General features: G+C 42.4%; 5 protein-coding genes, 1 long non-coding RNA gene and 1 pseudogene across 23 annotated transcripts in view; 3 read left to right on the plus strand and 4 right to left on the minus strand.

Annotated features, from left to right (window-relative positions):
- Nucleotides 1-4258, plus strand: part of LOC115150405 (tribbles homolog 2) — a 10004-nt gene extending 5746 nt beyond the window's left edge. Inside the window, exons 3-4 of the mRNA XM_029693656.1 lie at nt 512-804; nt 1523-4258. Coding sequence (XP_029549516.1) covers nt 512-804; nt 1523-1988 — 759 coding nt within the window. The 3' untranslated portion in view covers nt 1989-4258. The remainder of the gene's footprint in view (nt 1-511; nt 805-1522) is intronic.
- A 370-nt stretch (nt 4259-4628) lies between these two features.
- LOC115150406 (repressor of RNA polymerase III transcription MAF1 homolog) lies at nt 4629-10381 on the minus strand. 4 transcript variants are annotated; one of them, XM_029693658.1, is made up of 7 exons: nt 10224-10381; nt 9086-9214; nt 8576-8744; nt 8052-8173; nt 7645-7764; nt 6748-6837; nt 4629-6576 (listed from the first exon to the last, which is right to left on the minus strand). In XM_029693658.1, exons 1-7 carry the CDS (start codon nt 10364-10366, stop codon nt 6552-6554), a joined length of 798 nt encoding a protein of 265 aa, XP_029549518.1. In that variant the 5' UTR covers nt 10367-10381; the 3' UTR covers nt 4629-6551. The 4 variants fall into 4 exon arrangements, with proteins under 4 accessions (XP_029549518.1, XP_029549517.1, XP_029549520.1 ...); XM_029693657.1 differs by having other exon boundaries at nt 4629-6579; XM_029693660.1 differs by having other exon boundaries at nt 9414-10310.
- Nucleotides 10382-13676: 3295 nt separating this feature from the next.
- LOC115149861 (uncharacterized) lies at nt 13677-14997 on the plus strand. Its single transcript, XR_003866985.1, has 3 exons — nt 13677-13763; nt 13978-14130; nt 14768-14997. It is a non-coding gene; the product is annotated as an uncharacterized LOC115149861 (long non-coding RNA).
- A 9221-nt stretch (nt 14998-24218) lies between these two features.
- Nucleotides 24219-31905, minus strand: LOC115150408 (TBC1 domain family member 20). 2 transcript variants are annotated; one of them, XM_029693663.1, is made up of 8 exons: nt 31543-31905; nt 30639-30871; nt 30431-30511; nt 26577-26763; nt 26126-26227; nt 25863-26004; nt 25204-25388; nt 24219-24691 (listed from the first exon to the last, which is right to left on the minus strand). In XM_029693663.1, the coding sequence occupies exons 2-8, from the start codon at nt 30832-30834 to the stop codon at nt 24424-24426; spliced, it is 1161 nt and encodes a 386-aa protein (XP_029549523.1). In that variant the 5' UTR covers nt 30835-30871; nt 31543-31905; the 3' UTR covers nt 24219-24423. The 2 variants fall into 2 exon arrangements, with proteins under 2 accessions (XP_029549523.1, XP_029549521.1); XM_029693661.1 differs by having other exon boundaries at nt 30639-30824; nt 31543-31823.
- A 22031-nt stretch (nt 31906-53936) lies between these two features.
- Nucleotides 53937-87095, minus strand: LOC115150409 (engulfment and cell motility protein 2). Of its 5 annotated transcripts, none has more exons than XM_029693665.1 (23): nt 87003-87095; nt 85527-85597; nt 79768-79868; nt 78909-78949; nt 73257-73329; nt 73051-73101; nt 72620-72789; nt 72029-72128; nt 69171-69316; nt 68780-68858; nt 64995-65030; nt 64540-64590; nt 63161-63283; nt 62912-63031; nt 62587-62691; nt 62227-62335; nt 60274-60410; nt 59829-59992; nt 59526-59638; nt 59269-59376; nt 58797-58879; nt 58486-58563; nt 53937-55963 (listed from the first exon to the last, which is right to left on the minus strand). In XM_029693665.1, the coding sequence occupies exons 3-23, from the start codon at nt 79843-79845 to the stop codon at nt 55763-55765; spliced, it is 2166 nt and encodes a 721-aa protein (XP_029549525.1). In that variant the 5' UTR covers nt 79846-79868; nt 85527-85597; nt 87003-87095; the 3' UTR covers nt 53937-55762. The 5 variants fall into 5 exon arrangements, with proteins under 5 accessions (XP_029549525.1, XP_029549524.1, XP_029549527.1 ...); XM_029693664.1 differs by having other exon boundaries at nt 69165-69316; XM_029693667.1 differs by lacking the exon at nt 64995-65030.
- A 183-nt stretch (nt 87096-87278) lies between these two features.
- LOC115150410 (ADP-ribosylation factor GTPase-activating protein 1) lies at nt 87279-107974 on the minus strand. 10 transcript variants are annotated; one of them, XM_029693669.1, is made up of 14 exons: nt 107779-107974; nt 107396-107466; nt 105614-105723; nt 105178-105349; nt 104913-105013; nt 97430-97516; nt 96865-96976; nt 94854-94910; nt 94730-94762; nt 93308-93337; nt 92409-92465; nt 91930-91989; nt 91461-91528; nt 87279-91359 (listed from the first exon to the last, which is right to left on the minus strand). In XM_029693669.1, exons 2-14 carry the CDS (start codon nt 107453-107455, stop codon nt 90981-90983), a joined length of 1326 nt encoding a protein of 441 aa, XP_029549529.1. In that variant the 5' UTR covers nt 107456-107466; nt 107779-107974; the 3' UTR covers nt 87279-90980. The 10 variants fall into 10 exon arrangements, with proteins under 10 accessions (XP_029549529.1, XP_029549532.1, XP_029549531.1 ...); XM_029693672.1 differs by lacking the exon at nt 91930-91989 and having other exon boundaries at nt 91461-91522; XM_029693671.1 differs by lacking the exon at nt 91930-91989.
- A 7390-nt stretch (nt 107975-115364) lies between these two features.
- On the plus strand, nt 115365-120172 carry LOC115151206 (ammonium transporter Rh type B pseudogene; annotated as a pseudogene).
- Nucleotides 120173-131834: the final 11662 nt, after the last annotated feature.

A 131834-nucleotide genomic window follows, 5' to 3' on the forward strand; every position in this document is an offset into this window, starting at 1 on the left:
TACACATTTTGCCATGAGGCTGAGGAGAAAATGGAGCAGCAGTTTTACAGTTAATTTCCTGTATGTATTTTTTTGCCATGGCTTATGCGTTCATATGCAAAAAAAAATTGGGGTTGGCAGGCCTGCCTTGTGGGGGTGTGTGGTTCCAGTGATGGAGAGGTGTGCGCAATGAGCATGCTGTGTTGGCTTAGTCAAGTCATTTAATTGTCACTCCTGGCTTATAGCAAGGTTTCCCAAACTTGGTCCTGGGGTCTCCCTGGGTGCACATTTTTGGCTTTTGCCAAAAACCAAAACGTGCACCCAGGTGGGGCCCCAGGACAAAGTTTGGGAAACCTTGGCTTACAGTGAAGTTGACCTATGCACATATCCTTTTGGTGTGACTTTATTTGACAACGAGTTCACTCGAGTGGGTACATTACCCTCTGGAGAAGACATTCATATAGTTTGTAATTTGACCATGACCTTATGAACTATGACCTCTAACCTAACTCTACCCCATCTCCACTACCAGGTGTTCTCTATGAGGCGGTACCAGGAGTTCATCGCCCCCTACGTCCGCCTGCTGCCCCACGACAACATCTGCCGCATCGTCGAGGTGATAACAGGCGAGCACAGCGTCTTTGTCTTCTTTCAGCGCAACTACGGCGACATGCACTCGTACGTGCGCACGTGCAAGCGGCTCCAGGAGGAGGAGGCGGTGCTTCTCTTCAGCCAGATGGCGGTGGCGGTGGCACACTGTCATGAGCATGGGGTGGTCCTGCGCGACCTCAAGCTGCGCAAGTTTGTCTTCGTAGACCAGCAGAGGTTAGTAGTTTATGCTCTTCTTTTAAAGTGGCAATCAGCAGTTGAAACGATAACAAAGCTCCTCCCCACCCATTTCAGTAAAAAGCTGAGGGATTAATAAATGTAACGACTGACCATATATTGTATAAATATTCTAGTTTTAACCATATTTTGAGGCTATACAGTGTTTGTTTATTTTGACTTTGTTTACTATCATTGGAGTAAAACAGGCTATTATTTTGGGTTCTGATGGGATAAGTTATATTCTTCAAGAATCAATGAATCTGGTTGCCCCTTAACTTAATTAACTTAACCTAATTTTAGCTGAGGAACATGGTCATTGGATGTTCTGTTTGCAGGTTGGATTGACATACAGTAGTGACTGAGACGTGGCCCAAATTCGTCATCTAAATGTTTACTTTAGACACATCACTCAGGCATATGTGGAGTTCAGTTGCATTATGTCACTGCTAAAGGCCATTTAGTTAAGCAACTGTCAAAATGGCCCTAAAGCTCCTCATGATGCCTTTATCACACCAGCATAACAGCTATGTCATATGACTAGGGCTATATTTCTCCCACCCCGTAAACACAGGTGTCATTCTAGACAGAGTTATGTAAGGTGTATTATGCATATGACCCAGTGCACCATCGATGAATCACACAAAGCAGAAAACATGTCACACCATGGGGGTATGATGATGACTCAATATCTCTCTCTGGTTCTCCTTCCTTTCAGGACCAAGCTTGTTCTTCAGAACCTGGAAGACTCCTGTCTGCTCCACGGGGACGACGACTCTCTTACGGACAAGCACGGCTGCCCGGCCTACGTGGGCCCCGAGATCCTCAACTCGCACCACTCGTACTCAGGGAAGGCTGCTGATGTCTGGAGCCTGGGCGTGGTGCTGTACACCATGCTGGTGGGTCGCTACCCGTTCCAGGATGTGGAACCTGCCGCTCTCTTTAGTAAGATCCGCCGGGGGACCTTCATAGTGCCAGAGTCGCTCTCGGTGCGGGCTAAGTCGCTGGTGTGCTGCATGCTGCGTAAAGCACCCTTGGAGAGACTGGAGGCCTCAGAATTGCTGCTCCACCCGTGGTTGAACTGTTCCAATAACACAACACCTCCCAACATGCACCTCAACCCCAGGAACTGCACTGACCAAGTGGTCCCCAACTACACAGAAGATACTAAGGACATAGGCTGATTCTAGAATAAAAATTAAAATGTCCTCTGTCCCAGTGATGCAAGTAGAGCGGTATCATCTCCATAGAGGGACTACTGGTAATGCAGGGTTATTTCCTACCTACCTGACACTTAAGAAACATAACATAGTCATATGACATTACATATTTCCAAAGTAAACCTCTTATGCTAATGTCTAACTGCATTTTGGTATCAAAGCAGTCAAAGCTTTGTTAATCTGTTGTTAGACATTAGCATGTATAGATGTTGAAGTTGTGCTTTTGAAGAAGTTGAGAACGTGTTATGCAGGGCCCTTAATCCAAATTGTTACCAAATGTATTATATAGTTCGGAGTCATGAAGCATGTATTTGTTTAGGTAGTGACATTGCGGTTACGCAAAGCAGTAACTACTAACTACTGGATCTCCTGGCCACGTGAAACAGACGCCTCCTTCGAGTTAGATGTATATCTGCTTGTCAAGGGTCCAATGCAGTTATTTCCACACTGCAGTGTAACCTCAAGAAAAGCGCTTTTCAAAAGCTACCCAACTATTGTGCTTTAACCAATGGAAATTGTTTTGTTGAATCAATGGGAATAACAGGTGAAAACAGTCCTCGAGATCCCTTGCACAATATAGAAGCAGACTGTCTAGCAGTATTCCCTGTTGCTGGAAGCAGTAATTTGATCCGTTTTTGATTGTGAGCAACTCCGTTGGGAACACTAAATTGAATCTATACTGAACAAAAAAATGTAAACGCAACAATTTAAAAGATTTTACTGAGTTATAGTTCATATAAGGAAATCAGTCAACTGAAATAAATAAATTTGGCCTTAATCTATGGATTTCACATGACTGGGTAGGGGCGCAGGAGGAGCCCACTGCGGAGCCAGGCCCAGCCAATCAGAATTAGGTTTTCCCCACAAAAGAGCGTAATTACAGACAGAAATACTCCTCAGCACCCCTCCCCCCTCAGACGATCCCGTAGGTGAAGAAGCTGGATGTGGAGGTCCTGGGTTGGCGTGGTAACATGAGGTCTGCGGTTGGGAGGCCGGTTGGACGTACTGCCAAATTTTCTAAAATGACGTTGGAGGCAGTTTATGATAGAGAAATTAAAATTCAATCTCTGGCAACAGCTCTGTTGGACATTCCTGCAGTCAGCATGCCAATTGTACATCTGTAGTGTTGTGTGACAAAACTGCATTTTATTGTCCTCAGCAGCAGGTGCACCTGTGTTATCATCATGCTGTTTAATCAGCTTCTTGATATGCCACAAAGGAGAAATGCTTACCAACAGGGATGTAAAGAAACTTGTACACAAGATTTGAGAAAAGATTTTTGTCTTATGGAAAATGTCTGGGATATTTTACTTCAGCTCATGAACTGTAACCTTTATTTAACTAGGCAAGTCAGTTAAGAAGAAATTGTTATTTACAATGACAGCCTACCCCGGCCAAACCCGGACGATGCTGGGCCAATTGTGCACATGAAACATGTGATCTTCTTTACGTGTTGCGTTTTTATTTTTGTTCAGTATATATCTGACAGGACTGATACCTGATGCCTCTGAACTTGACAAAATCCTAAAATACTTGAAGCACGTTTTGTGCCTTTGTTTGTGTGTACTATTGTTTACATATTTGAGTGACAAATCTGGATCATTTCAACCATTAAAGTGCCTTGTTTTCATAACCAGTTTGTTGTAGACCCCCTCCCCTCTCTTATATCCCTATCAGAAGTTCACCAAGCTTTTCTTTACCAAAGAATTAAGCTACCCTCAGTTGTTATGTATGGTGTGATGATCCAGGTTTAGTGAGCTGGGATTCAGTGATAGTTCAGCGTGGTGTCCTAGATCCCTAGACAAGTGTAGTCGTCATGACCTCAAGCGTGAGTTAATGTCTATAGTGTATAGTGCAGTGGGTTAGATCCTGAAGGATACAGTGCTGTAGTGTACTTTAAACACCCATATAATGGTGAGACTGTTTAGTATCTGTTGACCTGAACAAAGGCATCATATACATTACACAGTAATGTGTGGTGTTAATCGTGATGCCTGCATGCAGTTTGCTAACCCTAAATAGATCTCAGATCCTACTTCACTATGCCATACATCTTGTGAGACTTTAAATACTTTTTTATATATATTTATATATGATGCTAAGGAAAGTACACTACATTTTTTCTTAGGTTGGAGGGTTGGTGGATGTACTTATGTAAAAGTATTGTCATTTTCCAGTAAAAATAAATCCTTCAAACTGTTTGCCAATAAAGCTTTTTTTGTGATAAGACCAAACTTTGTCGTTGGAGATTGGGTAATGAACAACTGTGTTTACAATCTCTATTTTTGTTTTCAGGGTCAGATAAATATTATTTAAAACTACAAACCCACAGAGCTTGATTCAGCTTTGATTAATACTAGGATGTACAGGGGACCTGAATATTATCAAGAGTAGCATACAAGGACAGAGGTTATGACCAAATCATATTAAAGATGTGATTATTGCTACAATTCACAATATAGTACTGATCTACTAGCTAGTCCCAAACCCTGTACTGGTTGGATTACACCAATTCTGAAAGGAAAACAAATCTCACCCAAGTTTGTCTAAAGAATTACACATCTACATTATTTAATCAGTAATAAAAACAGGGAAGCGAGGCAGTTTTAGTCAAGACCTTTATTGTACATGGTGACAAATCAAATGGATACAAGTTTAGTGAAATAAAACCACAAGTATGAGGTCTTGTAAGCTGCCAGTCATTAGCACAAGACTAAAATAAATGTGCCAATGATGCAAGAGTTAGCCGACTTCCGCAACAATATCTCGCTTCTAAGTATTTAATTGGACCATATCATCCGGAAGTCAGAGGCAATAAGCCTGCATGTCCTTGCCATGACAACCACCTTATTTTCACACATGGGCCACATTGAACACAAATCAGTGTTAAAAGTCTAAAACAGCTGCTCTGTAGACAAAGATAATCAACAAGAAAATGTGTACTGTAGACATGTCTACCTGCACAAAGTATGTTTATCAAAAGTCTATGCTGATAACTTAGGATGTTGTTGACATTTGAAATCAAATTCAGGAATAGGTTTGAGGTTTCAACATCACTAGAGGCAGATAGATATACATCACATAGAAGGGATAAGATGAAACTTTACTATACCTGCTGTATCGTTCTACCATTTTGTACCTAATGTACGAAGGATATGAGTATTTCACATTTTACTTATACAAAAACGGGCAAGAGCAAGACGTATGCCACATACACTAACACTGTCCAGCTGGTAGTCAATAGGACAACCAAAATACTGATACAGGAGCTGTGACCATTGAAATACGACTAACCAACCACTCACTACTGAGCCTAAATAGGTAGCCTTGCTCTTCAGTCCACCCATTAGTCACAAATGCATTATTGTATATTCAGTACATGCTTAATTTGATCAGGAAAGTTGGACCATAGGCATCACTGATCTCTACAGGGAGTTTTTGCAGTGGAAATTATAAATCAGACTTTAGATTTGTCTTGAGACGAAGTCTAAAATGACATTTCAAAATGCCACACACAGGGGGCACTGCTCTATCTAAACACACAAAAAAATGCTTCAACTAAAGCAATACCTAAAAAAGGCTTTTTAAGTTATATTAAAACACAAGGTATGTAAATTCAAACAGTATACTCTACAAGCAGAGTTTGTATTACATATGATAAGTCACATGTTACACAAGTCCTTAAAACACACTATGGAATTGAGAATCAAGACTAGATTCTGGAGTGCTTTTGGAACAGAGATGCAGCAGAATCGTATTTGCTGGCTTGACCCATAAAACTATAGACTGTACTTGTCCCTAAATAAAAACAAATAAACAATTGTAGGTTTGAGTAGCATTGGTATGGAAGGTAGAACATCCCCAAGAGGCAGACTGATTCAAGCTGTTATATGACTTTTCCATCAGCTGAGATTGAAGTGGCAGTATTGGTCAGCCATCAGCAAACAGCAGTTTTATGGATGTAGCTACAGTGGAGGATACCTAAATTGAGTCTGCCCCCTGGTGTCCAAACATGCGCTCAAGCATGCAGTCTGAGAATGGTCCTATACCTAAACCTTGAGTGCCAATTTGGTATGAGAACAGCTCACACTTTGGAATGGTAAAGCTTGAAAAACATAATAAAAATCTAAAACTTTGCTTAATTAATGCATTATCAAAACCAGCATAGAGAATGTGAAATATGTTGCAACTGAATGAGTGCCAGGACATGCTCTAATACCAGGTCAAACACACCAAAGAAAGCTTTTGCTTCTGATAAACAAGGTAAGGAGAACATAGCGATGGAAAATAAAAAATGATAAACAGAAATAAATGGGAATAATCCTCATCTGAACATGAGTAACAGATCTCCAAGCTCATAGTCTGATTTCCGCAGTAAAATACAGTGAGGTTCACCACACAAAGTCAGATAAAAAAACAGAAGTAAAATCCCAACACGAAATATGATGAGTTTAAGATGAGTTGTAAAAGAAATGGTAGTGACGTGGGTACAGACAGACATCCAGTATACTGTCTGGTCATGGTACTTCACTGAGCACACAGGGTACCATACCTGCTGATCGGAAAAATATATGGTTTAGATTAAAAGATTAGACAGACCCAAATGATGCATCCATGAACAGTACTAATTCAACATACAAAATAACTTTGACACTTGAAAATGTTTTACTTTATCATATTTTAGGGTTTTCTATGAAGAATGCAGGCTGTGTGCCCTCCTTACCTATCTTCATCCATGTTCTCATAAAAATCTTCATCCAGCTCCAGGTCCAGTTCGTTGCCAATGCCAGAGTCCCGTGGTGCCATGAATAAACTAACACACGGGGACAAAAGCAAGTGTTGCTCACTATAGACCACTTCAATGTATAAGCAATTATTTCAGGGATGGCATATAAGTATTTTGGACATTGGCCAGTAAACATTCAGATGTCACTGGTCTGGCGAGTTAGTCTGGCTCATTTTCTACTAGCCCAGAGTGAAAAGTACTAGCATGGGACTAGCTTAATTTCTATCCCTTCCCTGGTTCTTTGGCTATTTTGAATGACTGCCTAGGACTCTTATACATGTATCCATTTAGCTTTGAGCAAAGTATTTATTGCTCCCGAGTGATGCGGCGGTCTAAGGCACTGCATCTCAGTGCTAAAGGCGTCACTACAGACCCCGGTTTGATTCCAGGCTGTATCACAACCGGTCGTGATTGGGAGTCTCATAGGGCGGCGCACAATTGGCCCAGCATCGTCCGGGTTAGGGTTTGGCCGGGGTAGGCCGTCATTGTAAATAAGAATTTGTTCTTAACTGACTTGCCTAGTTAAATAAAGGTACAATTAAATAAAAAAGTATTGTCAGTATGCAGTTATATTGTCTATGACCAACCATGTACAGATTATAAACAGATGACTTCCACTCAGATAAAACAATACCATACCCAGATAACTGACACGTCAAAAGGACATTAGAAGTTAAAAAGGTATAGTTCACTCAAAAACGTAATTTTTTATTTTGTTCATATGTCAACTGTTAATACAATCCCAAATAATTGTGTAGTCAGCAGTCAACTTTTCAAGGTGGAGCACTTTCAGTACAGAGGAAAAAACGGTGGTGATGTGTTTTTCAGTCTTACCTGACCGAGCGGCACGTGAAGAAGACGATCCTCTTCAGCCTCGTGTTGTAGAAGAAGTAGTTGAAGGACCACATGTTGCCCTCCTCTCCGTACGGATCAGAGTCCAGGTCTGGGTTGTAGCTGCAACATCCAAAACAATATGGCCTTTACATTCTGGTTTACAAATGGCATGTATGCCTCCCCTCAAGGGAAAACAAAATAACACAGAAAATGGATTATTGCTCTGTGAAAACAGTACCACTCCCCAAGAAACTTGTCATATATCTGAAAGGATTGGATGGGTGTAAGCAATATGATAGTGGCTCCACCTAGCACTCTGATGCTTGTGCCAGAGTTTTTAGTAATAGTTCTGCCAATTCCCGACCACACATACCCTCTCTACCTTTAAGAAAAAGTGGGTTGCTCACCTGTAGATGTCACACTCGGACAGGCAGATCTCAGCGTCGATGGCCTCCCACAGCTGGGGCTGAAGCAGACTATAATCCTCCCCGGCCGCCGCCGACAGACTACTGTTTACCGCGTTGAACACCTGAGGTCACACACTATGTTAATAATGGCATACAAACGCATCACTTCCGTGTACATCCAGCCAGGTAAGAATTCAGCCAAGACTGTCCATGACTAGACATCTAGTTTCAAGTACTGCGTGCTATACTTTACATTTTTTAGTTAATATGTTAGTCCCCTTCCGTAGCCTTTTGACCTCAAGGTAACGGATTACAGTCTCATTACATATAAGACCAGACAGGCTTTGGGTTGTGTACAAGCTGCCTCGGCACATCAAGCCCAATCAACTCATGCTGCTGTGTAGTGAAAGCCATGATACAAAAGCAGCAGAATATGCTGGTTCGGGTGTAAGCAATTCATAACAGCAACGAGAGGCATGTACAGGTACTGTTGTGTAGGTAGGAGATGTTAAGTAGATCCTCACCCAGTTAACGCTGGGCTCTCTGCTAAAGTCGTGGCTCTTGGTGCGGCTGAAGTCATAGTCGGGGCGGAAGGATTCGTTGAGGGTGGCAATCAGGTAAAAGAGGGTCTTCCTGCTGCACTTGTCAGAGAGAGGCCCTTCCCCCTCGTCTCCACTCTGACTCTGGCTCAACCTGCAACCACAGCACAAAACCACAGACACACACTTGTTAGTGTTATGAACATGCTCAGTCCAAACTTGTTCATACTTGTAGTGCATTCTTGTCATTTGAACTGTGCTTGACAGGAACTACAGGATTCTTCTAGGTCTTCATGTGACCAGGCCATGGGCATTACATAATACTGATAGAAGTGTAATGACTAGAACATATTCAATCACTATATTATGCATCTACTTTAGTGTGTGCTCTACATGCATTAGCTACAGTTATCTACAAAACACTGACCATTTCTCCCCAGTACTGAATAGACCTCTGTTCCTATGGTGGTGGTGTAGTATGGACTGAAGTCTTACTTGTTGGGGCTTATTCCTGAGGACTGTGGAGGGGACAAGGCTTCCAGGACATGTGGCAGTCCCTCCTGACAGAACTGCTTGAACATCTGCTTGTCCTCACCTGCCATCTTGCAAGAGTAGCTCTCGATCCTGAGAAAAGACAAAGCATGGTTCATCACATCATGCATACAAATTATGCGGTTGCTGAAAATCTATTTCCTGTGGAACACAGTTCAGTTACATTAGGTCTTCATAGCGAGGCATTGAAGTGTTGGCCAGTTCTGTGCAAATGTTGTCCATTTGTAGGGCTACATAGCAAATGGGCTATTGGCACATGTTGATAACTTACCTTCCTATTATCTGACAGTCCCCCGTTTCAATGGTGAGTCTGGTGTTTATGGCTTCAAAACTAGAATTCTCCAGGAGTTTCATCTTGACAGTTTATTTATTTTTATTATGCAAAATATTAAGTGTTTAAAATGCATATACTCATCCCCTATCTAGCCCTAGCCCCTAGGCTTAAAGACGACCGTAAAAGGCTACAATCTGCCACCACCAGGAGGTCAGGTCGCCAATTCGGATAAACAAAATGACACTTGTCTTTTTCGCAATCCTCTGTCTTACACGTTAGTTAGATATTCAACAATGGTCGTACGAATTTAACTAACCTAACAATTAACTATGCACTGGCCCACATCAAATAAACTCGGTCAAATGTGTCGTTCAAAAAACAGCGAACGCACAAACTTTTCAGGCCTTACTGTATCCAGCTGGAAATATTTCGTGCAATAACAATGATTGCCTTTAATTTAAATACCTCCGACCACAGAGCTAACTGGCCGTGGAGATCCTCAGCTCGTGCGCACAAAACTGTTTGTTGTATCTAGCGCTCACTCAATGCAATACCAAAGTAATCAATTTCAATCACAAACTTTCAATTCAATATTGCATGATTAATTTACGGATGATGTAAAGATCTTTGTCGATGGCTTATGGCACTTATATGTCTGATAAAAATGTCTTCCTTTTTACTGTGAAATTTCCAATACCTGCCATTAAATAAACTGAAATTAGATAGACAGTTCTTCATCCCAGCTTTTGTATCAGAATTTGAAGAGAAATCCCAGGCTTCTCGAAGCCTTTCGCCTTCGCTATGCACCTGAATTTGTCTGTAAAAACGGCAACCCAGTTTTGATGTTTTGATCCTTCCTCAATGTAACTGCACTTCCTTCTTCTCTTCAAGGCCAGTTCCTCTTTTACCGGATTTTTCCTCGAGGGGGCGCCATGGGGACCGATAAACATGCAATGACGTAGCTAGTGATTATAACACCCCCTTGCTCATCGTCCAGCTACAGTAGACTTTCACTTGCGTTAGTTAGTTAGTTAAAACACACACACAAATATATATAAATTATTAAAATACGTATTGGTCTATATGGATATCATTAAACGGCAGTATGTCATCACTATATATGTACAGTACTAATATGTCATAAATTGGAATGTGCAAATGGCTCCTTTAAAACGTATTTCCTGAATAAAGCCACGTTTCGTTTCGCTTTTCATTTAGACTTCTGATCAGTGGCGTGTATTCATGGGTGCCAAGGGAAGGCTTCCCCCCCAAAAATGGACCAATACTAAAATAAAATAATGTATATTTCGTCTCTCTGTGTTTCATAATTTGCCTTCAATTCGCAAGAGGCTGAATGTATCTCACACGAGGAAGCATCCGGCGAGCAAAACAGCGCCCCTCTGTCTCTCTACGTGTAAGCCATCTATCTGATGCTGTCTGGTCCAAACGAGTATGACATTGTTGCCGCCCGAAGCATTGAAGCCCACGGAAGCCAGCGAGCATCCGGTCTGCCTTGACAAAAAAAGTATACAAAAATGAGCCAATCAGCGTAGAGCTAAACTGAAGCGAGCACAAATGTGAATGGTCCTGGCGTAGCAAAAAAAAAAGATGTCAAAGGAAGCCAGCTTGGATTTGGCCTCACTCCTATCATACCTCATTGATTGAAAAAATTGAATTGTTGCTTCTCGTTGTGTTGTTGTCCTCCAGTGGCTGGCTAGCCAGCTAGCTAAAATTGTCCCTTTCTTAAATTAGCCATGGATGGAGATAGGGATTTGGACTTGTGGTTTTACGTAATTCCCCATACTGGCCAATGACTATAATGCGATTCTGATCCAACCATTAATTCATACATTGTTGTGCCCCTGGCCTGAGAGGATGGAAGTACAATATGTAGCTAGATGTAGAAGGCTAATGTTAACTAGCTAAAGTTGCCCATTCATGGAAGTTAGGTTAGAGAGCAAGCATTTTAGCCAGGTAGCCTAGGACAACAAAAAAATAGAAGTGTTTTGCAGTATGACAGAGTGATAGACCGTTTCATCAACATCAAAGAAAGGAGGATGGCATTGGCGTTTCTCTACAAGTAGGGTGAGTCAACATGTTTTCTACTTGCACAAATGCTCACACGCACACAGAAATCAGAATCATGGACAGCCACATCATATTTAGCTTACGTTGATTGGACTAATTTGCTGGTATCTTTTAACTGTCACTGTATTAGACTAAGCAGAGGTGATTTGATGATGTTGAAACGTTTAAATGTGAAATGGTGCTGGAATAGTGTAGTGTCACGAGAATTTTCAATCCCAATGATAATAACTAACAATCAATAAGCTTTTACCAATCTCCGAGGTTTGTAATACCCTGGGTTTAATAATAATTAGGCAAAGACTCAGCTTATGCAAAAGGTTCGTACAGTTTATTCACGAGAACGTTCTGAAATCAAAAATGCAAACACAGTCTTTATAACACACACACAAACAAGTTCAAATCTTAAACTACGCCTTGCTCAGACAGTCTGTGTTTTTCCACTGCACAGATAGATTGTTTCTTTAATCTGCAACATGTTTCATAATCTTCTGCAAGCCTAACAGTTTCTTCACTCCACGGGTGGAGACAGAATGTCCCGTAAGGAACACAGTAGTACAACTTGTCTGTCGATAGCTCCTCTTGTCATTTGTTTCACACTTGCACCCTGCTTCCATACTAAAAAGGAGCAAAAGGTCCTTGTTCTAATTCTGACTAAAACTACACACATCATCAGATTATAAATTCATGATTCTAATACATTTCATACAATTATATGGTTTCAGGGTGGAATTCTTTAGGCATTACTTTAAACATATAAATTCCATTATCATGGGGGCACCTCCTGTCTTCTTTACGACTTGCGGTAACTTTCTGTGGTTCTAAATCAATAGTTGTTTAGTAATCCGAAAATGTCAGAAACATTAACTTGCTTGACCATGATGTAGGTCATGTAACTGTCTGTTACTGTACAGTACATGCAATATGCTTTGTGGACTTCACTGGACAGAGGTTGGCTTCACCAGTGATTTTACCCACTCACCGCTACTGCTTCTGATCTTGGTAATAGCTACACACGTAAAGAGAAGGTTCAAGTTCTATAATCACATTCAAATGTTGAGGCGAAGGAAAGGTAGGTTTATTGTCAACAGATGTGGAAACTGTATGAAGAAGTCTGATAGCCATATTACGTAACTGAATGCTGATCGGCTGAGAATCCCCTTTGCACTTTTACCAATTTGAAGCTCAGTGCTGTAGTGAGTGTGTGACCCTGACCCATTCTATGCAAATTTCACTCAATTTTGGTAGCCTCTGGATACTTATAGTTAAAGTATACTTATGGCTAAAATATCACGTTATTTAGTTTACAATACAATATAAATATTGTCCTTAGTGTGCTGTCAAAGTGAAAGGGTGCTGTTAAAGTGAACATTTCCATTTCGCATAATGTTGTTTTTCACTTGGCGTTATTCTTCTGTATCATGACTTTCTTTTGCTTTTAATTTCATAAAATAGGTCAAACTATGTCTTCTCATGAGGTGACGTTCACAAGAAATGTAAAATTAAAAGGAGGGGAAGAATACAGGTTATTCATAATAAAGTTAGGCATGGTCTATGTCTGTGTGGTTCTCATTTCTGATTTCCTGATCATGTCTAAATAGGCAGGTCAATAAAGGGCCAAAGAGCAATGATAGTGACACATAATATTACATAATATGTGAAAATCAGCACATGCACTATCTGGTCTCTGACCAAGTTTTAATTAGCATTGTTCTATGCATTGATGAAAATATTATTTTTCTACTGCAGTGGAGGAGCTAGCCCAGTTGTTGAGTGAGGCCATCAGCTGTGGTGACAAAGAGGAAGCCAAGAGGTGTTTGGAGCAGCTGGCAGAGTTGTGTGTACCAATGTCTGTCAGGATCTCCCACAAGGCTTACTCCCAGGACTCTATTCGGTATGTGGAATCATTTAGTAGTGTTCTGTTGGTCAACTTAACTTAACTTAACTTAACATTACATAGGATTGGCCTACACTGTATATGAGAGCAAACGCAAGTGGAATAATCGACATGTAAGCACGAGGTACAAGGGATTGTGGATTACTTACTTTACACTTTAGCTCCCACCTTTCTCTTGAAAAACTGAATGAATAGTAAAACCTTTGTAAATGTGTTTTAGTGCAGAGTAATTCAGATCCAGTTACCTTTTCTGGTTGCTTTGCTGCAGGTTGAAGTTGGGAGTCGGGGATGCACATTCAGATAACTATGTTCCTGTTGCCTTGTTGGTAACACTCGACATGACCATTTCAGATCTGAAAGAGAAGGTAAAACAAATTATTGATGCAACTCCATTTTCACCAACAGCAATTGAACGATATCATATTTATTTTTTAAATATGTCATATATTTTTTCTCTGATATTTATTCAGTGTCTTTAATACACATATTTGTATGAAAACAAGTGGAGACCGAGCTCCCATGTATTCTTGAATCTCTCTACAGATCAATACTAACTATGAATTTAATCCATCTCTGCAGAGCTGGGTGATCGGGAAGCATCTGGCCCAGGACTAACACTCAGCCATTGGTTGAGGAAGAATGAAGACCAGGCCTACTTGTACATCAAGTCTGCCCATGCTGTCAATCTCAGCTGGGATCAACTGAACCAGGAGGAGCACCATCGGCTAGACCGTAAGGACACTCCACCCTACAGCACCATTTGGTCTTCCAAAAATAACCTATTATACTGAGCAAGGCCCACAGGTTGTCAGTATATCAGCTTGTGACACACAAATGCACACTTAAAGGATAGGTAGCCTAAATGTAACCACATATAATATATGGATTTGCATTAGTATACGGATCAAAAGTCCCAATGAAAGGTTACACCTTCCTTTGGCATCTTTTGAGTTATTAAATAAAACCGATCATACTTCCGAAGAATGCCGAAGTCAGATTTTTGTTTTTGCGGGATGTGACATAATATGGAGGACCCGGCAAGCCAGCATATTCCCTATAATGTAAACTCCAACAGAAATAACTTCAAATGTATAACTTCAAATAAAACAAAAACAAATAGTTTACACCAAGGTTATTGTAGTTTTATTATAGTTTTTAGATTTATATTTGAAAATCAGTTTAGTTTCAGTTAGATTTCAGACTTGATTTACTAGTTTTTATTGATTTTGAGTTTATACAATTATTTATATTTTGTGATTATATTATCAAGTTTCAGTTTTAGTGTAGCCTTATGCGTGGGAGGCTAGGATCCATTTGTATGTTATAGGCCTATAGTTATGTCACGCCTACTCCCGCTCTCTCTCACCAGGTCTACTAACCACCGGTCCAGGCAACCCACATTATGCACAGCTGGCAGCCATCATTGCGCACTACTTCTACCCTTTGTTACGCACACCTGGACTTCATTATCACCCTGATTACTCTCACTTTATTTAGCCCTCAGTAGCCTCAATCTTCAGGCAGTATTGGTTTTGATTACTTACTCCTGTTTTGATTATCTTCATGTTTCTTATTATTAAACTCACCTTCTGCACCTGCTTCCTGACTCCCTGAGTATACGTTACAAGTTAGTGTTTTGGGGGGATATCGCTTCTTGTCACTGGGGGGGCAGTAATACATAAGGTGATGTGTCAGGTTATAGGTTTGGTTAGGTTTAAATTCTAAATCAGTCTTAATGTGATTTGGATATTAAAGGATAATAGTCAGTGTCTGACTTGGATTCATACATTTCTGCCACTCCATTCGAAGCTATGGCCAGCTGTGGTTGTTGTTGATCACAGGTTTTCTCTTGCCTGTTCTGTAATGGCTTGATAGCCTTGACTATGTTCGTCCCGTTCTCAGTTACGACAAGTACGATCTTCTCCTCTGGTATGTCCCATGTGTCCAATGTACTGTCAAACCTCTACGGTGTGTGGATGCTAAATCCGATGGATGTTGAGCAACGCATTTTTTAAATTTTATTTTCAGCTTTATTTAACCAGATAAGCCAGTTGAGAACAAGTTCTCATTTACAACTGCGACCTGGCCAAGATAAAGCAAAGCAGTGTGTCACGTCCTGACCAGCAGAGGGAGTAGTTGTTTAGTATTTTGGTCAGGACGTGGCAGAGGGATGTTTGTTTTGTATGGTGGGGGTTTTGTGTGTGTTAGAGAGGGGTGTTTGATTTATGTGTTCCTGGGTTTTGGGTGTATGTTCTAGGTTAGTTGTTCTAGGTTGTATTTCTGCATGTTGTCTAGTTTAGGTTTTCTATGTTTAGGTTTGGGTGCTGGACTCTCAATTGGAGGCAGGTGTTTCTCGTTGCCTCTGATTGAGAGTCCTATATATGGGTAATTATTTGGTTTAGTGTTTGTGGGAGATTGTTTCTTGTTTTGCGTGTGTGAGCATTACAAGACTGTTTTGTTGTTCATGAGTTCGTTGTTTTGTTATTTTGGTGTTCACTTTGATTTCAAATAAATATCAAGATGAGCATCCACATTCCTGCTGCGTTTTGGTCCTCCATTCCAGATGACAACCGTGACAGAATCTCCCACCACAAACGGACCAAGCAGTGGAGGAAGGAGCAACAGGTGGACTTTGAGGAGCAAGGGGAATTTAAGTTGGACCAACGGGAGAAATGGACATGGGAACAGATTATGGCTGGAGAGGGCCCATGGAGAAAATGGAGCGAAGACCGGGAACGCTACCGAGGAACACGACTGGCGTTTAAGCCCGAGAGGCAGCCCCAATCATTTTTTTGGGGGGGGGGCATATGGGTAGTTTGGCTGGGCGAGGTTTGAGCCCCAGGCCAAATCCCCGTACCTTTTCTGGGCAACCAGTGAATGGACAGGTCCCGTGCTTCGGGGTAATGGGTACTGTGGCGAGGCCAAGAATTTTTAGGCCGGTACGCGCTATACCAGCACCCCGCATTTGCCAGGGGGTAGTGGGCATCCAGCCCGTAAAAGCGATACCAGTTCTGCGCTCGAGACCGCCAGTAAGCCTCTACGGTCCAGTGCATCAACCCAGTCCGATTCGGCCTGTTCCCGCTCCCCGCACTAGCCCTGAGGTGCGTGTTCCCAGGCTGATACCTCCAGTACCAGCACCACGCATCAGGCTTCCAGTGCGTCAGCCCAGTCCGACTCGGCCTGTTCCCGCTCCCAGCACTAGCCCTGAGGTGCGTGTCCCCAGGCTGATACCTCCAGTACCAGCACCACGCATCAGGCTTCCAGTGCGTCAGCGCAGCCTCGAGAGTTCGGCAATAGTGTGCAGTCCAGAGTATCCGGCAACAGTGTGCGGTCCAGAGTATCCGGCAACAGTGTGCGGTCCAGAGTATCCGGCAACAGTGTGCGGTCCAGAGTATCCGGCAACAGTGTGCGGTCCAGAGTATCCGGCAACAGTGTGCGGTCCAGAGAATCCGGCACCAGTGTGCGGTCCAGTGGATTTCCAAGGGGGCAAGCTTGAACCATGAAAAACAGCCCAGATCATTATTCCTCCTCCACCAAACAACAGTTGGTACTACGCATTCAGGCAGGTAGCGTTCTCCTGGCATCCGCCAAACCCAGATTCGTCCGTCGTACTGCCAGATGGTGAAGCGTGATATATCACTCCAGAGAACGCGTTTCCACTGCTCCAGAGTCAAATAGCAGCGAGCTTTACACCACTCCAGCTGACGCTTGGCATTGCGAATGATGATCTTCGGCTTGTGTGCTGCTGCACCATGGAAACCCATTTCATGAAGATCATGACAAACAGTTATTGTGCTGACGTTGCTTCCAGAGGCAGTTTGGAACTCGGTAGTGAGTGAGCTACGCGCTTCAGCACTAGGCATGCCCATTCTGTGAGATTGTGTGGCCTACCACTTCACGGCTGAGCCGTTGTTGCTCCTAGACGTTTCCACTTCACAATAACATCAGGACTGAAAACTAGTAGTTATTTCCAGACAGGTTTGGAACTCTCTCTTTCTTATTGGTCTACTGTATTAACCAATTTACTGCATGGTGATGTCACCATGGAAAGCCAAAACTCCCGCCCATGCAAACCTGCTGATTAAAAGGTCCTGTGTAGATTGTATTTTCAACCATGAACTATCAGGAAATAACACTGATAAAATGTTTTCACACTCTTACAGTATTAGTGTCATCAACTGTTGTACAATATAATATAAAACACAGGGAAAACGGAATTTTGACTGCACTGGGCCTTTAAAATGCATGTTACAGTACTCTAAGGCTTTGAATATCCTGTAGAACTGAGTCTATTACCCAAGTGTATCTGGTGCCTCTCTGCAGAGTTCTGGGGACAACTCAGGAAGCTGTGGATGTTGAGTCAATGGGGTGCGTTGCCATCCTAAATGCCAGAACTGCCACTGAGGGGCCCCACTTCATCTCAACGTAGTGCTGGGTGGGTAGTCCATATGGGGACACACCATAAAGAATCATAGAGGACTCGAGTGCCCAAAAGCCTGTTTTAGAATGAGCTGCGCCATTGAGGACTTTCATAATTTTGAAGTAGTCAACATGGTGGGACTTCTTATGGGTTAAGGAATGATCACATAATTCCATCCAGGTCATCAGGAGGGATCAGCCAATGAATTATGCTTGTGAGCAAACATTCCATAACTGCAGGTGGCAGTAAATTGCCAACCTTGGCTTTATACATGTTCAAACAACGCACTCCAGGTGGCAGTATGGACCCTTTCAGTTTGTTTACCAACTCATAGAAGTAGTAGAATAAGAAAATGGACCACTTCAAAATGGAGTTTGCCTCATTGGCGCTGCCCGTGTGCACACAGACACCATAATAGGACAGATACAAAGAAGAGTCCTCTATCATTCTCTATGGTACAAACTCAGCCTCATTTTCATCCTCAATTACAGGGCCGGACTGCCACATCTGGGACCCCGGGTCACCAACATCCAGGGCAGGAAAACAGCACATTTCCTACAATTCTACACATTTTGCCATGTTTTAGTCATTTACAACATTAACAATGTCTACACTGCATTTCTGATCAATTTGATGTTATTTTAATGGACCAAAAATGTGTTTTTCTTTCAAAAACAAGGACATTTCTAAGTGACCCCAAGCTTTTGAACAGTAGTGTAGCTTCAGCCGGCTGGTGTGTGACCGTGGCAAAGTTGGTTGGACATTAGATAGCCTATCTCTGGGGCTAGTTAGGGACTGTCAATAAATTACACAATATAAATGGAACAATATTTTCATGTTGCACATCTTTTAGTTGTCTCATTAAATGCTTTAAAAAAATGTATATGAAATTCTACAATTTACAGTGCCTTGAGAAAGTATTCATACCCCTTGACTTATTTCACATTTGTTGTGTTACAGCTTGAATTCAAAATGGATTAAATTAAAAAAAAATCTCACCCATCTACACACAATACCCCATAATGACAGTGAAAACATGTTTTTTTAAATGTTTGCAAATGTATTGAAAATGAAATACAGAAATATCTCATTTACATAAGTATTCACCCCTGAGTCAATAAATGTTAGAATCACCTTTGGCAGCAATTACAGCTGTGAGTTTTTCTGGGTAAGTCTTGTCGTGGAAAATTGTCTCAAAAATATAACACTCTTACAAGAACTTGTGAATTCAATATAGACTATAATACAGAGTAGCAAAGCCGAGCCCTTACATGGAAGGACCCTATTACACACATAACAGAGCCGTGAATAAGTCTAAATTCTCATATTACAGAGTCCTATCTTTATAGGATTCTGTCTTTGCATAACATATCCCCTCCCTCTATATGAAAATAGCTTTCCTTGACCTTTCTCCATTATTATCTTTCCATCTCAGTTCTTGCTTGTTAACGCCCAACAACGCTCATATCTGCTTCTGATTAGATTATAATAGTGGCGGGGACCTCTGTATGTCATACAAAAATAATGCATGCATTGCATGCTCATGTTTGGTCATTTTGCTACCATCCTCCTTCCTGTGCCCTTCTGACTTTGCTATGTCTGGCTGTCATAGATGTACTTATGGCGTTGGCTAATGTACTCGTTGCTCGTGTAATCTTAAGAGACTGATGATAATAAGGTTTCAGAAGAGGTAAATACAGAACTCAAGTCCAGTTGCCAGGTTACTGCACAACCCGCAGTGGCCTGTTAGCTTATTTGGAAATATCAATTGTACTGGGTGTCATCTTCTCTTCCTATGGCCAATGTACTTATGTCTTTGCTACTTCAGCATAGCAACTACCCTTATTTATATTACTTAGCTCCCACAGTCTCTAAGAGCTTTGCACAGCTGGATTGTACAATAATTGCACATTATTATTAAAACAATTATTCAAGTCAAGTTGGTTGTTGATCATTGCTAGACAGCCATTTTTAAGTCTTGCCATAGATTTTCAAGCCGATTTAAGTCAAAACTGTAACGAGGCCACTCATGTCGTCTTGGTAAGCAACTCCAGTGTGTATTTGGCCTTATGTTTTAGGTTATTGTCCTGCTGAAAGGTGAATTTGTCTCCCAGTGTTTGTTGGAAAACCAGGTTTTCCTAAAGGATTTTACCTTTGCTTAGCTCTATTAGTTTATTTTTATCCTAAAAAACAAGCATACCCATAACATAATGCAGCCACCACCATGCTCGAAAATATGAAAAGTGGTCCTCAGTGATGTGTTGGATTTGCCCCAAATATAATGCTTTGTATTCAGGACCAAAAGTTCATTTATTTGCCAAATTTTTTGCAGTTTCAAAAAAGTTGCTTTATTGCAAACAGGCATGTTTTAGAATATTTGTATTCAGTACAGGCTTCCTTTTCACTCTGTCATTTAGGTTAGTATTGTGGAGTAACTACAATGTTTTTGATCCATCCTCAGTTTTCTCCTATCACAACCATTAAACTCTGTAATGTTTTAGTGAAATCCCTGAAATCCTCTCCAGCAAATGAGTTAGGAAGGACGCCTGTATCTTTACAGTGATTGGGTGTATTGATACACCATCTAAAGTGTAATTAATAACATCACCTTGCTGAAAGGGATATTCAATGTCTGCTTTTAATTTTTTTACCCATCTACCTATAGGTGCGCTTCTTTGCGAGGCATTGGAACACCTCTCTGGTCTTTGTGGTTGAATATGTGTTTGAAATTCACTGCTCGACTGAGGGACCATACAGATAATTGTATGTGTGGGGTACAGAGAAAAAATTAAACACTTATTGCACACAGTGAGTCCATGCAACTTATTATGTGACTTGTTAAGCAAATTTTGACTCCTGAACTTATTTAGGCTTGCCATAACAAAGTTATTATTTTATATATTTTTTTGAATACTTATTGACTCAATACATTTCAGCTTGTCATTTTTAATGAATTTGTAAACATTTCCAAAAACATAATTCCACTTTGACATTATTGGGCATTGTGTGTAGGCCATTGACACAAAATCTAAATTTAATACATTTAAATCCAAGCTGTAACAAAAAAAAATGGAAAAAATCAAGGGGTGTGAACACTTTCTGAAGGAACTTTATAGTTGGTTTGAGGTTGTTAAGTCGTTGAAATTTGGAACTATTGACATTTAAAAAATATTGTCCCATGTATATTTTGTAATTTACTGATGGTCCCTAACTAGACACAGGTATATCGAATGTCAAACCAAATTGACCATGGGTGTTACGATCGGGACCCGTGCAACTGCGCCCCGAATTGATGATTACTTGGGTGCTGCCAGCTGTTGGCAGCATTGAAATAAACCCAACCCAAGGAAAACTGTTAGGGTACCCTTCATTCCGTGACACCAATATTTACTAACATCTTACAAATCTCAGTTTTGGACAAGACTGACTTTATTATCAAAATTATTATATTTTACACTGTAGTCAATTTTGACACTAGAATAAATGTTTATGACTCATATCGATGCCACATAAGCAGTTTTTAAAACGAGAAGTGGCTTTTTAGGGGCTGTCGCTCTTTAAAGTGAATTTCCTGCAATTCTACACATTTTGCCATGGCTTATGACGTGTTCATATGCTATCTGGGGTTTCGCTGACCTCCAGTGGGCCCATAACCAACAAATTCATATACTATCTGGGTGGGCCTTGAACACCAGGGGGCCCATAACCGACATGTTCATACGCTATCTAGGGGCGCCGACCTCCAGGGGGCTCCCAACTGGTAACAAAAAAAGAATTGATTCCTGTACTTCCTGTGGACTGTTGAACCTATCCCGACGTGTCTGGAAATTAACCCTGGAGTTTCACTCTCGTTCCTACAGGAATCCTGCAGGAGTGCTGTTCCTGTGTCAACCCAGGGCATGTGCCCTGCATGCCCATTTGGTCCTGCTCAGTAAGGGTTCAATCCTAAACTGGATTTTGAAAAACTCATGCACTGATGTCAAGGGGTGATTTGTGTAAAACCTTGAGTTGTGCACATAACTTGTTAGGATTTGGTTCAGTCCTTTCTGAAGACACTGGCTGGTCTTACTTCCAAAGGCACTTTATATTATTTTTCTGTTGGAACTTTGAACACCATTGAGTGTCTGATGATTCCAGATATGAGAATAACATAACAGAATAACATTATGCTGGTGTTTAATTGATGGTTCAAAGGACATTGCTATATCACTAATTGTATTACCTAGTTGGAGATTGATATTATTTTGCACTGTACATGCAAAATAATTTGTAAATTGGCATATCATCACCTTTATCTGACAGGGGACACTCCATTTGAACAAAACAAGGCTGTGATATAAATTCAAGATGCTTATTTTCTTTATGTTTTTGTTGAATGGCAAGAGTCTCTGGCCCTGGAAGAATATTGAATATTGTCTTTTATGTAGAAAATAAATGTCATGTTGGCTAATTGTTTAACTTAAGCAGTAAACTCAGACTGGTCTCCATAAAGTGCTAGTCATGACCTTAATTCATCAATACTATACAATGTAAAAGATACATATTATAACGGGGATAACTATACACAGCAACAAGTTAAGCAGATTCATTTTCCTTTTGACGGAGCATGTACAACTGTAATGAAGGAGTATTTAACATTCATTTGTTGTGTTAGATTTTACAAGTTGTTATCAAAAGTTGGTAATGAACAATCGAATTTCTTCTGTAGTATGGTTTGACCATTCCTCCAGCCTGATCTTGGAAGTGTTTGTTTGAACACTCCAAGCAGAAGCCATACATTTTTGTCATTGATGACTACAGCCAGTCTGTTCAGCGTAGACAATTTCTTATTTTTAACACTGCAGTATAATGCAAGTCTTGTGTTCATGAGGTACTTTTTTTTAAAGGATAATACCATTGCAGAGCACAATGTCTACAATAAAATGTTTGACGACTGTAAAGCATTATTTACTTTGGGAATAAAGAATATAACTTTTCTTGATGAATGATCCAAAAAAGAGATGTTCTACTTTTACTGCTTGGAAGATTCATTTTTAGCCCTTAGTGTAAGCAGAGACTGTATAAACCGTAAATAGACTGCATTGACCCTAAAGAAATACTGTATAAGGTAGCGATAAACACATAGGGAACTAAACAGATACAATTGTCCACTCAACCTAGGCAGTTTATTTGCATTGATCTTGTAAATGTTTTAATTGTTCTCATGACAAATATAACAGAAATCAACATAAAAGGCAGATAAAAACCATTTAGTGCAATGATACAGAATGAGGCTATTTCTGTGCAACAAAATCCATCTATTGCAAATAAGACTGATGGAGCTGTATTGTTTGATATCCAAAATAGGCACCGCTGAGTATCTGTGTCGCAATCAAGTCGACTACGCATGATTATACACATGTATGTCTGTTGAACAAATATGAGCAGGTCGAATGCATCACTTTTTTTTTTTTTTACTCTGTCAACAAGCTCAAGTGTCATTGCTAAAAATGAAATGCGTAAAAACCTTGTCATTTCTTCAACCAAGCCATTTGGTGAGTATAATGAGTTCTGCTGAAATGTGAAGACATGTGGAACTAACAAAATAGGATTTAATTATTGTGCAATAAAAGCATGGAATACAGTCAGGGCTTATGGGATATCTGGCAGTGCCATTGGTGTTTTGTCCGAGATCACAAAGCTAACCTATTACTCATCTATTTTAGGCATGCTGTGGAAAATAACTTAAGCAAATTGTCATCCATGATAAATATGGGTGGTGTGTTTGTGCAAAAATTATATTTCCTATAACTTAATGCTTTAGAAAATGATACAATTAAGTGCTAAACATACAAAGATGGGAGTTGTGTATTTGGTCTTGGTACAGTAATGAAAAGGACGTGTTTTAGGGCAGGCAACTTGACTTGATCTGCCAGGGGGGGGGGGGGGGGGGGGGGGTGGGGGGGTGGGCAGGCCAGGGGGGGCTTGCGAGAACTCTGTCCTTGTGCCAACATGGCCCATGTGAGGCTCATTTAACTCACCCCTGAACTAAATAGCACGCACACACAGCATCTGAAATGGCACCCTATACAGTGCACTACATTGGCACCCTATACAGTGCACTACATTGGCACCCTAGTCCCTTCTCGGACACAATCACACACGCTCTTCATGGCAGCAGTTTCGAGCCCAGTAACTACTCTTCAACTAGTCACTACTCTTCAACTAGTCACTACTCTTCAACTAGTCACTACTCTTCAACTAGTCACTACTCTTCAACTAGTCACTACTCTTCAACTAGTCACTACTCTTCAACTAGTCACTACTCTTCAACTAGTCACTACTCTTCAACTAGTAACCCAAAGCCTTAATAGTTGCCGCTTGCCATCACATAAATAGCTTAATCCCTCTGTGCACAACATTTATCAGTATCCAGTTATTTTATTTACAAATATAAATTAAAGACAATGTTAACAGTCAAGTCTCTGTTCCATTCTCGTCCTTAATAATAGGAAACAGAACTCCATATTCTCTTTCCCTCTCGTGTAAGTCTTCTGTTGTAATAGCCGCCCTGTTTAAGTCTGTACGTCAGCCCCTACTTGTTCCCTCCAAGTCCCCCCTCGCTCTCAGGGGAAGAGATGCAAGTCCAGTTTGGGCACCCACTCCAGGGCCGTGTTGACCAGGGTGAGGGCGGCTGCCCCCAGGGCCACAGTGAGCCCCATGACGGCCAGTCGGACGAAGCGTCGGGCCACAGTGGGTTGTGCCGTCGCCACCATGGCCCCTGCAGCCGCTCCTTCCAGCACCTGCTTCTCCCTCAGCCGCCTTCGCAGCACTGAGTCAGGCCGCTGCTGCTCTGAGACCAGATCAAAGTCTTTAAAGGTGGAAGCTGCTGTCCTGAGAGACCAAGGAAAACATTAACACCAGCCAGCTATTGCTGGGACAACACAGGGGAATTCACAGCTGTTTGGGGCAAACCTTGTTACTTCTACAACAAACTAGTTCTATAGTTCACCTATACTACTAGTGGTATAGGAGAACAAACATCAGAAGGAAGGACATGTATTTTCCTAAATATACAGTACCTTAGCTTGGGGTATGTATAAGTTAAAATTCATGTGTTATTGTTTAAATATGCTGGGAATAAGTACATGATAGTAACAGTCGTACAGGCTAATGAGAAGGAGGGGACAGAATTCTCTTAGTGTCAGGTTATTAAAGCGACAGTTCACACCATCTCACCAGAGCGTGTTGAGGGAATGTGACTCAACAGCAGGGAACAGAGGGAGGGGGTGAAAGAGAGCAAAAGACAGACAGGAGATATAGGAGGTAGAGGATCTGTGGGGGGGATCCATGGGAGACTACGTGGAAAAAAAGAGATAAGCGAGAAAGGAGGTAGACAATCTTACTGTTGACTGTACTGTTGGGCAGCCTCCCTGGCCAGCTCGGAGGGGGGGAACTGGACAAAGAGGTCTCCTGCACGGCTGATGAGTGTCTCGTAGGGCAGGTCCTGGGGGATCTGGGACAGAAGGTGGTGCACCGACGCCATGTCACACTCACAGTCCAACACCTCATCCTCCCGGTACAGCACAATCTGGAATAGACACCGACCAAACAGTGCACACACAATACAACAACTCGTTAACAGCATGCAGTCTATGGCCTATGCCAGGGTTTCCCAAACTCTGTATTGGGGCCCCCTCTGGGTGCACGTTTTGGTTTTTGCCCTACAACTACACAGCTGATTCAAATAATCAACTCATCAAGCTTTGATTATTTGAATCAGATGTTTAGTGCTAGGGCAAATAGTTTGGGAAACCCTGGTCTATGAATCGATTGAATTCAATACAATTTTATCAAACTCCTCAGGGGCAATTTAGAAGCTATTGTCCAAAGACAAGAGCACAGCATAAGTGGTCAGCTAAGCTCTGCTGCAAAAATAAAAATATGTTTTTCATAAGCAAACACTTGATTTGTGAGGCACATTTGAACTCTAAGAATGATCTAGCCCCTGACCAAAGGAAGAAAAGAGAGGGTTATGTTGGGCTCCACTTTAGAGGACACTCACCACAGCAGCAAAGTAGATTGGCATCAGAGGATGGCAGGCCAGGAAGAAGTCATACAACCGCACAACGTGGCGGAAATCTGATAGGACGTGGCCAAACCAGGTGATAAGCCAGCTAAGGGCAAAGATTGTGCCCACCTCTGCCCTGGAGACACATTCAGTGGAACATAAGTAAAATTATTGGTATTGTATCTTCATTACTTGTGCTCATCAATTATTTGACTAATTAATTATTGTACTAACAGAACAAGAGAAGAGATGCTTACTGCTGCATGAAGTCATGTACCTCTGGGTTGATCCTCTCGATGATTGGCATCAGATAGTTAAGGATGTGTTTAGTGTTGTCCATGGTGGGGTCCATAAAGTCCCTGCAGTAAAGGAACAGCAGAGGACCACAACATGACAAATTGAACCAGGATTAGAGAATCAACATGACAGTTTGCCAATCATAAACATAGGAAGTAGCACTGTGTGTGTAATTCAAATGAAATGCTTCAAGATGACTCGTCTCCACTAGCAACTGTTTAGGATGACTCATCTGACCAATCATGTGCAGTTTACAGTCATTTAAACCGGCACACACGACAAAAGCTAAAACAAACGGTTGTATTGTAACTGGCTACGTTCTCTTTTCAAAATGGATTCCCCTTCTACTTAACCCCCATTTTAAAGCCAAGCTCCTGTGGGATTGGAACACCAAAACAGACAAAGACCAACCTGAGGTGGTGCGTAGAGAGTTTCTCTACCAGAGCGGTGGCCAGACGCTCGTCCAGCACAAGCAGGAAGGTGACCACAATGTCGTGGTAGCCCTGGTAGTAGTGCAGCTGGGTGTTCCTTCCCAGCACCCGCAGGATGATGTCAATCAGCTCCTCCTGGAGGCCCTGACGCTGCTTGTCTGGCATGCCTACACAGGGAGAGGGGTCAAAGACACTTCTCTGTATATGTCAATGTCGCTCTTGCTGCGGGTGATTCTTTGATCCACCTCTACGCAGACGACACCATTATGTATACATCTGGCCCTTCTTTGGACACTGTGTTAACAAACCTCCAGACGAGCTTCAACGCCACTCCTTCCATGGCCTCCAACTGCTCTTAAAAATGCTAGTAAAACGAAATGCATGCTCTTCAACCGATCGCTGCCTGCACCCGTCCGCCCGACTAGCATCACTACTCTGGACGGTTCTGACTTAGAATATGTGGACAACTATAAATACTTAGGTGTCTGGCTAGACTGTAAACTCTCCTTCCAGAACTCATATTAAGCATCTCCAATCCAAAATTAAATCTAGAATCGGCTTCCTATTTCGCAACAAAGCCTCCTTCACTCATGCTGCCAAACATACCCTCGTAAAACTGACTATCCTACCAATCCTTGACTTCGGCGACGTCATTTACAAAATAGCCTCCAACACTCTCCTCAGCAAACTGGATGTAGTCTATCACAGTGCCATCTGTTTTGTCACCAAAGCCCCATATACTACCCACCACTGCGACCTGTATGCTCTCGTTGGCTGGCCCTCGCTTCATATTCGTCGCCAAACCCACTGGCTCCAGGTCATCTATAAGCCTTTGCTAGGTAAAGCGCCACCTTATCTCAGCTCACTGGTCACCATAGCAACACCCACCCGTAGCACGCGCTCCAGCAAGTATATTTCACTGGTCATCCCCAAAGCCAATACCTACTTTGGCAGCCTTTCCTTCCAGTTCTCTGCAGCCAATGACTGGAATGAATTGCAAAAATCACTGAAGTTGGAGTCTTATATCTCCCTCACTAACTTTAAGCATCAGCTGTCAGAGCAGCTTACTGATCGCTGCAGCTGTACACAGCCCATCTGTAAATAGCCCATCCAACCAACTACCTACCTCATCCCCATATTTGATTTTCTTCTCTTTTGCACTCCAGTATTTCTACTTGCACATTCTCATCTGCACATATATCACTCCTGTGTAAACTGCTAAATTGTAATTACTTCGCCACTATTTTCCTATTTATTGCCTTACCTCCTTACTTCATTTGCACACACACTGTATACAGATTTTTCTGTTGTGTTATTGACTGTACGTTTGTTTATCCCATGTGTAACTCTGTTGTTCTTGTCACACTGCTTTGTTTTATCTTGGCCCGGTCGCAGTTGTAAATGAGAACTTGTTCTCAACTGGCCTACCTGGTTAAATAAAGGTGAAATAAATAAAATAGGTCAAAAGGCCCAGCTGATTTCCTCAACTAGAGAAAAGAATGTATAACTTGGCCTTTATGCACTGATGTCAACAGGAGACTGAGCTCCCACGGTAGGATTCTGTATTATACAACTATAGGTGCTTTTCTCCAGGGTCCCTGTTCGGGTGCCAGTTCTATAGTATTGTTAGAGGGGTAAAGATAATACCACTACCAGACACACACACATCAGCAGAAGAGACTGCCTAGAGTGTAGCCTGTTGGCCAGAAAGGATATCTGGCAAAAAGACATCTAAAAACAAGTTACTGCACAGGGGTAACCCGACCAATAAAACCTCATACAAGAATAATGACAGGGCAATTCAATTGCAACTAAATAGAAACAATTGACAAGAAAGAACCCAGTCATAAACCTTAGAGAATTAGCAATATTCTGTATTACCTCCCAGTGGAGGAGTGAGGGGGGTATGAATGTGTGTGTGTGTGTGTGTGTGTGTGTGTGTGTGTGTGTGTGTGTGGATGTGTCTGTGTGTGTATGCGTGTGTGTGTGTAGGTGTAGGTGTGTGTATGTGGGTGTGTTCAGAGACAAAACAGAAGGCCTTATAATGTCCAAAAAGCTTCTTGGTCAATAGTCCCACACAAAATCAACAGTTCAAAGAATAAAACAAACTCATGCAACCTCCCTTTAACTAAAATTACAAAAAGTTCATTATTAGTTCACCAAAGGGATTGAAAATAAGAGGGAACGCATAACAAAGAGAGAAATTATTTCAGTGTAAAGAACTGAAGGAGATAGAAAGATGAGTTTAGCTGTTGCATCCAGGCTTGAACGTGCATTCGTCCATCTGACACAATCATTGGTTAGATATTTGGCAAAAGCTTGCAACAATGTTGCTAGTAATCCATGTGATCAGAGGCTTGAACGGTTCTAACGCATCAGGGGTAGCGCGATAAAGACGATCAAAAGGTTAAAAAAATAAATAATTATAATTATAAACTAAGCACGCTGAAACTACAATACTTCTGCAGAGTTGCACACACTGTCAAACTGATGCGCTAACCGATAGAAGAATCTGTGTAGGGCTTTCTTAATAATAATAATTAGTATCATTTGCCCATGTGCTTTATGCATATCCCAACTCCCCGAGACACCCTCAGAGGTGTCACGGGCAGGTTCCGCCATTAGCAACAGCAACATTGCAGCAATTAGGATTAAGTGCTATACTCAAGGGCACACCGGCACCTTGTCGGCAAGGGATTCAAACTACCAACCTTTAGGTTACTGGCCCAATGCTCCAACCGCTAGGATAGCTGCTGCTTTAATAAAGAAAGCTGTGACACATAGAACACACTCCAAAAGAAACAAATACAAAATGACAGGGTTGTGTAACCTGTAGATCTACATCATACAAGTCAAATTCAAGAGGGACAGCCAAAACAGAAAATGACAAAACACAACATACATAACATGATTTAGTGCTATTCTAAGAACACGGTCTGAGGTGTGCATGCATACCCCACAAGACATGCCACAGGAGGTCTCTTCACAATCCCCAAGTCCAGAACAGACTATGGAAGGCGACAGTAGTACATAGAGCCATGACTACATGGAACTCTATTCCACATCAGGTAACTGATGCAAGCAGTAGAATCTGATAACAAAGAAAAGATAAAAATACACCTTATGGAAACGCAGGGACTGAAGAGACACAGGTACAGACACACGCATACAGGCGCTATGGAAACGCAGGGACTGAAGAGACACAGGTACAGACACAAGCATTCAGGCGCTATGGAAACGCAGGGACTGAAGAGACACAGGTACAGACACACGCATACAGGCGCTATGGAAACGCAGGGACTGAAGAGACACAGGTACAGACACACGCATACAGGCGCTATGGAAGCGCAGGGACTGAAGAGACACAGGTACAGACACACGCATACAGGCGCTAGCAAATGCACTCTACACACACATTGTAATATTGTTGTATGGTGGTATCATACATTTTGTGTTGTAGATATGTAGTGGTGTAACAATGTTATATGATGTACTGTTTTATCTTTTGTTTTATGTGTAATGTGGGGCGGCAGGTAGCCTTAGTGGTTAGAGTGTTGGGCCAGTAACCCGAAAAGTTGCTGGATCGAATCCCAGAGCTGACAAAGTAAAAAAAATACAAAATCTGTCGTTCTGCCCCTGAACAAGGCAGTTAACCCACTGTTCCCCGGTAGGCCGTTATTGTAAATAAGAATTTGTTCTTAATTAACTGACTTGCCTAGTTAAATAAAGGATACATAAAAAATGTGAGTGCCTTAATGTGTTTGGACCCCAGGAAAAGTATCTGCTGCCTTGGCTAATGGGGAGCCCTAATAAATACAAATGTGTGTCACTCACCAGGAGGGAATCTTTTAAGGGAACGCTGGACATCCAACAGCACCTGGTTATAGTCCTTATTATTCTCCCTCTCTATTTCCTCTGGAGAAAAGACAATGAGAAAAGGGTGAATATTTGCCCCTGCACTTAATTGTGGTCTAGTACTCTTTGTAGCCTCCGTGGCATCTATGGTCTGTCAGTAGCAGTGCCCACTGCCCAGGCAGCTTACCTGGTTTCTCAGGCAGGGTGTCGGTGGGCACGTTCAGCAGCCGGGGCCACACTTTACAGCGGATCTCGTCTGTGAGCAGCCCCCCCTCACTGATGGCCATCCTCCTTAGTGCCGCCACATCCACCGGCGTCACATTCAGGGCCTGAGAGATCTCTGCCACCTTCCTCTTCCTCCGGGAGTCCCCATCTATCCACATGACAACGGTTCAGCTGAGGTCCCTCAACCCACAGCAGCTACAGTAACACAGTGGCCATTAGCCAGAACATCCTCCTGAGATAGCTATACTCGGAAGCGGAGAGCCTCTCCAAGTACATCCCTCACAAAACTGAACTGCAGACTCCCAGCTCGCTAAAGTGAGGGAGCACTCCAGGGAGGCAGCACATTCTCTGAGTTGCCAGCCATCATGTAATGTAGTAGTGAGCCCAATTCATGACCTTATGCCTGGATTTGTAAGACAGTCCCCCTGCACTTTGCTTGATAGTGATGCCACACAATGGGAATAATTGTGTGTTTACAGTATGAAGAAATATGAGTTATTTAGATACCTAACATGGTCCTTCAAGGAAGCCAGTAAGTACTAGTAGTATTTATTGTTGTCCTTATGTTGGATGAAAGACTTAGGAGACCATGTCTCCAAATCAATAGGTAACCTTATCAGTCAATTATGTGTTTTTATCTAACGTTAGCAAACGTTAATGCAATTAGCTAGCTACATTTTCCAGCTCCTGACATTCGCTAGTTAGCTAATCTAACACGAATTACGTGCAAACATGACAAATAGCTAACTAGTTAGCCAGAGACACCTTCTCGACTAATTCAGGTAACTAGCTAGCTAGCTAACGTTAACTAAAAACATATATATAAAAACAAACGAGTGTCCATTACGCTATCTAGCAATACACACCTTGTTTTCCTATCCCATTCAAAGGTGAAGACGCACCAACACTTCTAGATCTTTTCATGGTTTCCACGCTAGTCCTATTGTCATCGTAGAATACTCGATCGATATAATTTTCTTCCTCCACCAAATTGATTATACATTACAAATGGTCACTCCTACTAGCTAGAGAGATAGCCAGTTGCCAAGCTGGTCCAGTGAAATAGGCCATATCCTTATTGCCTGCACAAGGTAGCTATCTGCTGCTGCTTTCTTCTTCTTTGGGATTGGGTTGTCGGATCGCAGCCAACGTTTAAGGTGTTTACACCGCCACCTACTGTACTGGAGTGTGAGGAAGGTCACGGCCTTCCTACAGTACATTAAATTATCTTCATGTGTCCTGTTTTTCTAAGTGAACTAGAGCCCTAGACACCACTTCCCTCCACGTTTCTTCCCCCACTACACCACCCCAACCCTGCCCAGCCTCTCTAACCTTTTCACACAAATAAAGGTAAAATAAATAAAATCTCTCCTTATCCAAGTCATACAGTTCACAAAATATTAGGAGCGGTTGGGTAGGCTGTTTGGAGTGATTATCCGACAGGATAAAAAATTCATCATAATAATAATGCCCCCCCCCCACTTCTAAAAACCAAAGTTGCGCCTCTGATTATTTTTATATGCACATTTTCATGGAACAGTTTCATTTCAATAATAAAGTATTCGTTTCTAAAAAAGGTTGTAGTGTATACACCCTTGTGTTAAACTAGGGCTGACAGTGAGGACTTGTGAAGAGCAGAATCAACAGCCTCTGCATAATCAAAACAGTTTCTTTGAGAAGGTGTTAGCCATTGTTATGTAAATGATATCTGAAAAGTACCAGTGGCCTGGCTTTGGCCCCAAGTGAGAGCAGGTCCACAGGAGACATGGCCCAGTGAGACATGGGTGCCGGACCACGTAGATGGAAACAGAAAACTCTGAGCCTTTTGGTTAAAACACTGGGGTAAATTGTGAATGGAAATGCGCTACAAGAGTACAAGTGCTGATCTAGGGTCAGGTCCCACAAGTTAATATAATTTGATTCATTATGATCTAAAAGTAAAAACTGATCCTAGATCAGCACTCCTACTCTAAGAAGCTTTGTGAATATGGGTCCAGATAAAACAAGTTGACCCTAGCCCCCCAGCACATAAGCCATTGCAGAATAATTACTGGGGACTGAGACAGGGGGGGATGGGAGACACTGTGTCACCAATGTCACCCCTGGACAGGGCCAGCCAGGAAGGAGCTTACCCACTCTGAGGCAGTGGTTGTGTGGCTACCAGAGGTGTGCTTAGCAGATCTGAAAGAAAGGCCCAACATTATTTTAATGAGAATTCAGTCCACTTGACAATTCAACTGTCAGGAATCCCACTTCCTGAGTCTGTTTTCTGCCTGAGCTGACTGTTTTTTGTTTTGGAGTCTGTTTCCTGAGGTTCCTGAACGCACCCTGTCTGGTTCCCAGGTGACGAAGCTAGGCGGGAGAACTCTTGATCACCTGCATCTCATCAGCCATCTGCACACCTGGTCCTGATCATCACCTCTTCTCTTCATAAGCCCTGACCTGACATCCATTCCCTGCCGGATTGTTAGCAATAAACAGTATGTTGTGTCAGCGTATCAGCTTCATGTTACCAGAGTTAGTTTTGTTGTTCTGTACTTTTTGCCGGTTACTCACCCCCGTTTACTCTGTCTACAGTCATCCTTCCGGAACATTCAACTCCCTTGCCTGGCCGTCGGTGGTTTCAGTGACATCATTGGATCTGCCTATTCACTCTCATCAACTCACCTCCGCTGCCGCTCCGTCTCCTGGATTATTCTATTTTCACCTCGAGACTGTAAATAAATACTCACCTTCATTTTACTCACCTTGTCCTGGTCTGCTTCTGGGTTCACCTTTAGAGAATCTTGACATCAACAGAATTCAGTATTCTTCATGCTGAATTCATACAACATGAGACAGATAGCATTACAGTACACATATATTAAAACATCATATGGAATGTAATACAGATGATGTGCATGTGGTGGTTTCAAATAATAATGTTACTACAGATAACAGTTAGCTCTATCCATCCTTTTACTGAAAATGTCTATCTGATATTATAGCTAGCTAGTTGTTTTATTTTTTATTTCACCTTTATTTAACCAGGTAGGCTAGTTGAGAACAAGTTCTCATTTGCAATTGCGACCTGGCCAAAATAAAGCAAAGCAGTTTGACACATACAACAACACAGTTGTACATGGAATAAACAAACACAATCAATACAGTAGAAAAATCTATATACAGCATGTGCAAATGAGGTAGGATAAGAGAGGTAAGGCAATAAATAAGCTATGGTGGCGAAGTAATTACAATATAGCAACTAAACACTGGAATGGTAGAATGTGCAGAAGATGAATGTGCAAGTAGAGATACTGGGGTGCAAAGGAGCAAGATAAATAAATACAGTATGGGGATGAGGTAGATTGGATGGGCTATTTACAGATGAGCTATGTACAGGTGCAGTGATCTGTGAGCTGCTCTGACAGCTTGTGAGGGAGGCAAGAGTCTCCAGCTTCAGTGATTTTTGCAGTTCGATCCAGTCATTAGCAGCAGAGAACTGGAAGGAGAGGCGGCCGAAGGAAGAATTGGCTTTGGGGGTAACCAATGAGATATACCTGCTGGAGCGTGGGCTACGGGTGTGTGCTGCTATGGTGACCAGTGAGCTGAGATAAGACGGGGCATAGACTTAGACTTATAGATGACCTGGAGCCAGTGGGTTTGGTGACGAGTATGAAGCGAGGGCCAGCCAACGAGAGCGTACAGGTCGCAGTGGTGGGTAGTATATGGGGCTTTGGTGACAAAACGGATGGCATTGTGGTAGACTGCATCCAATTTGTTGAGTAGACTGTTGGAGGCTATTTTGTAAATGACATCGCCAAAGTCGAGGATCGGTAGGATGGTCAGTTTACGAGGGTATGTTTGGCAGCATGAGTGAAGGAGACTTTGTTGCGAAATAGGAAGCCAATTCTAGATTTAATTTAGGATTGGAGATGTTTAATGTGAGTCTGGAAGGAGAGTTTACAGTCTAACCAGTCACCTAGGTATTTGTAGTTGTCCACATATTCTAAGTCAGAACCGTCCAGAGTAGTGATGCTGGACGGGCGGGCTTTAACTAACCACCAGACGAGCTTCAATGCCATACAACTCTCCTTCCGTGGCCTTCAACTGCTCTTAAATGCAAGTAAAACTAAATGCATGCTCTTCAACCGATCGCTGCCCACATCTGCCCGCCCGTCCAGCATCACTACTCTGGACGGTTCTGACTTAGAATATGTGGACAACTACAAATACCAAGGAACAGTCACAAACTTTTACAGATGCACAATCGAGAGCATCCTGTCGGGCTGTATCACTGCCTGGTACGGCAACTGCACCGCCCTCAACCGGAAGGCTCTCCAGACGGTAGTGCGATCTGCATTACTGGGGGCAAACTACCTGCCCTCCAGGACACCTACAGCACCCGATGTCACAGGAAGGCCAAAAAGATCATCAAGGACAACAACCACCCGAGCCACTGCGTGTTCACCCCGTTATCATCCAGAAGGCAAGGTCAGTACAGGTGCATCAAAGCTGGGACTGAGAGACTAAAAACAGCTTCTATCTCAAGGCCATCAGACTGTTAAACAGCCATCACTAACACAGAGAGAACATACAGACTCAAATCTCTGGCCACTTTAATAAATTGATTTAATAAAGGTATCACTACTCACTTTAAATGACGCCACTTTAATAATGTTTACATATCCTACATTACTCATATCATATGTGTGTACTGTATTCTACACCATCTACTGCATCTTGCCTAGGCCGCACGGCCATTGCACATCCATATACACTGCTCAAAAAAATAAAGGGAACACTTAAACAACACAATGTAACTCCAAGTTAATCACACTTCTGTGAAATCAAACTGTCCACTTAGGAAGCAACACTGATTGACAATACATTTCACATGCTGTTGTACAAATGGAATAGACAACAGGTGGAAATTATAGGCAATTAGCAAGACACCCCCAATAAAGGAGTGGTTCTGCAGGTGGTGATCACAGACCACTTCTCAGTTCCTATGCTTCCTGGCTGATGTTTTGGTCACTTATGAATGCTGGCGGTGCTTTCACTCTAGTGGTAGCATGAGACGGAGTCTACAACCCACACAAGTGGCTCAGGTAGTGCAGCTCATCCAGGATGGCACATCAATGCGAGCTGTGGCAAGAAGGTTTGCTGTGTCTGTCAGCGTAGTGTCCAGAGCATGGAGGCGCTACCAGGAGACAGGCCAGTACATCAGGAGATGTGGAGGAGGCTGTAGGAGGGCAACAACCCAGCAGCAGGACCGCTACCTCCGCCTTTGTGCAAGGAGGAGCAGGAGGAGCACTGACAGAGCCCTGCAAAATGACCTCCAGCAGGCCACAAATGTGCATGTGTCTGCTCAAACGGTCAGAAACAGACTCCATGAGGGTGGTATGAGGGCTCGACGTCCACAGGTGGGGGTTGTGCTTACAGCCCAACACCGTGCAGGACGTTTGGCATTTGCCAGAGAACACCAAGATTGGCAAATTCGCCACTGGCACCCTGTGCTCTTCACAGATGAAAGCAGGTTCACACTGAGCACATGTGACAGACGTGACAGAGTCTGGAGACGCCGTGGAGAACGTTCTGCTGCCTGCAACATCCTCCAGCATGACCGGTTTGGCAGTGGGTCAGTCATGGTGTGGGGTGGCATTTCTTTGCGGGGCCGCACAGCTCGCCAGAGGTAGCCTGACTGCCATTAGGTACCGAGATGAGATCCTCAGACCCCTTGTGAGACCATATGCTGGTGCGGTTGGCCCTGGGTTCCTCCTAATGCAAGACAATGCTAGACCTCATGTGGCTGGAGTGTGTCAGCAGTTCCTGCAAGAGGAAGGCATTGATGCTATGGACTGGCCCGCCCGTTCACCAGACCTGAATCCAATTGAGCACATCTGGGACATCATGTCTCGCTCCATCCACCAACGCCACGTTGCACCACAGACTGTCCAGGAGTTGGCGGATGCTTTAGTCCAGGTCTGGGAGGAGATCCCTCAGGAGACCATCCGCCACCTCATCAGGAGCATGCCCAGGCGTTGTAGGGAGGTCATACAGACACGTGGAGGCCACACACACTACTGAGCCTCATTTTGACTTGTTTTAAGGACATTACATCAAAGTTGGATCAGCCTGTAGTGTGGTTTTCCACTTTAATTTTGAGTGTGACTCCAAATCCAGACCTCCATGGGTTGATAAATTGGATTTCCATTGATTATTTTTGTGTGATTTTGCTGTCAGCACATTCAACTATGTAAAGAAAAAAGTATTTCATTATTCAGAACATTTCAGATTATTTCATTCATTCAGATCTAGGATGTGTTATTTTAGTGTTCCCTTTATTTTTTTGAGCAGTGTATTTATATGTACATATTCTTATTCATCCCTTTAAATTTGTGTGTATAAGGTAGTCGTTGTGAATTTGTTAGATTACTTGTTAGATATTACTGCACAGTCAGAACTAGAAGCACAAGCATTTTGCTACACTCGCGTTAACATCTGCTAACCATGTGTTTGATTTGGTTTGACTTAACTCGCCCTCATTCACTTCCATTTCATGGGAAGTGTTTTTTCTTCTGACCAATCAAGTGTTTTCATTCTGGAATGCACTTTCACGTTTCACAGGGTTTCGGTCTGGAAGCTTTCCAATGTGCTAAATATGGATCAAATTTGTTGAAAAATCCTAGCTAAATATGGATCAAATTTGTTGAAAAATACTAGCTAAATGATATTCACAGAATTTGAATGATACAGCAAGGTGTTGGGTATAGTATAACTGCTACAAAGCTGATGATAGCTAGCTAGCCTCTTTTCTATTAAAAGTACATGGCTGGTTAGCTAGCTGGCTAGCATTAGAGCCTTCTGGCTAGCCTGTATTTAGTGGTCCTTTACGTTTTTTTAATTTTTTTATTTCACCTTTATTTAACCAGGTAGCCAAGTTGAGAACAAGTTCTCATTTACAACTACGACCTGGCCAAGATAAAGCAAAGTAGTGCGACAAAAACAACAACACAGAGTTACACATAAACAAACGTACAGTCAATAACACAATAGAAAAGAAAAATAGAAAAATCTATGTACAGTGTGGGCAAATGTAGAAAAGATGTAGAACATTTTGGAAAAGACAAAGTCCATATTATGGAAAGAACAGCTCAAATAAGCAAAGATAAACGACAGTCCATTACTTTAAGACATGAAGGTCAGTCAGTGCGGAACATTTCAAGAACTTTGAAAGTTTCCTTATGTGCAGTCGCAAAAACCATCAAGCGCAATGATGAAACTGGCTCTCATGAGGACTGCTGCAGGAAAGGAAGATCCAGAGTTACCTCTGCTGCAGGGGATAATTTCATTAGAGTTACCAGCCTCAGAAATTGCGGCCCAAATAAATGCTACGGATGATCTCTGCATGTGTGGTTCCCACCGTGAAGCAAGGATGAGGTGGTGTGATGGTGTGGGGGTGCTTTGCTGGTGACACTTTCTGTGATTTATTTAGAATTCAAGGCACACTTAACCAGCATGGATACCACAGCATTCTGCAGCAATACGCCATTCCATCTGGTTTGTGCTTAGTGGGACTATCATTTGGTTTTCAACAGGACAATTACCCAACACACCTCCAGACTGTGTAAGGGCTATTAGACCAAGAAGGAGAGTGACGGAGTGCTGCATCAGATGACCTGGCCTCCACAATTACCCGACCTCAATTGAGATAGTTTGGGATGAGTTAGACTACAGAGTGAAGGAAAAGCAGCCAACAAGTGCTCAGCATGTGTGGGAACTCCTTCAAGACTGTTGGAAAAGAATTCCAGTTGAAGCTGGTTGAGAGAATGCCAAGAGTGTGCAAAGCTGTCATCAAGGTTAAAGGGTGGCTTCTTTGAAGAATCTAAAATCTAAAATATATTTTGATTAGTTTAATAGTTTTTTGGTTACTACATAATTCCATATGTGTTATTTCATAGTTTTGATGTCTTCATTATTATTCTACAATGTAGAAAATAGTAAAAATAAAGAAAAACCCTTGAATGAGTAGATGTTCTAAAACGTTTGACCTGTAGTGTGTGTGCGTGTGTATATATATATATATTTATATAATTTATAAATTAGATTGAGTAATAAAAGCCCCACTTTTGCAAATGCTCATTTTTCATTGGCTGTCCACTGGTTTCAATAACAATGATTGATAGGCAGCTTAAACTTCTTGAATTCAAACATTATTGGGTTCAAATACACATTTAGATTTGTGAACAGCCATCCACAACAGCCACAATCCGTAAGGCGCAAATAGCTACAGCTGAAGTCAGAAGTTTACATACACCTTAGCCAAATACATTTAAACTCAGTTTTTCACAATTCCTGACATTTAATCCTAGTAAAAATGCCCTGTCTTAGGTCAGTTAGGATCACCACTTTATTTTAAGAATGTGAAATGTCAGAATAATAGTAGAGAATGATTTATTCCAGCATTTATTTCTTTCATCACATTCCCAGTGGGTCAGAAGTTTACATACACTGAATTAGTATTTGGTAGCATTGCCTTTAAATTGTTTAACTTGGGTCAAATGTTTTGGGTAGCCTTCCACAAGCTTCCCACAATAAGTTGGGGGAATTTGGGCCCATTCCTCCTGACAGAGCTCGTGTAACTGAGTCAGGTTTGTAGGCCTCCTTGCTCGCACACGCTTTTTCAGTTCTGCCCACAAATGTTCTATAGAATTGAGGTCTGGGCTTTGTGATGGCCACCCCAATACCTTGACTTTGTTGTCCTTAAGCCATTTTGCCACAACTTTGGAAGTATGCTTGGGATAATTGTTCATTTGGAAGACCCATTTGCAAGCAAGCTTTAACTTCCTGACTGATGTCTTGAGATGTTGCTTCAATATATCCACATAATTTTCCTACCTCATGATGCCATCTATTTTGTGAAGTGCACCAGTCCCTCTTGCAGCAAAGCACCCCCACAACATTGGTAGTAGGATAGCTATACACCCAAGCCTTGATGTAATGGATGACACCAAGAAGCAACTAGCGAAGAAGACTGGGCAGGAAGTGGAGGAGCTGAGCACTCTGCTCCAGGAGGTGAGCCTTGGAGGGAAGTGGTCCCCCTGCACCCCTCCCACATGGACGTGGGGGAAGGATGATGAGTGGCGCCTAGGAGGAACATGCTCATACCAGAACACCCGTGCCAGACCAGTGGAGGTTCCTTGTTTTCCACGCCCTACTGCGCCACCTGGAGGAAGGTGCATGCCTCGTTATCCTGCACAGCGGCATGTAGATGGACCTGGACCAGTGGTGGTCAAAGGAATGAGGTGCCCAACCAGACAGTGAAGGTTGCCCACTATGGGGAAATGGAGCCCTGGGAACTCTACCTTGCCCAGTTTCAGCTAGCTGTGTGGCAAAATAAATGGGATGAAGAGAAAATGGCTATGCAGCTGGTCCTGGAGGGGCGTACGTTACAGGCTCACTAGAACTCAGCTCTGATCAGCGGAGGTACTATACTGCTCTAACTACCACCTTCAGGCAGAGGTTTGGCAGTAGCGACTACAGCAAGAGCATGCGGGGGAAGTTAGCAGGTTGCGAGAGAAATGGAGGTGAAAGCCTTGGTGCCCTGGCTGCAGATATGCGTTATTACACCAGACAAGGGTACCCCAAGTTTGCTACGGCTGATCAAGATTAACTGTCCCTACATGTCTTCCTCCGGGCTTTGACATCAGAGAGGCTCCAATAGTAGGTGCCCCTGGTCACCCCTGCCACCCTGTCTAAGGCCCTGGAAGAAGCGGAAAGAGTGGAAAACATCTTGGGCCCAGAGAGTCGGGTTATCCAAGGACATGGAGGGTAGAAACAGAGGTGGAAACTAACAGTGACTCAGATGAGGTGGTCTGTCAAGCCAAGGTGGCACACCCGCAGTGGACTCCACGACGGTCCACTTCGAGAGGTCAACGCCAGCCTGAGATAATCTGTTTCCACTGTGGCAGGAAAGATCACAACTCTTGTCTCTGTGAATCCCAATCTCACCCCTTGCCCACCCCTGAGTTGACGGGAAAAGCCAGGGGGATGATGAAGTGAGGGGAACATCATCCTAGTTTCCTAACCCCCTCTTTGAGCTGGAATATCATGTTGGTAGTTTGGTCCAGCTCTACCTTCCATGCAGCATCAGCAGTGAGGCCTGCCAGGTGTTGATTGACACCGGTTCCACAATATCCCTTGTTCGGCTTGGCGTTCTTAAAGACATAGTGGGTCCTTCCCCTCTGGGTTGCACCCCTACCTCGGTATGGCTTCTCACTGTGACGGGAGCTTGCAAACATGAAGGGCCGGAGGTCCTTATCGGTGAGAGTCGGCAATGTATTTTTGGAGCACAAGTTCTGGTTGGCCGATATCCAAGATGACTAGGGTTGGATTTCCTCAGTCAAATGGGAGCATGGCTAGATGCTGAAACGCGGAAACTCCAGATGAAAGACTCCGTGATGAGACTTTGGAGCAGTTGAGGAAGACAACGGGAGCCACAGGTGTTTGGGCAGGAATTGGAGACAGACAGCAACACAAAGATCCTTCCCTCAGATGAGAAGGAGCAGGTAAAGCCCCCCAAAGGGGTGACTGTGCCCCAGTAGGTGACCAGAGGCACAGTAGACATACCTTCGGAAGCTACCCGGCTAATTGTGCAGGAACTAGAGCAGAGATGTTTGGAAAGGTTGGAGCCTGAGTAGTGGGATAAGTTGGAACCACTGCTTGCAGAGTTTGTGGATGTCTGTAGCACGAGATGAAGACTGCCAGAGAACCAGCACTCTATCGATACTGGTGACGCAGCACCTATCCATTTGCGGCTCCATCGCTTGCCACTGGCGAAAAGAGAGGTAGAGGAGCAGAAGATCCGGGAGATGGCGGAGACAGGGTTCATCGATCCATCCAACAGCCCAACTTGGGCGGCCCCTGTAGTCCTTGTCAAGAAGAAGGATGGCTCATGGCGTTGAACTATGTGACCAGGAAGGATTCTTATCCCCTCCCATGCATAGATTATTTAATTTTTATTTATTTAACCAGGCAAGTCAGTTAAGAACAAATTCTTATTTACAATGACGGCCTACCCGGCCAAACCGTAACCTGGACAACACTGGGCCAATTGTGCACCACCCTATGGTACTCCCAATCACGGCCGGTTGTAATACAGCCTGGAATCGAACCGGGGTCTGTAGTGACACCTCTAGCACTGAGATGCAGTGCCTTAGACCGCTGCCCACTCAGGAGCCCAAAACTGGACTACATCACAGCGTCACAGTGGTTCAGTTCCCTCGACCTCTGCAGCGGTTATTGGCAAGTAGAGCTTGCCCCTGAAGCCAGGCCGAAAACTGCCTTCTCGATTGGACAAGGACTGTAGCAGTTTACCGTAATGCCCTTCATGCTCTGCAATGCTCCGCCAACCTTTGAGCATCTTATGGAGCAACTGCTGCAAATACTCTGCAAAGCTCCTGCAAAAGAGTGTGGTCTACCTGGATGACGTCCTTGTGCATGTGCTATACTTCCATGGATCTCTTATGAATCTGCATGAGGTTCTACTTGCCATCCGGCAGGCAGGACTCAAGCTCCACCCCAAGTGTCACCTACTGCAGCGGGAGGTCAAGTTCCTAGGCCATGTCGTCGGGGCAGACGGAATCGCAACTGATCCAGCCAAGGTAGTGGCAACCCTCAAGGACCTCTCTCAGTTGAGAAGCTTCGTTGGCCTAGCTTCTTACTAATGGAGGTTCATCAAGGACATTCAAGAGTTCAGTGTGTCAAATCGGAGGGCCTGTTGTCCGGACCTCTGGCAGTCTCTATGGCGGTGCCACAGGGTTCAATTCTGGGGCTGACTCTTTTCTCTGTATATATCAATGATGTCGCTCTTGCTGCTGGTGATTCTCTGATCCACCTCTACGCAGATGACACCATTATGTATACATCTGGCCCTTCTTTGGGCCAGAAAACTAAGTGCATGCTCTTCAACCGATTGCTGCCCGCACCCTCCCGCCCAACTAGTATCACTACTCTGGACGGTTCTGACTTAGAATATGTGGACAACTACAAATACTTAGGTGTCTGGTTAGACTGTAAACTCTCCTTCTAGACTTATATTAAGCATCTCCAATCCAAAATGAAATCTAGAATCGGCTTCCTATTTCGCAACAAAGTCTCCTTCACTCATGCTGCCAAACATACTCTCGTAAACTGACTATCATACCGTTCCTTGACTTCAGCGATGTAATTTACAAAATAGCCTCCAACACTCTACTCAGCAAATTGGATGCAGTCTACCACAGTGCCATCCATTTTGTCACCAAAGCCTCATATACTACCCACCACTGCGACCTGTATGCTCTCGTTGGCTGGCTCTCGCTACATATTCATCGCCAAACCCACTGGCTCCAGGTCATCTATAAGTCTATGCTAGGTAAAGCCCTGCCTTACTCTCAGCTCACTGGTCACCATAGCAACACCCAACCGTAGTACGTGCTCCAGCAGGTATATTTCACTGGTCATCCCCAAAGCCAACACTTCCTTTGGCCGCCTTTCCTTACAGTTCTCTGGTGCCAATGACTGGAATGAATTGCAAAAATCACTGAAGCTGGAGTCTTATATCTCCCTCACTAACTTTAAGCATCAGCTTTCAGATCAGTTGACAGATCACTGTACCTCTACACAGCCAATCTGTGAATAGCACACCCAACTACCTTATCACCATATTGCTATTTATCCTCTTGCTATTTTGCACCCCAGTATCTCTACTTGCACATCATCATCTGCACATCTATCACTCCAGTGTCAATGTTAAATTGTAATTATTTCGCCTCTTTGGCCTATTTATTGCCTTACCTCCCTACTCTTCTACATTTGCCCACACTGTACATATATTTTTCTATTGTGTTATTGACTGTATGTTTGTTTATGTGTAACTCTGTGTTGTTGTTTTTGTCGCAATGCTTTGCTTTATCTTGGCCAGGTCGCAATTGTAAATGAGAACTTGTTCTCAACTGGCCTACCTGGTTAAATAAAGGTGTAATAAATAAAACAATTAAAAAACAGTAGCTAGCCCTCTACACCACCTTACAAACAAGGACCAGCAGTTCGACTGGGACGATGACTACATGGCAGCATTCGCTGAACTACACCAGGCACTTATCAAGGCTTCAGTCCTGGCATACCCCAACCTCCAGCACCCATTCTTTGTGGACACAGATGCCAGAAATGTGGGCATTGGTGCCGTTCTTTCACAGGATGATGTAAATCATCCCGTAATTTTTGTCGGGGAATACTTACCCCTTATGTGGGGGCAATGTAGCTGCGCCAACCTATTAGAGGATCTGGAGGTGCGGCCTTGGGTTAGCTATGTTTGGACAGCTGTGGGTGTAAGTGTCATGCCAGTTCATGTATTATGTTGTACACTGCCAGTTCTGCAGTCTTAAAGGGGTATGGAAACACTTCAGGAAGTAAATCTAAGCAAATTGATGTATTCAATCCACTAATACTAAACATGTGCATTTAACATAAAATATTCAGTATTTCGATTGCCGACAAGGTTAATTTGAGCTATGGTCAGCGCCATTTTAAATTGCCACAGTAATGACTGATGCCAGTGCGTCACTGGCAGGAATCAGCAAATTGTCTGTGGTATTGAGTTTTTGTGCGGAGAGTGAATCGAAGAGAGTGAGGTTAGGGGCGGACAACGAAGATGTAGTAGTAATTGAAATATGAAGTGTATAGCGCCAGGCTGTATGAATTGGCTCCAAAAAAATCCATCGGTAAACTACCATCGGCTGCCCAAGGACACACTTTTGAAGAAGTGGCTCAATGTCCTGAAGAGGAAGGACGTGCCAGCTTGAGCTAGCAGGATCTGCAGACAGCATTTTGTGGAGGCAGACTTCCCGATAAAGGGCCCTTTCGATGCAGCAACCGGGAGTTTCAGAATGGAAAGGAGTCATAGGCCTAAGCCCTCTGCTTGCGCCTCCTTTTTAAATTGAGGGTTATGGAGTAGGGGTTACCGACCGACCAATTTTGTTGGGGGTGTGTTATAGGCCGCCCAAGCAGAATGCATTCAATGAAGGTCTTGAAATTGTGTTGTCAAACTGTAATGATTCCCTGTTGAAGGAAATCATTTTGTTAGGGGATTTCAATAATGATGTCTGCAAAAAGAATAGCCCAACCCACAAAGTATTTATGCACTTTTGTAGATCACTTGCTCTGACCCAAATGATTAAACATCCCACCAGGATATGTGAAACAGTGCAAAGTACAATTGACTTAATATTGGTGTCTGATAAATCTAAAATATCGCAGAGTGGAGTAATAGTATATGGAATCAGTGATCATTTTATTACATTTTGCACAAGGAGGATTTTTAAAGATATATTTAAGTGTCACAAAACCGTTAGAATCAGAGGACTCACAAAATACTGTGTTGAAAAGTTTAGGGAGGAAGTTGATCAAATTGACTGGTCACCTGTGCTAGATAGTGTAGAGGTAGACAGTGCCTGGGAAGCCTTTAAATGTAGATTCCTTGATGTGGTGAATGTGATGGCTCCCATTAGACGGGTCAGGGTAAAGCAGAGATCTAGCCCTTGGTTTAATCATGAGATTCTAGAATCTATCCAAACAAGGAACGAGGCCTTTAAAAAATGTAAGAACTCTCAAGAGCAGCATGATTTTGTCCTATATAAACGTCACAGAAATGAAGCACAAAGGAGGATGGATGAAGCTAAGAGGGGTTACTTTGCTGAGAAAATCATTGAAAACAAAAATGACCCTAAAAAGCTTTGGAAATCATTTAAGGAACTAGGCTGTAGTAGTACTATCAAAAACAAACTAAACAGTATTGGACTGAACATCAAAGGGGAGATGGTATATGAAATAGCAGAGGTTGCCAATGAATTCAACTCTTTTTTTACTTCTGTTGCCTGTAAGCTGGTTAGCAAGCTGCCCACCAGTTCTGGTTTGTATGGAAGCAACCAAGTCAAGAAGTATTATGTAGAGTTAGGGGTTCAGCCAAACTCTTTTTCTTTTGCAATGGTAGCAACAGCCAAAATAGTCAGTATGCTGGCAGAGCTTAAATGCTCCAAAGCCACAGGCCTGGATAATATTCCTGCAAGGTTTCTTATAGATTCTGCTGAGCAAATTGGCCCTTGTATTACACATATCGTTAATCTCTCTCTTGAACAAGGCACCTTTCCCAGGGACATGAAACAAGCTAAAGTTATACCTCTGTATAAGAAGGGGATAAAGTCTGACCCTGGGAATTATAGGCCTGTATCTATCCTCTGTGTAACATCAAAGATCCTGGAGAGAATTGTACATGCGCAAATGTATGAATATGTTAACAAACAGGGTCTAATGTATGATTTTCAGTCAGGTTTTAGAAAAACATACTCCACTGATTCATGTCTACTTTACTTGACTGACTTCATCAGGAAAGAGATTGATGAGGGAAATCTGTGTGGAATGGTACTGCTTGACCTACAGAAGGCCTTTGATACAGTTAATCACTGTCTCCTAATCTCCAAACTGGAGGCACTGGGGTTAAGCAGTATCCCTCTAGGCTGGGTAAAGTCCTATTTATCAGGAAGGGAGCAAGTTGTAGAGGTTAATGGCGTTCCGCAGGGGAGCGTGCTTGGGCCTCTGCTGTTTTTATTGTATATTAACGATATGAAAGATGCTTGTTCTTGCCGTATTTTTCTTTATGCGGATGACTCTACACTTCTGGTGTCTCACAAAAGTAAAACTATGTTGGAGAGCATACTAGGTCATCTGAAATCAGAGTGGAGTTAGGGGGTGAGGTGCTGACTACTAAAACCTCTGTTAGCTACTTGGGATGTATCCTTGATGGAAGCTTGGGAGGTGTGAGCATGGCCAATAAGGTGCTAGGGAAGGTTAATGCCAGGACTAGAAAGTTTTTTGGCTAGAAAGTCCAAGCTGCTTGATAAGGACTCCATGAAAGTGCTAGCTACTGCCCTCATTCAATGCCATTTTGACTATGCTAGTACTTCCTGGTTTGGGGGCTTATCTAAACTTATGAAGGGGAAGCTCCAGATAGCCCAGAATAAGCTGATCAGGGTAGTATTGAAGGTGAGTCCATGTACTCACATAGGCAGGAGCTGCTTTCAGGAACTAAACTGGCTGCCTGTTGAGGCTAGGGTGTCCCAGATTAGACTAGGTTTGGTTTACAGGAGTATTTATGGTCCTGCGCCCAGATATCTAAGTGATTACTTTCCTTGTGTTAGGGATGCACACAATCACAGCACCAGATCAGGTGTTGCTGATGTGTGCTTATACAGGTTCAGGAGTAATGCTGGGAAAGGTACTTTCTTGTATACTGGAGCCTCAGAATGGAATAAGTTGCCTCTGCCTATAAAAACAACATCCTCTCTGGACAGCTTTAAAAATAAAGTAAAAATATGTTTGATGTCATCTGTGCCCATATGAATAACCCCTATGATGTAACTGGAATGATGAGATAGATGTTCTTCTATGTTTTTGTTTAATTATTTCACTGCCATACTGTGTTTGATCTTGTCTAGCCATCTTGTCTCAAGAGGACCACAATGGAAATAAGTCCCAGACTTTATTGTGTGTCATCCTCGATGATTTTATTCATGTGCATGTATGGTTTTTAAGTTTTACGTGTGCTTGTTTTTTTTAAATGGTTTAATTAATAAACTAAACAAGAACAAAAAAATCAACATCGCTTACTTTGGAGTCAAGCAAAAGCGACTGAACAGAGGAGGCGACGCGAGTCATTGTAATGGAGCTGAGGTAACGGTAACCGGTCAGTACTGTTGTTGACTGGGCAAGCGTTAGACACTGGAACACTTTGTTGCAACTCTAGTTGAAAGTAACTATCAATTGCGTCTTAAGTGTTTTGTGTAACACCATCCAGCAAATAATGTTAGCAAGCTACTCAACCGCAACAAAAATTGCAACACAGTTTATCCATGTGCCCCTGTTATTTGGTAACGTTAGTTACTGTATCTAGCTTCCAGCTCAGATAGACAAGTACTGTCATACATTTTGTTGACAGATTCGTTTTTGTAATGTTTTGTTAGCTCCACCTCATTTAGCTAGACTGAAGTAGACATAGCTAATGTTTGCTGAAAATTAAATGTCCCTGGATTTGCTGTGTGTGTGTGGGTGTGTTTGTGTGTGTTGACAAAGTATACAAGACAGGTAGGTTGTTAATGCCAACTGATATATTTGGGTTCAGTTGTCTTAACAAAACGTTTGTTTGTTTTCAGGATGACATCTTCATACCTGAAAATGTTTTAATCCTGGAGGAGACTGTGCAGGAGGCAGAGGTGGTGCATGCAAATAACATGCAAATCCATGTTATTTCTAAGACTATTGTTTATTTCAAGTATATGCAGTGATTCGTGAATATCACTATAGCCTAATAGATGCCTTAATTGTTTTCTACCAACAGGAAAGAACGGTTAGTACAGCATGCTAAACTGACCCCTGGGTGCCAGAGTGTTCCTGTGCTGCGGTGGAAAAGAGGTCTACCGAGACCATCACTAAAGAGCTCAGGCCCAGCTAGATTGCGCTCACGCCCATCAGTATACAACCGAGGCCTGCCCCTCTACGCCCCAGATGGAGCTGACGGAGAGTGAGATCAGTGAAGACCATAACTCGCTATATGAACCTGAGAGCTCAGAATCACAATCATCACAGTGCGAGCCAAGATGTACTATAGGTCACTTTGGGGGAGTGGGATGGTGTTCCGAAAATGGAGAAGGAACAGGCCATTCAACAGCGAATTCAAAGATACACTCATCCATAAAGGGAATCGGAGTGGAATTTTTATTCCTTTCAATGGATGTGTTACCTTGTCCCGGTTCTGCTGTTTCGACTCTCTCTCAACCTATGAATGCTCAGCTATGAAAAGCCAACTGACATTTGCTCCTGAGGGGTTGAACTGTTGCACCCTCTAGTCTATAACCACTGTGGTTATTATTTTAATGTAAAAAAGGCTTTTGTAAAATACATTTGATTTTACGTTTGATTTTACACTACTGTTATTTTTCACTGTCTTTTTACTGTTGTTTTTATTTCTTTACTTTACTTTTCTACTCTACACCTGTTGTATTCTGCACACGTGACAAATAAACTTTGATTTGATTTGATTGTTCGCTGTGCTGGATGCTGTGCACTAACTGTCTGAGTGATAGGTCATTTTTATAGTATCTGTAACATACTTTGGTGTGTATTAAATCTGCATCTTAACTTCTTAAAGTGGCAATCAGCATTAGAAACAATAACAAAGTGTTTCCCTGCTCCTCTTTCGGTAAAAAGCTGAGGGATGAGGCTGGAGAAAAGTAACCACTCAAATTCATAGCAGAGCTATAGATGCAGGGACTGACCATCCATGATATCAACATTGTAATACTGTTTCTATGATCTGTTTCCACTACCATGTACCCAGTTCGCTTTGGATCAAGGCATCTGCTATATGGCATATATTATTAAAGTCTACTTTGACCATGCCATTCCAATTCCTTTCCAATAGATGGCAGCCAAAGCTAGTTGAAGTCACTAGTCTAGCGACAGGGACACGGAATTAGTGCGCACTAAAAGTAGCTTTATCTTCCAATCAAGTTTATTTGGTTACGCTTGAACCTGTTGTTATAGTGGACAAGCTAACTAATACTATTTTTACATGGGGCGCAGGCATTAGGTATATGTCTCAGGCTAGGTTAGATTTACTAAATTAACTGGTTTTATTCAAACTTTTATTCAATGCCTTTGTTTCTGGCTATGCGCGCCTTTAAGAAGAAATGACACACGCAGGGATGAGACGCGGTGTTTCCTTTCCCATTAAAGGGGAAAGGAAACACTATGATTTAGAACGCCAGCTAACTAACTGTTAATCGCCATATTGCAACAATGCAAATGCAGTTAGCTGGCGTTCTAAATCATAGTGTTTCCTTTCCCCTTTAATGGGACTGACATAAGTGCATGTGATACCGAAGAGCCTTTACAGTTCTATTGTTAAGATAGTCACCATTTCGTTACAATATATTCATGCCTAGAATAAAAAACTCCAGGTTTCCGTCATAAGAGTCAATTAAATAAATACATTTTTGGGGGGAAAAACTAATCCTGTGTGAATCGTCCTCTGGAATGATGCACATGCTTGGAAAATAATGATATAACACGGCAAAGAAATGACTTATCAGCATAGAATGCAGCATGTCATCCCATGGGATCTGTCAAGGCAGTGCACAGCAGGAATATCACTGAAATATTATAGTTCCTACACATCACCTTCTATATTCAAACAAAATAGGCCTTTTATTCTTAAGTTAACCTCTCTAGGGTAGGGGGCAGTATTTTCACAGCCGGATGAAAAACATACCCAAATTAAACGGCCTACTACTCGGGCCCAGGAACTAGAATATGCATATTATAAGTAGATTTGGATAGAAAACACTCTGAAGTTTCTAAAACTGTTTGAATGGTGTCTTTGAGTATAACAGAACTCATATGGCAGGCAAAAACCTGAGAAAAATCTAACCAGGAAGTGAGAATGCTGGTGCTTGTAGTCCTTTCAAGTCATTGCCTTTCGAACACACAGTGACTTAGGGTTCATTTTGCACTTCCTAAGGCTTCCACTAGATGTCAACAGTCTTTAGAAAGTTGTTTGAGGCGTCTATGATGAACAGAGAGCGAACAGAGGAAGTTGGAAGTTGTTGACTCAGGAAGGTACTGGCGTTCATTGGCGCGCATTCACATGAAAGGTAGCTGTGTTCCAAAACGTTTTTCAAGACAATGGAATCGTCCGGTTGGAATATTATTGAAGTTCTAAGTGATAAAGGCCCTAAAGATTGATGCTATACAACGTTTGACATGTTTGAACGAACGTAAATATAACTTTTTTTTACTTTTCGTCGTGACATTTTCCGCGCGCTTCCTACACTTGGAGTAGCTAACTGAACGCGCTAACAACAAGGAGCTATTTGGACATAAATTGTGGAGTTTATCAAACAAAACAACATTTATTGTGGACCTGGGAATCCTGGAAGTGCCTTCTGATGAAGATCATCAAAAGTGAATATTTCTAATGCTATTTATGATTTTAGATGACTCCAAAATGGTGGGTATCTGTATTGCCTAGTGTATTTTTCTGAGCGCAGTACTCAGATTATTGCAAAGTGTGCTTTCCTCGTGAAGGTTTTTTGAAATCTGTCACAGCGTTTGCATAAAGGAGATGTTCATCTATAATTCTTTGAATAACAGTTTAATATTTTATCAACGTTTATGGTGAGTATTTTTGTAAATTGTTGTGCTGATTCACTGGCAGTATTGGAGGCAAAATATTTTCTGAACATCACGCGCCAATGTAAAATGGGGTTTATGGATATAAATATGAACTTGATCGAACAGAAAATGCATGTATTGTGTAACATGATGTCCTAGGAGTGTCATCTGATGAAGATCGTCAAAGGTTAGTGCATAATTTTAGCTGGTTTTCTGTTTTTTGTGATGCCTGTCCTTGCTAGGAAAATGGCTGTGTGCTTTTTCTTGTGTTGGAACTGTCCTAACATAATATAACTTTATGCTTTCGCCATAAAGCCTTTTTGAAATCAGACAATGTGGTTACATTAAGGAGACGTGTACCTTTAAAATGGTGTAAAATAGTCCTTTGATTGAGAACTTTGAATTATGACATTTTGTGGTTTTGAATGTGGCGCTCTGATTTTTCACTGGCTGTTGAATAGTGTGAACCGTGGGTCGTCCCACCTGCCCAAGAGAGGTTAATGAGCAAATGCAAAGCTTCATGCACATGCCAGTCCTCTCTAGAACGCAATATTAGTTTTCCTAGTAGGACTCGCAATAATGAGGTGGTGTGTACATGTGCGCAGAGAGTCGAGCAAGAGCCAGCTCCTTCGATTTCAACCACAGGAGTCAGAGTTGACCCCAAAAACCCTGGAGTCCTTCACCCCTTACCATGACAACCCCGGGTTGTCTAATGTTGGTGGGGCATGTTTTGATGATACTCCTGAATCACTATGATCAATAAAAACAAACATTGAGTGTACTTTTAATAAAGCTGAGATTTACTTCAAAGTGCATTTGCGTACAGCCTTTGCTTACAGTCTTTTCTTACAGTCATTGCTTTCAGCCTTTGCTTACAGCCTTACACAACAACACATCTGCCACGCTGATCCTCAACACGGGCCCCTTGGGGGTGCATGCTAAGTCCCCCCTGTACTCCCTGTTCACCCATAACTGTGTGGCCAAGCATGACTCCAACACCATCGTTAAGTTCACTGACGACACAACGGCGGTAGGTCTGATCACCGACAACGATTTGACAGCCTATTGGGAGGAGGTTTGGCAGCTGCTCGGGTTCCAACCGCAAGGCGCTGCTGAGGGTAGTGCGTACAGCCCAGTACATCACTGGGGCCAAGCTTCCTTCCATCCAGGACCTATATACCACGCGGTGTCAGACGAGGCCCTAAAAATTGCCAAAGACTCCAGCCTCCCTAGTCATAGGCTGTTCTCTCTGCTACCACATGGCAAGAGGTACCGGAGCGCCAAGTCTAGGTCCAAAAGGCTTCTTAACAGCTTCTACCCCAAGCTATAAGACTGCTGAATGGCTGATCAAATGGCTACCCGAACTATTTGCATTGACCCCCCCCCCCCCTTTTTTTTAGGCTGCTGCTACTCACTGTTTACTATCTATTATCAATGCAGTCACTTTACAACTACCTACATGTACATATTACCTCAATTACCTTGACTAACCTGTACCCCCGCACACTGACTCTGTACCGGTACCCCATGTATATAGCATCGTTATTGTTATTTTATTATTGCTCTTTTATTTTTTACTTTAGTTTATTTAGTAAATATTTTTCTTAAAACTGCATTGTTGGTTAAGGCCTTGTAAGTAAGCATTTCATGGTAAGGTATTCGGCGCGTTTGACAAATAAAATTAGATTTGTTTTGTTTCAGATCTACACATGTGCCTACGGAGTAGAGGTTAGGGTTTCTTCTAGACAGGACAGAGCATAACTACTGGCCCAATAAACACATGCCCTAGAGCTATCCCTTATTAGGACAGTGGTTAGGAGGACGTTGATGGAATATTCTCCTAACCCACCGAAAACTGGACACAATGTTCTTGCAACGTTCCCATGAAACGTGTCTAGAACATTCATATCTTAAATCATAAGAACATGAACCCACGTTCTGGGTATGTTTTGATATTTGACATTAAGGGAATGGTCTCTAGGAAACATTCCATGCACATCAGGAAACATACCTATGAAAACGTTAACGACCTAATGAGACTCTTGAGGGAATGTTCTCTAAAGTTGTGGGAACGTTTGTTACCTGTGTACCAAGCCTAAAATGTCTGTACTAACGTATTTCACTTCAACCCATGCCAGATATTCCTCCGGTTGTGTAATGGTGGACAAGAACTGTAACCTGATGGATGGCAACCTGGGAAATATCTTTACAAGCAAGAAAATCTAACAAAAGGTGAGTCAGATAATTTAACACTGTTGAAGTTCCTTTAAAAGTACCATCATGTGCCAGTTATGCCAGTATTTAATGGCCAACAAATATAATTTGTAGATGTCAAATTTCAAACTGGAGAATGAGGTTATGAAGCTAAATCCGTTACATAGAGAAGCAACACATTTCTACTTGATTTCATCTTTCTCTAGATGGAAGAATGCAGTAATCAGCTGGGCGTCCCAATGAACTGCATCCTTCCCCTAAAGGACTACGATAAGGAGGGAGATGTAAATGAGGATGTAGATGTGCTGCTGCTGAAACCTATCCTCCAAATCACACATTTTGCGAAGGACTACATATGGGACCTTCAACACCAGGAGAGTTGCACTCTAAATGGAGCTTGATGTGGTGTACTGTTAATAACACCAAGTTGTGTCAAACTGCTTTTGAAAACATTTTGGCATTTCCAGTTTGCCTTGGATGTATTGCATCTTTTTTGCTGTACTATAACTTGTCTTTTGATAAGAGAACCAGTTAAATTAGTTCATTGAAATGTATTGGTCAATTTTGAATTCTTCACAAAGATAATTGATACATTATGAATTATTTCTAAAGATAACTGATGAAATGAGGTATTATACTGTACAACATTGACTACAGTTTTGTTTAGTCGATCCTGTAGTAGATGACTGACTCTCCAATACAATGTAGAGGAGTCAATAAACTTGGATACATGCAGATATACAGTAAACACGTGTGAAAAGCTAAAGACAATTTAAAAACCCTCTTTTCCAGGCCAAAATACCATACCAGTTTAGCTTTGTATTTATTCACACAAAACACTTTTTTTAATAAGGCAACACAATATATACAGACAATGATTTATATATGAATACCATATTTCAATTTAAAGTTATTTCGTGACAAACATGTCATTCAGTACCAGCACTAGCCTGAACACAGTCATGGTTTAGCAAGTCCTGTAAAAGAGTACCAGATGCTAAAGCCTCTTCAAAAGTCTCCTTATTGTTGGTGTCCATTAGAAACCCCACTTGGTTCAATGTGGAATTTTGTAGAATTCTCTAAGCAGCTACAAGCTTTTGAAAGTGATGTCTCTTACATAACATCCCTTTCCGATTGTGTACTATGAACAATGGGACATCAAATATCAAGACCCAGAACCCTTTTCCAAAGGAATGACTCAGAACAGAAACACTTTTGTTGAAATAACTTCCAATACAAGACCACTAAATCCTATTAATTTACGTACAGCGCAACCAAACTCCAATAGCATATACTGAGCACATTTCTTGTTACTTTCATTAGCTGTGTAAGATACAACAAAAACATATCCGTTATTGAACATCTTGATCATTGAGGATTCATGTTAGAGACATTTTGGCAATCTCCTGACCTACTAATACCAGAGAATATGACGGATGACTTCAGAGTGCTTGCATGGTGAAAGCTCCATTTCTTTAGTGTAAACCATCTCCACATACAGATTGCTATTTGGCAACTGGGACTATACAAAGTAGAATAATTATAGAAGAAAAACATGTGACAAGCCTACAAATGGCTTACTGCTTGATCTGAGAGTTCTGTCAGTTGCAGAGAACAGAGTGTGATACCTAGCTTATTAGTCTTTCTCAATATTTCTCAATAACCACGTCACGGAAGTCAAATTAGTAGGTTGCTAGAAAGTTAGTGTTCCTTCTCTTCACAATCATTTACAAAAATATAATTATATTGTGCATAACAAACATCAATAATATAGATTAGTACTGAATGAGAAGATGAGAGGACATGGAGAGTGACTTGAAAACAACACCTTGGCCCATGAAGTACCAGTTCAAACCACACCTGGGTTCAAATGCTTCTGTATTTCATTATTTGCTATTTATATACTTGTGTTTGAGTATTTTCAAATAATGTGGCTTGAATCAACTACTTATATTGGAAGTCTACTATGAGAGTATTTTCAAGTACTTATTTCAAATACTATTTTCAAATACCTGGGTTAAATGCATGGGAGTGTATTTAAGTCAGTGCATTTGAGATTCGTCAAATACATGCCAATACGTTCCAAGTGTATTTCCAAATATATTCCAATATTGAAGTACTTGTCTTTTCAAATAAAAAATATCTGAATATTTACTTTGAAATGTATGTGAAAGTAATTGAGATATTTGGAATAGTATTTGAACCCAGGTCTCGTTCAAACAGATCTGGTTCTGTTGTTATGCATGAAGCAATAGTAGGGCTCAGCTGTAACTGTTCAAAACACACAGAGCTTCTTTTCACACATACAGTTGATAAGGCCATGAAATGATGTGTTACAAAACAAAATGTTAAGGTTTTTAATAAAGCTCATATCATAATAGTGATTTAAATACGATGGTACACTTATTGGTAGTACCCTGCCTGGATTATGTGGGCAGTTGGATTTCAGAGCATTAGACAAGTGACGTTGAGTTCAAGATGTAGTGGTTACGGGGATGTGTGTGGTTTTCTTGTCTTACTATACATAAACGCACACTCGCAATTATGTCCACCCACAGACACACTACAGTCTTTCTCTCACTCATACATATGTAAACACAAACAGGCCTTCCACACACACACTTCTCAGCCGTAGTTGTAGGTGAAGTTGTAAGTGCTGGGCTCCTTTGGCACGGGGGGAGGGGCTTCGGGTATGGTGATGTTCTCCAGGTCCAGGAGGCGGAGCTTCATCTCCATGGAGATGAGCGTGTCCAGATCGCTGCGTGTGAGGTCACTGCCCATCTCTCGCCCCAACAACGCACACAGCCCATCAGTCCAGATACAGTACTGCTCCATGCACAAGCAGGCAGGCAGGAACACACACACACAAAGCAGACAGCGAGCACAGGTCAGATAACATACAGTACATTTGCAATACACTCACATACAGTTGAAGTCGTAAGTTAACATACACTTAGGTTGGAGTCATTAAAACTCGTTTTTCAACCACTCCACAAATTTCTTGTTAACAAACTATAGTTTTGGCAAGTCGGTTAGGACATCTACTTTGTGCATGACATGTCATTTTTCCAACAATCGTTTACAGACAAATTTCACTGTACCACAATTCCAGCAGTTTTCATACACTAGCAGGCTGACTACACCGCTCGCGCACGCTGCAAAATACATTTAGAAATCTATGTTATTCAATTATTGCACCCACACTGCTCGCGCGCCAATGAGCGTCTGCGTTGCCAAGGGCTAAAATAGAAATCAGTTCTATTTCTGACGCAGATCGCACTGCAAGTTTTGCCTTTCCCATCTCATTGGTTTATAGAAGCAGGTACCCACGTGCCATCTCCTCATTGGTTATACCCACGTGGGGGACTGAAAGACGAATGAGGTCAGTGGCGGTAATGCACCTAATTTATGAAAGTTGCCAATCATAATATAAAGTCAAGAGAAGAAAAAGCCTGAAAGGAGGAGAGATGACTAGAAACGATTCAGTTGACCGTTTTATGTGTGGATTAATTGGCGGCGTAGAGGACCTTGTGTATTTCAGGTAAAATAACAACTCAATGTTTATATCCCAGGACAAATTAGCTAGCAACAGCAAGCTAGCTAAATAGGACAAATTAGCTAGCAAGTGCAAGCTAACTAGCTAAATTGCCATAAACGTTTAATGCTTTTCGACCTGTCCCCAAATTAATATAATTGGTTCAGAGTTTGTTCTGATACATTAACCTGTGTGTCCTGATCGCGTTTGGTGTGGTGGGACAAAAAATACATTTATGCACGATGGCGCACGCGCGCAGCCGGTTTGGGTTCCGTGTAGGTTGACTGTGCCTTTCAACAGCTTGGAAAATTCCAGAAAATGATGTCATGGCGTCAGAAGCTTCTGATAGGCTAATTGACATCATTTGAGTCAATTGGTGGTGTACCTGTGGATGTATTTCAAGGCCTACCTTCAAACTCAGTGCCTCTTTGCTTGACATCATGGGAAAATCAAAGGAAATCAGCCAAGAAATCAGCCAAACACCTGAAGGTACCACGTTCATCTGTACAAACAATAGTACGCAAGTATAAACAACATGGGACCACGCAGGCGTCATACTGCTCAGGAAGGAGACGCGTTCTGTCTCCTAGAGATGAACGTACTTTGGTGTGAAAAGTGCAAAACAAACCCAGAACAGCAGCAAAGGACCTTGTGAAGATGCTGGAGGAAACAGGCACAAAATAATCTATATACACAGTAAAACGAGTCCTATATCGACATAGCCTGAAAGGCCGCTCAGCAAGGGAGAAGCCACTGCTCCAAAACCGCCATTAAAAAAACAGACTACGGTTTACAACTGCACATGGGGTCATAGATAGTACTTTTTGAAGAAATGTCCTCTGGTCTGAAAACAAAAATAGAACTGTTTGACCATAATGACCATCGTTATGTTTGGAGGAAAAAGGGGGAGACTTGCAAGCCGAAGAACACCATCCCAACCATGAAGCACGGGGGTGGCAGCATCATGTCGTGGGGGTGCTTTGCTGCAGGAGGGACTGGTGCGCTTCACAAAATAGATGGCATCATGAGGTAGGAAAATTATGTGGATATATTGAAGCAACATCAGTCAGGAAGTTAAAGCTTGGTCGCAAATGGTTCTTCCAAATGGACAATGACCCCAAGCATACTTCCAAAGTTGTGGCAAAATGGCTTAAGGACAACAAATTCAAGGTATTGGAGTGGCCATCACAAAGCTCTGACTTCAATCCTATAGAACATTTGTGGGCAGAACTGAAAAAGCGTGTGCGAGCAAGGAGGCCTACAAACCTGACTCAGTTACATCAGCTCTGTCAGGCGGAATGGGCCAAAATTCACCCAACTTATTGTGGGAAGCTTGTGGAAGGCTACCCAAAACATTTGACCCAAGTTAAACAATTTAAAGGCAATGCTACCAAATACTAATTCAGTGTATGTAAACTTCTGACCCACTGGGAATGTGATGAAAGAAATAAAAGCTTACATAAATCACTCTCTACTATTATTCTGACATTTCACAGGACGAAATGTCAGGAATTGTGAAAAACTGAGTTTAAATGTACATTTACATTTACATTTCAGTCATTTAGCAGACGCTCTTATCCAGAGCGACTTACAGTAGTGAATACAGTTCATACATTTCATTTCATGCATTTTTTTTGTTTGTTTTGTTTTGTTCTGGCCCCCCATGGGAATCGAACCCACAACCCTGGCGTTGCACACACCATGCTCTACCAACTGAGCCACAGGGAATGGCTAAGGTGTATGTAAACTTCCGACTTCAACTGTACATGTCTTCAGAGTTGTATTTATTCTGGGGATAAAACGGGTTGCTTACCTCGTATTTGTTGGGAGCCACAAAGTTGAGGTTTTCATCAGGATCGTACAGGATGGAGAAGGCCTGCTCCAACACCTCCTACACACAGAACAGAGTGCACATTTCATGTCCACAACTCTAATATGAACCGCATGCACTAGAATGACTAGATATTCCATGGACGGACCCTGATCAAAAGTAGTGCACTATAAAAGGGAACAGGTTGCCATTTGGGACACAATCCATAACCATTGAGATGAATAAGAGAAAGGGCTAGTAGTTACATATCAGTCTTACTAACAGGCCTGCCCTCTGCTGGTAGGCTACAGTACCTTATTTTGTTTCAGTGCACTCTTCTCTTTCATGTGGGGACAGTCCTTCCCCGTCACCACTGACTTGATATCAGACACGGGGACTGAAGGGGAAGATTAGAAAGAGCAGGAAATTAAAAAGAGATGAAACAGGCATGTATCTAGGTCAGCCACTGCACAGTTCCACGGCTCTAGGCGTGATGTGGATCAGTCCGTTTTAAGACTTGATTGTTTGCCATCCATATCTGTGCAATATCAGCTCAGAGATAGACTGAGAACAACATGAGGTGTGGCTTATGCCTAAAAAAAACTACAACTGAAGCCTACAACAGACCTCAGAGCTGATGCCTTTCCATGTGCTTTGAGACTTCACCTGATGAGCTTTAAGATAGACAACCTCACTCAAATCTTAAATAGTCATGATTGCACAGGACACTGAGAGCCATCACTGTAGAGTCAGTGGGAGACAGAGGGCTGTAGCCTGAAGACTCACTCTTGTCGGTGAGCAGCTCAAAAGGCACTTCCCCCTGGGGAGACTCGTCCAGATCTCCATAGTGCAGCACCTTGTGGTTCAGAGACAGGCGGCAGAACCAGAACTTCTCTGAGGACAAAACAAAGGACAAAGTTAGGAATAAAGACAAAGGTAGTGATCAGTCCTTTGAAGTAAATCAACAGTAAGAAAATATTTGTATTAAAACTCCAGGCAAATGCTGACATATTTGTTATTGTGCATGTGTGTAAGGTTCTCACCTTGTCTGCGGCGGTTGCCAAGCTTGCGGAAGCAGCTTCCCTCACACAGGCGGTTCAGTCGCTGTTGCTTAATCAGCTCCAGTATCTCTGGCTGGATCCTCTCACGCAGTTCACTGCAACACACACACACACACACACACACACACACACACACACACACAGTAGGTCTCATAGTATTGAACAGCAACCAAGACAAGACTCAGGCAAGGCTAAAATAATAACATGATGGGTTAAGAAGCCAAACACGGAGGCAGGCTAATCTGATTGCCAAAGTCAAAGAGTTAACGTGGATGTGGGACTGACATGATGGGTGGTGACTGGAAGTCGTCCTGGCTCATCCTCTCTGACTGGCGCAGACGCAGGATCTCAGAGTAGCTGAGGCCTCGTAGTTTCCCTTTAAGCTGGTCCAGGGACGAGGGCTTCATAGCCAGAGTCCGGGTGATCTGCTCCCGAACCACCTGCATCACCTGGCCAACCAAGGGTTAGCAACACAATGGATTACCAACCACAGCCAACCACGCATCAGAGCCAATGGCTACATCCAAATTTCCAGAAATTTCCAGTAGTGTACACTTTAAAAGCATAGGATTGGTGTAAGCATTGGTTGGAGGGAGTTTCTACATTGTTAAATCCATACGAGAAAGTGTGCAAGTGCACACTTCCGGACAAGGGTGGAGAATTGTGACTCAGCCTATGCGGTTCAGAGATTCTGTGGTGGTCAAAGGTCTCTAGGTGGTTGAACTCTGACCTTGTTGAAGTCCTCAGCCGTGGCCCTCATCTCCTTCCAGGTCTTGTTGAGCAGTTGGATGCAGACGCAGAAGAACTCCTCCCACGCCCGGTCGTGAGTAAAGAACATGGGGTGGTAGTCGTTGCAGCCCTCATTGGCTGGAGAGAGGGAACACACACACAGTGGACGCTTATTATAACACGTGGTTGTCATGAACAGAATGAATCAGTTATCCCTCTGACGATACATGTACAACAGAACTCATGAGGTTGGCCATTCTGATTAGCTTGGAAAGCTCCAAACAGATTGAGGCTTGCTTGAATGCCATGTCAGCCGTAAAGCCATCTGTGATCCTTGACCGCTGGCTACGTCCCTTCCGTCTTCAAGAGAGCGAGAGTTGCACCCCTTCTCAAAAAACCTACACTCGATCCCTCCGATATCAACAACTACAGACCAGTATCCCTTCTTTCTTTTCTCTCCAAAACTCTTGAACGTGCCGTCCTTGGCCAGCTCTCCTGCTATCTCTCTCAGAATGACCTTCTTGATCCAAATCAGTCAGGTTTCAAGGCTGGTCATTCAACTGAGACTGCTCTTCTCTGTGTCACAGAGGCTCTCCGCACTGCTTAAGCTAACTCTCTCTCCTCTGCTCTCATCCTTCTAGACCTATCTGCTGCCTTTGATACTGTGAACCATCAGATCCTCCTCTCCACCCTCTCCGAGTTGGGTATCTCCGTCGCGGCTCACTCTTGGATTGCGTCCTACCTGGCAGGTCGCTCTGACCAGGTGGCGTGGCGAGAATCCGTCTCCGCACCACGTGCTCTCACCACTGGTGTCCCCCAGGGCTCAGTTCTAGGCCCTCTCCTATTCTCGCTATACACCAAGTCACTTGGCTCTGTCATATCCTCACATGGTCTCTCCTATCATTGCTATGCAGACGACACACAATTAATCTTCTCCTTTCCCCCTTCTGATAACCAGGTGGCGAATCGCATCTCTGCATGTCTGGCAGACATATCAGTGTGGATGACGGATCACCACCTCAAGCTGAACCTCGGCAAGACGGAGCTGCTCTTCCTCCCGGGGAAGGACTGCCCGTTCCATGATCTCACCATCACGGTGGACAACTCCATTGTGTCCTCCTCCCAGAGTGCTAAGAGCCTCGGCGTGACCCTGGACAACACCCTGTCGTTCTCCGCTAACATCAAGGCGGTGACCCGATCCTGTAGGTTCATGCTATACAACATTCGCAGAGTACGACCCTGCCTTACACAGGAAGCGGCGCAGGTCCTAATCCAGGCACTTGTCATCTCCAGTCTGGATTACTGCAACTCCCTGTTGGTGGGGCTCCCTGCCTGTGCCATTAAACCCCTACAACTCATCCAGAATGCCGCAGCCCGTCTGGTGTTCAACCTTCCCAAGTTCTCTCGCGTCACCCCGCTCCTCCGCACACTCCACTGGCTTCCAGTTGAAGCTCGCATCTGCTACAAGACCATGGTGCTTGCCTACGGAGCTGTGAGGGGAACGGCACCTCCGTACCTTCAGGCTCTGATCAGGCCCTACACCCAAACAAGGGCACTGCGTTCATCCACCTCTGGCCTGCTGGCCCCCCTACCTCTGAGGAAGCACAGTTCCCGCTCCGCCCAGTCAAAACTGTTCGCTGCTCTGGCACCCCAATGGTGGACCAAGCTCCCTCACGACGCTAGGACAGCGGAGTCAATCACCACCTTCCGTAGACACCTGAAACCCCACCTCTTTAAGGAATACCTGGGATAGGATAAAGCAATCCTTCTAACCCCCCCCCCCAAAAAAAAGATATAGATGCACTATTGTAAGTGGTTGTTCCACTGGATATCATAAAGTGAATCCACCAATTTGTAAGTCGCTCTGGATAAGAGCGTCTGTTAAATGACGTAAATGTAAATGTAATGTAAATGTGTTGAGTCCATGTATGAGAAGTGGGAGCATTGTACTCACGCAATTCTCCCACTTGTAGTATCTCACACAGCATTCGGGTGAGCTCGATGGCACAGCGTCCGAAGGGACACTCGTGTTTGTCCTCGCGGCTGCTGTTCTCTAGAACAATCTGATGTGAGAAACACACACACAATGGTCACACTTGGGAAAACTGAATTTCGACCATTTGAAATTTTTTATTACTTTTTCAGATTTGTTTTGTAGAAAACCTTGTGGTACAGGCTGCGTCTCAAATGGCAAGCTATTCCCTACATAGTGCACTACTTTTGACCAGGACCCTGGTCAAAAGTAATGCACTATAGGTAAAAAGTAGTGCCCTATATAGGGAACGGGTACCAATTGTGAAGCACACAGACTCACCCTGATGTAGGTGTCCTGGTGCAGCTTGGCCAGGTAGAGCATGTTGTCCAGGGCCAGCATGCCTGGAGGGGTCTGAGTGAAGTCCATGGCAGGGTTCACATGGTTCTGGAGCGACAACCGACATGAGAGTCAATGACACAGACAGACCATAACTCCTCCTAACAACTCCTCTAGAGAGCAGCAGCTGTACCAATCCAAACAACACCTCTACAGAAGCAAACAATCCCTTTATGACCCCAAACAATCACTTTAATACATCCACACACTCCAACTCAACACCCCTAGAGAGCTATACAGATGAAAACAACCCACTAGCTGGACTCACAGTGAAGCCCAGCATCTTGTAGTCCTTGGTGTACATGGCCTTTCTCTTCTCCGTGCCACTAGGGTCATTCTCCCCATCAAACGCAATCCTGCGCAGCTCAAAAATGATGTCCCTCTGGGCCTGGAGATGGATGAGGGCAGAACATAAAAACATCAAATCGGTATGAATAGGGCTAAAAGGGTTCAGCTTAAAGATTCAGGGTATGCAAAACCAGAAAATACCGCTTCTGTTAGTTTCTGGTCATTTTACCTGGTCACTGGGATCCATCTTGGTCATCATCCGTTCTTCCAGAAGGTTAAAGGTAAGCACCTGCAGCACGTACAGCTGGTGTGCCATCTCAGCTTTGATAGGTCGGTTGCCTCGGATAACATGCTGTGAAAGATGACACATATATTAGGAGTTCTGGATCTGTACTGTTTAGAAAGCATCACGTTATTATGAAGGGCTGTTTAGAAAGCATCACGTTATTATGAAGGGCTGTTTAGAAAGCATCACATTATTATGAAGGGCTGTTTAGAAAGCGTCACATTATTATGAAGGGCTGTTTAGAAAGCATCACGTTATTATGAAGGGCTGTTTAGAAAGCATCACGTTATTATGAAGGGCTGTTTAGAAAGCATCACGTTATTATGAAGGGCTGTTTAGAAAGCGTCACGTTATTAAGAAGGGCTGTTAAAGCGTCACGTTATTAAGAAGGGCTGTTTAGAAAGCTTCAAGTTATTATGAATGGCTGTTTAGAAAGCGTCACATTATTAAGAAGGGCTGTTTAGAAAGCTTCAAGTTATTATGAAGGGCTGTTTAGAAAGCGTCACGTTATTAAGAAAGGCTGTTTAGAAAGCATCATGTTATTATGAAGGGCTGTTTAGAAAGCATCACATTATTATGAAGGGCTGTTTAGAAAGCATCACGTTATTATGAAGGGCTGTTTAGAAAGCGTCACGTTATTATGAAGGGCTGTTTAGAAAGCGTCACGTTATTATGAAGGGCTGTTTAGAAAGCATCACATTATTATGAAGGGCTGTTTAGAAAGCATCACGTTATTATGAAGGGCTGTTTTTAGAAAGCATCACGTTATTATGAAGGGCTGTTTAGAAAGCATCACGTTATTATGAAGGGCTGTTTAGAAAGCATCACGTTATTAAGAAGGGCTGTTAAGAAAGCGTCACGTTATTAAGAAAGGCTGTTAAAGCGTCACGTTATTAAGAAGGGCTGTTTAGAAAGCTTCAAGTTATTATGAAGGGCTGTTTAGAAAGCGTCACGTTATTAAGAAGGGCTGTTTAGAAAGCATCACGTTATTATGAAGGGCTGTTTAGAAAGCATCACGTTATTATGAAGGGCTGTTTAGAAAGCATCACGTTATTAAAAAGGAGTATTAAGAAAGCATCACGTTATTAAGAAGGGCTGTTTAGAAAGCATCACATTATTATGAAGGGCTGTTTAGAAAGCATCATGTTATTATGAATGGCTGTTTAGAAAGCATCATGTTATTATTAAGGGCTGTTTAGAAAGCATCATGTTATTATTAAGGGCTGTTTAGAAAGCATCATGTTATTATTAAGGGTTGTTTGGATGTTGCTCTGGTTTGTGCCATCCAAGACAAGTACACTCAGGCTTTCCCTGACACTCACATTGAGGATGATGGATCGTAGGTGTTTCTGTGCCAGGGTGCTCGCCATCTCCTGAGAGGAAGATAGATGGACAAATACAGTGAGACTCAAAAGCGAGGCCTGGTATGGAAATAGTTAGCCAATAAGCTTACTACCAGACAACAATATCAAAAGCTAATTTGAGAAAAGGCTTACAGCCATTTCACACAACCCTGAAAGGGGTTCATAACTGTTACAATTCTGTTTTTTGGGTGGGGTCACATCATCAGAAACCCTTACAGCAGTGACACATGTCTAAGAGTGCAGAATGCAGCTGCTACCACTAGGGGGACCCAGAGTTACTATGAAAGGATTGCATAATGTATTCTTCACAGATTGATCTATGTGTGTGGCAGCACACAGTTCTCTTTGGATCAGAAAGAGAGGGGGGGGGCTGAGTGGATGAGGTGAAGGATTGTGGAATGATGTGTACTCACTGTGAGCCGCTGGTCCAGGGGGTTAGTATGCTCCTCCTGAGGGGGGTGGGTTGGGAGGAGGGTGCAGGCGTGACGGCAATGGAAACAAAGAGTGCACACTTATAGGCACACATCACAAGACACAGCATGCACAGTAACAGCATGGTACAGTACACCTTGGTAGTGAGGAAGAGCACATCACAGCACAATATGGCATGGCAATGCACAACAGTATGTGACACAACAGCGTAGTATGGCACAGCATTGAATGAGATGTACAACACAATGCATGCACAGCACAGCAGAGCACAGTACAGCATGGAGTCTAGAGCTGAAAGACAGAGCCCAGACTGACCTGCTCCTCTGGTTGTATGTAGGGTGGATGTCATATTTAATCTTTGCACTTCAAAATATGATATCTGCACTTCATTACTTTTGTAAAATAAATATATTACACTGAACAAAAATAAAAACGCAACAATTTCAAAGATTGTACTGATTTACAGTTCATATAAGGGAATCAGTCAGTTGCAATAAATGTATTAGGCGCTAATCTATGGATTTCATGACTGGGAATACAGATATACATCTGTTGGACACAGATACACTACATGACCAAAAGTATGTGGACACCTGATCGTCAAACATCTCTTTCCAAAATAATGGCTATTAATATGGAGTGGGTTCCCTCTTTGCTGCTATAACAGCTTCCGCTCTTCTGGGAAGGCTTTCAACTAGTGAGGTCGGGCTGTGATGTTGGGCGATTAGGCCTGGCTCACAGTCGGCGTTCCAATTCATCCCAAAGGTGTTTGATTGGGTTGAGGTCAGAGCTCTGTGCAGGCCAGTGAAATTATTCCACACCGATCTCGACCTCGCTTTGTGCATGAGGGCATTGTGATGCTGAAACAGGAAAGTGCCTTCCCCAATCTGTTGCCACAAAGTTGGAAGAACAGAATCATGTGGAATGTCATTGAACGCTGTAGCGTTAAGATTTCCCTTGACTGGAACCAAGGGGCCTAGCCCAAACCAGGAAAAACAGCCCCAGACCATTAATCCTCCTCGACCAAACTTTACAGTTGGCACTATGCATTGGGGCAGGTAGCGTTTTCCTGGCATCCGGCAAACCCAGATTCGTCTGTCGGACTGTGGTGGTGAAGCCCGATTCATCACTCCAGAAAACGTGCCTCCACTGCTCCAGAGTCCAATAGTGGTAGATTTACACCACTCCAGAGTCCAATAGATTTACACCACTCCAGCCGACATTTGGCTTTACGCATGGTGATCTTAGGTTTGTGTGTGGCTGCTCGGCCATGAAAACCCATTTCATGAAGCTCCCGACGAACAGTTCTTGTGCTGACGTTGCTTCAAGAGGCAGTTTGGAACTCATGCTTCAGCACTCGTTGATCCCGTTCTGTGAGCTTGTCTGGCCTACCACTTCGCGGCTGAGCCGTTGTTGCTCCTAGATGTTCAGCATCATCATGCTGAAACATGAGGTGATGGCGGTGGATGAACGGCATGAGAATGGGTCTCAGGATCTCGTCACGGTATCTCTGTGCATTCAAATTGCCATTAATAAAATGTAATTGTGTTCGTTGTCCATAGTTGTCCACATACAAATCATTAAAATCCAGACGTAAAATATTTACACAAGAAGCAACAACCTATACAAATCATTAAAATCCAGACTGAAAATATTTACACAAGAAGCAACAGCCCATACAAATCATTAAAATCCAGACGGAAAATATTTACACAAGAAGCAACAGCCTATACCATAACCCAAACGCCACCATGGGGCACTCTGTTCACAACGTTGACATCAGCAAACCACTCGCAAACCACACATGTTGTCTGCCATCTGCCCGGTACAGTTGAAACTGGGATTCACCTGTGAAGGGCACACTTCTCTAGCGTGCCAGTGGCCATCGAAGGTTAGCATTTGCCCACCTAAGTCGGTGACGACGCCGAACTGCAGTCAGGTCAAGACCCTGGTGAGGACGACGAGTACGCAGATGAGCTTCCCTGAGACGGGTTCTGACGGTTTCTGAATAAATTCTTTGGTCGTGCAAACCCACAGGTTCATCAGCTGTCCAAGTGGCTGGTCTCAGACCATCCTACAGGTGAGGAAGCCAGATGTGGAGGTCCTGGGCTGGCGTAGTTACACATGGTCTATGGTTGTGAGGCCGGTTGGACGTACTGCCAAATTCTCCAAAAAGATGTAGGAAGCAGCTTATGGTCGAGAAATTAAAATTACATTCTCTGGCAACTGCTCTGGTGAACATTCCTGCAGTCAGCATGCCACTTGTACGCTCCTCAAAACTTGAGACATTGTGTTGTGTGACAAAACTGCACATTTTAGAGTAGCCTTTTATTGTCCCCAGCACAAGGTGCATCTGTGTAATGATTATGCTGTTTAATCATCTTCTTGATATGCCACAACTGTCAGGTGGATTGATTATCTTGGCAAAGGAGAAATGCTCACTAACAGGGACCAACATTTTACATATTGTATTTAAATTTTTGTTCAGTGTATTTCGATAAAGTTCTGAGTCCGACAATAATTCTTTTTTTACACTGTGATTTCCAAATTTGACATCAAATTTAAAATAAATTGCATGATGTCAAATTTGGAAATCAAAATGTTTTATCTTTTTCCCATGCATCTACCAGACAGGATGTAGGAGAAGAAAGTATTGTGTGGGTGACTTCCTACATGATGTCATAGTATCCACATCTGTCTCACACGTACTGCCTGTCGGTCTGCCAAGGCAGTACTACTCTGTTTCTCAGAGTAGAGTGGTTGCTTGACAGTTTACTTTATGATGTATAACATTTTATATTTTAGTCATTTAGCAGACGCTCTTATCTGGAGCGGCTTACAGTTAAGATCTTAAAATAGCTAGGTGGGGGGTGCTGTGGGATTATTTAAGATACTCTTCAAAGAGGTAGGGGTTTCAGATGTTTTCGGAAGATGGCAGGGACTCTGCTGTCCTAGCTTCAGGGGGAAGCTGGTTCCACCATTGGGGTGCCAGGACAGAGGAGAGCTTGGACTGGGCTGAGTGGGAGCTGCCCTCCTATAGAGGTGGCAGAACACCACCTTTCATATTGTGTGTGCACATTTCAAGGTAAAGCTTTTCTTCAATAAGGAAAATAGATGGACTGACTAAAGTGAAAATAGGTGGACTAACTAAGCATAGCATAGAAAGCAGAGCACAGAATGACCAGAGATCATTAAACTCAGTGACAGTGGGGTTGGCCTATACGACATGGGTTATTTATTACTGAACATGAAGTGTGATGTAACAGTGAGATATGAATTACATTACCCTGATGTGTGTGCTAATGGCTGTACCATATATGAGACCTATGTTAAGACTTTCTAACCCGTATAGGTGCTATGCATGTACGAGTGACGATGGTTGAGTGTAAATATGTTGCAGAGGACCAGTTCAGTGGGGGTTATGTACTAGTGACTACAATACATGAAAACTGGGTTAAGACATCGTCTAACCTTTATAGGTGGTATTCATATATGAGCGATTTAAAAAAAAACATTTTAGTCATTTAGCAGACGCTCTTATCCAGAGCGACTTACAGTAGTGAATGCATACATTTCATTTAATGCAGTTTTTTTTGTGTGTGTGTGTGTGTGTGTACTGGCCCCCCGTGGGAATCGAACCCACAACCCTGGCGTTGCAAACACCATGCTCTACCAACTGAGCCACAGGGAACTACGATAATAGTTAAGTATAAATATTTCGCAAGAGGACCCTTCCGGTGTGCTGGTGAGCAGGTACTGTACTGACCTGCCGTCTGTCCTCCGGTGCCTTGAGGAAGAGGGCGTTGATGAGTGCGATGGCATATGTCTGGATCTCCTGATTGGACCTAAAAGTCACATCAGACACAGTAACACCAGTTAGAAGCATCTGGTTCTAGGAATTCTCACATGGGCACAAAAACGTTAAGTTGCCACTGGTTAAGTGTATTAATACTCAGATAGTATTAGTCTGGGGTTCTACACTTCTAAGCTTAGTCATAATTACAAGGAGGCAGAGCAAGGCAAGACTTGTCATCTACGCTCTACTGCACTGACGTTAGTTAGCTACACCACTACATTTCTACACACTAACTCCAACTACATCCTCCACACAGCTGTATGTGGGAGGCCCCAGTGCGTGTGTGTGTGCTCACACTTGCAGGTGCCCGATGAGCTGTCCAACGGTGATCTCCTGCGCTACCCGGTGGTAGAGGCTGTGGCTGTTGAGGACCATGCTTTCCAGGATGGCCAGTGAGCGCTGCAGGATGGACACGTCCACCATCGGCTGGTTCACGTAGCCCGCAATCTGACCAGACAGGAGGGGGAAATACTCCATTTAAATGGACACCTAAATCTAGGGTCTTGTTGATTACAGCTAGGTTTATGAGGTAGATTTGAAAGCTGATTTACTAAGGTTTGAGATTAAGACTACATACCCCAATCAGAAACAATGGATTACAGGCAGCATCCGCACTGAGCTGAAGGGTAGAGCTGCCGCTTTCAAGGAACGGGACTCTAACCCAGAAGCTTATAAGAAATCCCGCTATGCCCTCCGACGAACCATCAAACAAGCAAAGCATCAATACAGGACTAAGATCGAGTCGTACTACACCGGCTCCGACACTCGTCAGATGTGGCAGGGCCTGCAAACCATTACAGACTCCAAAGGGAAGCACAGCCGAGAGCTGCCCAGTGACACGAGCCTACCGGACGAGCTAAACTACTTCTATGCTTGCTTCGAAGCAAATAACACTGTAACATGCATGAGAGCACCAGATGTACCGAAAGACTGAGATCACGCTCTCCGCAGCCGATGTGAGTAAGACCTTTAGACAGGTCAACATTCACAAGGCCGCAGGGCCAGATGGATTACCAGGACGTGTACTGCGAGCATGCGCTGACCAACTAGCAAGTGTCTTCACTGACATTTTCAACCTCTCCCTGTCCGAGTCTGTAATACCAACATGTTTTAAGCAGACCACCATAGTGCCTGTGCCCAAGAACACTAAGGTAATCTGCCTAAATGACTACCGACCCGTAGCACTCACGTCTGTAGCCATGAAGTGCTTTGAAGGCATGGCTCACATCAACACCATCATCCCAGAAACCCAAGACCCACTCCAATTTGCATACCTCCCCAACAGATCCACAGATGATGCAGTCTCTATTGCACTCCACACTGACCTTTCCCACCTGGACAAAAGGAACACCTATGTGAGAATGCTATTCATTGACTACAGCTCAGCGTTCAACACCATAGTGCCCTCAAAGCGCATCAATAAGCTAAGGACACTGGGACTAAACACCTCCCTCTGCAACTGGATCCTGGACTTCCTGACAGGCCACCCCCAGGTTGTAAGGGTAGGTAACAACACATCCGCCACGCTGATCCTCAACACAGGGGCCCCTCAGGGGTGCGTGCTCAGCCCCTTCCTGTACTCCCTGTTCACTCATGACTGCACAGCCAGGCACGACTCCAACACCATCATTACATTTGCCGATGACACAACAGTGGTAGGCTTGATCACCGACAATGACGAGACAGCCTATAGGGAGGTCAGAGATCTGGCCATTTGGTGCCAGGACAACAACATCTCCCGCAACGTGATCAAGACAAAGGAGATGATTGTGGACTACAGGAAAAAGAGGACCGCGCACGCCCCCATTCTCATCGACGGGGCAGCAGTGGAGCAGGTTGAGAGCTTCAAGTTCCTTGGTGTCCACATCACCAACAAACTAACATGGTCTAAGCACACCATGACAGTCGTGAAGCGGGCACGACAAAACCTATCCCCCCTCAGGAGACTGAAAAGACTTGGCATAGGTCCTCAGATCCTCAAAAGGTTCTACAGCTGCACCATCGAGAGCATCCTGACTAGTTGCATCACTGCCTGGTATGGCAACTGCTCGGCCTCCGACCGCAAGGCACTACAAAGGGTAGTGCGAACAGCCCAGTACATCACTGGGGCCAAGCGTCCTGCCATTCAGGACCTCTATACCAGGCGGTGTCAGAGGAAGGCCCTACAAATTGTCAAAGACTCCAGCCACCCTAGTCATAGACTGTTCTCGCTGCTACCACGCGGCAAGCGGTACCGGAGCGCCAAGTCTAGGTCCAAGAGGCTTCTAAACAGCTTCTACCCCCAAGCCATAGGACTCCTGAACATCCGGTCAAATGGCTACCAAGACTATTCACATTGCCCCCCCCCCTCCCCTCACACCAGTGCCACTCTCTGTTGTAATCAATACATAGTCACTTTAATTAACTCTACCTACAGGTACATACTACATCAACTAACCGGTGCCCCAGCATATTGACTCTGTACCGGCACCCTCCTGTATATATATATTTTTTTTTTTACTGCTCCTCTTTAATTACTTGTTACTTTTATCTCTTATTCATATTTTTTGAAACTGCACTGTCGGTTAGGGTCTCGTAAGTAAGCATTTCACTGTAAGGTTGTATTCGGCGCATGTGACTAATAAAATTTGATTTGAAACATATGTCTGTCAAATGACATACAGTTGGCAAAAAAAAACTATCCATACTTGTGCAGAAATGTAGCTATAGCACATATAAAGACACATGACTTGTTTTCCTTGTACAGTGCTTGTTGTTGTGCAGCACATCAGAGGACTTCATCAGGGAGAAAACCATTCACAGAAGATACAGCTGAAAGAGCTCCAAATAACATGGGGGGTTGCTAGGTAACAGCAACCAACTCAGTTCTGGCAGCCAATGAGGGGTTGAATGTCAAGTAATTAAAGAAAAGAGAGAACAAATAAATAAGGGGAGGACTTTGAGATAGGCCTCAAACTACTGAAACTACCCAAACTACTGAAACTACCCAAACTAATCTACAGAAGAGAGTTCCACATAAGTTTTATCAAACTAATCAATAAATACATTACGTATTTTTTCCATTGCAGACAGTGTAGGAATCTAACATATGGGCTTCCTTATATGCCAAGTTTTACGAAGAGTGGTGTGTTTTGTGGAAGTTAGGAGGCGAGTTCTAACCTGTTTGATGAAGGACAGAGAGATAAGGTCCCAGGACACAATGCCATGGTCCATCAGCTCCAGGAAGGCTGTGAGAGTGAAGGCCAGCATCTCCCCAAAGCTGAGGAGAGAGCAGACTAGTGTCAGAGTACAACACTCTATATATATACACTGAGTGTAAAAATAAATAAATAGGGCCATATTCACCAAAAAAGCCATACGACAACTCTTCCTATGCGCCACCACCAACTACAGCCACAAACAGCATGCTATCAATATGGGCCAATAAGTGTTAACCCACAGTAACCACCTCCAGAGAGGCGCCGAAGACGTGGATGTCGATTATGGCAGCCCCCCACACCTCTCTGATTCTCAGGGGTTGGGTTAAATGCGAAAGACACATTTCAGTTGAATGCATTCAGTTGTACAACTGACTAGGTATATTTCTAGAAGCCAGTAGAAGTACCTTTAGACCAGGGGTCTCAATCTAATTCTGCCCTGGGGGCACATAAAGAAATTGGCTTGTGGGCTGACTCTGGCCTGAGCAACGCCAGTTTGAGACCCCTGCTTTAGACAATAGACCCATGGATTGTCTGTCTGTATGAGACTCACTGGGTGCCACTCTCCACCAGGCGCGCCAGGGTCCCAATGCCCTCCATGCTGATGAACTCAGTGGCGAAGGTGGGATCAGCTGACAGCTTGGCCAGCTCCTTCAGGGCCTCCAGGCGGGCGTCTATGCCGTGGGACTGGATCCTGTCCAGGAGCTGCCGCGCTGCACGGGCCTATTGGAGGGGGGGGGTCAGGCATATGTTTTTACCTGGTTTACCTCAATGGTTACATTAGCTTGATACATGTAGGCAGCAACCGTTGCTGAGAAATCTATAACTTAGCAATAGGGATTATGTAATGCAGCAGCCATTATTGTGAACTGTAATGCCGTCATTAAATAGAATTAATAAAATATACCTAAGAAATACTGGTCATTTATTTGGGGGGGGGGGGGGATTAAATAACTGCATGTACAAGAAGAGAAAATGTCTCACAGGAGATATGGCTAATCGAAGGATGGTTCCATTCTTGATTTCACTACGGCTCTGGAAAGGAAGAAAATGGTTTACATTGCTACAACCACAGCACTTCTTTAGTCATTGGTAATATGACATAGTAATAGTAACATACTAAGGAACCATGTAGTGTACTGTGAAGAATTGTAAACATCACTTTATTCTGCCAAGGAGCTGAGGCTCACCTGCTCTGTAATGTAGAGCTGAGGACCGTCAGCATAACGTAGGGCAAACTGCTCCGAGCCAGACAGAGACCAGCTGTGGACACACACACACACACACACACACACAAAATCTATCGAAAAGTAGGTGACCAAATTCACACATTTTCCACTTAATACCAGAGCGCACTAACCTCCCTAAACATGAGGCAGACAGAAGCTAAACCCACCCATTTCTCAATAAGACCTATTACTATAATGACATTTGTTTGTTTTTCCACCCTACAGAAAATACATACCATGTGCATAAGGTTAACAAAAGTGATTATCGGAGCCTCCAGCATTTCTATTTGCCAGAAGATCAGATGGAGAACATTGTACAAGGAGATATTCAGTGGGCGTTAAGTGTTAGAAAAAAATCGAATGCATTCAGATGTGAGAGGGAGGAAGCAGAGAAGAGAGAAAGTAGGGAGTAGGCAAAAATCTCAGTATTCATGATGGACAGACAAGGTGGATCAGGAGACAAAGGAAATGGAAAGACAATGAGAGGAGGCACTCGGAGAGAACGAGTCAGAAAGAGAAAGCAATATATGAACATTCAGACAAATAGGGAGAAAGAGTGAAAGAAATCAAAATGTTTATGAAAGCATAAAAACACATTGTGAGCTGAAGTCTGGCCCCTATCTGTGAGCCACTACACCTACTTTATTAGTGGAAGAACAACAGCTTTCAGGAACTGACAAGAGACAGAGGACGATGAGAGGTGGATGGAACAGAGAGAGGGAGGGAGAATGGATGAATATAACCCTAACTCTATTAGCCAGATATCAACTTAGCAAAGCAAATTTAACCCCTAAGCACACGGTTCCACTTACTTAGACTGGGTCTGGCCTAAAAGCAGATTAAGGTCACCTTAGATGCATCCCAAATGGCACCCAATTCCATAGATATTTAGGGAATAGGGTGCCATTTGGGACATAGTCCTTGTGTGGCATACTTTGGACTTAGTGAGTGAAGCCTGAGTATTGGCTAAAGGTTGTGTCTGTTTATTGGCAGTGGTATATGAGTAAGCTCTGAAAGGGTAGAGTACCAGAGCATTTATGTGTATCTGGGGATTACGCTGAAATGTCTGGTATTTTATTGAATATCTGCATCTAATGCAAAATCATTCTGAACTTGTAAGATAGCGTAGCATAGTGAATCAGTATAGCATCACTAGAATCAATTGGTATGATGGAGCAAGAATGTAGAAGGCATTCAAAATGGGATTTGTTATTGTGTGCAGAACCTTCAGCAGTATGCCAATAGGTAGTTAGTTACTCCAAACTGTTCCATTTCTACGCAGGATAATATAATACACAGTACCAGTCAAAGTTGACACACCTACTCATTCAAGGGTTTTTCTTTAATTTTACTATTTTCTTCTTTGTAGAATAATAGTGAAGACATCAAAACTATGAAATAACACATATGGAATCATGTAGTAACCAAAGAAGTGTTAAACAAATATTCTTCAAAGTAGCCACACGTTGCCTTGATGACAGCTTTTCACACTCTTAGCATTCTCTCAACCAGCTCCATGAGGTAGGCACCTGGAATGCATTTCAATGAACAGGTGTGCCTTCTTAAAAGTTAATTTGTGGAATTTCTTTCCTTCTTAATGCGTTTCAGCCAATCAGTTGTGTTGTGACAAGGTAGGGGTGGTTTATAGAAGATAGCCCTATTTGGTAAAAGACCAAGCTCATTTTATGGCAAGAACAGCTCAAATAAGCAAAGAGAAATGACAGTCCATCGTTACTTTAAGACATGAAGATCAGTCAATGCGGAAAATTTCAAGAACTTGGAAAGTTTCTTCAAGAGCAGTCGCAAAAACCATCAAGCGCTATGATGAAACTAGCTCTCATGAGAACCGCCACAGGAAAGGAAAACCCAGAGTTAACTCTGCTGCAGGGGATAAGTTCATTAGAGTTACCAGCCTCAGAAATTGCAGCCCAAATAAATGCTTCACAGAGTTCAAGTAACAGACACATCTTAACATCAACTGTTCAGGGGAGACTGAGTGAATCGGGGCTTCATGATCGAATCGCTGCAATGAAACCACTACTAAAGGACATCAATAAGAAGAAGAGACTTGTGTGGGCCAAGAAACACGAGCAATGGACATTAGACCAGTGGAAATCTGTCCTTTGGTCTGATGAGTCCAAATTTGAGATTTTTGGTTCCAACTGTCGTGTCTTTGTGAGATGCAGAGTAGGTGAACGGATGATCTCTGCATGTGTGGTTCCCACCGTGAAGCATGGAGGAGGTGGTGTGATGGTGCTTTGCTGGTGACAATGTCAGTGATTTATTTAGAATTCAAGGCACACTTAACCAGCATGGATATCACAGCATTCTGCAGCAATACGCCATTCCATCTGGTTTGTGCTTAGTGGGACTATCATTTGGTTTTCAACAGGACAATTACCCAACACACCTCCAGGCTGTGTAAGGGCTATTTGACCAAGAAGGAGAGTGACGGAGTGCTGCATCAGATGACCTGGCCTCCACAATTACCCGACCTCAACACAATTGAGATGGTTTGGGATGAGTTAGACTACAGAGTGAAGGAAAAGCAGCCAACAAGTGCTCAGCATGTGTGGGAACTCCTTCAAGACTTTTGGAAAAGCATTCCAGGTGAAGCTGGTTGAGAGAATGCCAAGAGTGTGCAAAGCTGTTATCAAGGCAAAGGGTGGCTACTTTGAAGAATCTAAAATCTAAAATATATTTTGATTAGTTTAATAGTTTTTTGGTTACTACATAATTCCATATGTGTTATTTCATAGGTTTCATGTCTTCACTATTATTCTACAATGTAGAAATATTAAAAATAAAGGAAAATCCTGGAATGAGTAGGTGTGTCCAAACTTTTGACTAGTACTGTATATCCAGTGCCATGTGAAAGTATTTACACCCTTTGACATTTTGTTGTGTTACAGCCTGAATTTAAAATTGATTAAAATTAGATTTTGTGTCACTGGCTTACACACAATAGCCCATAAGGTCAAAGTGGAATTATGTTTTTAGACAATTTTACAAATTAATTAAAAATGAAAAGTATTCAACCCCTTTGTTGTGGCAAGCCTAAATAAGTTCAGGAGTACAAATTTGATTAAAAAGTCACAATAAGTGGCACGAACTCACTCTGTGTGCAATAATAGTGTTTAACATGATTTCTGAATGACTGCCTCATCTCTGTACCCCACACATACAATTATCTGTAAGGTCCCTCAGTCGAGCAGTGAATTTCAAACAGATTCAACCAAAGACCAGGGAGGCTTTCCAATGCCTCGCAAAAAAGGCACCTATTGGTGGATGGGTAAAAAAAGCAGACATTGACTACCCCTTTGAGCATGGTGAAGTTATTAATTACACTTTGGATGGTGTATCAATACACCCAGTCACTACAAACATACAGGCATCCATCCTAACTCAGTTGCCGGAGAGGAAGGAAACCACTCAGGGTTTTCACCATGAGGCCAATGGTGACTTTAAAACATTACATAGTTTAATGGCTATGATAGGAGAAAACTGAGGATGGATCAACAACATTGTACTTACTCCACAATACCACCCTAAATGACAGAGTGAAAAGGAGGAAGCCTGTACAGAATAAAAATAATCCAAAATGCGCATCATCTTTGCAATAAAGCACTAAAATAAAACTGCAAAAAAATTATAATAATAGGCAAAGAAATTAACTTTATGTCCTGAATACAATGCATTATGTTCGGGGCAAATCCAACACAACACATCACTGAGTACCACTCTCATATTTTCAAGCATGGTGGTGGCTGCATCATGTTATGGGTATGCTTGTCATCGGCATGGACTAGGGAGTTTTCATGATAAAAAGAAATGGAACAGAGCTAAGCTATGCACAGGCAAAATCCTAGAGGAAAACCTGGTTCAGTCTGCTTTTCAACAGACACTGGGAGACAAATTCACCTTCAAGCAAGACAATAACCTAAAACATATGGCCAAATATACACTGGAGTGGTTTACCAAGACAACATTGCATGTTCATGAGTAGCCTAGTTACAGTTTTGACTTAAATTAGCTTTAAAATCTATGGCAAGACTTGAAAATGGCTGTCTAGCAATGATCAACAACCAACTTTACAGAGCTTGAAGAATTATTTTAAGAATATGTGCAAATATTGTACAATCCAGGTATGCAAAGCTTATAGAGACTTATCCAGAAAGACGCAAAGCTGTAATCATTGCCAAAGGTGATTCTAACATGTATTGACTCAGGGGTGTGAATACTTCTGTTTTCATTTTCAATAAATTTGAAAACATTTTCTAAAAACATGTTTTCACTTTGTCATTATGGGGTATTGTGTGTAGATGGATTCAGGCTGTAACAACTACATATGGAATAAGTCAAGGGGTATGAATACTTTCTGAAGGTACTGTTTTTCATTGGCTATGGCTAGAAATGCTGCAGATGTCATTTGGTTAGCTAGGAAGAAATGTGAATTGCTTTTCTAGCTAGCTGTGGATAGCATACTGTATCTCTTAGTTGTCAATCAAATGTATTTGGCGTCGATCAAATGGGCGGGCAGGCAAGTTCCCATTCAGTTGTGAAAACATGGGTTGGGACAAGCATGCATTGGCAGGCAAACTGCAGAAGGACGAGCAGGCTACTATTCCCCATCGTTTATCAGCCAACTAGCTGAAAACGTTTGAGAGGGTTTAATGTTTCCTCGTTAGATTTTAGTTTAGCATTAGTTGTTGATCTTGTTGATGTGCACTGGCAACTGAGGGAGAGATAGCCTACCTTTTCATGGTTGTTTGATCAACAGGTTTGTGAAGTTCCCAAATGTAAGAGGACTCCCGTGGTATTTACATATTTTCAGAAATCCATTCAGGTGTATTTTGTGGCTTTTGGCGAATGCTTTCTAATGATCTAAAGTCACGCTGTTGCTACTGCCTGTAAACACACAATCCAGTTCAATGTGAATGATGGCAGACCGTATGGCAAATGGTTTATTTGCATATAGGCCTACTGTGGCTCTGATTGGCTATGTCGCATCGGTCTGTGTGGATTCTGGTCCTGGACAGGACAGATGTTTTTATTAGGTTTTATGACCGCAGTGTATTAATTGTCCAAACACACCGCCACTTTCCCACTCTATGTAGCTATAACATTTTCACAAATGCCTTACTATATGTAATTCCCAAACATTTTATGAATTTATGACATGAAAATGACCATATCTAAGTGCTCGCTATCTAAGTGTGACAAAAATGTGTCATATTCTTCCTGGGGATATGAATGATATGAACAGATTTTAAATAAGATTTAATTTTGCTAAAATGCTGTCAGTTCCACTTTAATGATATAATGCACAATTATATAATAATAATTCTGGCATTGTAATGAAGAACTTGTGCGATCCAGTCCATGTGTAATGGCTCATACTAACGATTCTCTGCGTGTTGTTATTATGGACCTGCTATACATCTGGCTCCCGCTGAGTCCGTCTAGCTAGCATTAGTCTTACGTAAGTGAGCGCAGGGTGTGTGTGTGTGTGTTCATATCACACACACATACATACACATATCAGTCGTAAACATTGTTCTGCCATTAGCTTCAGCGAGAGCAGAAACAGCTGGGTGTGGAGCTGGTGCTTACCCATCACACACCTCCCGTATGATAGACGACAGGGGCTTCTTCTGCAAAACACACAACAGACAGACGACAGACAGACGACAGACAGACGACAGACAGACGACAGACAGACGACAGACAGACGACAGACAGACGACAGACAGACGACAGACAGACGACAGACAGACGACAGACAGACGACAGACAGACGACAGACAGACGACAGACAGACAAAAAAAACTGTCAAACTGCACTGCCACTGGAAACACAGGAAAGTTGCTGATTGGTCAGAAAATACCCTTTTATAACTTTAACAAGGGTTCTCACTCCTTGCTTTGCTTGGCTTTCATCAGAGGAAAATAAACGTTGATGGATTTGTTGGTGGGTAGACGCTGTTGAAATTGTGTTGGACAAAATCAAATCCACTGTATTGTGTTGCCAGCAAAATACAGAGAAATAAGATATGTGCTAGAGCTAGACTCACCAACAAAATCTCAGTGATGTACTTTATGCTTGTCTGAGCAGAAAAAAAAACATACTGTAGCTTTCTTTTCCCTTCAATTATTTAATGTGGAGTCTCTTGAGTTTAAAGTATCTGGCACAAGGAAAACAGACTTCTATAAAAAGTTTGGTTGAGAAGACAGAGTGGAGGATTGATGCTGTTAAAGACAAAACAGACCAACAGAAACATCAGCACTGCACAGCACCTGGCCGTCCTGTCGCCTCTGACCACAGAGGCTGTCATTTTCTGTTAATTTCTCTAGGATTCTACATGTTGAATCGCCAACGTTCGTCGATACCCAACAGGCGATCTACTGCACACGGCCGATGTTCATGTTGGTCTGTCTTGTCGTTGAGTGGTGTTTTTAGACTGGACACTGACCTGGTCAATCTCCATGAGCTGGGCGTTGGCACCGGGCCACTCGATGGCCACCTTGACGATGTCAGAGGGGGGTGGCATGGCTGCTGTCTTCTCACACACCACTAAAGGACAGACATCACAGAGAAGAAGAAACAGCACCTCATTACTGTTACATTATTAGATATGATCCCACTTCTGCTACCATGTTACATTATTAGATATGATCCCACTTCTGCTACCATGTTACATTATTAGATATGATCCCACTTCTGCTACCATGTTACATTATTAGATATGATCCCACTTCTGCTACCATGTTACATTAGATATGATCCCACTTCTGCTACCATGTTACATTAGATATGATCCCACTTCTGCTACCATGTTACATTAGATATGATCCCACTTCTGCCACCATGTTACATTATTAGATATGATCCCACTTCTGCTACCATGTTACATTACATATGATCCCACTTCTGGTACCATGTTACATTATTAGATATGAATCCACTTCTGCCACCATGTTACATTATTAGATATGATCCCACTTCAGCTACCATGTTACATTATTAGATATGAATCCACTTCTGCTACCATGTTACATTATTAGATATGATCCCACTTCTGCCACCATGTTACATTATTAGATATGATCCCACTTCTGCTACCATGTTACATTAGATATGATCCCACTTCTGCTACCATGTTACATTAGATATGATCCCACTTCTGCCACCATGTTACATTATTAGATATGATCCCACTTCTTCCACCATGTTACATTATTAGATATGATCCCACTTCTGCCACCATGTTACATTATTAGATATGATCCCACTTCTGCCACCATGTTACATTATTAGATATGATCCCACTTCTGCCACCATGTTACATTATTAGATATGATCCCACTTCTGCTACCATGTTACATTATTAGATATTTCACCATGACCACATTATGTTGGCATTAACGTTTCACAGCAATTTTTTAACTTCATAGTTAAATCACTCATTCTGTTGTCCCAAATGTGGCTTAAAACACCAGTTCATGGTATCAAAATGGTCCCTTACTAGTGGCACAAGGTCAGACGAATACCCTTCTCTTCATTGCCAAACAACAGCATCCATTCAATTTGGTCTCATTAAAGTCCAGTTTGTCCTTCCCCACATGACAATACAAGGCTTTTATGAGAGTGAGCTAAGGTAGAAAGATGGGACCAGGACCGCTTTTACAGCTGTAGTGGCTTGACGTAGCATTTATCAGTGTAATTAAATCCTCAGATGTAATACCTGAAGTAGCTAGTAGCTACACACTATGTTTGCCCTTTAGCTAAGAGCCATTTTAACAGCCTGATGTATGGTGGTCTGGGCCATCAACGAGGAGACAAGGGCTTTTATGTGGACGTCCTCTAAATATCAGTGGCCAGGGGTTTTTAACATCAAAGCCCTGGACCACCAAGTGGAAAACAGGCTGATATTATACATATGTAACCTGAACTTAACTTCAGCTGTGTCCCTGATAGAAACAGTCTAGCACTAAAACCAGATGACCATTTGACAAAGAAAAACAACGTCATGCTGTTTAAATACACAATGTTTTGTCTGTCTGTGTTTACTCCACTATACGGTCACATTCTCTGTTGTTGCCGACAGAAACATAGAAACATTTTCATTCATCAACATTGTATTCAGACGCCTACAGAACCTTTCGAGACTCTTTCTGCACATTTCTGTACAGAAGATGTGCATGCAGGCACACACATACACGCACGGTATCTGGGGTAGTTATAAACAGCAGGTTTCACATATCCACATCTCTGGCAGGCTCAGTCCTCCCACTCAGGAGTCCTAGCACCTGTAAGTGGGCTGGGTTGGTTTACCACAGCTCCCCGATCTACTGCAGATTCAACAGCACCACAGCTCTCCAATCTACTGCAGATGCAACATCACCACAGCTCTCCAATCTACTGCAGATACAACAGCACCACAGCTCTCCAATCTGCTGCAGATACAACAGAACCCTGATCTACTGCAGATACAACAGAACCCTGATCTACTGCATACAACAGCCCCACAGCTCCGAAATATACTGCAGATACAACAGAACCCTGATCTACTGCAGATACAACAGAACCCTGATCTACTGCAGATACAACAGCACCACAGCTCTCCAATCAACTGCAGATACAACAGCACCACAGCTCTCCAATCTACTGCAGATACAACAGCACCACAGCTCTCCAATCTACTGCAGATGCAACAGCACCACAGCTCTCCAATCTACTGCAGATGCAACAGCACCACAGCTCTCTAATCTACTGCAGATGCAACAGCACCACAGCTCTCCAATCTACTGCAGATTCAACAGCACCACAGCTCTCCAATCTACTGCAGATACAACAGCACCACAGCTCTCCAATCTACTGCAGATACACCAGAACCCTGATCTACTGCAGATACAACAGAACCCTGATCTACTGCAGATACAACAGCACCACAGCTCTCCAATCTACTGCAGATACAACAGAACCCTGATCTACTGCAGATACAACAGCACCACAGCTCTCCAATCTACTGCAGATACAACAGAACCCTGATCTACTGCAGATACAACAGCACCACAGCTCTCCAATCTACTGCAGATACAACAGAACCCTGATCTACTGCAGATACAACAGCACCACAGCTCTCCAATCTACTGCAGATACAACAGCACCACAGCTCTCCAATCTACTGCAGATACAACAGCACCACAGCTCTCCAATCTACTGCAGATACAACAGCACCCTGATCTACTGCCGATACAACAGCCTCACAGCTCTGAAATATACTGCAGATACAACAGCACCACAGAACTCAGGTTTACCCCTGCTAGCCTCCCTATTCTAAATACACAGGGATTCTTTGCTCTGCGCTTGGCTGTCGTCAGGCAGTGCGATGACAGATGAGTGCGGATCAAAGGAGTAGAAATCAGTTCCATTTTACTGGGGAACCACACAACGCATAATCAAGCAGGGCTTTTCACTGCACGGTACAGATGTCGGCACTCTCCGAACCAATACTTTTTGTTGAGTGTTGGGAGGTGGGAGGAGAGGAGGAGGTTCCATAAACAGTTTTGTTTGGGAAATGTCTGTACACTGTCTTTTGCCAAATGCACAATGACTGGAAGGCATCCAAAGACATCAGTGAACAACCCTTCTCCCAGAATTCCCTCTGTCTCCGGGGGCCCAACTCTGGCTGGGAAGCCTGTTGGTGGGTTGTCATGGCCGTGGCTAAAAGTGTCCCTGTTTGTTTGGCTTGGTTCTCTTGCTGTTTTCTAGACACAGTTTTCAAGAGGGATATTTTCAAAGCAGACACAATCTCAGAGTAATTACTGGTTCTGTGAACTAATAAATTCAAGCACCAGTTTTATTATCGATTGATCCTACAGAAAAAATCCTGAACTGCAAATGCAGTTCAATTCATAAATCATAATCTGTGATTATTATTCTGCAGTAGTTGCCTAATGATCAACTGAAGTGGTCTGTGCAACACTTTTTTACTTTAAGGAAAATGGAATCCCATTCGTAACACCTCTAATAACAAGCTGGGTCCAATTCTATATTGCCTTTGAATAAAGTATTACCTCTGCTCTCATATCTGGCAATAATATCCATACATGAGGATTCTCCCCTAGTTATGCAACTCAAGGGGATAGGAGAATTTTGCAAAATGAGAACAAGTCAAACCACAATCAGTGATGAGACTTGCCTTTGAGTGAAGAATGGGGCATTGTGCAACAAAGCCACTCCTAAACAGGCTGTGAAAAAGCTGCAGACAAATACTAAGGATTGAGTCCAAGACTGGCCGGGGCAGGATAGCTCATCAACAGTGTACATTCAGAGACTCTGACTCTACTACACAAAAAGCATATGCTAGTAGTCTATGCTCCACTGCTGCATAAAATTACACAAACGTTTTATAAGAACACATCAAAAGTGTTGGGGATTGTTTGAGGGTTTAATTCTTTAAAAAGTATTTTAATATTTTTTCATTTCAACTAACATCTTTTTCTGTCCATGCTGTCAGTGCATTTGATACAAACATCAACAACAACATGAAAACAGACACATAGCACACGTAATTAGGGCCAGGATGATACCAGTATCACAATAGGTTTTTCAATGGCAAAAATGAAAACACCATGCAGACCAAACTCTTTGGTCCTTTACAAATCAGCTGTAGGCCTATGTCAAATATTGTGTGCTATAGCTTGGATAATACATGTGACTCTGATGACAACATAATGATGTTTGTTTCCAACATTAGGGATGTTTTCCTAAAGAAGTTAAATCCGCCTTGTGTTTTGTTTCCTTGACACGATACTAACGAGTATGGTGATACTGGTATCGTCCCGGGTCTACATGTAATGGATAAATTAAAGGTAGACTCAGCGAAATGACGTTGCCACAAGCAGCAGTGCAGATATTGAGATGAGCGAGATGCAAGACTTCGCTCTCACACAGTCACACACAGTACCTGCGCATGTGCATGGGCACCAAAACAGTGGAAAAGTTGAGCCTCGCACTTTAACGGTTTTAGTTTCTGCGGAAATCAACCCACTATGCTGTTTACTTTCTGCATCTATGTAATATCGCTGAGTCTACCTTTAACCTTGCTACACAGGAACTCCTGCCATGACATATCAACTGGGCCACAATGCTGCCATTGTCTGGGGGTATAAATGAGAGAAGTCCATTCCCAGTCTGAAATCACACCCTATTCCCTATGTAGTGCACTACTTATAACCAGGGCCTATAGGGCTCAGGTCAATAGTAGTGCACTATATAGGGAATAAGGTGTCATTTGGGACACAGATGTCCATTCCCAGTCCCAAGCCACTGACTGCAGCCTCCACAGAGGAACCTTCATGATGACAGTTTGAACAGCAGCACCAGTGGAGACCTGTACAAGTGCTACAGTTGCTGTCAGCTCCACTTTGTGAACAGATTTTTGATACCATGAACTGGCAAGAACAGTGTTCATTTTGTCAGTTCATGGAATAGCTCAACAAAAATTGTTAAATGAGGGTCTTTCAAATTCTTGAATCAAATGTAACAAAAGTCAGACCGCTAGATCATAATTGAATTTGAAATGAGGGAAAGAATTAGGAGCCGAGTCAATATTCTACTGGTGAACAATAATGGCATGAAACACAAGTCCAGCATAGTGAGGACACCGTCTGAATATCAACTGTGAATTCCATTAGTTGACAGAGGGCCAAGTGCTACCAACCACAATTGTGGGAAAACCCACTAAGCCCCACTAAGAAACCAGAGTCCATGAAGGACAGGGCTAAGAGGTTGAAAGAGACAGTGTGTGTGTCTAGGTTGGGGGGGGGGGGGGAGGAAATCAGACAGTCAGTACAAGTCAGGACCTATATGCCTGGGCAATTACAGAGAGAATTGAAAACAGATGCCCAGTAAGCCTGAGAGAGAGCCATTCTTAAATTTAGCAGGATTTTCCCTCTCCCTATAACAAAGACTATGCAGTCTCAGGCTCAGCAGCCATCTTGTTCAACATGAATTCACAACAAAAACCCCCACTGCTGTTCCTTCCTAGAAAAACTTTCCCCCACACAATTGAAGAGCAGTCTCAGCCTGGGCTCTTTTTTAATGCTAAAAGGCAAATCTCAACTCTGTGTTGCTAATCACTTAAAACCATTAAATGGGTACATTGTTTCTGTTCTCCTCTGATCCTGGGTCTTATCTTAATGAGATATGGCGACCGGACCTCACCTGTTGGAGCGTTGAGTGGGCACCTCACTCGCTCTCGCAGTCTCACAGTTCAGAACATGGCATCAGCTCCCCTGCAAAGTCAGACGGGCAAATAACCGTCAGAGGAACTGTAGTACAGTCAAATATTCACCCTCTGAGGTTTATGTTGAGCACTCCTGTACATTTCTTCTTTGAGAAGTTGCCTTCAGTCTTTTGATGTTAATAACCAATCAAATACTGACAACCTGCTTTCATACAGACTTTTAATCTAAAACTGCTTCAGTTACATATCAGATTGAAACCAATCTCAGAGAACGCTTTCAACTGATATTGTTTGAGTTTTTTTATTAATTATTTTATAGACAGGGAGGATTTGTCTTGCATTTCATATTGATGTGGGAATGGAAAAACTGCAAGCTAAAATAAGAATTTCCAACGGCATCCTGGTTGAAAATAAGGGACAGTACTACTGCTTCGGAGCTCAGCTACTCTAGCAACCACTGACCTACCTAATCTGGGAAAGGTATGTGAGACTCCAAATAACTGATCCTAAAGACCCCATAGCCCGCCTATCTACCACTGCAATGCCTGAGTGACAATAGTACAGTAACGTCTTTCATCCTTTGTTTTCAGGACACAATCACATGCATGATCCTGGCTCTTGACATTCTATTATGACAGGTAGGTAGGTACCTGATCTAATAGGCTACTGTGTCACAAAATGTCTCCAGCTCGCAGGACAGATACTGAACCTTCTGTAGAATGATGGGGACAGAGTCTCCCTCTCAGATGTCACAACGCAGCTTGATACATTTGTAACAATGTTATTTATTGCTCTCCACCACCACTGTAGCAGCAACATTGTTACTCAAGACAGACTGAGCTGCAGCCAGGATGCATAGTGACAACATTGACTGTAACTTGTTTAATTGGATTGAGCTGGCTTTAAAAGGCATTCCTGCTGTCAACGCTATATTTTTAGAAACCATGGCCAGCATGGACAATTGTGAAATAGATATCAGTACCCATTTTATAAACCATGATATCACATACAGTGACCATTCGTAATTAGCTAGCTACGAAGGCAGTGGGCTGCAAATGAGCCGCATCGCGCAAACCATGTAATTCGTTACTAATTTGGGGCGAAACTCCGCGAGCCTGAATTAAATTGTAACCAGTAGTAAATTGAAAACGTTGAATTTAAGGACATTCATATTTACAAACTGGAATCCCCAACAATTGAATTACATGGAACATGTATTACATTTACAGAACGTATTCGTCTCAAGAGGGAATCACTACACTGAAGAAAAGCCTTCACGCGATATTCCATCAGCGAGCGATTTGTTCCTTCGCAAACATCTTTCAGCAGGCTATTGCCGATGGGCTTATTGGTTTACAGGCGCGCGAAAGTTACAATTTAACCACCAAATGATAATTTATCCTTTTTGTTTATTTACTGATAGTAAATCGTTCGTTGTAACGGTATTTACTTACCCCATGGCTTGGACCTGAGCGCCGCTGTTTGATACTTTCACCAATGGAGCATCTGTGGTAAGACGATACATCACCACGCCTCATAGGCGGGACAAGGTCTGTGTCCATGGCGCTGCACTAGACTCGTCTTTTAAACACTTCGATTTTTAAAATCAGTACATGTGCAGCGCAATACATGTAAACATTTAATACAACTCGTAATGTGATTAAATTGACCTCGTGACACCGTCTTCTAAAAAGATATCCACCATGAGAAAAAAATAAGTCAAACACATACATGTATACGTTTTTATTTAGCATAGAGACAACAGGTGGTGCACAGAAATACACCCACAACCGGAACTGTTATATATTTATAGAGTATTTATAGAGTACAGTACTATAAGGGTCAAGCCTACCGTAATCTTATGGTTTACATTAGAGTTAAGGGCACTGGAGGAAATTATCTTCAATCGATCACCATTATGGAACGCTTGTATAGATAAGTTAGTGGAACTCAAAGAAAACTCTCCAACGCCCAATGCACTTAGAAATACCAATTATGTTTTTAAAAATAATCCTCAACTATTTGTTTTTTCAAACCGTAGTTACATTAGGATGCATTAACCATTTAATTTACAATATCGAAAAATAGCAATTTATTGACCGAACAATGATATCTACAAAATATTGTGGGTTGCAATCTCCAATGTGACAGTCAAAACACGAATAGACAAAGAGCACATATTGTACTTTTGTGAGAAGTTCTTTTAGGCCTATATTTCACACATACCAAATGATCGGTGAGATTGTGTAGATCTATAAACAGGATCTAACATTTAACATCCTTTAAAGCACTGGAATTCATTGATAAAAAAGTAAACATTTTGGGACTGTAAGAAGATGCGATTTTCCCTGGTGGAACCAGCATGATCACTATGTTCACCTTCAGGCTGGTTCCACTAGACTGATTAGTCTTAACTGAAAATGTTAAGTCTTCATAAAACTTACAGTACAAGAAACAAATATATATAAATCAACAAAGCATAAGAAATATGGAGGCAAACTAAACAGCACCTCGTTTTACTTTAATATTTTATCATACATGCTGTCCAGCTAATAAGGGAGAACACACACTCTTCAAACCAAACTGACAATGGTTTATCAATAGACTGAGGTCAGCTCTTTAAGGCTGGTAACATTAAAATAGAGGGCAGGGGAGATGGAGCACTATTACAGAAGATGCACTACTACACAAACATTGCACAGTTATCCTAGTTTACATCTCCAGTCATTATGATTTTTTTTAGAAAACATGCAACTCTTAAGATGGTCTTTGTTGCCCTTTTAGCAGAAGCACTTTTCTTTCACACAAGACAATGCATGCCACGCCGTATCAGCCCATAAACTGTGGTTCCACCAAAAAAAAACAGCCAGGGGAAGGAAATGCCAACAATCTGGTGCAACTAAGAATAGTAGCCTCGTCATCTTTCTCAGGAGTAGAATAATTATCTAAGCAACGCCTCACTCTCACATACAAGGGTGAAATTGAGGGTTCCACCTCACAATGGGAGACTGCAAACAACTTAAATGAATCTGTTAAAAGTGACCTTGGTAAAGTCACTCAAAACACGAACAAGGCCATGATTAGGCCTAGCCAAGCCTGCATGGCTGATTTTGGAGTGAATCTCTGGAACCACATTATTCTGCACTTCATGTAAAACATGTGGCTCATTTTAGAAGTCCAGCAAATAGCTTGCTTTCAAATCAGCAGTATTCAACATCACTCCTTGAGAAGTGAATGTTTGTCAGAAATTCACTGCACAAATCCAAATTTTATCAAACTTTCCTTTAAAGATTATTACATTAATGGCCTGAGATCTGTTCTTTGCCCGTTGTTTGATTCAACATTTGAGTTCATAAATGTGCGTACTTGGAGATCAACAAATTCGGATGCAACACTTACCGCCGAGACTGAAAAGCTCAGCACAATAAGAAAGTGTTGATTTTTAGTGTTAAGAGGACAGATACAGACTAGATCCCACTATGGTTCAATGAAGTTCACGGAGGTCACAGAAGGTTGCTGTGGTGGTCCCACAGGTTTGGCAGTATTACTACATACATGCAATGAAGCATAAGTCACCCCAAAAACAAAATGTGCCCAGTTCAACACACACAATCATGTTACAGATTAACACACATACTGTACATGAAATGAACACATGATCATTCATATTACAGTTAGCAGATGAGATTAATACAATCAACAACCACCGATTGAGTGGTGGAATAGTACTTTTATACTATCAACCTCTTTTTTAGACAGGGTTGTATACATTTTTCTTTATTTAACCTTTACTTAACTAGGCAAGTCAGTTAAGAACAAATTCTTATTTACAATGATGGCCTATATACCAAAATGTACATCACCTGTTCATCATCAAAATAACTAAGTTGTACTAACTCAGTCTTCTCTTAGGGTTTCAATGAAAAGCAGGCTGAGAATGTATAAGATAAAAAAATATTGTTCAAACAATGTACTTGCATCATATGAATCCAGCAACTACATCCTACCAAGGTTAGTTTCAGTCATAAATTGACACAACAGAACGTTTTGTCTAAGTTTTAGTCAACACCGACAGCACTGTTGGGGTGCAATCCAGGGATGCTGGCTTTACATGACAAACACACTAGAGTCCATAATGAAGTCCTTGTCAACTTCATTATGCATTATGTGGAAACAAAGTGGAAATCCCTGTTTCTCATGGGCCAACCAGTGAGCTCCTCTCACTCTAAACACTCTGGTTCAGCAGGTGACTGCTGCCATCTTTAGTTAGGATGACTTGAACGCCTGAATATAGAGCAGGGCTATTCAAACTGGCGGCCCACGGGCCAGATCCGGCCCATTTATTAATTTAGACTGGCCCTTTGATTAATTCTGAACATTAATAAAAGATCTGCCAAAATGACAAGCAGTATGGTGGTTGTCTAAAGTCTAGTTTTGGGCATTTTTAGCACCTATGTGGCATGTTGATAATTTTTTGTTCATATGAATTTGTCACAGTGTTTGAATGGTTTAAGCTACAAAATATTATGACCCCATTCCTGAAAGCTACGAACACGTACATGTCTTCTGTGTCCCTTGCTGACGCTCACAGGGACTCATTAGAAAAGATTGACAAAAACATGCACCTAATGACTGAGGGAAATGAATTCAAAGAAAACTTTGCATTATCTTTTATATATATATATATATAATCTTTTTTTTAATGGTTTTTATTGAGATGCTTAGTTTGATTCTAAGTTTCTAATGGCCTAATTACTTTTAAGAAGCTTTTAATAGTGGTTTAAATAAATAAACAGTGAGCAAGCATTGCACCTTTTCTTTGTTAATTATAAAAAATAAAAAGTAGTTGCACCTCGACTCACGTTAGTTGGGCACCCTCCACTTCTCCAATTACTTTTGGCAATATTTAAATTTGACAAATTTCTTTATTGGTGTCTCAGAATAATCACGTGGGAAATATCCAGCCCCCCTGCAATTAACCTTTATTTCTTTACATCTGGCCCTTGTAAGAATATAGTTGAATAGCTCTGCTATAGAGTCATAAAACCAAGATTGCACCTTGCCTTCTAATGGGGAAACAACTTTAAATATTACATATGATTATGCCCCTGCTCTCACTTAGATTTTTGAACTGCAGTTAAAAGGTAACTTTATTTACACACATCCAGCAAAATAAAACACTAGACTGCTTTAAAGTTTGTGAATATTCAGGTATACTCCATATGCATGGAGCTCAATTTACTTTCAATTGATTCTTATTGAGGAATAACATAACACATAACTGGCATTGAGCGCAGCCCAGGTTAGAGACAGGACTGTGCAACTGTAAAAGTGCCAGAATAGGAAGGAAAGGCGGCAGTGAAGGAAAAAAAGGCAAAGGGAATAGAGAAAAAGGGAGAAATGGTGCAGTGAGGAGAGGGAGTGAGAGGCCTCTACCAGTCTGCATTGTCCCAGGTTTCCTCAGCAGGTTTGTCAGGGGCAGCAGCGGGGCTCTTCTTGCCTTTGGTCTCTCTGCCGCTGTTGTCCCAGTTGTTGTCCCAGGCCTCCCAGCTGTCTCCAGTGCTGTGTTTGTTGTTGGTTGCCGCCTCCGAGCCCCAGTTGTCCCAGCTGTCAGAGCTCTTCTTCTCTGTGGCAGAGTTGTCAACGTTGGTCCAACTGTCGCTGCTTGGAGACTTCTTGGGCTTGGAGGAGCTGGTACTCCCAAAGGTCTCCCAGAAGTCCTGCGCAGGGGCCTGGCCTGGTTCTGGGCCTGAGGAGTTACCCTGGTAACCCTCAGTGGCATCCATGTTCTGGTAGCTCTCTCCTTCTGACCTGTGGGAGAGGGTTAATCAAATAAAGCCACCCACCTACCTAAGAACATATATGGCATGTCACATCTCCAAGCCAAAGTCCATTTGAATACTTGACGTTACCCGTCCTCTGGCTTTCCAGCAAAGAAGTCGCTCATGTCTTTCCAGCCTTTTGCACCAGCGCCCTGGACCTGAGAAGAGGACACACGTCAAACTCCAAAAAACATCACTAGACATGACATTTTAATAAAAAGTTAACTAATGAAATCAAATCATTGACCTCTGTATTCATCACATTGTCCTTTACCTGAACAACTTAATATAATACAAGTACAGTTCAAATCTACATACTCACCACCAGAATAACAATGGCAGCAAGAGAAATGGGAGATCAAATTGTATTATCTTCAAAATATACATCAACACACCCAAACCAGTCTCCTTTTCAGGATACGTAATGGGGGTGACAGCACCTGAATATTTAGTCATTCTAAACTTGGGAAAATGTCTAATGAATGCCTAGCTTCCCATGACCCTTGCTCAGGAGACTGGTTGTCGGTTTGCAGTGTGGCAGAGGTCTGCCTTCTCCTACCTTGGATGCCAGCCCAGCAATGCTGACGGACATTTCATCTAGCAACTTGCCATCTTTTACCTGGACAAGCCAAATCACCGTTAATGGAAAGAACTCACAGCATCAAGAGGTGGGCGTGTAAATAAAGATATCACCCACCGAAGCTAGCTCAGGCAGTATTTCTTATTGAGAGCGGTACATATTTTACTGTGAGCAGTGGTTAGGCTTCGATATTTTACTGAGAGGACACTAATAATGTGGTGATTAGCCTACTTATAAGGAGAGAGCAGGTGATTTCAGTCTCAATCAACACCAATTTTAAGCAGCTATGTGGAATGTTTCTACATCAAGCAATTACACATGCACAGTATCTAGTCAGTCACCACAGCAGACATTCCGAAGGGCACAATGCACATTCAAATTTAAAGCTGGTTCAACTAAGCATATTAGCCTATAGGGACCCACCACCAAATTAACATTAACTTCAAACACAATGTTACCTTTTCGTGGGTAGGTTTGATAACATTCTCATTTAATGTCTGTCCTAACTCTGTGGCCTAGTTGGGAGTGAGGGAGAAAATGTGTGAATCAAACGAACAATTCGACATTCACGCCAACACAAGACACTGTTTGAGTAGTAGGCAGCTGAGGCAGGCAGGGGAACTGTCATTCCATTGACTAGGACATTAAACGAGCAGTCGGCACAGCGGACGGACAGCTGACCCTCAAAGGGTACTGAGCAATGGAACTGTCATGCATGGATGGATAACCCTATGGTTGGTGAGTACGAAAGTAATGGTCACTTTACCCTGCCTTCATGTACATATCTACCTCGTACATTAATCTGGTACTCCTTGTGTATAGCTTAGTTCTTGTGTACTTTATTCTGCTTTTAGAAGCATTTCACGGTAGTCTACACCCCATGTATTCGGCACGTGACAAATAAAATGTGTTTTGTTTATAATGATACCACCATGTCTGTCTTTGTAAATGACAGGAATGTTGACACTCCTGGAACAGGTTCTAAACCATTTGGTCTTATGAGCCACCAAAGTTAAAGTGACCAAGAACTTCATATAAATAAATACATTTAACACTACAACCTTTGACATTAAGATTATCCATCAACTTTATAAAAAAATAAAAATAAGAGACCGAACAATGTTAATCTGCAGCCAAGCAAAAGCTTACAGTAACAGTACAGGTTGAGCTACCTGTCTGTATCCACCATTTCACAGGAGTGGGTTTAGAAATGTTTACATAGAATATCAGACAGGACACTGATGACCAGCCAACAAGCTCTGGGTGGGTGGGGATGAATGCATTCATAAAAACAATAAGTAAATGAGATATGAAGGTATCATACGGACAAAGAGCATGCATTTGTTATTGGTTTTACCGGCTCTGGGGGCGGCTTATAGCCCCTTAACTATGTTCCGAGAAAGCGAGGTTAAAGAAGCGTCAAACAGTTCCAACACAGTAAATTCACAGATTAAGGTCAGTTATTTCTGTCCAGTTAATTTATGATCAAAAATTCAAGGGAAACGTGTGGGGGGGTAAAAAAATCTGTGTTCCATGAGCTCTAAAGGCTAAACATTTGCATTGCCGTTTCTGCTGCAGAGGGATTAACATACATTAAGGGCACCCATAGAAATAATTAAGTTCTAGAATATAATTATTTTTCTGTGGGTACATCACATGGAATTAGGAGACTGAGCCTCAACCAATATATCGCTTTGGTTGAATTATGATCAATGAAAATGTCTTATCACTCAAATCAATTACCATAGCTTGGTACTTCTGTAGAGAGGGGGGCTAGAACTCTGTCTCTCTTTAGCAGAGCATCATGTTAGTTATTACTTGAGCCATGAGAGAGAATGAGCATATGAATGGTTTCCTTATTCAACAAAAGGGGATTCATACAATCACGTCTTTATCAACATCGTTAAATGGCATCTTAGACTTGTAAGGTTAAAATAGTTTGTTTGAGCTCCCGAGTAGAGTAGTGATCTAATGGAATGCATCGCAGTGCTAGCTGTGCCACTAGAGATCCTGGTTTGAGTCCAGGCTCTGTGGCAGCCGACCACAACCGGGAGATCCAAGGGACGCCGCACAATTGGCCCAGTGTCATCCGGGTTAGAAGAGGGTTTGGCTGGCAGCGATATTCTTGTCCAATCGCACACTAGCGACTCCTGTGGCGGGCTGGGTACAGTGAACGCTGACAGTCGCCAGGTGTACGGTATTTCCTCCGACACATTGGTGCGGCTGGCTTCCGGGTTAAGTGGGCATTGTGTCAAGAAGCAGTACGACTTGGCTGGGTTGTTTCGGAGGACGCACGGCTCTGAACCTTCGCCTCCCCCGAGTCCGTACGGGAATTGCAGCGACAGGACAATTGGATACCATAAAAATTGGGGTGAAAAAAAATTGTTTGTATCTACACATCCATGTAAATAGTCTCATCTAAATACACAAGTTTTTAGAGCATATGTACAGTAAGATGCAGAATTATGCCAGTAAAAACATTCATAACGTTATTTTCGTAGTCAGGGGGTTTTTTTCGGGATAAAAATGGCTTAGGTGGTAGGCGTGGCAGGGGCAATGGATATGTTTGCCAACTGAAAACTTGAGGTCCTCTTGGCCAGAGAGAAAGTTTTGCTGGTGTAAGCTAATTTCCTGCAATTTTACCATGAGGCTAATTGAAAATTGCGTAAAAAAATAAAATACTGGGCCCCAAAAAAACATTATGCAGAAAAAACCCTGGTAGTAACTAAAGACAAAACTCATCAGTTACTAATAACGGTTTAACAAAAGGAATTCATACCTTCAGGGTTGCTGAAGTTGCAAGTTTTGCGGTCTGTTTCAGTGAAAAGATGGGATAACGCAATTAATAAAACAGTAAAATGAAGTTGTGTGACAGGATAATAACTTTCCTTAAAGATACTTACATTATCCTTGGCAACTGCGGCAATTTTGCTAGCTCCGATGGTGAAATTGCTCCAGCCCTATAGAACAAAACATGTCATACGAGTCATCATAACTCCCAAATGGTACTATTACAGCGTTCAAAACTGAGAACTCGGAACTCTAAGACTTCAGTGCGTTCAAGACAACTGGGGGGAGCTCCAACTGGGAAAAACCTTTTTGAACACTCATCCAACTCAGGGCATCTTCCTAGAGCTCTGACTTTCTGACCTGAAGATCAGAGACACCATGATTTCACATTTGGGGGGACAGAGTTCCCAGTTGTCTTAAAAGCGCCACACACACAGTTGAAGTCAGAAGTTTACATACACCTTAGCCAAATACATTTAAACTCAGTTTCACAATTCCTGACATTTAATCCTAGTAAAAATTCCGTCTTAGGTCAGTTAGGATCACCACTTTATTTTAAGAAGGTGAAATGTCAGAATAAGATCATTATTTATTTTAGCTTTTATTTCTTTCATCACATTCTCAGTGGGTCAGAAGTTTACATACACTCAATTAGTATTTGGTAGCATTGCCTTTACATTGTTTAACTTGGGTCAAACGAGTCAGGTAGCCTTGCACAAGCTTCCCACAATCAGTTGGGTGAATTTTGGCCCATTCCTCCTGACAGAGCTGGTGTAACAGTCAGGTTTGTAGGCCTCCTTGCTCACACATTCTTTTTCAGTTCTGCCCACACATTTTCTATAGGACTGAGGTCATGACTTTGTGATGGCCACTCCAATACCTTGACTTTGTTGTCCTTAAGCCATTTTGCCACAACTTTGAAAGTATGTTTGGGGTCATTGACCATTTGGAAGACCCATTTGCGACCAAGCTTTAACTTCCTGATGATGTCTTGAGAAGTTGCTTCAATATATCCACATAATTTTCCTGCCTCATGATGCCATCTATTTAGTGAAGTGCACCAGTCCCTCCTGCAGCAAAAAAACCCCACAACACGATACAGTCACCCCCGTGCTTCATGGTTCGGCTGGTGTTCATCATGCAAGCATCCCCCTTTTTCCTCCAAACATAACGATGGTCATTATGGCCAAACAGTTCTATTTTTGTTTCTTCAGACCAGAGGACATTTCTCCAAAAAGTACAATCTTTGTCCCCATGTGCAGTTGCAAACCGTAGTCTGGCTTTTTTTAATGGCAGTTTTGGAGCAGTGGCTTCTTCCTTGCTGAGCGACCATTGAGGTTGTCGATATAGGACTTGTTTTACTGTGGATATAGATACTTTTGTACCCGTTTCCTCCAGCATCTTCACAAGGTCCTTTGCTGTTGTTCTGGGATTGAGTTGCACTTTTTGCACCAAAGTACGCTCATTTCTAGGAGACAAAAAGCGTCTCCTTCCTAAGCGTTATGACGGCTGCGTGGTCCGTGGTGTTTATACTTGCGTACTATTGTTTGTACAGATGAACGTGGTACCTTCAGGTGTTTGGAAACTGCTCCCAAGGATGAACCAGACTTGTGGAGGTCTACAATTCTTTTTCTGAAGTCTTGGCTAATTTCTTTTGATTTTCCCATGAGGTCAAGCAAAGAGGCACTGAGCTTGAAGGTAGGCCTTGAAATACATCCACAGGTACACCGCCAATTGACTCAAATTAGGCTAATTTACATATCAGAAGCTTCTGAAGCCATGACATCATTTTCTGGAATTTTCCAAGCTGTTTAAAGGCAGTGAACTTGATGTATGTAAACTTCTGACCAACTGGAATTGTGATACAGTGAATTATAAGTGAACTATCTGTTTGTAAACAATTGTTGGAAAAATGACTTGTCATGCACAAAGTAGATGTCCTAACCGACTTGCCAAAACTATAGTTTGTTAACAAGAAATTTGTGGAGTGGTCATTAAAACTCGTTTTTCAACTTCAACCTATGTAAACTTCGACTTCAACTGTACACACACACACACACACAGAGACCCATCTACTACAGAGCTATGCAGATTCCCAAATGCTGTGCCGTATTACTGCCGTACCGAATAAATGGAAGATAGCGCGTTGTTCAGGACATCATCCTCCTTCTCTGGAGTCGGCGTATTCCCAAAGCCAACATAGCGGTTCTCCTGATTCCCACTATAACTGCCACCGCTACAGGGGAAATTGTACATTTGCGTAAATGACAAGTCCTCATAGGGTGACCAAAAACATATGCCATTTAGCCGATGCTTTTATGGAAAGCGACTTACAATCATGCATACACATATGGGTGGCCCCAGCAGGAAAGAAAACAATATGGATGAAATTGAGCTTTAAGCAAAATGTTAAAAACTTTGTATTCTGTGGCATCTTTTGTTTTAAGACCCTGTGCTACATTTTGGGTGAGCATTCACAGATAAAGTCCTTGAAGTTGTTAAGTTTTATAATTAGGGTTAAGAATACATTACATAAGAGAAAAGCAGATTAAAGTGATCTTTAAACAAAACAAAAATGTTGTCTGTGGCATCTTACTTCAAATTTAGACCATGTGCTTTATGTGTACTATAAGAGAAAAGCTATACAGCTGCCTCAGGGAGGAGTGAGTCATTGATACGATGGTCTCACCTCTGATAAGAGTTCACATCGTCACTCAACCAGTCCTCAAAGGCCTTGTCTGAAGGTTTGCCCGAGTTCTGCCCCGGGCCCCCTGAGCTACATTGGAAAACAGATGACAGAATATTATGAGACTTGATAACATTGGACATTAGTACTTTGGAAACATTCAAGTAGTCGAATACTTCAGCTAAATAACACTATTTTCACCTTGATAGGGCTGGGCGATATGACCTAAAAATATAACTTATGGCCAAATCACAATATATAGATTTTTTTAAATGTTAGCTAAATAAACTTTGTTGTACAATTAAAAAAAGGTCAAATACACTGCATTTCAAACAACCAGCAAAAATCTCATGAATTCAAGTCACGTGAAATTAGGCTAAATAAGCCCCACTAATAATTGATTATTTTATAAAAATTGTTTAACCTGCTTTTCTTGCAATAATCACTGATCTGGCATTCAAGTCTATGAAAATGTCAAAAAATAATGACCTTGTAGCAGTAACTATAGAAAATTAACACAGGTCTCAAACAATCTCTCAAGGGCAAACTGGCTTGCTCATGAGTAGCAGCTATTCTTTACATTTCAAGTGTAGTCAACTTGGATCTATTTGCTTGCTAACAACACAGAACAGTTATGAACACACTTCTGTCCATCAACGGTTTGAACAGCATGCTAGCCTGTCCACTTTGTTCACATGTTGAAATAAGTGGCCTACTTTAGAGTTTCCGATTCCTTATATAAAACTTATGCTTATTCCACATTTATACCGCGCATACATTTTTCAGAATGTTCATTGATACTCCTGTTTTAGTAGCATCTTATTTGCATGCAATTTGAGTAGTTGACATTTTAAAAAAGGGTATCCTTAGAAAGGATAAATTCTCTATTACAGTAAAATAATGTCTCAATGTGTATTGGTGTCCATATGACCCATTCTGTTGGACCAAACCAAACCTTTTAGCAACATGAAATCTTATTCAAATCTGTTCATATACATCGCCAGGAAGAATCATTTATTTAAACATTCTGACAAGCAACTGCTTAGATTTAATTTTCACATATTCATAAATTGGTAGAATGTTTGGGAATTACGTATATTAAGGCATTTGTGAAATTTCTATAGTAATATAGTGAGAAAGCGGCCGTGCATTTGAACAATTAATAGACACTGGAGTAAATAAAAACATCTGTCTTGTCCAGGACCGGAGTCTACACAGACCGGTGTGCATTAGCCAATCAGAGCTACAGTAGGCCTATATGCAAATAAGCCATTTGCCACAGGGGTCTGCCATCATTCACTTTGAACTGGACTGTGTTTACAGGCAGTTGCAACAGCGTGACTTTAGATTAGAGGTCGACCGGTTAATCGGAATGGCCGATTAATTAGGGCCGATTTCAAGTTTTCGTAACAAATCGGTATTTTTGGCCACCGATTTGCAGATTATTATTTTTTTACACCTTTATTTAACTAGGCAAGTCAGATTAAGAACACATTCTTATTTACAATGACGGCCTAGAAACAGGGGTTAACTGCCTTGTTCAGGGGGGATTCGTTTTTGCAACCTTCGGTTACCAGTCCAACGCTCTAACCACCTGCCTTAGATTGCACTCCACAAGGATTAACAGGCTGGCTACCTGTTACGCCCTGGCAGCAAGAAGCAAAGGTAAGTTGCTAGCTAGTATTAGACTTATAAAAAAACTATCAATCTTAACATAATCACTAGTTAAACTAGTAATATCATCAACCATGTGTAGTTATCTAACGTGTCCTGCGTTGCATATAATCGATGCGGTGCCTGTGGATTTTCATTGAATGACAGCCTATTTCGACAAACGGGTGTTGATTTAACAAGTGCATTTGCAAAAAAAGTACTGTCGTTGCACCAATGTACCTAACCATAAACATCAATGCCTAACAGGAATATTTAGACTTAGCCACCCATTAGATAAAATACGGAATGGTTCCGTATTTCACTGAAAGAAAAAACATTTTGTTTTCGAGATGATAGTTTCCGGATTCGACCATATTAATGACCTAAGGCTCGTATTTCTGTGTGTTTATTGTATTATAATTAAGTCTATGATTTGATAGAGCAGTCTGACTGAGCGGTGGTAGGCAGCAGCAGGCTCGTAAGCATTCATTCAAACAGCCCTTCAATGTGCTTCAAGCATTGCGCTGTTTATGACTTCAACCTGGGTGGGTATAATTTGTGGAACGTTCCAACAGGAATCTATTCCAAAAACTTCGTAAATAACAAGGTTTCCAAAAAACAACGCATACAAAGTTGTATAGCGGCAGAATAAGATACCGGGTAGGGCGTGGTCTATTTCATTGCGTTTTTCACTCATCACGTTTATTCCGAAAAATGTCTGTCCTCACATGTCCGTTTGCCTATGGACAAACATTAAGAATAAGCTACGTGGTGAGTTGATGGCTATTCGGCAGCTAGTTAGCTAGGTTTGTATGCGTTGCTACTTTGTATGCGTTGTTGGTTGGCAACCTTTTACATTACGTTTTTTGGAACAGATTCCTGTTGGAACGTTCCACCCCTTCAAGCCTATCAACTCCAAGATTAGGCTGGTGTAACCGATGTGAAATGGCTAGCTAGTTAGCCGGGTGCACGCTAATAGCGTTTCAAACGTCACTCGCTCTGAGACTTGGAGTAGTTGTTTCCCTTCCTCTGCATGGGTAACGCTGCTTTGAGGGTGGCTGTTGTCGATGTGTTCCTGGTTTGAGCCCAGGTAGGAGCGAGGAGAGGGACGGAAGCTATACTGTTACACTGGCAATATTAAAGTGCCTATAAGAACAGCCAATAGTCAAAGGTATATGAAATACAAATCGTACAGAGAGAAATAGTCCTATAATTCCTATAATAACTACAACCTAAAAGTTCTTACCTGGGAATATTGAAGACTCATGTTAAAAGGAACCACTAGCTTTCATATGTTCTGAGCAAGGCACTTAAACATTAGCTTTCTTACATGGCACATATTGCACTTTTACTTTCTTCTCCAACACTTTGTTTTGCATTATTTAAACCAAATTGAACATGTTTCATTATTTATTTGAGGCTAAATTGATTTTATTGATGTATTATATTAAGTTAAAATAAGTGTTCATTCAGTATTGTTGTAATTGTCATTATTACAAAAAATTGTAAAAAATGTATTAAAAAAAAATATATATATAAAAAATTTAAAAAACGGCTTTTTTTTGGTCCTCCAATAATCGGTATCGGCGTTAAAAAATCATAATCAGTCGACCTCTACAACGCAGTCGCCAAAAGCCACCAGAATGGATTTCTGCAAATAAGTAAACACCATGGGAGTCCTCTTACATTTGGAAACTTTACAGTCCTATTGATCAAACCACTATGAAAAAAGGTAGGCTCTCTATCCATCAGTTATGTACATCAACAAGATCAACAACTAATGCTAGCCAGAGCAAGATGAGCTAAAATTTAACAACAGAACACTAGATAAACCCTAGTTGGCCATCAATTTGACTGATAAATGGGGAATTGCCACCTTGTCCATCTGCAGCTTGCCTGCCAATGCCACAGACAAGACATGACACGCAGAACTCTGACAAAGTGGGAAGCATGAACAAAGGAAAGCATTAGCAGAATCTAACTCTTGGACTCAGTTGCTGTGAAAGCTACCATCCCGGGACCCTGCCAGATTCCATGTAGAGAGAGACACGGAAACCCAGCTAGCTCGGCAGTCTCAAATGGAAGCCGCTATTGAACGTTTAACGCTGCAGGAGCTGTGTTTACTTTGCTTTATTCCGGGACAATGATGACCGCCCGGACTTTCAATGTAGCTTGCAGAGGCCAAAAAGGGGCTAAGTGGCTACTCTTAGCAAACAAGTAACGAACCTACACAAGCTACTGGGGAAAATCAACGACCGCCTACTTTTTTTTACTCCAGCAGCCAGATGCCTTTCTGGTGAAAGTGTCACCACCGTGTCGGCTCTCCACAGCCGACTGGCCGGTACCCTGTAGGGATCCCTTCCCGGTCTCCCCCTTCCTTGGAGACATGAGCTAGTGGGATGCTCCTAGATGACTTTGGGGATGTTCCTGTTCTCGACCCAACCAACCAGCCATGGAGCTGTCACTTGCCGTGGAAGTAAGTGTCCTCTGGCAACGGGGGCCTCCTTGGAGATGTTAAGCCTGAACCGGACAGACCAGAAACGGCTTTGCCACCCTGGATCCAGAGGTTCCAGTGCCTTCTTCCTTAGGGGCTTCCGATTAGAGATCGGATCCGGAGGTACCTGCGCCTTCATCCTCTGTTCGGTCTCCCTCTCTGAGCCACACCGCCCTTCGGTCCTCAAGGGTTCCTCTAAACCACTCGAGGTGAAAGAACGGCCAGACCTTCTCGGCTGTTTCACTAGCGGTCATCATCGGCAGGACATTACAAGGCCACTTCCAATCGTTTTACTTTAGATGCCGGGAGCTGACGCTGTCGTAGTCCATGTGGGGTCAAACGACATTAGGAGGGCTAGCTTGGAACTTTTGAAAATTTATTTTAAAGAACTGAACGATTCTTAAAAGCAGCCAATAATTTCAAGTCCAATACCATTGTTGGGTCGCGGGTGTGAAAGATTCAGCAGGCTACTGGTATTACATCTGGCTAAAAGATCACTGTAGCTCTGTTGGAATCACTTTTATAGATAACTTTGACACCTCATGAAAACAGAATATACTCTATAGGAATGGAGTCCATCCAAATCATCTTGGCTCCCGGACTCTGTCCACACATTAAGGCTGCGTTGAGAAAATGATTTTATACACCTATCAGCAACGGGTGTGGCTGAAATAGCCAAATCCACTAATTTGAAGGCGTGTCCACATATACTTTAATATATAAAAGTGTTTTGAATTGGCTACCTACAGTAGTTATTAGTCTGTTCATCATATTTTATAAGCCTACCTACTGCTGCACTGGAATGTCTCTCTCCTTAAGGCATCAGCATGCTTCAGTTCGGCTGGCCCTTAGCCGAACTCGGCTAGGCGTACCGAATGAGTGCGCTCACATACTCCCTTAAAAAAAGACTATCGTTCATCCATTTGAGACACCGTAGCCAATATACACTTCAAAAGTCACAATTAATCCAAGATAACGCAAGAAATGTAATTACATTGATGTTTTTACCAAAAATACCTTAGCCGCACAACGTTACAACTAACATGTTTGGTGCAGTATTTCACAATGACATTTTTTTCATGAAAACGAGCTCTCAATGAATGACAAAGAATCATTACTGTTGACCAATCATCGATGAAGGGTCGTAGACGTCGGCTACCGACAGACTTGCCTCAAAACATTGTGTCTGAACAACTGAAAAAACCCTTACCGAAGTCCAAAACGTCATAAAATACTGAGAAAAATATATACATGCAACATGTGTTGGTCCCATGTTTCATGAGCTGAAATAAGATCCTAGAAATATTCCATACGCACAAAAAGCGTATCTCAAATTGTGCACAAATTTGTTTACATCCCTGTTAGTGAGCATTTCTCCTTTGCCAAAATAATCCATCCACCTGGCAGGTGTGGCATATCAAGAAGCTGATTGAACAGCATGATCATTACACAGGTGACCCTTGTGCTGGGGACAATAAGCAACAACAAAAAAGGTGCAGTTGTCAACACAATGCCACAGATGTCTCAAGTTGAGGGAGCACACAATTGGCATGCTGACTGCAGGAAAGTCCACCAGAGCTGTTGCCAAAGAATGTAATGTTAATTTCTATACCATAAGCCGCCTCCGTCATTTTAGAGAATTTGGCAGTACATCCAACCAGCCTCACAACTGCAGACCACGTGTAAACACGCCACACCAGGACCTCCACATCAGGCTTCTTCCCCTGTGGGAAGAAGACGAGCCACCCGGACATCTGATAAAACTGGGTTTGCACAACCAAAGAATTTCTGCACAAACCGTAAGAAACGGTCTAAGGGAAGCTCATCTACGTGCTTGTCATCTTCACCAGGGCCTTGACCCAGCTTGGCGTCATAACCAACTTCAGTGGGCAAATGCTCACCTTCCATGGCCACTGGCACACTGGAGAAGTGTGTTCTTCACGGTTGAATCCCGGTTTCAATTGTACCGGGTAGATAGTTTGTATGGCATCGTGTGGGAGAGCGGTTTGCTGAGGTCAACGTTGTGAACACAGTGCCCCATGTTTGCGGTGGGGTTATGGTATGGGCAGGTATAAGCTACAGAAAACGAACACATGCATTTAATTGATGGCAATTTGAATGCAGAGATACTGTGACGAGATCCTGAAGGCCATTGTCGTGCCCTTCATCCACCGCATGTTTGTTCATTTTTAATTAGGATCGTCGCAACGTTAGCTAATCTTCCTGGGGTCCAACAGATATGTTTCAGCATGATAATGCATGGCCCCATGTCGCAAGGATCTATACACAATTCCTGGAAGTGAAAATGTCCCAGTTCTTCCATGGCCTGCATACTCACCAGACATGTCACCCATTGAGTATGTTTGGGATGCTCTGGATCGACATGTACGATAGCGTGTTTCAGTTCCTGCCAAAATCCAGCAACTTCACACAACTATTGAACAGGAGACAGACAACATTCCACAATCAACAGCATGATCAACTATGTGAAGGAGGTGTCGTGCTGCACAATGCAAATGGTCACACTAGATATTGACTGGTTCTGATCCACGCCACTACTTTTAAATTTTTTGGGGTATCTGTGACCAGATGCATATCTGTATTCCCAGTCATGTGAAATTCCTAGATTAGGGCCTAATTAATTTATTTCAATTGTCCAATTTCCTTATATGAACTGTAACTCAGTAGAATCTTTGAAATTGTAGCGTTTATGTTCAGTGTATATGCACAAACCCTTCCAAATTGTTCCGGCTGGGAAGCATGCGGACGCCTTTAAGCAACAGCCTACTCGTCTTGCACACATGCAGGTGATGCACGCAAACAGACACACATTCTGATCCTGGCTTATGTGTTGATTTTTATTTGATTGATCAAATATTTAAAAACGGTGCTTAAATAAATTCCAATTTCCAGGACTTTTCCTAAACATTACAGATCTGATCCTTTTTCTAAACTTTTCCAAGCCTGGAAAACATTTTTAAATTCTATGACTTTTCCAGGATTTTCATGACCATACGGACCCTGGAGGTTTCACTCACCAAAAATATGTTTAATGCATTTCTATGGGCTTATTCTGGACCTTCCCGCCTTTGGGACAACGACTCCCATTGTTAGGGCGGAGACATGAACATCTTGTCATTATATTCAGATCTCTGGCGTAAATGGGAAAGTGCACACAGCACAGAAGGAGCGACAAAACCAGGACAAAACCAAAAAGACAGCATGAGAACAAGTAGACAAACATTCATAAAAATGAAATACAAAAAACATTGATTCTTCCATTACAGGCATTTGGAATATCGCACAAAAACATTAATTAAATCGCCCAGCCATACTTACCGATGAGACGATGAAAGTCCTGTCTTGGGCTGAGGTGGAGTCCAGTCCTTGGCAGAGGAAGTTTCAATAGACCACTCCTTCCCTTCTGCAATGGTTGCAACCTGTCAATAGAATACAGAGGAATGGAATTCAGCGAGTGAGACCATTCAATATGTCCTGTCTGATATTAGCATTGGAAATCCATAAATGGACATTTGGAGTGTCCCCGGCAACTGTGCTGAGCATGATCATTAAACTATGACTCATGAGAGTGAGGCTTCCTCACCTTGTCTCTGAAAAGTGCAGCAGCTCTGCTGTTATATTTGTCCTGCATGGTCCAAGTGGCATCATAATCATTTTGGAGTTCCAGAAACATACGGAACTTTCCGTTCCCTCCCGCCTTCATCTTCTCCAGCTCAATGTCCTTCCACTTGTCCATGGTAACAGAGCGCACAAAGCTACAGTATAGAGATCACATCAGGGGTTCAATACTTCTAAACACACTAACAGTCAGGAAAGAACAAATGTGGATGGCTGCTGGCTATGGTGGGTTAACAAAGCACACAACTGCTAATCATTATCTTAGAAGAACATGGCTAAAAGCAATAAACAATTTATCTAGGATAAGAGGATTTTGACATTCATGCACATGTCTCTGCTGGCAAGCATAAATCCCAACACAATCAGCAAAATGGTCATTTTGGAACTTTGAAGTTACTCACCTAAGGTGCACTCCCAAGCCTCTGTGTTTGCCAGAACACTCCAGACAAATCCAGATCCCATAGGTAACACTAACCCACTGAGGGTTGAAGCCCCCACACTCAAAGCAAAGCTGAGAAAAGGAGGGGGAAATGTCTAACCATTTGATGTCATTGTTGACATTGAAAAAGTGAATGTGGACACTGGACAGTTATCACATTGAATATATCAGCAGAGATTGTTCAGCCCTCGCTACTGTTTTAACTCCAGTGTCTAGGCCCTGCCCTGGGCAATCAAGCAATCAAGTCGTGACTAAAGTGTGAGTCGTGACGCATGCTTCCCAGTCAAAACAGTTGACTGGGGGTTCTTAATGTTTAATACACTCACTAAATGCAAAATTATTTCAATTCAAACTCAGTAATGTCCTACCTTCATCCACAGCGCATCCACTAAGTGTTCAGACCCCTTGACTTTTCCACATTTTGTTATGTTACAGCCTTATTCTAAAATTGATTAAATTGTTATTTTTTTCTATCAATCTACACACAATACCCCATAATGACGAAGCAAAAACTGGTTTTATAAATCTTTGCAATTTTATTTTAAAAAATTCACATAAGTATTCAGACCATTTAAATCAGTACTTTTTTGAAGCACCTTTTCCAGCGATTACAGCCTCGATTCTTCTTGGGTATGACGCTACAAGCTTGGCACACCTGTATTTGGGGAGTTTCTCCCATTCTTCTCTGCAGATCCTCTCAAGCTGGATGGGGAGTATCACTGCAGAGCTATAGTCTCCCAGTCCCTGCCGCTGAAAACCATCCCCACAGCATGATGCTGCCACCAACATGCTTCACCGTAGGGATGGTGCCAGGTTTCCTCCAGACATGACACTTAGCATTCAGACCAAATAGTTCAATCTTGGTTTCATCAGACCAGCGAATCTTGTTTCTCATAGTTAGAGTCCTTTAGGTGCCTTTTGGCAAATTCCAAGCGGGCTGTCATTTGGCTTTTACTGAGGAGAGGCTTCTGTCACTACCATAAAGACCTGATTGGTGGAGTGCTGCAGAGATGGTTGTCCTTCTGGAAGGTTCTCCCATCTCCACAGAGGAACTCTGGAGCTTATTCAAAGTGACCATTGGGTTCTTGGTCACCTCCCTGACCAAGGCCCTTCTCCCCCAATTGCTCAGTTTGGCCAGGCGGCCAGCTCGAGGAAGACTCTTGGTGATTTCAAACTTCTTCCATTTAGGAATGATGGAGACCACTGTGTTCTTGGGGACTTTCAATGCTACTGTTCCCCAGATCTGCGCCTCGATACAATCCTGTCTCGACACTCTACAGTCAATTCCTTTGACCTCATATCTTGGTTTTTGCTCTGACATGCACTGTCAACTGTGGGACCTTATATAGACAGGCGTGTGCATTTCTAATCAATTGAATTTACCACAGGTGGACTCCAATCAAGTTGTAGTAACATCAAGGATGATCAATGGAAACAGGATGCACCTGAGCTCAATTTCGAGTCTCATAGCAATGAGTCTGAATACTAATGTAAATAACGTTTTTTTTCAGTTTTTTATTACAAATTAGCAAAACATTTTAAAAACCTCTTTACACTGTCACCATGTGTGTAGATTTGAGGATGTTTTATTTATTAAATCAATTTTAGAATAAGGCTTTAACATATCAAAATGTGGAAAAAGTCAAGGGGTCTGAATACTTTCTGAAGGCACTATAGAGCTTCAGTGGCTATAGTGCTCAAACAGCAAGCGAATGTCGTTCGCTATCCAACAGTAGTTACTCACGTTGTTTTCCTCCTGAGTTCTCACTTCCTTCAAAACTCTTCTAGTTCTTGGGCTTGCCATTTTGACTGACACTGAAAGAGAGTAATCATTAGCAATCTTACAAAGAAATCACGTCCCATTTACCTCTTATCAACGAGCCATCAATGCACCACTAGCTAGCGGCTAATTTAGGCAGCCTTGGACAGACTTTGAAAGACATAGATAGCGATCTAGCTAAATAATCAACACTATTCGAAAACAATGAAAATACGAACTGACAGCAACTACCAAGCTGAATGGCATTAAATAGTCTATGTATGATATATTGTGTATCTGGAGCTAGCTAGCCGTCTAGATAACGCCGGTAGCCAACCGGCTGATGTTAGCTACTGCTAGTCTCTTACCAGGCCGGGTAATGTAGAAAGCGTCCGGCTTGCTTAGTTCGATATTACTTTTTGCTAAAGATGTGGAGTTAAAATGTATGGAAAATATGTGTCAGCTCAAATGAAATCCATTGAGAAGAGCAACGAATGCTAGCTGATGTCAAACACCTGTGGCCATGTTGAAAACTAGCTAGGCAATGGCAAATGTGCCTACGTTGGCATTGCAATGCATTATGGGAAAAGCGTCACTCTTCTTCTTCTCCTTCTCCTTCTTCTCCTTCTTCTATCGTATATTGGCGATCGCAGAATTTAATGTGCATCCCGCCACCTACTTTGTGGGATGGAAACAGGATTCCCCAAAATGGAACAAAATACGCCAAAAAAAAGAACTACCAAACTACCAAAAAATAAATAAAACAACATTTTTGTTTAAAAAAATAAAACAGATCTGATGCCTACACAGGTTCAAGAGGAAGGGTCTTCAAGCGCAGTCTTCTGTCGCATCCACAATAATGTCCAGTTTCTTAGACTTCTTTGAGACTTGTGCTGTACAGTTTATAACTGTGGCAATGAACGCAACAAAATCCACCTTTTTAACACACAGGGTATCTTTTGACTGGCAGCAAACATTTACAACAGGCTGTGGTGCGTCCACTACCATATCTTCACTAGCATCACTTGTTTCCTCAATTCTTTTTGAATCACTTTCGCATAGGAGATTCAATTGACCGCTCTGACTTTTGCCACCACAATCTCCTTCACCCTTGCAGGGCACTCCAGGTACTCGGGGTCATGATCCCCACCACAATTGCAACACCGTTGTCCTACCCACACACCTTTCTTCATTATACTCTGTCCATCTGCACACACTTGAAACATGGTCAAATCCTTTACAATTCTTACACTGCAGTGGTTTGGGGACGAAAGCTCTTACGGTGTATCTTACAGTGTATCTTATAACCAAGCTTCACATGCGTAGGTATTTGCTCTTTATCAAAAAAACAACAGGACCGACAGACTTTCTTCTTTTTCTCCATTCACCCAGTGGGTCAGACGCCAGGCACCAACCACACCAGGAATTGTCTTCAGGTATTCAACATGAACATCCATCGTCACCCATGAGATGACTCCTTTGACGGGTGCTCTACTCCGAAGTTCAAATCACAAACGTCTGTTGTTCTGATTATTTTGAGGCCCACTGCAATCTCCCGCTGCTCTTCAAAAATACAATTAATCAAAATAAGACCACTCCTGGTCACTCTGACAGGCTCCACTTTTCCCAGCGCATACTTCCCCATTTTCAACACCTCAAACGGGTTTCCAAAATATGCATCCTGACTCAACAAACGCATCCCAACAAGAAGCGATTCATTATCATTCATACATGTATCCAAATTTAGACAATTTCCTTTTTGTTCCAATTTTCACTACTACTGTTGTCCATTCAGAACATTCGTTTTCACTAACTTTGCTCGACGAGCTGCTTGATTCAAACTCAGCATGCACTTACGCCATCTTTTTCCTGAACCGGAACCGTGGTCCTCAAACATCACAATTTGTTGATGGTCAGTGCTATCAAGAATCCTTTGGAAGTGCCTTCCCTAAACCCGTAGCTTAACCTTTTTTATTTTTATTAATTGAACCTTTATTTGATCAGGGAGTCATACTGAGACGAAGGTCTTTTTTACAGATGAGCCCTGAATTACATAAGTTACAGAAAATACACACACCAAAATAAAATCCAAAATGCAAGCAGTAAGAAGAAAAAGGTCATAAAAACAAAAACATTCATCAGAAATAAGGTCCTCAATCATCTTTCTGAATTGCCCTAAAAGCACCAAAACACCAAATTAAAGAATATTTTGAAGATTGTTCTACAAATAAGGTGCAAGAAAACTAAAAGCTGAGATATATAACTCAGTAGAGACCAAAGGAATTTCCAGAGTTAGCCATCCCTGAGACCGGGTGTTTTATATGTAAAAAATGTAGTAATGATGTTAGGTACAGTGGAACTTTTTGTAAAAGTGCTTCATAAATGAAAACATAGAAATGAATCAACCTACGTGACATCAAAGATGGGCAACCAACTTTCTGGTAGAGAGTACAGTGCTACTAAAATTGTTGTGTTGGATTAAATATTATAACTAGGCCGGAAAGTTTAGAAATAGGGCGATAATTAATTAGGTCACAAGGGTCACCACGTTTGTGAAGGGGGAATACATGGACCACCTTCCAAACCTTGGGAATAGTACCAGATATAATCGTCAAGTAAAAAATATGGGTTAATGATTAAGCAATCAGGGGAGCTGAGAGATGCAGCAAAAATGTGTTAAGCATATCAGCCCCAGTGGATTTTTTTTTACATCAATCATAAGCAAGGCATCTAGCACATCACTGATTGTAAACTGTTGAAATGAAAACACAAATAAAATAAAAAAAGAGAATTGTTATCCCATTCTTCTCAGTTAGGATGCCAGAGTCAGACAGAACTTGCTTAGGCAGGGAAAAAGAGGAATTGGTACGCTTCAGTGCATTTACTGGATCACCAGCAGAGTCAGAGATAGAGCTTAAAAAGTAGCTTGATTTAGCTTTCTTAATCGAGATAGTACATCTGTTTCTCAATTGTCTGAAAGATTGCCAATCCACTACAGAGTCAGTTTTCCTTGCTTTGGCCCAGGCCTAATTTATCATCTGAATGAGCTCAGATAGCTCAGATGATCTATCTTTGACTCTAAATTATTTAAAAGGGGCATGTTTATCTGCCAGAGGGATAAATATGGAGGATACATTTTCTGGAGCCAACTGAGGGTCAGGAATACAGGAGAGAGTGACTAAATCAGAGTTGAACATGTCATTTCAAAACCCTTAAGGAGAAAACTTTTTAAAATGTCTCCTCTTAATTATACGAGGATTAGTATTTTGCTGTTTCGTATCTCTAATACATACTATGGGAAAATTATCACTAAATGAATCTGCAAATACTCCACTAGACAAATATTTATGTGGGTTATTAGTACAAATGTTATCAATCAATGAGGAGTTAACAGGGATTTTCACATTTAGCCGTATGGGTTTGAGATAAATTGAGTCAGATTAAAATCAATGCATATACTCTTAAATTGATCTGAGGCCAGGGATAGCCAATCCATATTCAAATCCCCTAAAATGACCGAACTCCGAGGACAGAAAAAGGTGTTAAACACTCAGATATTACACAAATAGCATCCGCCATGGCAACAGGGGCACAGTAAATCCAAGCAACAAATACATGTATATTCTGGTTTATGGACACATCGACAACAAGGAGCTCAAATTTATGGGAACAGAAATATTTAAAGATTGGGACGCCAAGAAATTTGACTTTACGTATATGGCCACTCCACCTTAACCCCTAACCTAACCCTAACCTTAACCCTTACCTAACCTTAACCCTTACCTTAACCATTTAAAATGTCGACTTCAATGGGGGTAGGGAAGTCCCAATGATTCCGGATAACACTGACCATTTTTTTCTAGAAAGGACTGTGATACGGTTTGTGACACCAGCATTCAAATGAGATACAGCTACAACCGGAAGTGACTTTTTCGTAACAGGTTAGGAGAAGTAATGTGGCAGGCTATGAGAATTAGGTTAAGGTTAGGAAAAGGGTTAGGGTTAGCAAAAATGCTATCCTAACCTGCTACGAAAAGTCACTTCCAGTCATAGCTGTATCGAAGTGGTGTGGATTTAGGGAATCACACATTCAAACACCGTTATATGGAGAATTATTTCAAAAAGCTGAGAAACTGTATCTATTAAAATGCAGGACGCATACATAGCTACAACATTATTCTACTGTAAATAAATGTCACTCACAGAACCAAAATGTTAGACTCATGAGGCTGTCATCTATGCATGTATTGATAAGCCTATATGAGAAAATTATGCGTAGGTTGACTATTAAAAATATAGTTTTTATTCATTTCATTACAGTAGTCTATATTTAATCCCAGATGAAATAGCTAAACCTAATCATTTTTATGAAGTCTAGATCAGGGAAAGCCACAGCTTTATCAGAATCATCCCACTGGGCACACACTGGTTGAATCAACGTTGTTTCCACGTCATTTCAATGAAATTACGTTGAACCAATGTAGAATAGACGTTGAATTGACATCTGTGCCCACTGGGATAGGCCTGCATCACCAGAAGATGAACACCCATATCTAATAATCTACAGGGGGTGCATACTATCTTTTATGTTGCTTAAATGATTGGAACGATGCCACAATTCAATGCAAGATTTAAAAGTTGTGGAAAAATCTAGACAACTAAATATGAGGCATGTGAGCCATTTGGAGTTGACAAGCAAGATATTTCTACATGACACCCCCTCCCACGTAGTCAAAGAAGGTGGCTAAATGAAGATAGTTCACTCAGGCCGTTCATCATTGAAAAAAAAGGTCAGTTCCAGTCTACTTAACCAACACCAACCCAACGCTGCAACCTAGTCTCAGAGTAGTTCGTATTATTATGTACGTAAATCCGAGAAATATAATTTACTATGATATGTATGGTATGTATTCATTTGTGAATGTCCATCACCCATTTCGTATGATATGTTCTGAATTACAATTTGTATTAAATGTCACGAATTTGCAAAACGAACAATAGGTCATGTAAAATGTACAATATGTTACGAATTAGAAAAATGTATGAAATGTTTACGAATTCTAGCTAGGTGGCTAAGTGGCTAACATTAGCTATGCTAGGGGTTAGGGCCCAGTGGTGGAAAAAGTACCCAACTGTCATACTTGAATAAAAGTAAAGATACCTTAATAGAAAATGACTCAAGTAAAAGTTAAAGTCACCCAGTAAAATTCTACTTGAGTAAAAGTCTAAAAGTACTTGGTTTAAAATATACTTAAGTATCAAAAGTAAAAGTATAAATCATTTCAAATTCCTTACATTTAACCAAACCAGATGGCACCATTTGTTTCATTAATTTACGGAATGCCAGGGGCACACTCCAACACTCAGACATCATTTACAAGCAAAGCATGTGTGTATAGTAAGTCCGCCAGATCAGAGGCAGTAGGCATAATCAGGGATGTTCGGTTGATAAATGCGTGAATTTGACTATTTTCCTGTCCTGCTAAGCATTCAAAATGTAACAAGTACTTTTGGGTGTCAAGGAAAATGTATGGAGTAAAAAGTACAATATTTACTTAAGGAATGTAGTGAAGTAAAAGTAGTCAAAAATATAAATAGTAAAGTACAGATACCCCAAAACACTACTTAAGTTGTACTTAAAAATATTTTTACTTAGGTACTTTACACCACTGGGTTAGGGGTTAGGATTAAGGTTAAGGTTAAGTTTAGGAGTTAGGTTAAAGGCTTAAGGTTAGGGTTAGGTTAAGGGGAAGGGTTAGCTAAAAGGGTTAAGGTTAAGGTTAGGGTAAGGTTTAGCTAACATGATAAGTAGCTAAAAAGTAGTAAGTAGTTGATAATTAGCTAAAATTGTCCATGATGGGATTCAAACTCGCAACCTTTGTGCTGCTAGACGTTCATGTTGAACGCCCACCCATCCACACCGACCAACCACCATAATTTTGTTTTTGCTTTATGGAACCATGTCTTAAGTAACTATTCCAAACGTAACATATCATACTAATTTGAGTATCACAGATTTACATTTACTATATTACGTCTAGTCTAGTCTAGTCTACCAGTGTGATTCTCCCCCTCTCCTCCCAGCCAGCATAGCTAGATTGAGGGAGTGAGGGACACAATGGAGAACGGCAATTGGTGAGCTTAGAGCAGGTTCCTGCCGATAAATATGTTTTATGTTATAGGGTGCTACCTATATGCCTAATATATGTGAAACTAAAATGTAGGCTAGGGTAGTCTAGTCTAGAAAGCGATTGGTGATAAATTGAGATACGCTAGATAATGTTATCCTAGGCTACATTTGAAATGTCCTATAGAAAACATTACATATGCAGAAATATGCCAAATCCACAAAGCTTATTGTATGACATGCACAATTCAAGAAAACAGTTTTTGAGTTTTCTAAAACCCCACTCAGAGATGTCATAGATGAGAATGACTAGGCCTACTCCTAAACTGAGCGGGAAATTGGCACAGCAAAATAGTGCATGTCATCCCTGAAAATAAATCATAGCTTACAAATTCTGAGAATACAAAATATAATTATTATCAGGTGGGGTCGAATTTTGGAGGACCACTGTTGTAGAGAGTTCATGTAATGTCTATGTATTCCCACTAGATGTCAACATACTCACACAATGAAACACAATTTGAAACAGAGCTTGCCTGCAATGCATCAATGTTTACAAAATCACTTACCAACCCAATACCAGTTCACTGTGAGGTATTGGTCCAACACCAGTTCACTGATAGGGGCTAAAGCAAAGGTATTTACTCCAATGCAGAGGTGTAGTCAAAAATTCGTTGGTGGGTGGGACTGCAGAAATATGCTGTGGAATATATTGTGCTGTATTCTAATGAAGTAGAATTACTAGTAATTGCAATGAATAAAAAGAAATCCAAGTTTTTTTGTTTAGTAAAAGGGTTGAATACTGTAATACCTTGAAGGCATTAGCTCATTAGCTCAGTGCTTTTTACAGTATTAAGACTGTATCACAACCAGCCGTGATTGGGAGTCCCATAGGGCAGCACACAATTGGCCCAGCGTCGTCCGGGTTTGGCCGACTGTCGTTGGATAGAGATGACCAAATGCAGCGGGAATGTGGATGCTCATCTTTATAATTTATTAAATAAAGAGAACCTCAAAACAAAAGACGACAGTTTCACAGGCTAAGAACACTAGCAGTGCAAAAGACAACTACCCACAAAATCCCCAGGTGAAAACAAGCATCTAATATATGACTCCCAATCAGGAACAACGACGTACAGCTGTTCCTGATCGGGAGCCACACAAACCACACAGAAATAGACAGACTAGAAAACCATAGAAAACCAACACTAGAACATATAATCAAACCCCAGACTACATAAACCAAACACCCATTTAATAACACACACAACCCGAGCCATATGAAACAAATACCCTTCTGCCACGTCCTGACCAAACTACAATACAAATACTCCCTCTACTGGTCAGGACGTGACACCGACGTAGGCCGTCATTGTAAATAAGAATTTGTTCTTAACTGACTTGCCTAGTTAAATAATGGTTAAATAAAAAAATTGAAAATACAAAAATGAATCCCTCTCACAATAGAAATTCTAATTTGAGGCTTAAAGTAACAAATAGTTGGGAAGTAAAAAAAACATTTACTTTCTTAATCAAAATAGACCCTCCATGGCTACAACCCTACCAATTTATTTTATTTGAATCTATAATAATTCCATCAGTACACATTGTGTTGTGAAACTGTAGAACATGCTGGTTAATTTGAGGGACCAAAGTACAACTCTGTCCTGAGTGGGAGAGATGTGGAGTCCTTGTGTAGCTGTGTGGTGTGCGTGCGTCTGCTCTCTGCCCAATGCTGGTAGACACTTATCTGGCTGGAGAGGTAGAAAGGGAAGGAGAGAGCGCTGCTGCTAGAGTAATTGGTCTCTGTGAGCTGTCCATTGCACCATGAATAAGTTCACTAGCCTGAGGGTGCGCTCGCCAGTGCTGGAACTGGTGATGGAAGTGGTTTTCCTTGGTCTCTGTGCCAGCTTTGTCACCTATGACGACAATGCCAATGGCAAGTTTCAGGAACAATGAGACCAAACCTATGGACAACTCCCTGTATCAAGACTGTCCCTTCTTCGCTGACATGCAGATGATGATCTTTGTCTGCCTGCTGGCCTTCCTGCGGCTGCCTGCTGGCCTTCATGTGGCTTTACGGCTTTAGTGGGATGGTCTTCAGCCATCAACCATCCAGTGGGAAGGTCCAGGGCTACTTGGTCCAGGGCTACTTCCAGTTATACTCCGATGGAAATATCCACCTTGGGGTCGTCAACCTGGTCAATGCTGAGTTTACATGCACCGTGGTGCTTATCTCATTTGGGGCGGTGCTGGGAAAGAACAGCCCGCTAGAGGACCTGCTAGAGGTCCATATCTTTGCCGTGACAGAGTGGGCTGTGCTGAAATACCTAAAGAACAACGACGCAGGTGGCTCCATCCTCATCTATCTGTTTGTCTGTTACTTTTGGTTGGGGGTCACGTTTGTGCTGTACCAGTCGAGCCTGAACGATGGCCACGTCAAAGAGATTACTAGTTACCAGTCAGACATCCTGTCGGTGATGGGCACCCTGGTTCTCTGGGTGTTCTGGCCCTCTCAACTTTGACCAGCACAGGCTTGTCCTGCAGACCTTCATAGGCCTCAGCTCCTTGTCAATGACAGCCTTCGCCTTATCTGCCCTATTCAAAAAGAGAGGCTAGATCACCATGGCCAACATTCAGAATGTGACTCTGGCGGGTGGTGTGACTGTTGGGGCCTCCGTGGACATGATGATCTCCCCTGCAGCCGCCTACGCCCTGGGGGTCATGGGTTGCACAGCCTGCTTCACGGGATACAGGTACCTCACCCCTTTCCTGAACTGCCGCTTCTGTCACATCTACTCCCGCTCCCCCTCTACGGCGCTCGACGTCACCAGTTTATTCATTATTACGCACACCTGCCACCATCATTACGTGCACCTGCGCCTCATGAGACTCACCTGGACTCCATCTCCTTCTTGATTACCTCCTCTGTATCCGTCACTACCTTTGGTTCTGTCCCCAGGCGTTATTGACTCTGTGTTTGTGTTTCTTGTTTTGTTCTATGTTCTGTTATTTATTGAACTCACTCCCTCTACTTGCTTCCCAATTCTTAGCGTACACGTTACAGCTTCAGGATCCAAGACCAGTCTGGCATCCATAATCTCCACGGCCTCATCGGTCTCATATCCTGCATTTATGCCATCCTCATGGCCAACAAAGAAACCTATGGCCCCAGTATATACCAGATCTTCACCCACCGCGCACCCTGGAAGGAGACCCAAAGCTGCTGGAGCTGCAGCAGCTGATCCCCAGGGCTGAAGTCCGGCCTGGGCCGCACCGCCAATGGGCAGGCCCTCTACCAGGTGGCAGCTACACTACATGACCAAAAGTGGGTGAACACCTGCTCATCGAACATCTCATTCATTAAATCATGGGCATTAATATGGAGTTGGTTCCCCGATCTCAACAAACCTTTTTTGTATGGACCTTGTTTTGTGAACTGGGGCATTGTCATGCTGAAACAGGAAAGGGCCTTCCCCAAACTGTTGCCACAAAACACAGAATCGTCTAGAATGCCATTGTGTGCTGTCGCGTTAAGATTTCCCTTCACTGAAACTATGCGGCCTGAACCATGAAAAACAGCCCAGACCATTATTGGCCTACACACAATACTCCACCATGTCAAAGTGGAATTATGTTTTTAGAGATTAACAAATTGATTACAAATGGAAAGCTGTAATGGCTTGAGTGAATATTCCACTCCTTTGTTATGGCAAACCTTGTTTTCAAGTTTGATTGCACACATAACACAGAGGTGGTATCATTGGAAGTACATATTTGTAACGGCAGTCTGAAAGAGTAGACCAAAGTGCAGTGTGGTTAGTGCTCATCTTTGTAATTTAATGGAAAAAGAGAACACTTTACAAATAAACAAAAGCCAAACAGTTCAGTCAGGTAACAAATGACTAAACAGAAAATAACTACCCACAAAACCCCAAAGGAAAAACGCTGCTTAAGTATGACTCCCAATCAGCGACAACGATGTACAGCTGTCCCTGATTGAGAGCCATACCAGGCCTAAACAAAGAAATACAAAGCATAGAAAAAAGGACAGAATGCCCACCCAAATCACACCCTGACCAAACCTAAATAGAGACATAAAAAAGGCTCTCTCAGGTCAGGGCGTGACAATATTAGGCATCAACAAGGTCACAAGATTTATTGATACAGTGCCTTCAGAAAGTAATCACACCCCTTGACTTTTTCCCAAAAAAACTGTCACAGCCTGCGTTTAACATGTACTAAATTAAGATTTTTTTTGTCATTGGCCTACACACAATACCCCATAATGTCAAAGTGGCATTATATTTTTAAAAATCTTTACAAATGAATAAAACGTTTAAAGGTGAAATGTTTTATGAAAATAAGTTTTCAACCCCTTTGTTATGGAAAGCCTAAATAAGTTCAGGAGTAAAAGCTTACTTAACAAGTCACATAAGTTGAATGGACTCACACTGTGTGCAATAATAGTGTTTAACATGATTTCTGAATGACTGCCTCATCTCTGTACCCCACACATACAATTATCTGTAAGGTCCCTCAGTTAAGCAGTGAATTTCAAACGCAGATTCAACCACAAAGATCAGGGAGGTTTTCCAATGCCTATTTGTAGATGGGTAAAATAAAAAAGCAGACATTGAATAACCCTTTGAGCATGGTGAAGTTATTACATACACCATATAAAGTGTATCAATACAGTCAGTCACTTCAAATATACAGGTGTCCTTACTAACTCAGTTGCCGGAGAGGAAGGAAACCACTCAGGGATTTCACTATGAGGCCAACGGTGACTTTAAAACAGTTACAGACAGTGGTGGAAAAAGTACCCAATTGTCCTACTTGAGTAAAAGTAAAGATGCCTTAATAGAAAATGACTCAAGTAAAAGTGAAAGTTACCCAGTAGAATACTACTAAGTCTGAAAGTATTTGCTTTTTACATATCCTTAAGTGTCAAAAGTAAATGCACATAAGTAAAATATACATAAGTGTAAAAGTATAAATCATTTAAAAAAATGTATATTAAGCAAACCAGACTGCACCATTTTCTTGTTTTTATTTATTTACAGATAACCAGGGGCACACTCCAACACTCAGACACAATTTACAAACTAATAATATGTGTTTAGTGAGTCCACCAGTTCAGAGGTAGTAGATGAGGGATGTCCTCTTCATAAGTGCGTGAATTAGACCCCTTTCTTGTCCTGCTAAGCATTCGAAATGTAACAAGTACTTTTGGGTGTCAGGGAAAATATATGGAGTAAAATATACATTATTTTATTTAGGAATGTAGTGGACTAAAAGTATAAGTGGTCAAAAATATAAATAGCAAATTAAAGAATAGATACCCCCCAAAAATGACTTAAGTAGTACTTTGAAGTATTTTTACTTAGTTAATTTACACCTCTGGTTACAGAGTTTAATGGCTGTGATAAGACAAAACTGAGGATGGATCAACAACATTGTAGTTACTCCACAATACTAACCTAAAATTAATGAAAAGGAGGCTTATACAAAATATGCATCCCGTTTCTAATAAGGTAATTCCAACACATCCATCACTGAGTACCACTCGGCAGTTTTTTAGGATAAATATAAATGGACTAGAGCTAAGCACAGGCAAAATCCTAGAGGAAAACCTTGTTCAGTCTGCTGTCCAACAGACACTGGGAGACAAATTCACTTTTCAGCAGAACAATAAACTAAAACACAAGGCCAAATATTCACTGGAGTTGCTAACAAAGATGACATTGAATGTTCCTGAGTGGCTTAGTTACAGAAGACCAATCTATCAAGTTCAGGTCATGCTGAATTATTAAAAGTGAAGCTCAAAAGAAACATATATGGTCAGATCCATAAATATTTGGACATTGTATTATTTTAGCTGTCTACCACAGCATATTGCAGTTTAAATTCAATAATGAATAATGAATGAATATGAGCTGAAAGTGCAGACATTCAGCTTTAATTTGAGAGTATTTACATCCAAATCGGGTGGAGGAATTACAGCACTTTTTACATGTGGTCCCCCTCTTTTTAAGGGACCAAAAGTAATTGGACAATTGGCTGCTCAGCTGTTCCATGGCCTGGTGTGTGTTATTCCCTCATTAGTTAATTTACAAGTAAGCAGTGTTGTGGAAATTCTTACACAGGGATACTCAAAGTCAATCTTAATATGAATCATTGTTTATTGTCAGCGCGCTGGAGAGATTCCAACCAACTCAATGCACCATAATACACATGTCAATCAGGAGCTCTGCTTGGGCAGTCCCAGCAGTTGTCTTATATATGGTTATACACAGACAAGTTATATTTGCATGATTTAGCATAATTAATTAATCATTACAGTTTTGTTTCATTCATGTGGCTGACCAATACTGGTTCATAACATGTGATAGCAATACCTTACAAGGCTTCTTCTCTCTAAGCTGAGACATTGAAACTGAGATATCTTTCGTTCTCAAAACAAGGTCTGGGCGTACTGCCAAATTGCAGCTACTGATAGTGATGATTCGTTCAGTCAGCCACTTGCATGAACACAAAAATTGGTTTATAGAACAGCATATGAATAGAACACAGAAATTAGTTATAAGAAAGCACATGTATAACATTTCTATCACAGGAGATACAACGTCTAGAGTTGATTTCAAGTGTGGCATTTGCATTTTGAATCTGTTGCTGTTAACCCTCAATATGAAATCCAAAGAGCTGTCACTGCCAGTGAAGCAAGCCATGGTTAAGCTGAACAATCTAAACAAACCCATCAGAGATAGCAAAAACATTAGGTGTGGCCAAATCAACTATTTGGTACATTCTTAAAAAGAACAAACTCGCTGGTGAGCTCAGGAACACCAAAAGGCTCGGAAGATCACGGAAAACAACTATGGTGGATGACAGAATTATTTCCCTGGTGAAGAAAGACTCCTTCACAACAGTTGGCCAAATCAAGAACACCCTCCAGGAGGTAGGCGTATCTGTGTCAAAGTCAACAATCAAGAGAAGACTTCACCAGAGTAAATACAGAGGGTTTACCACAAGATGTAAACAAACCATTGGTAAGCCTCAAAAACATCTAAAAAAAAGCCTGTACAGTTTTGGAACAACATCCTATGGACAGATTAGACAAAGATCAACTTGTACCAGAATGATAGGAAGAGAAGAGTATGGAGAATGGAAGGAACTGCTCGTGATCTGAAGCATACCACCTCATCTGTGAAGCACGGTGGAGGTAGTGTTATGGCGAGGGCATGTATGGCTGCCAATGGAACTTGTTCCCTTGTATTTATTGATGATGTGACTGCTGAGAAAAGCAGCAGGATGAAATCTGAGGTTTTTAGGGCTATATTATCTGCTCATATTCAGCCAAATGCTTCAAAACTCATTGGATGGTGCTTCACAGTGCAGATGGACAATGACCCGAAGCATAGTGCGAAAGCAATCCAATAATTTTTAAGGCAAAGAAGTGGAATGTTCTGCAATGGCCAAGTTAATCACCTGACCTGAATCCAATTGAGCATGCATTTCACTTGCTGAAAACAAAACTGAAGGCAAAACAACCCAAGAACAAGCAGGAACTGAAGACAGCTGCAGTAAATGCCTGGCAGAGCATCACCAGGGAAGAAACCCAGCATCTGGTGATGTCTATGGGTTCCAGACTTCAGGCAGTCATTGACTGCAAAGGATTTGCAACCAAGTATTAAAATTCACAATTTAATTTATGATTGTTAGTTTGTCCAATTACTTTTGAGCCCCTAAAATTGGGGGGCTATGCATAAAAATGGTTGTAATTCCTACACGGTTCATACAATAGTTTTGACAAAACCCTTAAATTAAAGATGAAAGTGTACACTTAAAGCACATCTTGATTGTTTCATTTCAAATTCATTGTGGTGGCGTACAGAGCCAAAATGATGCAAAGTGTGTAACTGTCCAAATGCGTATAGACCTGACTGTAATACTCAACTTATTTTACAGTCTTAATCTCCGGTTTACAATTTTTATCTATAGTTTACTATCTTATCGGCACCTCAATAATCATACCACTCTATCAGCACCAGCGGCTAATGTTAAAAATGCAACAGTGCCAGGAGTATTGGTTGAAGGACCAAGGAAAGTCTACCCTGATAATAACATTGATGATTAACAGCTATTAATGACATATTTATCTCTTTGGGTACAGTGTCTCTTTTCATTGTGATACCCACATATGTAGGATCTTAATTTGAGCCAGTTTGCTACAGCAGGAAAATAATCCTGCAGCAACAGGAAGTGTGAATTATTAAAGATTTGTATAACTTTTATAACCAAGATAGACCACACCCGTCGTTTCAAATGGGAACAAATTAGTCATAGAGGGCAGAACAAGAAAGTAGGTGGGCAGAGTCAAGTGTAACAGTGTAGGTTCCGTCCCTCTCTTCGCCCCAACCCGGGCTCGAACCAGGGACCCTTGCACACATCAACAACTGACACCCCACGAAGCATCGTTACCCATCGCGCCACAAAAGCCGCGGCCCTTGCAACACAAGGGGAAACCCTACTTCAAGTCTCAGAGCGAGTGACGGCACTGATTGAAATGCTATTAGCGCACACCACCACTAACTAACTAGCCATTTCACATCGGTTACACAAGCACGAGCTAGCAAGATCCTATTGGCGCATTCTAGCATGCATTTGCATATTTCCATTAGGGAACGACTACTTTGTTAAAGGGGTGTTCCACTCAAAATACAATTTAACACGATTCGTCCACGCACTGTATCTGGAATGCATTAGAACATGTCTGCAATAAAATGTTTGTCCTATGTTATAATTAATTTTTGCAGACTATTTTTGCAGATTATTCTGTAGCGCCGTCCACAGAAATTAAAGTGGACAGAAAGTGATGCTGCTCTGTACTCTCTACCAGAGATCATGTGTAACGTGGATGGTAACATGGAAGTTTTAAAAGCCTTACTAAACTCTGGGTGAAATCAATAATGTGGACATAATACAATGTTTATCACTTTGAACCTGTGTATCCGGAAACCCAGTAATCCTTCATGGCTCTGTTCCCAGCGCTTCTGTGAGAGTGGCAAAGGGCATAACACACAAGACTGCTTTATCAAGTGCAAAAGCAACACTGACCTGCTGATAAAAATAGTTGTATTCCTAATGTCTGGGGCCAGGGTTTTGTCCTGACCGTGTGATCTGACCAGGAACAACTCTGGGCCTTGACCTTGCAATGGCAATTAAAAGATCCAACAAAGATATGAAGTACACGTGCTCCCACCACTCAGCAACAATAATGAGTATCAGTGGTGGCTGGTGCCACTTTAAATCAAAGGATGGGCTTATTGTAATGGTTGGAATGGAACCGTATCAAACACATGTTTTCATGGTACTTGTTGCCTTTTCCAATACAACACTTTGAGCCGGAAAACAATACAGATGTAGGAGCTTAATTTGATCACCCTGTTACAGGATAAATGTAAAACTTGTACTGCATTTGAGGTGTAAACAGGCTTTTGAAGTTTGTAATTGTCACTTTTAAATTTCAGACTTGATATTCACTTACGAAAAATGTATCAACCCCTACAAAAATGTCCATAATCCACATAACACAGATAGAACAATGAGTCAGATATTTCACCTGATGTATAGTTGTGAAGCATCGGCTTGTGTTTCCACTCACCAGATATGGTAGTGGGAGGAAGCCCAGTGGCCGGCAGTGGGAGAAGATGGAACGAGATGGATTTTGGCCAACATTCTGCAAATTTTCTTATCAATGAAACATTTGATCTCAATACAGTTCTGTCCCCAAAACTAGAATCTATTACGAGTGGACTACGTTTTGCAGACTTTACCCTTTGCCAAAGTTTTAAAAAAATGTGTTGTTTAGAAGGAACTCAACGGCAAATTGAACTATTGCACACACACACACACTTAAACAAGGATCTCACCTTTAAGGCAAAGAAATTAAAAGCTTGAGAGTGGTATATGTAGTACAGTAATGAATGCAAGATTTCAAATGAATTTCAGACAAACTGATCAAGTTTTAATATAGTGATTACAACTTGCAAAGTTGTATCTCAAGGCGGAGACTGTATCTCAAGGCGGCAGGTAGCCGAGTGGTTAGAGTGTTGGACTAGTAACCGAAAGGTTGCAAGATAAAATCCTCGACCTGACAAGGTAAAAATTTGTCGTTCTGCCCCTGAACAAGGCAGTTAACCCACTAGTCCTAGGCTGTCATTAAAAATAAGAATTTGTTCTTAACCGACTTGCCTAGTTAAATAAAGGTAAAATGAAGTGTTTAAAAAGGCCTAGTCACGCACAATCACTAATGGAGCATTATATGGGTTTAAACATTAACATATCAAAAGGTCTTTGATGCGTTATTACTGTAACGGTTGTCATCAGGAATGGAGGACCAAAACGCAGCAGGAATGTGGATGCTCATCTTGTATTTATTTTAAATCAAAGTGAACACCAAAATAACAAAAACGAAGAACAACAAACAGTCTTGTCAGGCTCACCTACGCAAAACAAGAAACAATCTCCCACAACACTACACCAAACAATTACCCATATATAGGACTCAGAGGCAACGAGAAACACCTGCCTCCAATTGAGAGTCCAGCACCCAAACCTAAACATAGAAACCCTAAACTAGACAGAATGCAGAAATACAACCTAGAACAACTAACCTAGAACATACACCCAAAACCCAGGAACACATAAATCAAACACCCCTCTACAACACACACAAAACCCCCACCATACAAAACAAACATCCCTCAGCCACGTCCTGACCAAAATACTAAACAACTACTCCCTCTGCTGGTCAGGACGTGACAGTACCCCCCCCCCTAAAGGTGCAGACCTCAGATGCACCTCATAAATAAAACAAAAAAAAACAAAAACAAAAAAAAAATCCCCCTAAACCAAAAGGAGGGAAGGGAGGGTGGCTGCCCTCACCGACGGCACTTGTGCTACACCCCCCCTCCCCAACCCACCTATACAGGAGGTGGTTCTAGCTCCGGCCTACTGTCCTCCAGAATGCAGACAGACTTGCTCAGTTTCGGGCCGTAGGCAGACTCCCCTCGTTCCGGATCGTAGGCAGACCTCTTCCGTTCCACACTGTAGGCAGACTCATTTGAAACAGTTACTCATATTTAGTTCTGGATCGTCAATAGACTTACTCAGTTCCGGGTTGCTGATAGACTCACCCGGTTCTGGGTCATAGGCAGACTCACCCGGTTCTGGGTCACAGGTAGATTCCCTCTGTCCCGGGTCGCAGGCAGTCTCCCTCGGTTCCGGACTAGACACTGTTGCCGGATACTCTGGACTGCACCCTGTTGCCGAACTCTCGAGGCTGGGCTGACGCACTGGAAGCCTGATGCGTGGTACTGGTACTGGATGTGCCAGTCTGGGGACACACACCTCAGGGCTAGTGCGGGGAGCGGGAACAGGCCGAGTCGGACTGGGTTGACGCACTGGAAGCCTGATGCGTGGTGCTGGTACTGGAGGTATCAGCCTGGAAACACGCACCTCAGGGCTAGTGCGGGAAGCAGGAACAGGACATACCGGACTGGGCTGACGCGCTGGAAGCCAGGTGCGTGGTGCTGGTACTGGACATGCCAGACTAGGGGTTCGCACTTCAGGGCTAGTGCGGGGAGCGGGAACAGGACGAGTTGGACTGGGCTGACAAACTGGAGACCTGGTGCTGGTACTATCGTCACCAGACAGCTAGCACGCACCTCAGGACTAGTATAAAACGCTAACTCAGGTGATATCATTAGGACACGCTCTGTAGGGCAAATGTCATGCCTAATACACCAACACAGTAGCTCTCATCCTTTTCTCCTCCAATTTTCCCCATCAACTCCTTTATAGTCTGTTTCTCTCACCTCCAATTTTACCCCGACTAGCTCATGGGCCCTCTCCAGCCAGAATCTGCTCCCACGTCCATTTCTCCCGCCAGTCCATATGGAATTCCCCTTGCTTCTTACTCCGCTGATTGGTCCATTTGTGGGAGATTCTGTAACGGTTGTCATCGGGAATGGAGGACCAAAACACAGCAGGAATGTGGATGCTCACCTTGTATTTATTTTAAATCAAAGTGACCACACACACACACACACACACACACACACACACACACACACACACACACACACACACACACACACACACACACACACACACACACACACACACACACACACACACACACACACACACACACACACACACACACACACACACACACACACACACACACACACACACACACACACACACACACACACACACCACACACACACACACACACACACACACACACACACACACACACACACACACACACACACACACACACACACACACACACACACACACACACACACACACACACGAAACAATCTCCCACAACACTACATCAAACAATTACCCATATATAGGACTCTCAATCAGAGGCAACGAGAAACACCTGCCTCCAATTGAGAGTCCAGCACCCAAACCTACACATAGAAAACCTAAACTAGACAGAATGCAGAAATACAACGTAGAACATACTAACCTAGAACATACACCCAAAACCCAGGAACACATAAATCAAACACCCCTCTACAACACACACAAAACCCCCACCATACAAAACAAACATCCCTCTGCCACGTCCTGACCAAAATACTAAACAACTACTCCCTCTGCTGGTCAGGACGTGACAATTACACTTACAGTAGAATCTGACTGCCAAATGAACTGACAAAATAAATATGCACAGAGTTTAAATACATGATCAGTTTTTTGTTTATTACGAAAGGAGGTATTAGCAATTTAGACAAACAATATGGATGAATATCTCAACAATATAGAAATGGATTCCTTTTCACAATTTTATCTTCATACATTTCATGTTCAGTTCAAACTTACTGTTAGGCAGGATCTGGAGATTATAAAACGGTAAATAACATTCCCCGGAAGGTAGACACTCTACCCTATGAGGCATCTGAAAATGTGTAATTGAAAGAAATTGAGGAAATAATCCACCCCCAAATATTTTGCATCACAAGGCTGCTGAGGTAAGGACGGCTCATAAAAATGTCCGGAATGGAACGAATGGAATGGCATCAAACACCTGGAAACTATGTGTTTGATACCATTCCACAAATACCGTTCCAGTCATTCCCACGAGCCCGTTTTCTCCAATTAAGGTGCCACCATCCTCCTGTGCTTTGCATGTAGCCTCTTACCTCCTACTGGCTTCTTCGTTGAGCCACAAATACAGACAAAGTGTCAGGGGAATTAGATAAGTAAATACGGGCCTCAACAAGTTGTAATAAGGTCTGGCTGCATGTACTGATTACTGAAGTTAAACCACACAGTTGTCACACACACCGCTCTGCAGATTTTAATATTAAGAAGAGCAAGGGGATATATTTTTCAAAAACTAACAAATAGCGACACTCAGTGGTTATGAAGTGAAACTGCGGCTAGACAACCAACATCATTGCCTCCAAATCTTGCCAAATAAAAACACAAATTCAATAACAGATTGGAAAGCGTATCACCATCGTTTTGTCTCTTAGACATGGTTGGCATAGCCGTCATTGCCATCCTCTGTGTCCAGAGTTTTGGTGCGGTCCGTTTGCACTGAGGCATAGAGGTCAGAAAGCACAGAGACCGTGTCAGCGTTGTTGTTGGCCACAGTCACCTTCTCCACTTCCTGTGGGCCCTGTAATGTCACCACGTCAGAGTACTCAATCTGGGGCTGTGGGGAGCTGCGGCCAGACACCATCTTTGGGGCCTTCAGAGTCAGGTTGGCATAACAGTCCTGCCTTTTAGAGGGCACCTGACAGAAAGAAGAAACATGGTAAATGTATGTTTAATAAAGGTCCAATGCAGCCCTTTTTATCTGAATATCAAATCATTTCTGAGTAACAACTACTTACCTTACTGTGATTATTTTAATTTAAAAAGTTAAAAAGAAACAAAAATAGCTTCTTAGCTAAGAGCAATTTCTCAAGAAAGAATTTAGCTAGGACTGTCTGGGAGTGGTGTGCGTGAGGAGGAGAAAATGGAAAATTAGCTGTTATTGGCAGAGAAGTTTTGAACTCTTTTTCCTATTGGTCTGCTAACTAATTTACCACTTGGTGATTTCACCAGGCAAACCAAAACTTCATCCTACAAATAGAGGCTGAAATTTCAGGTAGTCTTTTCAAACAGTTCTTACACAAAAAGGGTATTATCATAATTTCGCAGTATAATTCCAACCACAAAGGGAAATCACATTTTTGACTGCACTGGACCTTTTATATATAATCTTGTCGACCAGCCAGCACTCTCTAGCAATTGAGCTAGGGGACAAGGTTAGGTTTAATATACTGTAGGACCTTTTGGTATGTGCCTATACATGACACATAAAGATAGGTAACACAAATAATGAACAATAACAGGAGACATCTGTGCTTCACAAGGAGAAGGTGTAGAAAAAGTAGCACCTGGGAACCACTTTTGATCGGACGATCTCTGACGGATGAGGAACTGAGCGGAAGTTCTACTCCTGTCAACAAAGAGAAACCAGTTGTGAAAAAGAGGATAATTCAACCCTGGGTCACTCATCACATCGCAGTGCACATATTCCATGCACTAAGATGCAATTGTATTTTCTTGGTGTTATTACATGTAACTACATAGTAACTATACTACAAAACAAATTTGAAAAACTAAATTACCTGTTTCATTACATTATGATTCACAATGCTTTGCTTTCGGGTGCTTACGATATACTCTGACAACAGTGAAACATTGACATTCAAAATGAAATTCAACTGAAATTCTGCAAGCAAGTATCTTCTGGGAACTTCTTCTCACTTGTCTGGGTGTAGCTGATGTTCCCATAGATAGGGTTGTCCTCCATGTCCCTCAGTCTCAGACTAAGACTGGTTGATTCCCATCGAGGATGAGGAGAGAGGAAACAGTGAGGTCATTAGCTAAACAGATATTAGCATGTAATAATAGTCCAAAATCATCATGATCAAACCAGATAAACAAATCTAAAGATGAATAAAGACAAAAATCTGTGATCCAGAGCCATGTAGATACTGTACCTATATCTGTCTATATACTGTATATATGGCTCTGCATCATTCATTGCAGCCCAATCAGACAGACAATTAATCTGTCATTAAACCTTTTTGTCCCTTTGTCCCTCATTTGTCCCTCTGTCTAATCATTACAGTTTTTCTCAATTGCCTACAAGCTTTTTTTGGAACAAAACAGTAAATACATTTTCCAGATGTAGTTGCCTTCTCAAAACATAAATACATTAATGAAAACTATATTATACCGTCAAAATTGCAAATTCATGAATCAAAAGAACACGAATGCCTGCAAAAAGAATAACACAACCATATTTACCTTGAGTCCAAGCAGACAAAACAAAGTTAGTCTGTCTTTTAAATATCCCAGTAGATAAATACATTGTTTTTGCAGTCACTAAATGATGAAGATCAAATTTGAAGAGCAACTATCCAAAGGTGCAGAATTATGGGCAATTACTCTCTGTTTTTGCATATTTCAACAAACAATTTCATACACAATTTCATACAAATCAAATTATTCAAATAAACATAATAAAAAAATACATTGTTTGCAGGTGTCACGCCCTGACCTGAGAGAGCCTTTTTATGTCTCTATTTAGGTTTGGTCAGGGTGTGATTTGGGTGGGCATTCTATGTCTGTATTTCTATCTTGGGGATTGCTTTGTTTCGGGCGGGTATGGCTCCCAATCAGGAACAGCTGTACATCGTTGTTGCTGATTGGGAGTCATACTTAGGCAGCATGTTTTTCCTTTGGGTTTTGTGGGTAGATGTTTTCTGTTTAGTGTGTTAGGACTGTTTGGCTGTCGTCTGTGGTTTCTTTGTGAAGTGCCTTTTTTCATCTAAAATAAAAGATGAACAAATTCCATGCTGCACCTTGGTCCCCTCTTTCAGATGATCGTTACAGATCTACCCACCAGAGAGGGGAGCAGCACCAGGAGTGGAGGAAGCAGTGTGCTCGGGAGATGATGGCATCCTGGTCGCTGGAGGAATTGGAGGGAAGAATAGACTGGACTTGGGAACAGCTATTTGACCATTGCAACAACCTGCCGGGGAAGCAGGTGGAGGTGAAGAGGCAGCCCCAAAAACTATTTGGGGGGGGGGGCACACGGGGAGATTGGCGGAGTCAGGCGTTAGACCTGAGCCAACTCCCCGTGCTTACCGGAAGCGGCATGGTACTGGTCAGGCACTGTGTTATGCGATAGAGTGCACGGTGTCTCCAGTGCGCGCTCATAGCCCGGTGAGCTACATCCCAGCCCCCCGCAAGTGCCATGCTATAGTGGGCATTGAGCCAGGACGGGTTGTGCAGGCCGTGCACTCTAGACCTCCAGTGCGTCTTCAGGACCCGGTCTATCCTGTGCCTGCGCCCAGAACCAGGCCTCCTGCATGTCTTCCCAGCCTGGTGAGTCCTGTGCCTACGCCCAGAGCCAGGCCTCCTGCATGTCTCCCCAGCCGGGGGAATCCTGTGCCTATGCCCAGAACCAGGCCTCCTGCATGTCTCCCCAGCCTGGTGAGTCCTGTGCCTGCGCCCAGAGCCAGGCCTCCTGCATGTCTCCCCAGCCGGGGGAGTCCTGTGCCTGTGCCCAGAACCAGGCCTCCTGCATGTCTCCCCAGCCTGGTGAGTCCTGTACCTGCGCCCAGAGCCAGGCCTCCTGCATGTCTCCCCAGCCTGGTGAGTCCTGTGCCTGCGCCCAGAGCCAGGCCTCCTGCATGTCTCCCCAGCCGGGGGAATCCTGTGCCTCCTCCATGGACCAGGCCTCCAGTTGGTCTCCCCAGCCTGGGGAATCCGGCGCAGCCAGAGTCGCCCGCCTGTCCTCCGGCGCAGCCAGAGTCGCCCGCCTGTCCTCCGGCGCAGCCAGAGTCGCCCGCCTGTCCTCCGGCGCAGCCAGAGTCGCCCGCCTGTCCTCCGGCGCAGCCAGAGTCGCCCGCTGCAGGAGATCACGCTCTAGGGGAGCCAGTGAAGTGGGGTGAGCTAGTGGTGGAGCGGGGTCTGCGTCCCGCTCCAGAGCCTCCACCACGGAGAAATTCCCACCCAGACCCTCCCCTATAGGTTCAGGTTTTGCGGCCGGAGTCCGCACCTTTGGGGGGGTACTGTCACGCTCTGACCTGGGAGAGCCTTTTTATGTCTCTATTTAGGTTTGGTCAGGGTGTGATTTGGGTGGGCATTCTGTCTGTATTTCTATGTTGGGGATTGCTTTGTTTCGGCTGGGTATGGCTCCCAATCAGGAACAGCTGTACATCGTTGTTGCTGATTTGGAGTCATACTTAGGCAGCATGTTTTTCTTTTGGGTTTTGTGGGTAGATGTTTTCTGTTTAGTGTGTTAGTCTGTTTAGTGTGACAGACTGTTTGGCTGTCCTGTCTTTTTTCTTTGAAGTGCCTTTTTTCATCTAAAATAAAAGATGAACAAATTCCACGCTGCACCTTGGTCTACTACTTCTGACAGCCGTTACAGCAGGATTCAGATTCAGTGTTTAATAGTTACATGTACAGGGTTGCAGGTGTTATTGCAGGGTACAGGGAAAATCTTAGGCTCCAAGCTCCAGCATGCAGGACTTAGTGAAATAAAATAATGAAAATGGTAATAAAAAATAGAAATAGCACTATATACATCCTAACTGTAGTAGTGATGAATAAATAAATGTCCATTGGTGTGGAGGCAGAGTAAAGAATGTTTAGGGGGTGTGGCGGAATGACCATAGGGTGAGAATCATGACCATTGAGGGGGTGTGAAATACATCCTAACTGTAGTAGTGATGAATAAATAAATGTCCATTGGTGTGGAGGCAGAGTAAAGAATGTTTAGGGGGTGTGGTGGAATGACCATAGGGTGAGAATCATGACCATTGAGGGGGTGTGAAATAAAAACAATCAAAATGATATATAATATATATTAATAACTGCAAAAGTGATGAATGTCATCGGTGTGGGGGCAGAGTAAAAGTCCCTTGGGGGGTGTCCGTAGTGGGAGTAGCAGGGGAGAGGGAGGAGCAGGTAGCTGACTAGTGGTGGCTATTCAGCAGCTTGATGGTCTGAGGATAGAAACTATTGGCCAGTCTTCCAGTTTTTACCATGATACACTCCACGTCTGAGTAACTGAAGCGGGGAGAACAGGCCGTGGCTGGGGTCCCTGAGAATCGGCCATCCTGCAACACCTGGTGTTGTAGGTGTCCTGTAGGGCAGGCAGTGTGTACCCAATGGTGTGTTTGGCTGCACGTA

Source organism: Salmo trutta, chromosome 16 (genome assembly GCF_901001165.1).
Source record: "Salmo trutta chromosome 16, fSalTru1.1, whole genome shotgun sequence".
NCBI lineage: Eukaryota > Metazoa > Chordata > Actinopteri > Salmoniformes > Salmonidae > Salmo > Salmo trutta.

Excerpts from the sequence above, each read along its gene's own strand:
- LOC115150406 (XM_029693657.1), bottom strand. The coding sequence starts at position 10,366 with ATGTTTATCGGTCCCCATGGCGCCCCCTCGAGGAAAAATCCGGTAAAA. Across the intron at positions 7,765-8,051 it reads TCCGAGTGTGACATCTACAG|CTACAACCCAGACCTGGACT; the intron begins GTGAGCAACCCA and ends TGGATGTTGCAG. Across the intron at positions 6,580-6,747 it reads GAGAACATGGATGAAGATAG|CAGGTATGGTACCCTGTGTG; the intron begins GTAAGGAGGGCA and ends TTTTCCGATCAG.
- LOC115150408 (XM_029693661.1), bottom strand. The coding sequence starts at position 31,600 with ATGAAAAGATCTAGAAGTGTTGGTGCGTCTTCACCTTTGAATGGGATA. Across the intron at positions 30,512-30,638 it reads CACCCTGCCTGAGAAACCAG|AGGAAATAGAGAGGGAGAAT; the intron begins GTAAGCTGCCTG and ends TCTTTTCTCCAG. Across the intron at positions 25,389-25,862 it reads CAATCTACTTTGCTGCTGTG|ATTGTGCTGTACCGGGAGGA; the intron begins GTGAGTGTCCTC and ends TGTCTATTCCAG.
- LOC115150409 (XM_029693664.1), bottom strand. The coding sequence starts at position 79,845 with ATGCCACCCCCCTCTGACATCGTCAAGGTGGCCATCGAGTGGCCCGGT. Across the intron at positions 73,102-73,256 it reads AGCTCTACATTACAGAGCAG|AGCCGTAGTGAAATCAAGAA; the intron begins GTGAGCCTCAGC and ends CTTCCTTTCCAG. Across the intron at positions 59,377-59,525 it reads TGGCAACCGCCGCAGACAAG|AGAAGTTCTGGTTCTGCCGC; the intron begins GTGAGAACCTTA and ends TTTTGTCCTCAG.
- LOC115150410 (XM_029693669.1), bottom strand. The coding sequence starts at position 107,455 with ATGGCAAGCCCAAGAACTAGAAGAGTTTTGAAGGAAGTGAGAACTCAG. Across the intron at positions 105,350-105,613 it reads GGCTTGGGAGTGCACCTTAG|CTTTGTGCGCTCTGTTACCA; the intron begins GTGAGTAACTTC and ends TCTATACTGTAG. Across the intron at positions 94,763-94,853 it reads CCGCAGTTGCCAAGGATAAT|ACCGCAAAACTTGCAACTTC; the intron begins GTAAGTATCTTT and ends TCACTGAAACAG.